Source organism: Medicago sativa, chromosome 7 (assembly GCF_051527215.1).
Source record: "Medicago sativa cultivar Bolivia chromosome 7, Bolivia_mono, whole genome shotgun sequence".
NCBI lineage: Eukaryota > Viridiplantae > Streptophyta > Magnoliopsida > Fabales > Fabaceae > Medicago > Medicago sativa.
Window position 1 is genome coordinate 23,951,789 of NC_140755.1, and position 144,179 is coordinate 24,095,967.

A 144,179-nucleotide genomic window follows, 5' to 3' on the forward strand; every position below is an offset into this window, starting at 1 on the left:
GGCTTGAGTGTATTTGTGATTGCTATGAAACTTGATGGACAAAATTGGTAAATGCACCAAACCGTAACAAGTAACAAAATAGTAAGTTTATTGTTCTCCACAGGGATTATCGTTCAACTTAGTAAATAAAACTTATTTCAAAAGACGAAAGTTAAACAAAATTGAATAGGATTGTAGAGTTGAATTGCCCTGCCCAATACAAGATTAGGTTTGTGATTCAGATGATTAACGGTGATTAGAGCATCCTTGAATCCCCCCTTCGTCTTTATTGGAATTATCTTTTAAGAAACAAGCAGTTTATGTGGGGCTTTATTTGATTTAATGAATCCAACGGTAAAACTCATAGGAAGTTTCGTTAAATAACTATTGTCGGACTAACCTAGGTTTAGATTATGTACGACGTTGTCTAAAGAAAAGAGTAATGACGGAGGGAATTCAAACATGAAACTTCCTTACCTCTATAAGAAGTGGTAATTAGAAAAGCCAATGGAACTGATATAATTTCGTGTTGTCAGGGCATACTTTTATCCTACGGTTCAATTTTCAAGGTTACACTTGTAGCTAACCAATTGAAAAAGTATTAAAGAACGGACATAATCTAATTTAAATCGAGCATAATCAAATCATAAACTAAATGAAAAACTATTAATAAATTCCAACAAAATAAGAAGGGGTTCATCCTGGAATCCTTATCAAGAGGTTTAGTTACTCATGGCAACATACATCATAATAAACACAATAGAAAAACATACCCTAGAGAAAACAAGAGAATGAAGAATCATGCCTTGAAGCTCTGATGTTTGACCCTTGCTTTGATCGTCAATGTTTATGAAAGAATAATAATGTGTGCAAGGGTCTTTATTTATAACATATGGTTACTTAGGGCATAAGAGAAGAAAATTGGGCTTTTTGCATCGATTCGGCTTGGAAAACAAGCAAAATCCATTTTCAACCCGCAGCTGGGCGCCTGAGTCATCCCCTCAAGTGCGTTTTCTTGCGTTTTCGATCGTTCTACCGTCTGAAAACTCCTAGGAACTTGAAATGTTTTTCTTCACATTGTATTTTCTTCAACAACCTTTTAAGAACCATTGGTCTTCAATTTCATATCCTTGATCCTTCATGTGATGTCTTGCTTTGTTAATATACATGATTCCGCACTACAAACACTCAAAACACACATGGAGTTGTGTGATCTAGGATAAAAATGAATTACAATGACTCGAATGAAAATAATACAATATGCTCCTCAAACCATTAATAACTCATCTATCTCTCATCTTATTTGTCTTTAAATGCAAAGAAAAGTACTAAAAAAATATAGTCATAATGGCATATAATGATTTGTCGTCAAGACTAAATCTCATGTTTGAAAATAATTCTCTTCTTTTTCAAGCAATCTAGACTTTCTGCTTCTGATCTTTTTGGATCTGATTCAGATGTAAACATGAGAGTTGTTATGTATGAGAGATATATTATTCATTTGTGTCTTTATAGAACTTTGTCTTGGTGAGAAAGCAATAAAATAAGCATTGTGTTGGATATTTGTATGTTGGCATCACTTTTGCCTAAAATAAATATTCACATCAGATGTGGAACACAATGTTCCAACATCCAGAACTGGTCTGTACGTTCTGTGCTTTGCCTATGTTTACGCACGTGCTTGCTTGATTGAAGGAATCCACACCAGCTTGAGTTGGTCTGAACCGTGTGCAATTATGAGGAGATCAGAACATATGTGATTTCTTAAGGAATTGTTAAAATGACTTAGGAAAGTATTTTTAAGGTTATAATAATGTGACTTTTAATGAGCCTACTTTCTAGGAGTTTCCTTATCCGGCCATAATGATTGAGCAATAAGTCACAGGTTTGATCTGAAGCTTGATTGAAGGGAGGACACGCTTTGCTTCAGTATATAAAGGAGGCTGCAAGACCTGAAGAATTATTCAAGACATTGTTTTACAAAATAGAGTTTTGTTTAGGTTTTGAGTCTTATATCTTGTGAGCCTTTCGTGTATCATCTTGATGCATGTTTAGGATTGTACATTGAGTTGTAATACTGTGCACTACTCCGAAGCTTTTAAGCAAAGAGTTAGATAGATTGTGAACTGCATCTAAGCTTTTAAGCAAGGTTGCATGTTGTTATTTTTTAGGGTAACCTCATTTGATTTGAGTCTGTAATTTGGGAATCACAGGGGTTTGTGATCAGTTGTAAGGGAGTGAGATGTGATCTCAGATCTAGGAGTTCCTTGGTTGAAGTCTAGTTGGGGTAGGTCCTAGGTCATAAGTGCAAACGTGGTTTGCTGAGAGCTTTTGAACACGGACTGCACTAGTGGATTTCCTTCCTGGCTTGGTAACCCTCAGATGTAGGTGACGTTGCACCGAACTGGGTTAACAATTTCTCTGTGCCTCTTATTTTCTTCCTTGTCTGTTATCTTTATCTTATTATGTTTGTTAGCTTAATGTTCTAAACATCGTACACAACATCTGTTATCCGTGTTTCATGTTGAAACATCTCTTAGAACATCGTAAGACTAACGTGCCAGAATTTCAATTGGCATCAGAGCAGGCACCCTGCCTGTTATTGGATGAGATCCAGAGGAGATCTATTCTGGCAATATGGAGAAAGAAGGAGGTTTTGTTAACAGACCACCGTTACTAGATGGAACGAATTATGACTACTGGAAGTCATGTATGAGTGCCTATCTCAAGTTTATTGACAGCAAGACTTGGAAGGCTGTGATGAAAGGTTGGGAACATCCAGTTGTTCTTGACAAAGATGGCAACAAAACCACGGTTTTGATGCCAGAAGATGAGTGGACACTGCCAGAAGATGAACTGTCTCTTGCAAACTCCAAGGCCCTAAATGCCCTTTTCAATGGAGTGGACAAAAATATGTTCAGACTCATCAAAAAGTGTGATGTTGCCAAAGATGCTTGGGACATCCTGAAGACAGCTCATGAAGGTACCTCCAAGGTGAAGAGTTCAAGGATTCAACTCTTGACGACCAAGTTTGATAGTCTGAGAATGCAGGAGGATGAGACTATACAGGATTACTACATGAATGTCCTTGACATTGCTAATTCATTTGATTCTCTTCGAGAAAAACTATCAGATGAAAAATTGGTAAGGAAAATTCTCAGATCTCTGCGAAAGAGATTTGATATGAAGGTCACAGCCATTGAGGAAGCCCAAGACGTATCCAACATGCAGGTGGAAGAGCTCATAGGTTCTCTACAAAATTTTGAGCTTGTTGTTGATAATAGATCTGAGAAGAAGGGAAAAGGCATTGCCTTTACAGCTAATACAGCTGATGATGAAGGATTGGAAGAGGGTATAGAAGATGAGAACCTGTCGGAGGACTTTGTTATGCTAGGGAGACAGTTTAACAAGATTCTCAAACAAGTAAGCAGCAGATCCAGAGGTAATGGGCGGAACATCAGATGGAACACTGACAGGCAACAAGGTAATCAAAGGTATGACAGAAATGAAGAGAAAAACGGTTGTTGCAAAGGAGTACAATGTCATGAGTGTGAAGGTTATGGTCACATCAGAACTGAATGTGCAACTTTTCTCAAGAAGCAAAAGAAAGGGATGATTGTTTCCTGGTCTGATGATGAAGGAACAGATGGAGATGTTGAAAGTGATGTTGCTAAACGTGTCAGTGCTATGACTGGGAGAGTGGAATCTGGGTCTGAAAATGAGGATTCTGACTATGAGAAAGTAACTTTGTCTTATGGTTATCAAGACATTCATGATGAAAGCACTTCCAGGCATGTGATGGAGCAGGAAGAAAGGATTGGTCATCTGGCTAAAATCTCGGATCTAAACAAAGAGGTAATGTTACTTAATTCTAAACTTGATAATGTCCTTAAACAAGTTAGAATGATGACCACTGGAACTGATGTTCTAGATAGGATGATAGAAAGTTAAGTGATAGGTAAACCAAATGGCATAGGCTTTACACATGAACACCTGAAACAGGAACAATAAAACAGTAGCTATGTTCAGGCTTTAGAACACTATCATAAGGCCAAGAAGGGAAAACCAGTAAAGAAAATTAAGTTTGTAGCTTCAATTAGAACAGATAATGTCACTGGTAGAGGTCCAACGTTGGAACATTCTGTACAACATCCTAAAACTGACTCAGTAAATGAGAATCTCTCTTGGAAATGTCATTTTTGCCACAGACAGGGTCATAAAACATCCTTCTGTTTTGATCTATATGGGGTACCTAGACAACATCAATATAGTTCAACCATGAGAGGGGTCAAGAAGGAGTGGAAACCTAAATGCTTAGGTCTAATAGCCCATACCTCCTTAAGAGCATCCTCCAATGAAGATTGGTACTTTGATAGTGGGTGTTCTCGTCACATGACAGGGATGGACAACTTTCTAGGAAATGTCAGACCTTATGCCAAAAGTTATGTCACATTTGGGGATGGTGCTAAAGGGAAGATTGTGGGGATTGGAGACTTAGTTAGTGAAGGATCAACAAGACTGAATAATGTCTTGTTGGTCAAAGAGCTGGCAGCCAATCTGATTAGTATTAGTCAACTATGTGATCAGGGGCTAAGTGTAAACTTTAGTAAAACTGAGTGCCAGATCCTAGATGAGAAGGGTAAGGTGAGTATGAAGGGTACTAGGTCTAAGGACAATTGTTACTTATGGATATCTCAAGAACAGGCTCTCATATCTTCATGCATGCTAAGCAAAGATGAAGAGGTCAAACTATGGCACCAAAAGCTTGGTCATTTGAACATGCAAGGAATTAAGAAAGCCATTTCTCTGGAAGCAATCAGAGGCATACCCAGACTAGAGATCACTGAAAGGAGTATATGTGGGGAATGTCAGATTGGTAAACATACTCGAATGTCCCATCCAAGGTTGGAACATCTGGGAACCTCTAAAGCTCTTGAACTTCTTCATATTGATTTAATGGGACCCATGCAAGTGGCAAACATTGGTGGAAAGAGGTATGTTCTGGTGGTTGTTGATGATTTTTCAAGGTTCACCTAGGTGAACTTTATCAGAGAAAAATCTGACACCTTTGAAGCTCTCAAAGAACTTTGCATTCAACTTCAAAGAGAGAAAAATAGAGGTATTGTCAAAATAAGAAGTGATCATGGAACAGAATTTGAAAACTCCAGGTTTCAAGAATTTTGTGCAGATGAAGGAATCAGGCATGAATTTTCATCTCCCATAACACCTCAACAGAATGGAGTGGTGGAAAGGAAGAACAAGATTCTACAAGAATCAGCCAGGGTCATGCTACATGCTAAACACCTTCCCCTTTATTTCTTGGCTGAAGCTATGAATACAGCTTGTCATGTTCATAACAGAGTCACATTGAGAACAGGTACTTCAACTACCTTGTATGAACTATGGAAAGAAAGAAAGCCTACTGTAAAATATTTCCATGTCTTTGGTAGCAAGTGTTACATCCTAGCAGATAGAGATTACAGAAGGAAAATGGATCCAAAGAGTGATGAGGGAATCTTTCTGGGCTACTCCACTAACAGCAGGGCATATAGAGTATTTAACAACAGAACTCAAGTTGTTGTGGAATTCATCAATGTGGTAGTAGATGATGTGGTTAAAGAACCAACATTTGAAGTTGTATCAGGTGTTGAAGCATATCCTAAAACATCCGCTCAAGAAAATGTTGTTCCTGAAGTTGTTGAAGAACCTGAAACTAACTCTGAGGACATTGAGCTAGAGCATGGAGAAACAAGCAAAGGACCTTCAATTAGAATTCAGATGAATCATCCTCAAGAACTCATTATTGGAAATCCAGATCAAGGAATCAGAACCAGAAGAGCTAATGATGTTATCTCCAACTCATGTTTTGTATCCAAATTTGAACCTAAGAACATGAAGGAAGCTCTCACTGATGATTTCTGGATTGAAGCCATGCAAGAAGAACTCAATCAGTTCAAAAGAAGTGAAGTATGAGATCTGGTGCCAAGACCAAATGACATAAATGTCGTTGGTACGAAATGGATCTACAAAAACAAGTCAGATGAAAATGGCACTGTTACCAGAAACAAGGCAAGACTGGTAGCATAAGGTTATACACAAGTTGAGGGATTAGACTTTGATGAAACATTTGCACCTGTAGCCAGACTGGAATCTATTAGATTACTTTTGGGAGTGGCTTGTATCCTGAAGTTCAAATTATTTCAGATGGATGTGAAGAGTGCCTTTTGAAATGGGTATCTCCATAAAGAAGTCTATGTTGAGCAACCAAAGGGATTTGTTGATCCAAACTTTCCTGATCATGTATACAAGCTGAAAAAGGCACTGTATGGGTTGAAGCAAGCACCTAGGGCTTGGTATGAAAGACTCACAGAATTTCTGACCCATCAAGGATACAAGAAGAGAGGAACAGACAAGACCTTGTTTGTTAAGAAGGACAAAGGAAGACTCATGATAGCACAGATCTATGTTGATCACATTGTGTTTGGAGGAATGTCAAATCAAATGGTTCAACATTTTGTTCATCAGATGCAGTCGGAATTTGAGATGAGTCTTGTGGGAGAACTGACTTACTTTCTTGGTCTGCAAGTCAGGCAGATGGAAGACACAATATTCATCTCCCAGAGCAAGTATGCCAAGAATATTGTGAAGAAGTTTGGGCTAGACAATGCTAGTCATAAAAGAACACCAGCAGCCACTCACTTAAAGTTATCCAAAGATGAAAATGGTGTAGCTGTTGATCAAAGTCTGTACAGAAGCATGATTGGAAGTCTCCTATATCTTACAGCAAGCAGACCTGACATAACTTTTGTTGTAGGGGTTTGTGCTAGATATCAAGCAGAGTGATGACACTAGGTCATATAACATATTTTGTTATTGATTTCTATGTAATTTTAGTAGAGTTCAGGTGATTATGCATGAGTTTTTGAGCTACAGAAGGTGTATTTGACATGTACAAGCAAAGGAGACATCGTACTACGATTTCTGGGCATCATACTACGATTTTGGATGTTTTGGAGTCATTTTGTTACTGGAAAAATCGTACTACGATGTAAAAAATCAATGAGCCATCATATTACGACGCTTTCCATCGTACTGCGATGTAAAAAGTCACTGAGCCATCGTACTACGACGTTTTCCATCGTACTGCGATGTAAAAAGTCACTGAGCCATCATACTACGACGCTTTCCATCGTACTGCGATGTAAAAAGTCACAGCATTATTTACATAAAAGCCCAGCTGCACACCAGGGAGGAGGAGCGAAATTTTGGGGAAAGAAACAGACTTTTGGAGCAAGAACCATGGATAGAAGGTTGGAGACCATCAAAACTCATATCCGGTAACCAATTTCATGTAATGAATCCTTCTTTCATATTAGTTATTTATGCTTTAGCCATGAATAGCTAGATCCTTTGTGATTAGGTCAAGAGATGATTATGTTCTAGCTCATGTTTATGTAACCTGTAAATCTTAATTGTTATGAATGTTATTCTAGTTTATTCAGTATAAATTGTTCTTAATGCTTTTATGATTCTGACCCAATATAATTGATTCTAGAGTTTATATGACTACTGACACTAGCGTGTAACTCTGACATATTTATACTGTTCAATCTAACGGACAATCTAGGGATGGAGCGTTGTTAGGTTGTGATAATTGAATTAACGGACTTAAAACCTTCGATGATTATAGGTTCACCTAAGGGATTAGGGAATTGTAATTATAAAAGAGGGCTTAGGATCAAGGGATTGACCTAAGCTATTTTGTTAATTTGTCTTGAATTGAATATTATTAGTAAAATTAAGAAACAGGTTGCTAAAATGAGTGATGAACAGATGAATTGATTGACCTAGTCATCTCTCCATATTATTTCTTAAACCAATTTTTCCTTAACCATTTTATTTACATTTGCAAACCAAATCTATTGCCTCAGTGCACCCCCCATTTTGCATACATCCTTAATAATAACGTTACTACCGAGTAGAAATTGAAACAGTCCCTGTGGATACGAATCTTATAAATTTTATTACTTCGATGCATTTTTAGTACACTTGCTAAAAGTCTGTCACAGAGCCCAAAATGAGTCATCTTGTTCAAGTCAAGAGGATTCTGAAGTACATAAATGGCACCACATACTATGAAATTCTCTACTCTCACAGTGGAAATTGCAGGTTGATTGGCTATTGTGATGCAGATTGGGCAGGTAGTGCAGATGACAGAAAGAGTACTTCAGGAGGTTGTTTCTTTCTTGGGAACAATCTAGTGTCTTGGTTCAGCAAGAAACAAAATTTTGTGTCTCTATCAACAGCAGAAGCAGAATATATTGCTGCAGAAAGTAGCTGCTCTCAGTTAGTCTGGATGAAGCAAATGCTGGAAGAGTATGATGTTCAACAAAATGTTCTAACATTATACTGTGATAATTTAAGTGCTATCAACATCTCCAAGAATGCTATACAACATAGCAGAACAAAGCACATTGACATTCGACATCACTTCATTAGGGATCTTGTTGAAGATAAGGTAGTAACTCTGGAGCATGTGACAACTGAAGAACAACTGGCTGACATCTTCACAAAAGCCTTGGATGTCAAGCAATTTGAGAAACTAAGGAGCAAGCTGGGTGTTTGCATCCATGAGGAATAGCAATCACTGCTCAGAGTGTCAGGTACTTTTAGCTATAATTTATGCTTTTATCAATTCTCAATTTGGCATATTTTATGGCTAAAAAGGGGGAGTAGATATATCCATGTTGTATATTTCCTGACTATGTGCCTACGGATGTTGAGACATCTGATTCTGGCTTTCTGGTGATTTTATTTTTCTGGTATTCTTGTCTGTTTGTATTTAAAAAAAAATATGTTGCTAGTATTCAGGGGGAGTAAAATATATCTGTTTGTGCTCCTTGAGGGGGAGTAAACTTCTGTGTCCCTGAATGTTCCTGTGGATGTTGGAACATCCTGCTGGTTTGAGCTACTGAATATTGTTTTCCTATATTTCTCTAAGTAGCGTGTTGTGACAGTTGATTGTCTGTTAAGGATGTACAGGAATTTATTTTTCCTTATACGTCCTCTGCTGCAAGACTCTGATTTTCTCTCTGATACCTTCTAGTTTCTCTCGTCTGCTTTTTCCATGTGTTAATTGTTGTGTAAAATATTGGAAGCAGAATCTGAGAACTGTAATATATTTCTTCCATGTCCTGAAGATTATCTGTGTTGACTGAAGAACTATATTTTGGTATCTTTTAGAAATCTGAGAATGTGAACCTTTCTTCAAGGGAGATTTTTGATAGGGCCAAACCGCAAGTGCACGGCCTATCGAAGTAATAGTAGTAAGTAGAGTTATCGTTCCGCTAGGGAGTTGTTCAACTTAATTAACTTTTAATGAATGATTAGAGGGGAGAAAGTTAATAGAAGAGAGTTTGATTGCTGAAGGTAAAAACAATAATAATAAAGAGCCTTAGGATCATTGGTTCATCATAATGACTAATCCTTCACTAGACAAAACCTAAACATCTAATTTCATGATTTACACACTAATTTCTAAAGACCGGTTTCCCTTAGCCCCTCACCTTTCCGATGAAAGTCCGGTGAGAGTTTACTTCCAGCAACCAAGCCTATTTCACTGACATGATTACTAGAAGATGCATAGAGGATTGAAACTACTCTTTGTCTCAATAATTGCAAAGACTATTTCACTGTTTTGCAATTATTGTCTAGATTCACTTGTTCCAACATCAAGACTCCGCTCTCGCTTTATGAATTGATGTTTGGGATGATGGATTAACGATTATCAAACCCTCCGCTTTCGCTTCCACAGTTTGATAATTGTTAATCCACGTTAAGACGGTGAATCTAGATTAGAAATTAGGGTTACATAGAAATTAGGGTTTAGACATGTTTTGTTTAGGATTGAGTCATTAGACTCCCCAACAATCCTAAGACGAAGAAGTCTACTCACTCATGTTCATCGTAGACATGGGGGAAGAAGAGAGAAAATAACAGTAAAGTAAATTGCGAAGAAAGTAAAAAGGAAAATAAAGACTTTTATTAAAATAGCAATTGAAATAAACAAAGTAAAGGATGATTGTTTATGGTGGAGAGCTACTCTATTTATAGCTTTACATCTGACTTAGAAACTAAGCAACTAAAAGGATAAAACAGTAAAGCTGCAACAGGGTAACTTGGGCCCGAAGAAAAGCAGCAAAACAGGATCCTGGGGACGGGCACGGCCGTGCCACATGTTGGCACGGGCCGTGCCAAGCTTCTGGTAAGGGGAATTGTATTTTTGCCCCGTATCTTCGTATTCTTGCGCTGTATTTTGCTCCAGTCCTCTTTCTTTTGCTCCAAGGCACCTTCCACCATATATTTATTCCTAAAATAAAATAAAAGACAATTTGAAGTAAAATATTCTAAACTAAAATAAAATGCAATAAAATAAAATCAAATCTAAAATAAAACTAAACTAAATAAGGCAATAAATAAGACTATCTATGACTCATCAAACTCCCCCACACTTGAATCTTTGCTTGTCCTCAAGCAAAAGGCAACAAACATAGTAGCAACAAAAGTTTGATTATGGCAATATTAAGAACAATGTTTCTCAAAAGAAAGGTCTTGCTTCAAGTACACTAATTACAACTTCAAACACTTCTTATGAACCTATTCTACCCAACATCAAGTTTCAAAAGAGTGTGTGTGTGCAGTCCAACCCTTTTCTTGCTCATGTATAAGACATATATTATGAGGAATAGGTTCTATCCCTAGTGCTAAGGTAACCGAGAAAAGTCCTTTCTTCTTTTCATATAAGAGTGATGGGAATTTAGAATTAGATTAGATTAACAATTAAGCACAAGGGGCTGCAGATGCTTAGGGGCTATCTATCCTCGTAGGAGGTCTTCTCGGATGTAATTGTCCTTTCCCCCTAGATTCAAAATCACCCTAAGCAGTGCTGCAAAATTATTATTTGTTTCATCTCCGCGTAGGAAGTCTTTTTGGATGTAATTGTCCTTTCCCCCTAGCATTGATGAATTTGTTTCATTTAAGTTCAAATTAAGGAGTCACCACCACAATTAGGAAGTTAGGATGTAATTGTCCTTTCCCCCACATGTTGGTGCCATTCTCCCGCCCCATTTAACATTAACAAATTAATAAGAATATAACAATTAAGAACAATTTGATTAATTTCCCACACAAACTTATACTACTTTTACTCTTAAGACTTTAAAGGGTCTAAGTTAACACTAAAGACAGAACGTGTTCCTTAAAATACCTATTCATACATTTACTCAAGGATTGCAACCGAGTGCTTTTCTCATTGGAGAATTTTCACATTAAAACAAGATATGGGTATAGCAAGAACATAAGAAACACAAGAAACTACTTTTATGTACAAGAAGCAACCTAAGGAAGAGACATAACAAAAATTTTCATGCCATATTTACATTAAAACAAGCTACTTAGTTATGCCTCTTGCTATAAAAACAAAACAAAAGAATAAAGTTCAAGGGAGTTTGGGAACACTACGACTCTAGACACTTTATTAGGCCCCCCCACACTTAGGGGAAGCATTGTCCTCATTGATTCAAAGAAAAAGAAATTAAAAGAGAAGAAGTAGTAGAAGGAGAAGAAAGAAGGAGATGAGTAGAAGAAGAATGGGAGAGATAGGAAGAAGAAGAAGAGAAGAGAGGAAGAGGAAAGCTCACATTTGTTTATTGAGGTCCGTAAGGAGGACCTTGAAGTTGGAGGTGTTGCATCATCCGACGGAGCATCTCATTATTTTCATCATTGACACGGTTGCCCCTTTGAACTTCATTGCGAAGGCCGGAGATTTCAACACCTTGCCTTTGTTGCTCGGTGCTCATCCTCTCGATCTCATTATGAATCCATGTCCATCTTTGATTTTCATTAAGCTCACCGGCTGCATGGCCATGGTGCCCCTCTTGGTGCAAGATAGCACCTTTTCCTTCATCATGGTGCAAGCTAGCACCCTCTCCTTCATCATCTTGTTGTTCTAGAACCTGCACATCATCAACATACAACCAATTTTCTTCCACCTCGGTGGTAGTCCGAGGTGGGTTAGGCAATAAAAACATGATTGGCACATTAAGCTTAAGTTGGTAATTGAGTGGTGGACGATGTTTAATGAAATTCATAGCAATGAGGGTTTCCCGGTTAAGCTTATTGTTTCCCTCAATTGGTTTGATCCCCTCATCCTCACTCACACCAAAACACCTAGCTATGTATGTAATGATGCCACCCACCACTATGTCTCCCCTATCGGCTGGTCTAGTAGCTACAAAGTCTAGGTAATCAATCAAATAAAAGTCAGTGTTGACGGGGTGGTTGTAGAGCATTGCCCATAACATGAACAACTCATCGGTTCTAGTGTTTCCTAGCTCGGTTCTACCCCAAATAGTGCAAGCCATGACCCTCTGAAGGTACCTAAGTACGGGGTTGTGAATGTTGCTAGCTTTGTTGGCTCTAGGGACATAGTTATCAAGGCCGGTGATACGGTTCCAAAAGGCAGCTGGGTCATAGTTATCCGGTTTCAGACTATCATCCCAATGATGATGAATATACCCCTCAATGACAAAACCTAAGGCTTCACAAAAGTGCTGAAGAGACATATTATAATCAATGTTCATTAACCGGAAAACAACTCTATGATTAGGGTTATCAAACTTCAACTTATCTTTGGTAAAAACAAGTGAGCTTAAAAAATCATAAGTAAAATTCTCATAACCCCTCATAGGTGTTAGCATATCAGTCCAACCTAGCCTACCCATCATCCTAAAAACATCATCTCTAAGCCCTAGCACTTGCAAATCATAGGAATCAGGATATCTAGAGGGATGTAAGGTTTTAGAAGTAAGAATTTTGTACCTATCCCTTTGTTTGTTGTCTTTGAACTGAGTTCCATGATTCTTCACTTGTGCTTGCTTCTTTGGGGGAGGTCCTCCTTGAGAGCTTGCTGGTTCTTTACCACTTCTTCTTGAAGCCATTGACCCTTGTTGGAATTGGTTTTGAAGGTTTAGGGTTTGGGAGGATTTGTGGTGGAAAGGATTGGTTTAGGGTTGGGGTGGATGTTTAAGTAAGGTTTATGGGTTTAGTTATGGAGATTAGTTGAGGTTTTGTTGTGTTTGGGTTAGGTTTTGATGGATTAGGGTTTTGGTGAATTATAGGTTTGGATGGTTGAAAGTTGTTTTTGATTGATGGTTTTTGTTTTGGATGAAGTTTGTGATTGATTGGTGAAAGAATGGGGTAGATTGATGAAGATTTGAGTGAGATATGGAGGTTTGAAGGTTATGGAGGTTTAGAGAGAAGTTTGAAGGTAGAGAGAGGTTTGTGGTTTGAGAATGAATGGAGAAGAAGAGAAAAATTGGGTTTATAAGAGGCTAGAACACGGGCACGGCCGTGCCACCCTTGGCACGGGCCGTGCCAACAATCTGTGGCTCCAAGCTCTTTTTCCTTCAAAAACACTGGCACGGCCGTGCCAGCTCCAGCACGGGCCGTGCCAACATTCTGGTCAGAGGGACTTCAAAATTTTTCATTTTCTTGATTTTTCTCGAATCACACTTGGACAAATACCTACAAAATAAATTAAAACAAAGGAAAACAAAACAAAAGCAATTAAATGCGTGGGTTGCCTCCCACGAAGCGCTCTTTTAATGTCATTAGCTTGACGCTTAGAAAGAGTCCTTAGAATGGATCAAAGATATCATGTTGTGTAGATGGCGCTATAAAACGTTCTTTCACAACATGATCGTTAAGCATGCAACAAGAGTAAAGAGCGGGACCTTTCATAACGTTTTCCAACTCAAATCCTACCATCTTATCACTCACTTGAAAGACTATCCTACCAAGTTTAACATCAATGAGAGCTCCTGCAGTTGCGAGGAAAGGTCTACCCAGGATTATAGGGACGTCATCGTCCTCTTCAATGTCAACGACTACAAAATCAGTGGGGATGTATATCCCTTCTATCTTAACGGGCATTTTCTCGACAAATCCTACAAGTTTCATGGTAGAACGATCAGCAATTTTCAATTCCATCTCGGTAGGTTTCAATTCTCCTATCCCTATCCTTTTAAGAAGAGACAAAGGCAGCAAACTAACACTAGCTCCTAAGTCACATAAGGCTTTGTTTATGGTTTCGTTCCCGATTTCACATGGTATGGCAAAGTTACCTGGATCTCTAAGCTTAGGGGGTGCTTCTTGGATGATTGCACTAGTTTCCTTAGCCAAGGCTATTGTCTCATTATGCTCTATAGCCCTTTTCTTTGAAAAAATTTCCTTTAAAAACTTGGCATATAGAGGCATCCTAGACAAAGCTTCAGCAAAAGGAAGTTTAATGCAAATCTTCCTAAGTATGTTAACAAATTTTTCAAACTTACCCTCTAGTTTAAGCTTATCAGGATTTAAGGGGGATGGAGTTTTGTTTTCTTCAAGTGGTTTTGCTTCTTCTATCATAACTTTATCACCTAAGGGCTTGACATTTTCTTTCCCAATGTTTTTAACCTTAGCAAAAGTTTCGCCTAACTTACTACCCCTAAAAGATATGACATTAACTTGGACTTTGGGATTGGCTTCGGTTTGACCAGGAAAGACTCCCGGTGTTTGGGAAGAGGTAGCCACTTGTTGGGCTATTTGAGCGATTTGAGTTTCAAGCATTTTAGAGTGAGTAGCAATAGAATCAACCTTGGTATTGAGCTTGGAAAGAGAATCATTCCGAAATCCAGTTTGGTTTTTAAGTTCTTGAAGTTGTTTGTTTTGGTTGGCAATAGAATTTTCCAACAAAGTTTCCAAATTGGACTTCTGAGTGAATCTTTGGTTGTTTGCATAACCGGGTGGTGCTACTTGTCCATAGGGATTTTGGTTTTTATAAAAATTTTGATTTTGTCTCATCCCTTGGTTGTATTGAGCATAATTCATTTGCTCAACACCGTTAATAGCACTACCTAGTTGGCAATCAACACCAGCATGACCAGTTATACCACATATTTCACAAGAAGGAGTAGAAGCAGAATTGATAGCACTAACATTGAGTTTTTCAAGTTTTTCAGTTAGTGTATCAATTTTAGAAGCAAGGTGGTCATAGTTAGAGACTTCGTGTATACCTGCCTCCTTTTTGGAGGGTGCAGAACTAGTGATGGCTCTCTCGTCGGTCCATTTGTAGTGATTTTGAGCCATGTCTTCGATCAAGGCATACGCCTCCGTGTAATTCTTGTTCATAAGTGCTCCACCTGCAGCTGCATCAACAGACATCTTAGTGGTATAAGACAAGCCATTATAAAAAGTGTGGACTATAAGCCACTTCTCTAGGCCATGGTGGGGACAAAGTCTTAGCATTTCTTTGAAACGCTCCCACGCCTCATAGAGAGATTCCCCATCTTTTTGGTTGAACCGCGTGATTTGGTCTCTAAGTTTAGCGGTTTTAGATGGTGGAAAGAAACGGGCAAGGAATGCTTGCCTCATCTGATCCCATGAAGTAATGGAACCGACTTCGAGGGAATGGAACCAAGTGCTAGCTCTATCCCTTAAGGAAAAGGGAAAGAGATGAAGTCTTACGGCTTCTTGGTTCTCCTTCATGGTTCCACTAATTCGTAGGAAAACAGAGATGTGAAGATTGGGATCCTCAGTGGGGGATCCCGAGAATTGGTTTTGCTGCACCAAGTTAAGTAGGGCAGGCTTAATTTCAAAATTGTCATCCTCAACCGTTGGGTACACAATAACAGCTTGTGGCTCAGCCGTAGACGGCGTTGCATAGTCTTTGAGAGTGCGATTGGCCATGGCAGTGTTATTTTGTGCCTCTCTCCTCCTTCTATGTAAGAACCTTTCGATCTCGGGTATGAATACCGCTCGATTTCTAGTTCTTCGCATAAAAGGTTGAGAACCCAAGAAGTTAACGATAACAGAAAAATAAAAAGTTAAAAAGAAAAAGAGAAAGAAGAGAGAATTCTAATCACTAAGAAAAAGCTAATTAAATTAGTTAACTCCCCGGCAACGGCGCCAAAAACTTGATAGGGCCAAACCGCAAGTACACGGCCTATCAAAGTAATAGTAGTAAGTAGAGTTATCGTTCCGCTAGGGAGTTGTTCAACTTAATTAACTTTTAATGAATGATTAGAGGGGAGAAAGTTAATAGAAGAGAGTTTGATTGCTGAAGGTAAAAACAATAATAATAAAGAGCCTTAGGATCATTGGTTCATCATAATGACTAATCCTTCACTAGACAAAACCTAAACATCTAATTTCATGATTTACACACTAATTTCTAAAGACCGGTTTCCCTTAGCCCCTCACCTTTCCGATGAAAGTCCGGTGAGAGTTTACTTCCAGCAACCAAGCCTATTTCACTGACATGATTACTAGAAGATGCATAGAGGATTGAAACTACTCTTTGTCTCAATAATTGCAAAGACTATTTCACTGTTTTGCAATTATTGTCTAGATTCACTTGTTCCAACATCAAGACTCCGCTCTCGCTTTATGAATTGATGTTTGGGATGATGGATTAACGATTATCAAACCCTCCGCTTTCGCTTCCACAGTTTGATAATTGTTAATCCACGTTAAGACGGTGAATCTAGATTAGAAATTAGGGTTACATAGAAATTAGGGTTTAGACATGTTTTGTTTAGGATTGAGTCATTAGACTCCCCAACAATCCTAAGACGAAGAAGTCTACTCACTCATGTTCATCGTAGACATGGGGGAAGAAGAGAGAAAATAACAGTAAAGTAAATTGCGAAGAAAGTAAAAAGGAAAATAAAGACTTTTATTAAAATAGCAATTGAAATAAACAAAGTAAAGGATGATTGTTTATGGTGGAGAGCTACTCTATTTATAGCTTTACATCTGACTTAGAAACTAAGCAACTAAAAGGATAAAACAGTAAAGCTGCAACAGGGTAACTTGGGCCCGAAGAAAAGCAGCAAAACAGGATCCTGGGGACGGGCACGGCCGTGCCACATGTTGGCACGGGTCGTGCCAAGCTTCTGGTAAGGGGAATTGTATTTTTGCCCCGTATCTTCGTATTCTTGCGCTGTATTTTGCTCCAGTCCTCTTTCTTTTGCTCCAAGGCACCTTCCACCATATATTTATTCCTAAAATAAAATAAAAGACAATTTGAAGTAAAATATTCTAAACTAAAATAAAATGCAATAAAATAAAATCAAATCTAAAATAAAACTAAACTAAATAAGGCAATAAATAAGACTATCTATGACTCATCAAACTCCCCCACACTTGAATCTTTGCTTGTCCTCAAGCAAAAGGCAACAAACATAGTAGCAACAAAAGTTTGATTATGGCAATATTAAGAACAATGTTTCTCAAAAGAAAGGTCTTGCTTCAAGTACACTAATTACAACTTCAAACACTTCTTATGAACCTATTCTACCCAACATCAAGTTTCAAGTGAGTGTGTGTGTGCAGTCCAACCCTTTTCTTGCTCCTGTATAAGACAGATATTATGAGGAATAGGTTCTATCCCTAGTGCTAAGGTAACCGAGAAAAGTCCTTTCTTCATTTCATATAAGAGTGATGGGAATTTAGAATTAGATTAGATTAGATTAACAATTAAGCACAAGGGGTTGCAGATGCTTAGGGGCTATCTATCCTCGTAGGAGGTCTTCTCGGATGTAATTGTCCTTTCCCCCTAGATTCAAAATCACCCTAAGCAGTGCTGCAAAATTATTATTTGTTTCATCTCCGCGTAGGAAGTCTTTTTGGATGTAATTGTCCTTTCCCCCTAGCATTGATGAATTTGTTTCATTTAAGTTCAAATTAAGGAGTCACCACCACAATTAGGAAGTTAGGATGTAATTGTCCTTTCTCCCACATGTTGGTGCCATTCTCCCGCCCCATTTAACATTAACAAATTAATAAGAATATAACAATTAAGAACAATTTGATTAATTTCCCACACAAACTTATACTACTTTTACTCTTAAGACTTTAAAGGGTCTAAGTTAACACTAAAGACAGAACGTGTTCCTTAAAATACCTATTCATACATTTACTCAAGGATTGCAACCGAGTGCTTTTCTCATTGGAGAATTTTCACATTAAAACAAGATATGGGTATAGCAAGAACATAAGAAACACAAGAAACTACTTTTATGTACAAGAAGCAACCTAAGGAAGAGACAAAACAAAAATTTTCATGCCATATTTACATTAAAAACAAGCTACTTAGTTATGCCTCTTGCTATAAAAACAAAACAAAAGAATAAAGTTCAAGGGAGTTTGGGAACACTACGACTCTAGACACTTTATTAGGCCCCGCCCACACTTAGGGGAAGCATTGTCCTCAATGATTCAAAGAAAAAGAAATTAAAAGAGAAGAAGTAGTAGAAGGAGAAGAAAGAAGGAGATGAGTAGAAGAAGAATGAGAGAGATAGGAAGAAGAAGAAGAGAAGAGAGGAAGAGGAAAGCTCACATTTGTTTATTGAGGTCCGTAAGGAGGACCTTGAAGTTGGAGGTGTTGCATCATCCGACGGAGCATCTCATTATTTTCATCATTGACACGGTTGCCCCTTTGAACTTCATTGCGAAGGCCGGAGATTTCAACACCTTGCCTTTGTTGCTCGGTGCTCATCCTCTCGATCTCATTATGAATCCATGTCCATCTTTGATTTTCATTAAGCTCACCGGCTGCATGGCCATGGTGCCCCTCTTGGTGCAAGATAGCACCTTTTCCTTCATCATGGTGCAAGCTAGCACCCTCTCCTTCATCATCTTGTTGTTCTAGAACCTGCACATCATCAACATACAACCAATTTTCTTCCACCTCGGTGGTAGTCCGAGGTGGGTTAGGCAATAAAAACATGATTGGCACATTAAGCTTAAGTTGGTAATTGAGTGGTGGACGATGTTTAATGAAATTCATAGCAATGAGGGTTTCCCGGTTAAGCTTATTGTTTCCCTCAATTGGTTTGATCCCCTCATCCTCACTCACACCAAAACACCTAGCTATGTATGTAATGATGCCACCCACCACTATGTCTCCCCTATCGGCTGGTCTAGTAGCTACAAAGTCTAGGTAATCAATCAAATAAAAGTCAGTGTTGACGGGGTGGTTGTAGAGCATTGCCCATAACATGAACAACTCATCGGTTCTAGTGTTTCCTAGCTCGGTTCTACCCCAAATAGTGCAAGCCATGACCCTCTGAAGGTACCTAAGTACGGGGTTGTGAATGTTGCTAGCTTTGTTGGCTCTAGGGACATAGTTATCAAGGCCGGTGATACGGTTCCAAAAGGCAGCTGGGTCATAGTTATCCGGTTTCAGACTATCATCCCAATGATCATGAATATACCCCTCATTGACAAAACCTAAGGCTTCACAAAAGTGCTGAAGAGACATATTATAATCAATGTTCATTAACCGGAAAACAACTCTATGATTAGGGTTATCAAAATTCAACTTATCTTTGGTAAAAACAAGTGAGCTTAAAAATTCATAAGTAAAATTCTCATAACCCCTCATAGGTGTTAGCATATCAGTCCAACCTAGCCTACCCATCATCCTAAAAACATCATCTCTAAGCCCTAGCACTTGCAAATCATAGGAATCAGGATATCTAGAGGGATGTAAGGTTTTAGAAGTAAGAATTTTGTACCTTTCCCTTTGTTTGTTGTCTTTGAACTGAATTCCATGATTCTTCACTTGTGCTTGCTTCTTTGGGGGAGGTCCTCCTTGAGAGCTTGCTGGTTCTTTACCACTTCTTCTTGAAGCCATTGACCCTTGTTGGAATTGGTTTTGAAGGTTTAGGGTTTGGGAGGATTTGTGGTGGAAAGGATTGGTTTAGGGTTGGGGTGGATGTTTAAGTAAGGTTTATGGGTTTAGTTATGGAGATTAGTTGAGGTTTTGTGGTGTTTGGGTTAGGTTTTGAAGGATTAGGGTTTTGGTGAATTATAGGTTTGGATGGTTGAAAGTTGTTTTTGATTGATGGTTTTTGTTTTGGATGAAGTTTGTGATTGATTGGTGAAAGAATGGGGTAGATTGATGAAGATTTGAGTGAGATATGGAGGTTTGAAGGTTATGGAGGTTTAGAGAGAAGTTTGAAGGTAGAGAGAGGTTTGTGGTTTGAGAATGAATGGAGAAGAAGAGAAAAATTGGGTTTATAAGAGGCTAGAACACGGGCACGGCCGTGCCACCCTTGGCACGGGCCGTGCCAACAATCTGTGGCTCCAAGCTCTTTTTCCTTCAAAAACACTGGCACGGCCGTGCCAGCTCCAGCACGGGCCGTGCCAACATTCTGGTCAGAGGGACTTCAAAATTTTTCATTTTCTTGATTTTTCTCGAATCACACTTGGACAAATACCTACAAAACAAATTAAAACAAAGGAAAACAAAACAAAAGCAATTAAATGCGTGGGTTGCCTCCCACGAAGCGCTCTTTTAATGTCATTAGCTTGACGGTTAGAAAGAGTCCTTAGAATGGATCAAAGATATCATGTTGTGTAGATGGCGCTATAAAACGTTCTTTCACAACATGATTGTTAAGCATGCAACAAGAGTAAAGAGCGGGACCTTTCATAACGTTTTCCAACTCAAATCCTACCATCTTATCACTCACTTGAAAGACTATCCTACCAAGTTTAACATCAATGAGAGCTCCTGCAGTTGCGAGGAAAGGTCTACCCAGGATTATAGGGACGTCATCGTCCTCTTCAATGTCAACGACTACAAAATCAGTGGGGATGTATATCCCTTCTATCTTAACGGGCATTTTCTCGACAAATCCTACAAGTTTCATGGTAGAACGATCAGCAATTTTCAATTCCATCTCGGTAGGTTTCAATTCTCCTATCCCTATCCTTTTAAGAAGAGACAAAGGCAGCAAACTAACACTAGCTCCTAAGTCACATAAGGCTTTGTTTATGGTTTCGTTCCCGATTTCACATGGTATGGCAAAGCTACCTGGATCTCTAAGCTTAGGGGGTGCTTCTTGGATGATTGCACTAGTTTCCTTAGCCAAGGCTATTGTCTCATTATGCTCTATAGCCCTTTTCTTTGAAAAAATTTCCTTTAAAAACTTGGCATATAGAGGCATCCTAGACAAAGCTTCAGCAAAAGGAAGTTTAATGCAAATCTTCCTAAGTATGTTAACAAATTTTTCAAACTTACCCTCTAGTTTAAGCTTATCAGGATTTAAGGGGGATGGAGTTTTGTTTTCTTCAAGTGGTTTTGCTTCTTCTATCACAACTTTATCACCTAAGGGCTTGACATTTTCTTTCCCAATGTTTTTAACCTTAGCAAAAGTTTCGCCTAACTTACTACCCCTAAAAGATATGACATTAACTTGGGCTTTGGGATTGGCTTCGGTTTGACCAGGAAAGACTCCTGGTGTTTGGGAAGAGGTAGCCACTTGTTGGGCTATTTGAGCGATTTGAGTTTCAAGCATTATTCCAATTGGTGTTCTTTGAATTTCTCCTTCTGAAGTCCTTCTGATCTTGAGAATTTCAATCCCCTGTATTGCAATTATGATCTATGGCTTTCAACCCCAAGTACACTTGCATCCTCAAGTATACTTAATTTCCATTATATTATTCAAAAACTTTGATCTTGACTTATGAGATGAGAATTATTGTTGAACAACCATTTTGTACTTGTTGGTTTAGTCATTTTGAAGTACCTATGATCTGCAATGCTGATCTTCTCAAATGCAATCTGAAGTGCTTTTGATTTCTAATTTAAAGTTCCTGTTTATCGAAGAATTTTGTTCATGAGATTGACATTGATTTGCTTATGATATCATATTTCCTAGGTCAATTTTTCTTCAACTTGGTAGTGCCTATGACATGCTTCTGATCTCATTCTGAAGTCCTTCTGATCATTGTGAAGTCCCTCTTAACATTTGTTGTTTGTTCATATTCATTTTCTTTGGAGATTTGTGCATTTGCAATATCTTCTTCTAAAGAATACTCAAAGAAACATTTTAGACAAACAACACATATCAAAAATCAATTTGATCATTTTCAGTGAAGTATGTTAACATTAAAACATCAACTTAAGAAGAATTTTGTGATTTTCCTCAACAACTAGCTTCTCTTTTGACCACCTTATGGCAGAAAAGTGCAATTCTCGATTTTTTTTTATTTTATTTTTTGAATTCATGCCATTGAATATCTTTTGGAATCATTGTATATCTTCTTCGTTGAACTTATTGATTTTGTCATATGCCTTGTAGTGATCTTTCAAGAGGAATCAATGGATATTATTGTGTTTTCAAGAAGATAGAAGGAAGCTAACAAACATAATATTATAGTGGAAACGTTAAGATTGTTATGTAAAATGCATCAGGGAATTTTTGACATTGATGAAGCAAAAAAATTTCAAGAAAGTACATAAAAGTACATGGATAATGAATCCTGTCAAAAAGAAAATATTCATCATGACGACTCTTATATTTTGATAGAGAGCGTTGGAGAACTTATTGATCAAGGGTACATGGAAGGAAATTTAGAATTAAAAAAGGTTTAATTTAAAGATGGAAAATCAAGTATTAATCTTGCAGAGTCAACAATTATTGATGTAACTCCCCAGTCTAAGTTTCTTTGTGGTTCAATTAGAACACCAAAACTAAATTTATAAAACCATTATTCTATAGAAGCCTTGAAAATGAAACTGCTTAGGTTTTCTTTTGTTTTTTTTTTTTTTTTTGGTATGCACTCCTTTATTTTACTTATTTCTTTTAATAATATAGTTCTATTTTGATAGGTTCTTCAACATGAGAGTTTATGCTTATTACTACATCAATTGCAACATGAATTGCTCACTTTTCAAATAAATAAAATTTTGTTATTCCTGAATTGTTTGATGTCATTGACTTGTAAAATTGATAATGTTTTTATTTCCTGCTTACTTGAGCGCATGACTAGTTCAAAAGGATATTGTTATATAACTAGTAAAGTTTTTACCTCTTCTTATTTACAGATAGATTGTAATTATAACAAATTGGAAGTGTAAACTGACTATTCACATCATAGTTAATAAGCATGTCACAAGTATTTGAGGTTTTGTTTTTCTTGTTGTTAGAGAACGTTGGAATTAAATAATGGTTTGGGTATAGAGGGAGAAAATAGAGTACTCAGTGATAAAATTATATCAATATCAGTGTGAATAATGTGATATGATTCCTTACATAAGATTGAGCACTCAAATATATATATTTTAAACCAATAAAAGATGGCCAATTATAACAAATAAGGGAACACATCATGTAATTAATCACAAGAGATAATTTAGTCTAGGATATTCTATGATAAAATATTAGTTTGAGGTAAATATTAAGAGATTTTGGATTGATAATGCAAGTGATCATTTCTTTTTATTAAATTTTATAGATCATATCAAGAGATTAAGAATGTTGTCTTCTGAGTTTTCACTAACGATAAATGTATCGTATATAACCTTATAAAGAAAATGATCTAGAATTTATTCCACCAATGATTCAATATTGATTCAGTTCTTTTTTGAAATTACTGTTTTCATTTTGCCCTCAAGATAGTCATACTTTGAACTCTGACTAAACACACTGCATTTTCATCCATTTCGGGGTACTTATATAGAGCATACATGATGAAAGTGGCTTAGTCTTTGCCCAAAGAAGCTTTATGTCTCTCTTTTCTATATAAACAGAAAAAGTCTCTGATTTTCAGTCTTCGAGACAGATTCAATGAATTGTTGATTCATTCAAAGTTTGAATTTATCTTCTTGTTTTTGTTCATAAACTTTACATCTACTAACCTGTTTTCTGCATGTCATTCCTCAAAGCTCAACCCTTGTTTACAAATACAAAAATTAAAATTCCACACTCCCTTAAGATTGTGGAAACTCTACCAAAGTCACGTGTGTCAGAATATCATATTGTTGGCATTTCAAACCATATCGAAACCCCTCCACATATCCGTCTAAGGTTCCCAGAAACAAAGTGAAAGTTATTCGCGTCTCAATCTCATAGCAGTTGTTCTTGAAACACCTCCTATGTTCCCTAATGTAAATGCCAGGCTAGTAAAACAACCAAGATAACTGAAACTCAAAATTTAGATAATATTGTGATTTCAATTCATGTTAATGAGAGAGAGAATCTTTGGAAATGATTGATATTAACTAAATCATGAAAGTTTTGCTGATGTTTCGAAGAGGTAATATATAACTAAATCATGAAAGTTCAGTTGATGTGTGGAATACTATGAATACTTTCGAATACAACGATAATTGTCTCCACAAAATTAACCTGTAGAAAAACCATATTTAAGTTTAATGTAGACAATTCAAATTCATATGAAACAATAGAGAAAGAGAAAAGCTTCACAAATAAGGAAGATTTAAATATGATGAACGAGTAGTCTGTCGGAAACAATTCAAGAATGCCGAATGTTTCTTATCCACAATCTAAAATGTCAATGCATCCAACTTTCTCTAAACCACAAGTGTTGACTACTATACTAGAGTTAATGCCCAGAACTTATATCGGACGTTCAAGTGCACAATTTCTTAGATACCAATATAAATTTGAAATTCAAAATCCTCGCTTTAATTTTCAAGATAAACAGTGTTTAAGGTGATATATGACTTTTTTCAACAACTATTCAATTAATACTTGACAATTAAGTGTGTTTTTAAGTGATAATTATAATTATAATGATGCTCAATTGTGCAAATTTTGGACTCTATAGGTTGGAGAAGGAAATCCACAAACTACAACCAAATATCTGCAATTTCGCCTAGCTTTTGAGGTTCACAAAATGCCCCTAACATGATGTGTGATTCCTTTACATCTTTTATAAAAATATTTTTAAATTTTCAACTAAGTCATTATTTTCTTGCGATCATACATCTATAATGTTTGATACCGAGAGTTCAATTCTTGATGCCCCTTTTTTTTTTTATAAAAAATTGAGCTTAAACTAGTCATATGTAGGCATCGGCGTTTTCATTACTTCTAAGCCTAAACGAAAGATAATGAAAGGCTAATTTCAAGATGTAGCATGAAACCATTGATGTTCTTGATAGCTTTATGCATGGTGTTGTCAAGTACCAAAGCTTAGTGCTATCATTTTCCAGAAGAAAAAAAATCATGGTCAGCTTTTCCAAAGATGAAAATGTGAAGGAACATCCAATCCTTCAGAGCAATCATTATATCTTTGGAAAACACCAATAAAACTTTGGCAAAAATTACTATGATTTTTTTTTTCTTATGCAAAACGATAGTGTTAAGTTATGGTACTTCAAAACACCATACATAACTCTATCATACACCAACAATCTCAAAATCTTTAAATCTTATGTAAAGTTACATCAAAGGTTCCATGCTACATGTAGAAAGTAACCCCTCATACTCTTTCGGCTAAGCTTAGAAGAATTGAAAATGTCGATGGGCACATATGGTAGGTTAAAATCAATTTTTTATAAGAGAAATGGGGCATCAAGAATTGAACTCTAGGCCTCTTAATTGATAGATGTATGATAATAAAAAACATTAATTTAGTTGAAAATTTTAAAATATTTCTATAAAAGAAGTTGAGGAATCATACATCATGTTGGGGGGATTTTGTGAACCCCAATGCTACGTGCAAGTGTAGATAATTGGTTGTAGTTTGTGGTTGTCCTTCTGCATCCTATAGAATCCAAAATTTGTATAATTAAGCATCATTATAAATTTAATGAGCAGTAACAAACATACATAATTGTTAAGTACTCGACGTAGCTTTGAGAGTTAAAGCGGGGATTTTATGATTCCAAGCACATAATTGTCTCAAGCACATAATTAAATAATTAAATAAATATTTAAATATTTAAATAATTATCTCAAGCACATAATTGTTAATGATTCCAAATCTACAACTATTTTCATTCTTTAATGATTCCTTAATATGTGTGTAATCAGCTAAAACATCAAATAAAAAGGAATGGAGTATTATTTAAATATTTCTTGAAAAAAGTCATAGATCACCTTAAACTCGACGTAGCTTGAGAGTTAAAGCGGGGATTTTAAAATGAATATGTATATTGCTATCTAATAAATTGTCCATTTGAATTCCTCATATCAGTTATGGGCATTAATTCTAGTACAGTAGGCAACACTTTTGGTTCTAAGAATGTTGGATACATTGAAATTTTAGATTATGGATAAGAAACATTCAACATTCTGATATTTTTGGACTTTGCTGCAATGGAGTCATGTGTGACTAGTTCTGAGGTCCTGGTGTCTTCTGCAAACTACTCATTCATCAAATTACGATCTTCATAATACAAGATACATTTATCATTAGTGAAAACTAAAAAATACTTACATTCCTCGGAGGCATATGGTCTAGAAAATTTAATAAAAGAATGTTTACATTGATATAATCACTTGCATTATCAATCAACAATCTCTTGATATTTATCCCCAAACTATTTTTTTTATCATAGAATTTCCAAGACTAAATTATCTCTTAGGTTTGGTTACATGATTTGTTCCCCTTATTTATTAGGCTTAAATGCAATTTTAGTCCCTCAATTTTCTTAATTGTGCAATTTTGGTCCCCCTAGTTTTTTTTGAGCAATTTTAGTCCCCATATTTAACTTCCTTTTTGATTTTAAAGTCCCCCACTCATATGTGGTTGAATTTACTTGAAGTCTATGATGGTAACATAGACCTTTCACAGCCAATCATTTTTCCCTTTTCATCTCTTCCATTCCATCTCATCTCCTTCCCCCACACCGGCATCGCCCTTTCCACATTCGACTCCAGTGAACGTCTCTATGTCTCCGACAACACCCCTCCGTATTCATCAACAACTGCCATCCCCACCACCACAACAACCTATGGGCAAGTTTACCAGAGAACATTATGCGCCACATTAAGCTCCTTCAAACTCACCGAGCCGACAAAAGCATCCGGTAACAGACCCACCAACTGATTAAAACCCACATCGAAAACCATGAGATTCTTCAACAACGGTAATCATGACTTAAACAAATTGTTCAAGAAATTGATTTCGTTTAGTTAGACATGTTTCCTATACTCGAAGGAATGCATCCTTGGAATTTGTTGTTTGCAAAAACGACAACTGAAACAGGTGAGTTACCAAGATTTTCTAGAAAATCAAATGCAAAACGGTTGTCGTTCATGAAAATAAGGTCTTTATCATATAACTCTTTTGAAACCCTTCCTTCAAATAACTCTTTTGAAACCCTCCCAGAAGTTGTTTTACGCTTACCGCTTATCTGTTGGTGGAGTTTACGTGGAAAAGTGCAAGATCTGTTAGAAGACCGAGTTCATCCGGTAAATAACCGGCAATGTCGGCATGGTTGAGATCAATACCGGTGACTTCCCTCAAAAAAAAAAATCAATACCGGTGACTGTGCGTATACTTGGGTTTTCAAGTGCTTGATTACAAGTAAATCTATACTCTGGAGAAATTTTAATTGCTTTGAATTGGATAATACCTTTTTCTCATTATTAATCTATGATGTGTGAAAAAATTTGATTTTGAATCTAATTACTAGGTTTGTGTTTGGGGGTAATGAGAAAGAATCTGAACCATGATGCTTGATCAGAAAAGAATGAGGGAGATAGGATGGAACAGAAGAGATGAAAAAGGGGAAAAAAGTGATTAGGTGTGAAAGATCTATGTTACCATCATAGACTTCAAGTAAATCCAACCACATATGAGTGGGGGACTTTAAAATCAAAAAGGAAGTTATATATGGGGATAAAATTGCTCAAAAAAAACTAGGGGGACCAAAATTGCACAATTATAGAAAATTGAGGGACTAAAATTGCATTTAAGCCTATTTATTATAATTGGCCATCTTTTATAAAAATAGAACTTGGTGCATAATCTGATATCTCATTATTCACACTGATATTAGTATAATTTTATCACTAAGTACTCTTTTCCTCCCTCTACACCCAAAATGTTACTTAATTCAAGTGTTCTATAACAACAATCCAAATTAAATAAAAAACAAAACTTGAAAAAATTGAGACATATTTATCAACTATGATGTGAATAGTCACATCACACTTCCAATTTGTTAGAATTACAGTTTATAAAAAAAAAAAAAAAAAAGGTAAGGACTTCACTAGATATATTACACTATCATTTTGATATAGTCTTGTGTTCTAGGAAGCAAAAATAAAACATTGAAAATTTAACATATCAATGGTATCAAACAACTTCAGACATAAGAATGACTAGAAAAAGAGCATATGGTTGAAAAGAATGATGGCGAAGAATATTCTCTATAATTTCAATGCATATCACAAAATCAATAATTTCAACGAAGAAGATATTCAATGATCCCATAAGATATTCAGCGGCATGAATTCAAAAAATATAAAAAATTGAGAATATTCTTTTTCGTCATAAGGTGGTCCAAAGAGCAACTAGTTTTCGAAACCAAAATCTTCAAACTACAAATAACAAAAACTAATATAATTTGGAGATTAAAAGCGTCGATGGAAAATATCACGAGTACTAAACATCAATATTTTTTTTATAAAGACTACCAGAAAATGATGAAAAAGTATATTTGTATAATAAAAATATCATGTACTGTATCTAATACATAAATAAAACATTACCGCTCACTCACAAAACCATATTGAAGGGACTAAATTACCTGCAACTTCAAATAAAAATTACATGGTCCATATCAAAAAATGAAAGTGAAAACATATAAACTTGATAATTATTACCTTCGTTTTAAAATAAGAAAAAAAATGAATCATAATCAGGAAAATCATAATTGTTGTAAATCATTAAAATGAAAAATAGATCAAGGCATAATAAATAAAGGCTTGAAATGCAAAACAAAGTCGATGATTTCCATTCAATCATGCCTACGATGATGGTCGATCCATGGGTCGAGTTTTTTGCCGACACTCATAGATCTAGTGAGAAGTGAAAAAAATTTAAATAAGTGAAAACAAATAAAAAAAGATGACATCTATTGACAAAAGAAGATGAATGATATCTAAATAGATGTGAGTAAAATGAATTTATAATCAACTTACCTCTCAATCCCTAGTATATTATCCCAATAATAGAAGAATAGATAGGAAAAACCTCTTTAACAACTTTTGGTAAATGATAGAAATATCGCCTGATAAAAAGACTCTAATTCTTTTGGAGTAGCGGCGCTGGATGTCGCCACTTTTGTCAAAGGGATGACATATGCTAGGTTAAAGTTAGGTCAGGAAAATCATAATCGTTGTAAATCATTGAAATGAAAAATAGATCAAGGCATGATAAATAAAGGCTTGTAATGCAAAACAACGTCGATGATTTCCATTCAATCATGCCTACGATGATGGTCGATCCATGGGTCGAGTTTTTCGCCGACGCTCATAGATCTGATGAGAAGAGAAAAAAAATTAAATAAGAGAAAACAAATAAAATAGATGACATCTAAATAAACATAAATATACGACTTTGATGTGAGTAAAATGAATTTATAATCGACTTACCCCTCAATCCCTAATATATCATCCCAATCAGATCAATAATAGAAGAATAGATAGGAAAAACCTGTTTAACAACTCTCGGTAATGATAAAAATGTCACCTGATAACTCGGTAATGATAAAAATGTCACCTGATAAAAAGACTCTTATTGTTTTGGAGCAGCGGCGTTGGATGTCGCCACTTTTGTCAAAGAGGTAGAACGTGGTCACTTTTATATGGGGATGACATATGCTAGGTTAAAGTTATGTTAGGTTTTTTTTCCCGCTCTTTTTATTATGTTAAAGTTTGAAAATTATGAACGGTGTTTTTTTATGAAATTTCGATTAAAACTAAAAATATAAATGTTTGTTGCTTTAAAGTTATAACAAATCAAACTAATCATGATTATCATATTTGAATGACACCAATAATATAACAAAAAATATATAATCTAAATTCTTTTTTTTAATGGCACGAACAACAATTTTATTATAGAAAAAGTTGTTTAAGGGTTTAATAAAAAGTAAGCATAAATATACTAATCTAGTTTGTTACACTTTTTAAATGATAAAGGAAAAAAAAACAAAAAAATATATATTCATATCGTGTTTGTTACATTTGTTTTAATATTTAAATTTATTCTTATCCATTTGTTGCATGTGTTATTTGTATTGAAAATTGAGGGTATTTTTGGAAAGAAAAATCCAACCCAAAAGTGGTGAAAGGGTTAGTTTTCTTTATATATAGTATAAATGAAAATTAAACATACTTGTTTAATATTAAAATCATATATTTAAGTGTTAATTGCTCAAATGGCCATTGTGGTATGCCCAAAATTTGAAAAATGCATCGATAAAAAACGTATAATCTACCCCTGTAATTTGAGATTCTTCCTATTTTATCACCAAGTAGGCCAGTCACACATAAGATGCTGACGTGAGAAGGAATATTGCAACATGGATTTTTTTGATGATGTGGCAATTTTTTTTCCCATTTTTTTTTTGTTAACATTAATTTAGGGGTTGAAAAAATGGATCATTTTTTCACTGTAGACATAAAATCCAGAAACTAGCCTAGAGATTGAATTGTTTCATGATTTTAAGTCACCGACAAAAGAAACATTACTAATATATTGGAAAGATGAACCACCGGCTGTTCTTGAAGCAATGAACTTGCCTCTTTGGTTCCCTTCAAAACCCACAAAGTCTTTCATCTTCAGCGTCATGCTTTGAAACATATGAAGCAGGAAACACTAGAATAGGCATGGCAACAAAACTCATACCCGTGGTTACTAGCCCGAACCAAAGCCAATTTGACGGGTTTTCCCCGTTTTTACTGGGTTTGGGTATGGGTTTGGGTTTTCCCCGATTTCAAAACACGGGTGTGGGATGGGTAACGAGTAAATAGGTACCCACCCCGAACCTATACTCAAACCCGTCCTGAATGCAAAAAATTACTTTATGTTGATATGTCACGTTTTTGTTTGATAATTGTCGTGTTATAAAATTACAATTGATATTTAAAGGAGCAACTAAATCAATTAGTCTAACAAATGTTAAAGTGAGCATATTGTTGGATAATGCATTACAGCATTTCTCTAGGGGTTGCAAAAAAAAAAAACTTCTATTTTTTATTAAAAAAAAAATTTAATGTTGGAACGGGGATGAGGCAGGGATACACGAACCCATCGAGGACGGGGATGGGGTTCAATTTCTCATCCCCGTTGGGTATGGGTAGGGTAACGGATAAGTATATGAGAATCGGGTATGGGGACAAGGAATGTAAAACTCGTCCTCACCCCGCCCCATTGCCATGCCTACACTAGAAACGTTCTAGATATGCAAATAAAACAAAATTTAATAACACAAAATGAAGAGTTAAAATTTAAAATAATAATAAAAATGAAAATCCAAAACTAAATAAAATCAAAATTAAATGAAAAATATAAAAATAAAGCGGATATCCTAAACAAAGCCGCAGTTGCTTTGTTGAAATGAATCAACAATCTCCGACAGCGGTAAAAAAATCTTGATGAACAAAATAGTAAGTGTACGAATTCGTCGACAAGTAGTAAAATTTATAATTTTGTATCCACCATGATTGTGTAGTTTCAACTTAAGGACTACAACAATAATAATGCTATGTAAAGATTGTGGCAGGGTGTGGGGGGTGGGGGCTTTGACAATCATTTGGTTGGCTTGACTTAAGAAAATGGGGTGAAACGAGTAGGTCATGTCAGTTTCCCTTTTCTAAACTATTTGGTATCTAAGCACTATGGACACAGTTGTACATATAGGTTGATCACTAACATTCTTCACTGATTATGTTACTTTAATATCTTAGGTGAGTATGTAACCATCAGAGGATTGAGAGATCGTCAATTTACATTCAAAAACTATTATTAGATTATTTCTAAAGATAATAAAGGTTGAACGGTTAAATAAGGTCAAGCCTCAAATTTAGGCTTAATACTCAATGAGACATGAATTGATTTAAGAACATAACATTAAGAATAAATTTAACCAAATAAAATCAAAGCATTACCTATATTTAAAGGTTGATTCCTTTTCTGAGCTCGCGACACGTTGCTCGTAGCGTGCATCGCGAGTGAGGCTGATGATGAATTAAGTTGTATTCCTCATTCCTTGCTCCATTTCTTCTCACCAAAACGTCTGTATGACTATGCACCAAGAATCAATGATGATAGCTTGTGAAAAAGCATAAAACATCACAACTATTAGAATATGTCTATATTCATTGTTTCACTTGTAAATATTGATTAGTCTTTCCTTAGTATTGATTAGCCATTCATTAGCCATGAATTACAATTCATGAGCCTTTCATTAGTATTGATTAGCCATTCATTAGCCATGAATCACAATTCATGAGAATTGTTTTAATTTCCTAAATAGGTTTGTAAACATTTGTATATATTTTCACAAATGATATCAATACAATCAGGGAAATTATATTCTTATATGGTATCAGCTTTCTTTTTGATCCAATAACCCTAAAATCATCAAAATCGCCGCCCCCTTTCCTCACTTCTACAATGGTTGAACCTAATTCCCCCAAAAATAATGTTGATGACACTTCATCAACAACCAGCCAATCTACTACGGCGGTGAAAACCACCATCCATTCCGCTTTCACCATTAACAATGTCAAAACCATCATTCCGGTGACATTGGACAATGATTCCAACCTTTATCTCTCTTGGTCTGCACTTTTTATGGTGCAAGCACGTGTCCACAACCTACTCGATCATATCATCCCCCCATCTGATGAAAAAGCCATCCGCGCGGCAGCCGATCTCAAAGCCAACGATTCTGACCTTTGGAATCGTCTTGACACTGTTGTGTTACAATGGATGTATGCAACTGTCACACAGGACATCCTCAACTCTATCCTTGTGATTAACGATACTGCCGAAGCATGTTGGAATCGCATTGCTGCTATGTTCAATGACAACAAACACTCAAGTGCTGTGCAACTTGAAAACCAGTTTAGCAACACCAATCTTGAGGATTTCTCTTCCACCAAGGCTTACTGTAACCGCCTCAAACTTCTCTCTGATCAACTTACAAATGCCGATTCTCCGGTTTCCATTACCCGCTTGGTATTGAAAATGATTTCTGGACTCACCGACACTTATGCCAGATTTGTGACCTACATCCAGCAACATGACCCTTTACCAACCTTTGCTGCTGCCAAATCCAGATTAGAGCTCGAAGAATCAACACACAATGGAAATTAAAACTTCGATAAACACACAATTTCAAAAGGAAATTAAAACCATTCAGTGTGACAATGGTCGTGAGTATGTAAATAACAATTTTCGAAAAATATGTGAAACCAATGGAATTCATTTTCGTTTGTCTTGCCCATACACATCTTCTCAAAATGGAAAATCTGAACGAAAAATACGTTCCATTAACAATATTATTCGAACTTTGTTACTTCATGCATCGTTACCCTCATCATTTTGGCATTATGCTCTAGAAATGGCAACCTATCTTTTGAACATTTTACCTGGTAAAACTATTAATTTTGAGTCACCTCTTAAAATGTTATATCAAAAAGATCCATCTTATTCTCACTTACGTGTGTTTGGATGTTTATGTTATCCTCTCATTCCTTCCACTACAATACATAAACTTCAACCTCGCTCTACACCATGTGTCTTTCTTGGGTACCCGTCAAATCATAGAGGTTACAAGTGTCTTGAGTTATCTTCAAACAAAATTATCATTTGTCGTCATGTCATATTTGACGAAACAACTTTTCCTTATGCAAAGATACACACTCCTAAACTCACAACATACACATTCCTAGATGATGATTTATCACCTTACATCATCAACCACCTCTTGACTCAAACTCAATCCAACCTAAATCAAAGCCCACTGGCTCATCAAATATACCAGCCTTCCTCACCAACTTCAAACCACCAAAACACTCCACCTAATCTTAATTCTTCATATCAACCACCCACCTCCCCTTCTCCTACAACACGGTCCAGCCCTCAAAGTTGTACCACATCTCTTTCCCACACCTCAGTTACACCATCACACTCTCAAATAACAAACCAACCATCACCTCCTCTTATTTTCCAACCAGTTTTACAAACAGACACCAAACCGGTAACTAGGAGTCAACATGGAATTTTTAAGCCAAATCCAAAATATTGTGGCCTACATAACCATGTTACCAAATCTCCTCTGTTTTATCTTGGTTTTTCGGGTGTCAAACATTGATTACGTTTGAACCTTTTTAACCGGTGATATCTTATTTTTTCTTGGGAAGGGAAAAAGTAAGCAAAACCCTTGAGAATCGAGGTCCGGGAGTTGTTTTCGCTACGGGAAGGTGTTAGGCACCCATAACGACTATAGTAACCTATAGGAACCGTCTTTAATTTCTACGCGCGCGCTTTGTTTTTAAATGCTATTTGAAAGTGATTATTTAAACCTAAGAGTTTCTAAGTGAAGAATTGGAGGGAGAAGAATGTGTTTGAATTTTTATTTTATTCGAATTGAAGGAATTTTATCCTTGCCTACGTACCCGTTTAAGGGATCAAATCCGTCGTAGTTCGCTTCCAAAAATGTTTTTGTTTTTGTTGGTTGATTTTAATTTTGAAAATTGGAATTTTTTAAGAAGAGAAAGAGGCCTTAAAGGCGTGAGATTGTGAAAAGGTGGGGTTTGATTAGTTTTTTGCAAAATGAAAGTCAAAGTATGATTAGATTCATTGAAGTTCGATTAAGAAAATAAAGGGAAAAAAATTCAATGGGACTTTGATCCCAAGGTTTATTGTGAAAAAGATTTGAGTGAAATTTATTCAAGTTTTTTGGAAAATTGATTTTTCTAAGTGTAAATCCTAGGCATTCATCTAAACATACAATCCTAAACATACATCTAAACATGCATAACCTAAACACATATCTAAAGTGATGTGTGTGCATGTGTCGGTGCTTGTGTCGGTGTACATTATTAGAGTCCATAGTCCTTATTACACCATTGGCCTAGATACATCCTATGGTCTTGCAAGACATTTAAAGGCATAAGAAAAATAGTACAAAATTCCTAAGTCTTTACATTCTAAATCTTTGTACAAATTAAATTGCAAGAAAATAAAGATAAAAAATATAAGAAGGAGATGAGATGCTCATGGATGAATGAAACATGAAATGAAAGGGTTAGTGGCATAAATGACATGGAAACTAGTATTAAAAAGCATAGTAAAACTATTTGTAACTTGCAAGAAAAGTAAACCAACAAGCTTGACAAAAAGTGATAAAAGAACTTGAAACTTAATGCAAATAAACTAAAACTAGGTTGAAGCCTAGATTCTCATAATATTGGAGAAGCCTTTGAATGACTTGTTTCAAGAAAACTAACATGAGAATCTAAGGATTTACCCATGCCAAAGTTTACAAAATTTTCAAGTTATTTATGCACTCTTGTTTCATATTATTCACCAAACACAAAATTCACAAAAGACCATATCAAAACAGCAAGCATATATCAAAATCAAAGGGAAATTCACTTAAAAAAACACATATCCATGGCCACAATTATGCACCAAAATTCAAGGATAAAAACACATCACAAAATTCACAAAAGTTTTGACTAGAAGTGGCAAAAATGACAAAACAAACCCCCATTATTTTCGAAGTAGGTTTTAACACGTAATTACATTCCAAGGAACAAGTATCAAGTGCTAAAAATTGATCACCTCAACATTCACAAAGCACTTAGAAATTTTTATCAAGATTCGAGTAAAAATAGATACAAAGTATTAATCAAGAATCAAGATAAAAATTATATGGTGTGATCAAGATTTAGCATGCAAGATACCCCGAAATTCATCACAAGACACAAGAAAAATACTGGAAATTTTGTGGAATTTTTTTACAAGAGTTTTTGAATGGACGGGGGGTGTGACCAGTCAAAAAAATGGTTAAACAGCACAGGGGGGGGGGGGGGGGGTAGCAACAGCATGCAGTAACATGCAGACTGGGCTTAGGGAGAGTGAAGCGGTCGGGTTGTGGAGCGGGTCGGACTAACTATGGGTTAAAGAACCCGGTTCAGTTAGCCTATGGTATAAAAGGATTGGACCCTTTCTTCCTCATTTTTCCAAACAAACTCTTTCAAAACATTAAAACCTCTCTTCTCTCTCACCCTAACCGATCTGGAACAAGAAAGATAGAAGATGAAGCTTCATCTTCTCCAATACTCCGGCGCGGTGGCCGGCCACCTTAGAGTGGCGGCGCCGCCGCCGAAAAAGCTTAAACCGCCTCCCTTTCTTAAATTTTTTGCAGTTTTCATAACAACTTTCCTTCCTCTATTCAAATCCGTCATCGAAATTCACCAAAACAACGCACAAACGTGTAGATCTATATTATACCGTTCGAAAATTTCTTCTAAAGCAAGTAGATAATGAAGTAACAAACATGAATTCGCGAGTTACCTCTTCACCTTTAAGCTATGCGATTCCTCTTCTTTCCTTTCGTCCGTTCTGTTGGCACTAGATTCGTGTTTGCTGCTGTTGATTTCGGAGATGAATAAACGAGGACGATAGCTTCAAGAAACGCTCCAGCAACTCCGTCCGATCTCCTCTGCGTTCGGATCCGAGTTCGCCGTTGTTGCAACTCAAAATAATTGCCGTTCCAATCTCTGTTTTGATACTTGCATATGAATGAAAACCGAATTTGTGACGAGCTTGATGCTTTGCGAATTTATGTGGATGAATCAATGGATTGGAGGTTGATGATGATGGATATTAGTGGAATGGTGATGAAGGTTGAAGGTTTTTGGTAGTGGTGATGGTTGTTATGGTGGTTGAAGGTTGTTGAAGGTGGAGGAAGAGGTAGTTAGAGGTGATGATGGAGGTTGTTAGGGTGGTGGAAAAAGAAAAGGTGGCGGTGGAAGATGAGAAAAAAGTTAGTTACGGTTGTTGAAAAAAAAAGAGAGAAAAGAGAAAAATTGATTTTGTTATTTTTTGTGGATTTTTGTGGAAAATGATTGAATGTGGACTTTGACCTTGACTTGGACCCATTTATAGATGACATGGTAAGCTTTGGGCCAATTGGAGTGGGACACGTGACACTGAACTCTAACAAACTTTTGTGGACTAATAGCATTTGGACACGTGGCACTTGGACTTAACACACCTAAAAGGGATTAAAATGCAAATAGCAAAAATGCAAGGACGAATATGAAAATTAAAGCTAAAATTGAATTGAAAAAGTAAATTGAAAATTAACGTAAAGCGAGACGATTAAAAACAACAAAGCAGATTAAAATGAATCAGAAATATTGTGAAATGACCAAAACGCCCCTAGGGACTAAAATGACTCGAAATGACTCAAATGCAATTTTAAAAATGATTTTTTAGCAAGGGATTAAAGCAAGAGTTTATACAAGCGAATTAAAAGACTCAGAGACAATTTTTAGAATTTAAACAGGGTTTTAACACATGAAAAGACTAAAATGCCCCTAGGGGCCAACTGACTCAAAATGACTTCAAACGCAATTTTTAAAATGGATTTTGACATGGAATTGAAATGAAGACTTATTCAAACTATTTGAAAGGACTCACACAATTTTTCAAAGATTGAAAGAAATTTTAACATAGAAATGACTAAAATGCCCTTTTTCATGAATTTTGCAAATAATATTGAAATAAAATGCAGAGAAAAATGCAACTGATCAGAGACACATCAAATGACTTGAAATGCAAGAAAAGAAGAATTGAGCTAGTGTTCTTAGGTCCAAAATTAGGGTATAACAGCTGCCCCTATTTAAGTTTCTTTGTCCGGAGAGTCAAGAGACGAAGTCTTTGATTTGACGGGACGAAGATACTTAAATATTAACATTTGCACTGTTTTTGGACATAAGAATACGCTCTTAGATTCTAAAAACATGAATGCCATGCAACATTTTGATTATGAATGCAAGGCAAGTAACTGGAGTCTAACAGAGCATGTCACATCACTGGGGGATTTAGATAGACATTGACAGGGTAGACAAACCAGGGGATAAAAGATAGGTACAAGCTGTTCTTTGGATCGAACCTGCCACTTGACCGAGAGATACAAACAAGAGATGGGTACAAGCTGTTCTTTGGATCGAACCTGCCACTTGACCAAGGAAATACAAACAAAAGATAGGTACAAGCTGTTCTTTGGATCGAACCTGCCACTTGACCAAGAAATACAAACAAGAGATGGATACAAGCTGTTCTTTGGATCGAACTTGCCACTTGATTGAAAACATAGCCATATAGGCAGATACAAGCTGTTCTTTGGATCGAACTTGCCACTTGGTCGGAGATATAGACAAAGGGTAGATACAAGCTGTTCTTTGGATCGAACTTGCCACTTGATCAATACCACAACATGTAAGTAGGTGCAAACTGTTCTTTGGATCGAACTTGTCGTTTGACCGATAACAAAACATAAGCAAGGGTTCAAACTGTTCTTTGGATCGAACTTGCCGTTTGACCGGAAACATAGGCATATAAGCAGGTACAAGCTGTTCTTTGGATCGAACTTGCCACTTGACCGATAACAAGATACAAATTGAAAGTTGGATTTAGAAAGATTCAAATTGAGAGTAAGCTGACATTGATTTGATTTGAAAATAGACATGACCATTTTTGTTGGCCCAAAAGCAAATTGAGAGTGAATTGACATTGATAATGACATTGAATTGAAAGTTTGATGTTGAAAGAGAGATTGAAAGTTGAGATTGATCAGAGACATAGAAATTGAGAGTTGAAATTGAATTGAATTGGAAATTGAAATTGGATTGAAATTGAGATTGGATTGGAATTGGAAATTTGATTTGAAATTGAAATTGAGATTGAGTTGAAACTGAAATTGAGATTGGATTGAATTGAATTTGAGGTTTGAGAGTTGAGATTGCATCGAATTTGAGATTTGAAATGATTTGAAATTGAGATTGGAGAGTTGAGGTTGCATCGAATTTGAGATTTGAAATGATTTGAAATTGAGATTGGAGAGTTGAGATTGCATCGAATTTGACAGTTGAAATTGAAATTGTGATTGGATTGAAATTGGAATTTGAGTTGAATTTGAAAGTGAAGATTGGAAATGCAACATGTATGTATGGTATAACAAGATTGAATTTATGAGCACATAAAATGCATGATTATGCATGTACGAATGCTTGAAATGCATGATTGGTTCGTAGTTTGACAGAGAAGTTTCACAGAGGCAGACGAAACATTGGAAGGTTGGGCACGTAGTGGCTCGTGCTGCAATATATTCACAGGGGAAAAAACCTCTTTGGAGAGACCGTCGTTGAGAGACGTATCGAAACCATGGCTGAGGTCAATATAAACTGTAAAGGAGGGATCCTTGGAAGATTCTTGGATACAGGTCGCCGTTGCTAGGCGTGTCAGTGCTGGGTAAACATTGGATGTTCGCACCTGTGGTCAATGCTTTTCATATCATTTTCATTCTTTCATTCTTTCATTTTCAACCCCATTTTTGCCTGAACCGCCCTTTCGGGTTTTCGATTCACCGGGGAATAAAATTCTTTTCATTGCCCCATTTTTGCCTGCATTGCCTTCATAGGTTGTCAATCAGCGGGGTGCTCATTTTTGCCTAAGCCGCCCTTTCGGGTTTCAACTTAGCGAGCTTTTCATTTTCATTTTTTTCAATTTTTTTATTTTCATTCTCTTTTTTTATTCTTGCCATTGACCACAGATCATCCTGGGGAGTAACCTGCTTGTAACAAGTATTGAAATAGACATTGACATTCATTTATTCATGCATGTTTCATTGAAATGTACCTTATTGCTCAGGTTTGCTTTCAAAATAGACAGGAAAAGATTTTCAATTTTCAAAAATGTTTGTTTCAGATATTGACATTATCAAAATGGAAAGAAAATATTTTGTATATAGCATTGAAAGTGGAAAGAAAAATAGAGTTTAAAACAATAACACAGGCTCAAATTGATGTAGAAGAGTGAGAGTCAGCCGAAGGCATGACTTCACGAATTTACAAAGCTTGGGAAATGGTAATTTTATTGGTTGGTGATACATTGAACACGATGACCGCTACATTTCATAGAAATTTTGAATTCACATGTACAGAAGCTTCTGATGAAGATGATTATTGACAGTTGCAGATGCCCCAAGGGGTGATGGTGGTTTGCCAGATATAGTTACTTGTCTTTTATTGTCAACCTCATTTTTGCATGAACCGCCCTTTCGGGTTTTCGGCTCATCGAGGCGCTCATTCTTGCCTGAGTTGCGTACAATCTCAGCGAGCTTTTTCATATTCATTTTTTGTCCCTAACTTTTGCCTGGATCGCCCTTTCGGGTTTTCGATCCACCGGGAAGCGCATTTTTGCCTAGGCCGCCCTTTCGGGTTTTCGACCTACCACGCTGTTCTTTTCTTTTTAGACAAAGTATTTCTTGACTATATCGGCATTAACAGGATTTGGAAGTTCAACACCATCCATGTGTGTAAGAATCAAAGCACCACCAGAGAAAGCCTTCTTGACAACATAAGGACCTTCATAGTTAGGTGTCCACTTGCCCCTTGGGTCGGGTTGCTGACTTATCCTTCTTTTCAATACAAGTTCGCCTTCCTTGAATTCTCGAGGTCGGACTTTCTTGTCAAAAGCATTCTTCATTCGTACTTGGTACAACTGTCCATGAGCCATAGAATCCATACGTTTCTCTTCAATCAGAGTCATTTGATCATACCGACTTTGACACCATTCAGCCTCAGTTAATTTTGCTTCCATGATTACTCGAAGAGATGGAATCTCCACTTCCAGAGGGAGAACTGCTTCCATGCCATACACCAAAGAGAAAGGAGTTGCCCCGGTTGAACTGCGCACCGTAGTACGATAACCATGCAAGGCGAACGGTAGCATCTCATGCCAGTCTTTATAGGTAGTGACCATCTTCTGAACAATCTTCTTGATGTTCTTGTTAGCGGCCTCAACTGCACCATTCATCTGAGGTCTATAAGGAGAAGAGTTGTGATGTTCAATTTTGAATTCTTCACATAAAGCCTGCATCATGCTATCGTTCAGATTGGAACCATTGTCAGTGATGATCTTGTTGGGAACACCATATCGACTGATGATGTTATTCTTGATAAACTTGACAACCACTTGCTTGGTCACATTTGCATAGGAAGCAGCCTCGACCCACTTGGTGAAGTAGTCAATTGCCACTAGAATGAAACGATGTCCGTTGGAAGCTTTTGGTTCAATTCTTCCGATCATGTCAATGCCCCACATAGAGAAAGGCCATGGGGAAGATATAACATTGAGAGCATGTGGAGGTACATGAATCTTGTCAGCATAAATTTGACACTTGTGACATCTTTTGGCATGTTTGTGGCAGTCACGCTCCATGGTTATCCAGTAATAGCCGGCTCTTAACAGTTTCCTTGACATGGTGTGGCCCGAAGCATGGGTCCCAAAAGTACCGTCATGTACATCATGCATCAATTTTTCAGCTTCTTGTTTATCAACACATCTCAGCAAGACCATATCATAGTTCCTCTTGTATAGGATTTCTCCGTCCAGAAGGAATCTACTAGCCCATCGTCTCAAAGTCTTTTTATCCCTGTTGGAAGCACCAGGCAGATATTCGCGATTCTGCAAGAATTGTTTGATGTTGTAATACCAAGGTTTTTTATCATTCACAACTTCATCAGCTTGATCTAGCATATTTTCAATAGTAAACACATGAGCGGGTCTATCAAGACGTTGCACCTTGATCACGGGCACATCATTCCAGTGATTGACACGAAACATAGAAGACAAAGTAGCAAGAGAGTCAGCCATCTGATTTTCATCTCGAGGGATATGGTGCAGCTCAACCTTGGTAAAGTATGTCAACAGACGTCTTGCATAGTCACGGTATGGGATCAACTTCTCATGATGAGTCTCCCATTCGCCTTTTATCTGATTAATGACAAGTGCAGAATCTCCATAGATGTCAAGGTGCTTAATTCTTAGATCAAGGGCTTCTTCAATACCCAAGATACATGCCTCATATTCAGCTATGTTGTTTGTGCATTCAAAAGTTATTCGAGCGGTGAAAGGAATGTGGTGCCCCTGCGGTGTTACAATGATGGCCCCAATTCCTTTACCATAAGCATTAACAGCACCATCAAATACCAACCCCCACTTGCTATTGGGGTCCGGCCCTTCATTGATCAGTGGTTCCTCACAGTCTTTCGCTTTCAAATACATGATCTCTTCATCAGGGAAATCAAACTTAATCGGCTGGTAATCATCAAGAGGTTGACAAGCAAGATGCTCAGCAAGAATACTTCCTTTAATTGCTTTCTGAGCTTTGTACACAATATCATATTCAGACAACAACATTTGCCAACGTGCAATCTTTCCAGTAACAGCAGACTTCTCAAAGATGTACTTGATTGGATCCATTCGGGATATCAACCAAGTTGTATGATTCACCATATAATGACGCAGGCGTTTGGCAGCCCAGGCTAAAGCACAACAAGTCTTTTCAAGTATTGTATACTGAGTCTCACAGTCGGTGAACTTCTTGCTCAGATAGTAGATAACATGTTCTTTCTTTCCAGTCTCGTCTTGTTGACCGAGAACACAACCCACAGAATCATCTAATACTAACAGATACATAATCAAAGACCTTCCTTCCACTGGCGGGACAAGGATAGGTGGTTCCAACAGGTATTCTTTAATGCTATCAAAAGCTTCCTGACATTCATCATTCCATACAACAGGCTGATTCTTTCTGAGCAATTTGAAAATTGGACCACAGGTAGTAGTCATGTGAGATATGAATCTTGAAATATAGTTCAGACGTCCGAGGAAACCTCTGACTTGCTTTTCAGTCTGAGGGGCCGGCATCTCTCTGATGGCTCGGACTTTGTCAGGATCAACTTCAATGTCTCTTTGACTGACAATGAAGCCTAGCAACTTTCCAGATCTTACACCAAATGTACATTTGTTAGGATTCAACCGCAGCTTGTACTTTCTCAATCTCTCAAACATCTTTTTCAAATACACCACATGCTGCTCTTCATCACTTGACTTCACAATCATATCATCAACATATACTTCGATCTCTTTGTGAATCATATCATGAAACAGAGTTGTCATACCTCTTTGATAGGTAGCACCAGCATTTATCAAGCCAAACAGCATCACTTTATAACAGAATGTTCCCCATGGAGTGATGAAGGACGTCTTTTCTCTATCTTCAGGTGACATTCGTATCTGATTATAGCCAGAGAACCCATCCATAAAGGAGAACACTTTGGATTGAGCAGTACTGTCCACAAGAACATCAATATGAGGCAATGGGAAGTTATCTTTTGGACTGGCTTTGTTCAGGTCTCTGTAATCAACACACATTCGAACTTTCCCATCTTTCTTTGGTACTGGTACAATGTTGGCAATCCACTCAGGATATTCAGCTGTCATGAGGAAACCTGCATCAATTTGCTTCTGCACCTCAGCCTTGATCTTAAGAGCCATGTCTGGACGAGACCTTCTCAATTTCTGTTTGACAGGAGGACATCCAGGTCTTGTCGGTATCCGATGTTCCACAATCTTGGGATCTAGACCCGGCATATCTTCATAGGACCATGCAAAGACATCTGGTTAATCATGGAGAAGCTTAGTAATCTTCCTCTTCACCTCTGGCTCAAGTGCAGCACCGATCTTGATCTCTCGCTTGTTTTCTTCAGTACCCAGGTTGATAAGTTCAATCTCTTCCTGGTGAGGCTGAATGGCTCTTCTTTCTTGCTCAAGCAATCGAGTGATCTCATACGGTATCTCTTCATCATCTTCCTCATCTTCAGCTTCACATACGGGGAATTCAAAATTTGGAGGAACCATAGGGTCACTGTGTTCAACGGGTTTATTGTGGTTCAATCTGCATAATATGGTTGGAATGATTTTTAGGAAGCATATTTTTCATGCAGATTTTTGAAATTAATAAGAAAATACAGATGTTTTGGTTTTTTTCTGGCATTACCATTATTTCCAAGAAAAAGGCACTAAAAAAGTAAAAAAAAAACAAAGAGTCGCGGAAAAGACGACAACTTTTATTAATAACGGCAATGCCGAAACAAACATGCCCTTACAATGATATCACTTTCGCCTTGGGCAGAGCGAAAGGATTGTTATTTTGAAAACAAAGAAAAACATGAGCAACAAGACACATTACATGGAAGCATGCATGACTAAAGGAACATCAATGGCCTCCCAATTTCTCACAGTGCCTCCTGGTACAACAAATGTAGGCACGTAACTACTCTCAGCAGCATCTTCAGCAATAGCATTGATAAACCCATCACTGTAGAAAGTTCCTGTTGAAACGCCTGAAGTCGGGGAGAATCCAAGGCCCTCTTTACGCTTGTTTTCCAGGATCTGAATTACTTTGCCCCAGCCAGCAGCTTGCCCTTCTTGAACAGCCTTCTGGGCGTCTTTCAGTGAAGCCATAGCAGTACCAGCTCTTCGAGGCTCCGCACCTTCAACGGTCAAGCCTTGAAATGACGTCCCTTCGGCGGACCCTGCTTCGACACAAGAGAAAGATGATACTTGGCTAACTAGATATGCTTCTTCACCATGCACAGTGACAATCTTACCGTTCTTCACAAACTTGAGCTTTTGGTGCAAAGTAGAAGTTACTGCCCCAGCGTCGTGAATCCACGGTCTTCCGAGGAGACAACTGTAAGAGGCATTGATGTCCATGACCTGGAAAGTGATCTGGAATGTCTCGGGACCAATGGTAATTGGCAAGTCTACTTCTCCAAGAACATCTTTGCGATATCCGTCGAAAGCCTTAACCAAATAGCTACTTCCCCTCAGAGAAATTCCATGATGACTCAACTGCCTTAGTGTAGATTCAGGCATTACATTTAAAGATGATCCAGTGTCCACCAACACATTAGATATCACGTCAGACTTGCAGTGCACCGAGATATGGAGAGCTAGGTTGTGGTATTTCCCTGCTTCGGGGAGTTCATCGTCACCAAACCCCAAGTTATTGCAAGCAGTGATGTTACCCACTATTCCATCGAACTGATCCACAGAGACTTCATGATCAACGTAGGCCTGTTCCAGTACTTTCATCAACACTTTCCTGTGAGCTTCTGAACTCAAGAGCAGAGACAAGATGGATATCTTTGACGGAGCTTGCAGCAGCTGGTCGACAATCTTATAGTCACTCTTTTTAATAAGCCTCAGAATTTCATCCAGATTGGATTCGTCAATAGATTGGCCTGTTGGGTCGGGGCTCTTGTCAACAGAAGGAGCAACTGGTGGAGTCACTGTGGCAATAGGCGTAACCACCTTCTTTTGGAACAAGGGTGGACGGACTTTTCCGCTTCTCAGGGTTGTAATTTCTCCTGCAACATTATAAACTGTAGCTAGGGATACCAGAGGCACTTCCACTCCATTCTCCGTCATGGTTGCATTGTACTTGTAAGGGATTGCTTTTGTAGAGGCGTAAGATACTGGACCAGGTAACCTGATCACTAAGGGCTCAACATTCCTTGTCTTAGATACACTTTCAGCGGGAGAATCATGAAACACTGGCACAATCACACATACATCACTGGCAATCAGGTGCTTGTCATCCATCAGGCTCTGTATATCATCTTGCACCACACAACAGCCCATAGGATTTTGAAGGCATTCTGAACAGGAAGCATGATCGTGATTAAACAAAGAAGCTTGACACAGTTTGACATGTAGCGGCACCAAAGGAGTAGCAACATTGCGGACATCCAACATGGGATTCTCTCTAGAAATAGGAACCCTTTCAAAAGCCTCGATCATGTTAACTGCGGCATGATTTGGGAGTGGATTGTCAAGAACATGAGGAACACTATTCTCAAAGGTCAGCCTTCCTCTGTCTATCAGATCCTTCACAACATATTTCAAAGCATAACAACCTTCAACATCATGACCTTGAGCACCCTGATGGAATTCACATGTAAGATCCTGTCGGAACCTAGGAGGCAAAGGATTAGGCGGAGGCCTGCCTGGTCTGGTGGCACAATGTCCCTTAGCAAGTAGAGTTGGGAGCAGATCAGCATACCGCATTGGTATTGGTGGAAAGTAAGTCCTGGGCCGCGGACCCTGTTGTTGCTGCTGTTGTTGAGCAGGAGGCTGTTGTTGTACTTGTTGAGCAACGGCATTAACGGGTGCTGGTGGTTGACCCGGTGGCAGAGAATATTGTTGGTAGAATGGTGCGAAGAAGGGATGTTGAGAGTACTGCATGTATTGATAGGGTAAAGGTAACTGAGCAGCATTAATAGGAGCGATAGTAGCTGAAGATTGGTTACCGGACACCATCCCTACTTCGGATTCCCTCTTCTTATGGTGGCCATTACCATACTTCTTTGGTGCGCTAGTTGAGGATTCACCCTTCTCAAGAACAATAATACCTTCTCTGACAGCCTCCTCTAGACGAGTTCCCATAGTAACCATGTCGGAGAAATTATTTGGAGCAGAGACTATCATTCTTTCAACATATTCCTTCTTCAGAGTCTTCAGGAACGTCTGTGTTAATTCTTCCTCATCGAGTCGAGGAGAAACACGGGCAGCTGCCCCTCTCCATCTCTGGGCATATTCACGGAAAGTTTCATCTGATTTCTGAGACAAAGACTTAAGAGAGTCCCTATTTGGCTTCAAGCGGGTATTGAACTCATAATGGCTCTCAAAAGCAGCAGCAAGTTCCTCGAAAGTATGGATATTGTCTTTGCTCAAACCAGTGTACCAATCTGCCGCATCTTCTGCTAGGCTATCTTGGAAGCAGTGTATCATCAGTGCATCATTATCTGCATAATTGGCCATTTTCCGGACGTACCGAATGATATGACTATGTGGACAGGAAGACCCATTGTATTTGTCAAAGTCTGGCACCTTAAACTTCTTAGGAATCTCAAATCGGGATACCAAGCATAGATCATGAGCCTTAGCAGAGACATTGTTTCCACGGCTAGCCTTGACCTCACGGAGTTCACCGGCCAACTCTTTTAACTGTCGTTTCATAGCTTCCATTACAGGGTCTTGTCCACGCGGAGTATCGACATCGATCACCTGTTGCACAGTGTGTACAATAGGATCGGTAACAACAGTAGTCACCCGAGGCATAGCAGTAGATACAAGAATCTGTCCTTGACCAGCAAAACCAGAGACACCAGCAGCAGTATTAGGAGAATAGTAAGCTGAGAGACCATAAGGACGCCCATTGGGCATAACAAAACGAGCATCAGTAGCCACAGTAGATAGTGGGATAGATGGAATTGCTTCAGTAGCAGCTGGAACAGATGTGGCTGGTTGTTCTTGTGCAGCCATCATAGAGGACATAACGTCATGAGCCTTAGCCAAGTCTTCTTTCATAGCAGCCAATTCGGCACGGAGCTGAGCATTTTGTTCTTCAAAGTTAGCCATAATCCTTCTCTTATGAAATCTTGTTTGATGAACTCTATCTGGTTGGTAAACCTTGCGACCACGAGCCACTTTTCAGACTGCGGCGGACAAAACCAGGAGGCAATGAGCACGAGAGAAGTTTTTTGTGACCAATGAATGCATATGATGCATGAAATGTGCATATGCAAAAAGATTCCTTTTTGTGTTATCGAAGGGTTTTAGACAAATTGGAAACTTGTAAACATTACTAAACAACAATTAACATAAACGGGAAGCAAACAACCAACATATAGTTTTACAAGACGATTCCCTTTGAAATGCTAAGCCAAGGGATAGACTTGGAAATGTAAAACAACATAAGCAACTGGAAATAACAACAGGAAAAAGAAATCCTCAAGCATAGGAAGTGAAAGCATCATCCTCAGACTCAGACTCATAGCTGCAGTATCGTGCATAAAAGTCACGGGCACCCCTAGCCCCCTTGGAGTCCCTCATAAGCAGCTTATCTTTCTCTTCAATCTCTCTCCTAGCCTTAGCTAACTCTTTCTTCAGTGTCAAGACCTCATGAGTCTGCTGCTCATCCTTTCCATCCAAAGTCATGATCAAGTTCTCAGCCTCATAGTATCTAGCCCTCCACTGATGCTTCTCCCGACTCTCCATAGCTAGATGCTCCTGATACATCTCCTGAGTAGGTGGAAGTAGAGGCAAAGGCATGGTAGGAATAGATGCAGACACATATCTCATAGAGGGGTAAGGCATACCAATCTCCACAGCTTGGTTTATCACCCACTGTGTATAGGCCTCATGAGCAACACCGGACCTTACACCCATATGCTTCACCTCTTTCTTCCGAAGTTTGGACCAAGCTCCTATGAAATCCTCTCTTATTCCTGTGGGAGCATTGGAGTAGTGAAAGAAGTAAGGAGCTGTAGCAAGATTGATGGGTTTTTCTTTCATCGGGAAACCAAATTGTCGCAAGGCGAGCTCCGGGTTATAGTTGATTCCACCCCGGGTACCAAGAAGAGGTACATTAAGAAATTTCCCACCACCAAAGATAATTTCCTTGACTCTAGAAGCTGGAGTGAGCCAAACCACTTCATTAGGAGTGAGAGCCATAATCCTCTGTGAAATAGACCAATTCTCCGGATTGTCGTGGAAAGACTCCGGAAGGTGCGAAATAAACCACCTATAGAGAAGAGGCACACAACAAAGAATGTATCCACGACCTTTGCCGGAACGATCGTGAATAGCATGGTATGTGTCAGCTAGCAAGGTAGGAACCGGATTCTTGGAGTGGAAGATCATAATAGTATTCATGTCCACGAAGTCATCAAGATTTGGAAAGAGAATAAGCCCATAGATGAGAAGTGCAAGAATAGCCTCGAGAGTGTCCTGACAAGTGGTATTGAGGTTGGCTTTCTCAAGAAGATACTCTGAAGTGAACCCTCGGATGCGTGCCTTAGTGACAAGATTCTTGGAGACGTCGGTGGTCTTGAGATAGAGATCTTTAGCAATAACCAATGGAGTAGGAGGATTCTCAAGTCCCCCAAAGGGCACCCCCTTAGCAATAGATAGACCCATCAAGTGAGAATAAGCCTCTAGAGTAGGCACCAACTGAAAGTCGGGGAAAGTAAAGCACCGATACTCCCGATCATAGAATTGCACTAGAGTGTGCACAAGCTTCTCATCCACATTAGTCTGGAGAATAGTAAGTAAAGCCCCGTAACGGCGTCGGAAACCAGTCGGATCCTTAACCTTGAGTGCCAAATCTCTCAAACTAGCCAAATCCACTTCCTTGAACTTGTAGGACTTAGTCTTCCCCATTCCTACAATGTTTACAAATTCAAATTGTCTAAGCCCTTCGATAACAATGCATGGAAAAAGGTTTATGCATGTATGCATGAATGCATGATTATGTTCAAGTTCGGAGAAAACATGGTGGGTTGAAGTTCAGAGTCGAGGAGTCACGGGTGGACACGGTGTCCGGTGAATCTAGGGCTTTTAGGATAATAGTAACCGGGTTCTAAAAAGGTTCCCAAGTTGCAACCTCTCCAACATATATCATGGTGTCACGAGACAACACTCGCTCCATGATTACCCGTGGAAGGTCTAACTTGAGTGTAGTATCGCGTGACGACTAAAACTCGAGACAACACTCGGTTTAGCCTCCGCACTACATCCTAGAAAATGGCCATGGATGGGTTTGGTTATCTACGGTTCATAGCGTCATGGAACAATTAGAAGTAAAGTGCCTAAACGCGGCAACACGCGCCGACAACATCACCACCAAAATGCCTCAGCTATGTGGGATTGATCGCATAATCCAAAACACGAGGCAACCCCCGGAATGAATTATCGATTATATCCCTCCTAAATCCTAAGTTCACTCAGCCCGGGTGTAGGACTTTTGATATTCTCACCCCACACGTTTGCAAGAAATTAAACATTTATTCACATAGGAAAGCAAGTAAAAAGAAGCAAGTAGAAACAAAGCGCAAGCGTGGAAATAAAGACTAGGCGTAAGTCTCGAATCTCCCTAGTGAAGTCGCCAGCTGTTTTATCTTGGTTTTTCGGGTGTCAAACATTGATTACGTTTGAACCTTTTTAACCGGTGATATCTTATTTTTTCTTGGGAAGGGAAAAAGTAAGCAAAACCCTTGAGAATCGAGGTCCGGGAGTTGTTTTCGCTACGGGAAGGTGTTAGGCACCCATAACGACTATAGTAACCTATAGGAACCGTCTTTAATTTCTACGCGCGTGCTTTGTTTTTAAATGCTATTTGAAAGTGATTATTTAAACCTAAGAGTTTCTAAGTGAAGAATTGGAGGGAGAAGAATGTGTTTGAATTTTTATTTTATTCGAATTGAAGGAATTTTATCCTTGCCTACGTACCCGTTTAAGGGATCAAATCCGTCGTAGTTCGCTTCCAAAAATGTTTTTGTTTTTGTTGGTTGATTTTAATTTTGAAAATTGGAATTTTTTAAGAAGAGAAAGAGGCCTTAAAGGCGTGAGATTGTGAAAAGGTGGGGTTTGATTAGTTTTTTGCAAAATGAAAGTCAAAGTATGATTAGATTCATTGAAGTTCGATTAAGAAAATAAAGGGAAAAAAATTCAATGGGACTTTGATCCCAAGGTTTATTGTGAAAAAGATTTGAGTGAAATTTATTCAAGTTTTTTGGAAAATTGATTTTTCTAAGTGTAAATCCTAGGCATTCATCTAAACATACAATCCTAAACATACATCTAAACATGCATAACCTAAACACATATCTAAAGTGATGTGTGTGCATGTGTCGGTGCTTGTGTCGGTGTACATTATTAGAGTCCATAGTCCTTATTACACCATTGGCCTAGATACATCCTATGGTCTTGCAAGAAATTTAAAGGCATAAGAAAAATAGTACAAAATTCCTAAGTCTTTACATTCTAAATCTTTGTACAAATTAAATTGCAAGAAAATAAAGATAAAAAATATAAGAATGAGATGAGATGCTCATGGATGAATGAAACATGAAATGAAAGGGTTAGTGGCATAAATGACATGGAAACTAGTATTAAAAAGCATAGTAAAACTATTTGTAACTTGCAAGAAAAGTAAACCAACAAGCTTGACAAAAAGTGATAAAAGAACTTGAAACTTAATGCAAATAAACTAAAACTAGGTTGAAGCCTAGATTCTCATAATATTGGAGAAGCCTTTGAATGACTTGTTTCAAGAAAACTAACATGAGAATCTAAGGATTTACCCATGCCAAAGTTTACAAAATTTTCAAGTTATTTATGCACTCTTGTTTCATATTATTCACCAAACACAAAATTCACAAAAGACCATATCAAAACAGCAAGCATATATCAAAATCAAAGGGAAAATCACTTAAAAAAACACATATCCATGGCCACAATTATGCACCAAAATTCAAGGATAAAAACACATCACAAAATTCACAAAAGTTTTGACTAGAAGTGGCAAAAATGACAAAACAAACCCCCATTATTTTCGAAGTAGGTTTTAACACGTAATTACATTCCAAGGAACAAGTATCAAGTGCTAAAAATTGATCACCTCAACATTCACAAAGCACTTAGAAATTTTTATCAAGATTCGAGTAAAAATGGATACAAAGCATTAATCAAGAATCAAGATAAAAATTATATGGTGTGATCAAGATTTAGCATGCAAGATACCCCGAAATTCATCACAAGACACAAGAAAAATACTGGAAATTTTGTGGAATTTTTTTACAAGAGTTTTTGAATGGACGGGGGGTGTGAGCAGTCAAAAAAATGGTTAAATAGCACAGAGGGGGGGGGGGGGGGGGGGGCGAGTAGCAACAGCATGCAGTAACATGCAGACTGGGCTTAGGGAGAGTGAAGCGGTCGGGTTGTGGAGCGGGTCGGACTAAATATGGGTTAAAGAACCCGGTTCAGTTAGCCTATGGTATAAAAGGATTGGACCCTTTCTTCCTTATTTTTCCAAACAAACTCTTTCAAAACATTAAAACCTCTCTTCTCTCTCACCCTAACCGATCTGGAACAAGAAAGATAGAAGATGAAGCTTCATCTTCTCCAATACTCCGGCGCGGTGGCCGACCACCTTAGAGTGGCGGCGCCGCCGTCGGAAAAGCTTAAACCGCCTCCCTTTCTTAAATTTTTTTGCAGTTTTCATAACAACTTTCCTTCCTCTATTCAAATCCGTCATCGAAATTCACCAAAACAACGCACAAACGTGTAGATCTATATTATACCGTTCGAAAATTTCTTCTAAAGCAAGTAGATAATGAAGTAACAAACATGAATTCGCGAGTTACCTCTTCACCTTTAAGCTATGTGATTCCTCTTCTTTCCTTTCGTCCGTTCTGTTGGCACTAGATTCGTGTTTGCTGCTGTTGATTTCGGAGATGAATAAACGAGGACGATAGCTTCAAGAAACGCTCCAGCAACTCCGTCCGATCTCCTCTGCGTTCGGATCCGAGTTCGCCGTTGTTGCAACTCAAAATAATTGCCGTTCCAATCTCTGTTTTGATACTTGCATATGAATGAAAACCAAATTTGTGACGAGCTTGATGCTTTGCGAATTTATGTGGATGAATCAATGGATTGGAGGTTGATGATGATGGATATTAGTGGAATGGTGATGAAGGTTGAAGGTTTTTGGTAGTGGTGATGGTTGTTATGGTGGTTGAAGGTTGTTGAAGGTGGAGGAAGAGGTAGTTAGAGGTGATGATGGAGGTTGTTAGGGTGGTGGAAAAAGAAAAGGTGGCGGTGGAAGATGAGAAAAAAGTTAGTTACGGTTAGGGCTGGCAATGAACCGAGCCAACTCGAATATAGTTCGGAACTCGACTCAACAATTAACTCGTTGAACTTGGTTCATGAACCAAATGAGCTGAACTTGAGCTAAAAAATAAGTTCGTTAACTAAATGAGCTAAACTTGAACTTTATATAGTTCGGCTCGTTTGGTTCATGAGTTGACTCGATTATATATATATATATATATATATATATATATATATATATATATATATATATATTTATAGTAATGTGTTATACAATGTTAACTCAATTAAACAAGTAGGAAGGGGAATAAGGTTTTCTCTAATATTTATATTTATGTACTTGTTTCTAGAAAAATTAACCATAATTTAAATGACAATTAACCATAATTATAATAAGAGATTAAAGATTTGATAATAAAAATAAGAGATTAATGATAACAGGAAGTAAAAGCTTGTCATAGTTTAACAATGTTGAAGTAAGCATTCTGATAAACATATGTATTAAAAATAGTCCCACATCGTTTAGTTTAACAACAATAGAGAGGAGGAATTCTATATAAGAGAAGTGCATCTCTATATGTAATATATTGGTTGTTCTGTGCGCTACAATAAGTGTCATTAAATGTAATATGTAAAGCACTACCACCATTTTCATCATTAGTGGTCTTTAACTCTAGCAGGACGGTTAGTCTTTTGGTGTTCCGTCCTTGAATTCTTTGATAAAAAATTGTTTTTCAAGCCCACGAGATGAACCTAATGAGCAGAACCGAGTTGCTCGTGAACTATAAACGAGTCGAACTCGAGCTTAAAAAAAGGTTCGTTTGAAACTCGAGTCGAGTTTCGAGCTGAACCAATTCTTATCGAGTCGAGTCGAACTCAGACGAGTTCGACTCGACTCGGCTCATTTCCAGCCCTAGTTACGGTTGTTGAAAAAAAAAGAGAGAAAAGAGAAAAATTGATTTTGTTATTTTTTGTGGATTTTTGTGGAAAATGATTGAATGTGGACTTTGACCTTGACTTGGACCCATTTATAGATGACATGGTAAGCTTTGGGCCAATTGGAGTGGGACACGTGGCACTGAACTCTAACAAACTTTTGTGGACTAATAGCATTTGGACACGTGGCACTTGGACTTAACACACCTAAAAGGGATTAAAATGCAAATAGCAAAAATGCAAGGACGAATATGAAAATTAAAGCTAAAATTGAATTGAAAAAGTAAATTGAAAATTAACGTAAATCGAGACGATTAAAAACAACAAAGCAGATTAAAATGAATCAGAAATATTGTGAAATGACCAAAACGCCCCTAGGGACTAAAATGACTCGAAACGACTCAAATGCAATTTTAAAAATGATTTTTTAGCAAGGGATTAAAGCAAGAGTTTATACAAGAGAATTAAAAGACTCAGAGACAATTTTTAGAATTTAAACAGGGTTTTAACACATGAAAAGACTAAAATGCCCCTAGGGGCCAACTGACTCAAAATGACTTCAAACGCAATTTTTAAAATGGATTTTGACATGGAATATAAATGAAGACTTATTCAAACTATTTGAAAGGACTCACACAATTTTTCAAAGATTGAAAGAAATTTTAACATAGGAAATGACTAAAATGCCCTTTTTCATGAATTTTGCAAATAATATTGAAATAAAATGCAGAGAAAAATGCAACTGATCAGAGACACATCAAATGACTTGAAATGCAAGAAAAGAAGAATTGAGCTAGTATTCTTAGGTCCAAAATTAGGGTATAACATCCTCTACGTAAAAACCCAGTGTCTGCACTTAAAGACCCAAATTGGAAAATGGCCATGGATGATGAATATAATGCTCTAATTAAGAATAAGACGTGGGACTTAGTACCACGGCCACCTAATGTCAATGTAATAAGATCTATGTGGATTTTTAGACATAAAGAGAAATCTGATGGTTCTTTTGAGAGGCATAAAGCCCGACTTGTAGGTGATGGTGCAGGTCAACAGGTTGGCATTGATTGTGGAGAAACATTTAGCTCAGTTGTTAAACTAGCAACAATTCGGACTATCCTTAGTATTGCTATGTCAAAATCTTGGCAAATTCATCAATTAGATGTAAAAAATGCTTTTCTACATGGCGAGCTAAAAGAAACAGTGTACATGCATCAACCGTTAGGCTTCAGGGACACGAAAAATCCACATCATGTGTGCCTTCTCCGTAAATCTTTATATGGTCTAAAACAGGCTCCTAGAACTTGGTACAAACGATTTGCAGATTATGTTTCTTCAATTGGCTTCTCTCAAAGCAATTGTGATCACTCTCTCTTTATCTACAAGAAAGGCACTCATATAGCTTACCTCCTCTTATATGTGGATGATATTATTCTCACTACTTCTTCCGATAATTTGAGAAAATCTACCATTTCACTACTAAGTTCAGAATTTGCTATGAAAGATTTGGGACCCCTACACTTCTTCTTGGGTATTGCAGTCACTCGCCACTCCCAAGGTCTATTTCTCTCACAAAAGAAGTACGCAGAAGAAATTCTTGTCCGTGCTGGCATGTCATCTTGCAAACCTTGCCTCACACCAGTTGATACAAAACCGAAACTGAGTGCAACTGATAGCTCTCCATTTGAAGATCCAACTCTCTATCGAAGCCTTGCAGGTGCACTTCAGTATCTCACTTTCACTCGACCAGACATTTCTTATGCAGTACAACAAATATGTCTCTTCATGCACAATCCCATGGAAGCTCACATGCACGCTCTCAGACGTATTTTACGCTACATTCGAGGCACCATCCATCATGGTTTACATCTTTATCCATCATCTACTTCCTCCTTAATTTCTTATACAGATGCTGATTGGGGAGGGTGCCCCGACACTAGACGTTCCACCTCTGATTATTGTGTGTTTCTTGGGGATAACCTACTCTCATGGTCGTCCAAGAGGCAACCCACATTATCTCGCTCTAGTGCTGAAGCCGAATACCGTGGAGTTGCAAATGTGTTGCTGAATCATGTTGGTTACACAATCTACTTCTTGAGTTACATTGTCATATTCACAAAGCCACCATGGTTTAATGTGACAATGTAAGTGCAATATATCTTTCAGGTAACCCAGTTCAGCACCAACGAACGAAACATATTGTAATGGACATCCATTTTGTTCGTGAAAAGGTAGCTCGAGGTCATGTTCGCGTTCTTCACGTTCCCTCAAGATATCAGATTGCAGATATCTTTACCAAGGGTCTTCCCTTAATTCTTTTTCAAGATTTTAGAGACAGCCTCAACGTTCATCAACCTCCCGCTTCAACTGCGGGGGAGTATTAGAATATGTCTATATTCATTGTTTCACTTGTAAATATTGATTAGTCTTTCATTAGTATTGATTAGCCATTCATTAGTCATGAATTACAATTCATGAGCCTTTCATTAGTATTGATTAGCCATTAATTAGCAATGAATCACAATTCATGAGAATTGTTTTAATTTCCTAAATAGGTTTGTAAACATTTGTATATATTTTCACAAATGATATCAATACAATCAGGGAATTATATTCTTATAACAACGTTGTCTGATGTGAGTGAATTTCCATTATTTCAAGATTTTTGTTTTTGTTTTTGCCCTTTCATGACTTTTTATCGAATCATTTACAAAAATCAACTAAAATACAATCAAATTGGCCACTTTAACTCTAATATGAATCTAAAAAAGAGTTAAAAACCCTATATTATTTCTTGCAGTCAGTCATCGGAAGAAGTTCCAACATTTTCTCAACTTCAAGGTAGTATTGTATGATATTCATGTTTATTATCAACTAAAACCATTAAAAGTCGGGTATAATTGCAATAATAGTACATGGCAAAGAATCAAGAAAATTAGTCTCATAATAAATCCAAAGATCATAATTCATGAAAATACCTTCGGACGCCTACAGTTAAAGACCTTAATTTCTTTGGATTAGAGAAGATAAGAAAAAGAATCAAGAAAGAGGAGTTGACTAACAGAGTCAAGGTTGGTGCATTAGGACAAAAAGTGTGGCATTATTAAATTAAATATTTACAATTCAAACGTGGAAGAGAATAAAATAAGATGGAAGGACAAGTTCAATTTTGTGTCATTTCGGGTGTGTTTGGCTTGGAAAAGAAAGTGTGAGGAAAGATAGTAAAAGGAAAGATTGTTGAAGGAAAGAAAGTTAAGAGAAAGTGAGTAGAAAGTAGGATGATTTTTTAGTTGTTTGGTATTAGTGAAAGTGAATAGAAAGTGAGAAGAAAGAATGATGAATATTTTGCAAATGACATAAATATCCTTATAATAAAATGAGTTGTATTTTTATTTATTACTTTTAAATAATATATTTATAATATATTTATAAATGCATAAAAATTAATAATTTAACATATGTAAATAAATATAAATATTTATTTATATATACGTTGTGAAAATACAAAATATTCAGTAGCATACCATATTTATTTATCAATTTTATCACTTATATACACATATGGGTAAAAGTGGAACAACACAAAAACAAGAGTTTCCTCATCCTTTCCGTGCAGAAGAGGGAAGAAAGGTTTCCATGTGTGGGTTCCACAAATGTTTCTTTCCTTAGTTACTGTTCTTCTAAACCAAACTGTGGAAAGGATTTAGATTTGTGTGCTTTCCATTCCATAGGCTTTCTTTCCTTCAACTATCATGGGATCCAAACATACCCAGCTTTGACTTCAAAATATATATTGGTTTCAATTTGAGAAATATTTACCTTCAAAACTTTCCAGAAATTCTCTTGGTGTTAGTATAACTGAAATGAACTATACCTTATAATAACTTTAAGGATTAAATATGTTTTTGACTCTACTATAAATATATCAACTTTTCGTGTTAGTCCGTTTAAAATTTTCCTTCAACTTTTGGTCTCTATGAAATTTTCAATCACTACTTTTGATCCCTATTTTTAAGTAAATTTTTGTATTTTTTAATGAAATTGTGCATAAATGTATAGAATATTGTAAAAACTACTAAAAAAAAGAATTTTTTTAACAAAACATAAATTAAATATGAATTTTTTACATCCAAAAATATAAAAATAATATTTAATTCAAGAAATAGAAAATAAAAACTTTTGATAATAATCTATACAAGTGAAAGAGGAGATTGTATCAAATAAACCAATTACGCATATCCAATAATCCAATAACTAAGTACAAATGCTCCCATTTCTTATGACATGACAACAACCGTAGCTACCAGATGATGGCAAGGCCAGTGTTGAATTTGCAACCTCTGAATGCAGATACTGATTCTTCTGATGAACCACATTGAGCCGAGTTTTGAGCATCTTGATCTCGACTGGCTGCTTGCTCTGGTCGATTCTTCCCGATAAGAGCAAGCTTAAGCTTTGTGGGTCTCAGTCCATCCCAGCAGGGCTATACCGTTCGTGAGCACCCCTGAGCTCAGTCAAGCTGGGGAGCTCCCTATGTTTGTTCTAATACCATTTATTGGAATCAATGTCATATAGTGAACAAATGTGGCTATATGATCAATCCTTTTGTCCGCATAATTCAACTCGAGAGCCAGACAATCGACATTAACAGCATGTGATTTTTTTAGGGGGACAACATAATTTGGTGGATCAAACATACAGCCGAAATGTAAGTATACAACAAATACTCTCAAACATCAGTGCATAAATAAGTAAATAAAAAACATCCGAAGAATGCCATTCAACTATAGAATTCAACGTAAACAGGGAAGGAGATTACTATATGTAACATCACAACCGAGCAAGATCCCCATGGCTTCAAGGTGATAGGTTGTAAAAACAAGTAACACGGTAAGATTCGCTAGGGTCCGAGAAAACATCAAGACTCAACGACGTACTGATATATAACTCATCAACGAATTCCTCGCACTGGCAGCAAAGTTTGAACACATGTTTGTGTTGGTATAGAACTTTCCTTTCGTAAAAAAAAAAAAAGAGGATGCAATTGAAATTAGAACATCCATCCACAGTATGAACTTCAATAAAGCAACATCTAAACAAATTCATTAGGCAATATCATAACCCAAGTCCACATTAGCTATATACACAATTCAGAGTGATTCAAATCAATCTTCAAAACTGAAGATTCCTCAAGAATATTTACTCCATACTGAGTGATTCATAATGTGTTTGGTAACAGGATCAAATATTCTCACCTTAAATCAATTCTGGTGGTGATAAAATTGAATGGGAAGGAACCATCAGAAAATTGCAAAGTTAGACAACTCTTTTCCATATCTGAAAGGCTTAAATAGTTAGTCCGAAAACTATTTTAGAAATTAAATTATGACAAAAATAAAGTGCAATATTAAAAGAAAAAGAAAACATAACCCAATGATTTTAGACCATAATATGTATGCACACACTCTCACACTGACATGAATACCAAAACAGAAACATGCATAATATGTATAATTTGTATATTTTGGAGAGTATGTTAATATAATTTTACATTTTGGAGACACCGCTGTGATACTAGAATCTTTCCAGAAGCATATACTGCTTTTCACAGTAAATTTGCCTTTTTTCTTTTTCTTTTCCTGAAGTACTTATAAATAAGGAGGTTCTTTGATTCAAAAATAATTACCAACTGACTAAAATTTCAGAACTTTTGAGGACTAATATATAACTACACATCAACTACACCTTACTCTAATGATTACTTTTGGAAATTTAAGACATTAAAGACAGCAATATATGGAGATGCATATTGCAGGTGCATATTGATTTATTTCATATATAACACAGACACACAACAAAATATTGCCCCTCTAGTGTGGATTGGTTACACTTACATGTATCAAATCAATGTCATTGGTCCCCATGAAAAACTGATTTTTCAATTAAGATCATTGGTCTCCTACACATGAACAAAAACCATTCATAACAGCTGGTTTGAGGTTCTTGAGCCGTTCACCTCACCAATAATCACCACAAGAACAGAAACCATCTTTAAAATGATGAAACCGATTTGCATCCCTTACAATTATCTCTCTTTCAACAAGCTTCGATATAAGCTTTATCGCTGAATGACAGTTTACACAAGCTCGGAGGTTTTTCGTTATTCTAAGAGTAGTTCTTGGAGCAGTACTAATAAGCCCATAAGCAACCGCTATTCTCTCGCTATGGATACAAAGATTCTCCTCCTTCTCTTCATAATTCAGATCATGCAAAACAGATTCTGTATGTGGGACAAACCCAACCTCCTTTAACCGTCTTTCTTGCCTCTGAAGTTCATCAAAAATTTCCTTAGCACGTGGATGCGACATGTCACCTGCATGAAATGTATGTAGCTTTTCGTTGATATCAATAACACTATAACCAAGGTACTTAGTCAATCCTTTCTCCTTCATCAGAACCTGAACATATGCAACACGATCCCACATGCGAGAGGAAGCATAGAGATTAGACAGTTGTACATAGTGTCCTGTATTATATGGATCTAATGAGAATAGCTTTTGTGCAGCATATTCTCCTAATGTTACACAGCGATGAACCTTGCATGCACTAAGAAGTGCTCCCCATACACTTACACCAGGTTCAATCGGCATTTTCAAGATAAATACATAAGCTTGTTTTAAATAACCTGCACGTCCCAAGAGATCAACGACACACGAATAATGTTCATTGCGAGGCTTAATTCCAAAGTCTCTCATGCAATGGAATAGCTCCCACCCTTGTTTTATAAGACCAGAATGACTACATGCTGTGAGAAGCCCAATAAATGTGACATCATTTGGACACACCCCTTCTTGTTTCATTGCATGATAAAGACAAACGGCTTCCCAACCTTGACCATGCAATCCATATCCCATAATCATGGCACTCCACATAACAACATCCTTAACAGAAGCACGATTGAATACCAATCGAGCAGATTCTACACTTCCACATTTTGCATACATATCAATGAGTGCAGTATTAACAAAAATATCACCTCCATATTTACTTTTTCTAACATAGTCATCAATCCATTGGGCCAATTTGAGGGAACCAACTTGTGCACAAGCTAAAACTGCAGACCTTACTGTGATAGAATCTGGTTTAATATTTCTCGAAATCATGCCACGAAATAGCTCTACCGCCTCCTCGGCATGACCATTCTTTGCATAACCAGATATCATTGCATTCCACATCATCACATTATTAGGTGTCTTCATTTGATCAAAGAAAGATCTTGCAACAGTAACCTGTCCACATTTCGCGTAAAACGCTGTAAGCGAGATGAGCAAATCCGGCTCGTCTTCAAGACCCATTTTGATTATACAACCATGAAGAGATCTTCCTTGCTCCAAATCATCTATATCAGTATAAGCCCTCATAACACTCACCAAAGAAATCCAATCTGGTTTCACATCAGTCTTTCTCATTTGATCAAACATTCTCAATGCTTCGCACGGCTCCCCATTCTGTCCATATCCAGAAATGATAGCCGTCCACGAAACAATTGTTCTATCATATAACCTATCAAACACCATTCTCGCCATACCAATTCGACCACATTTAGCATACAACGCCACAAGACCGTTCTGTACAAAAACATGCGACCCAAATCCATAAACAATTACATGTGCATGAACCAAACAACTCAAACCGAAATCCAACAACTCACTACAAGCTTTAAGTACACGAGGAAAAGTGAACTTATCCGGATGTAATCCCACCAATTTCATCCATCTATACATTTCAATAACATTCCTATACATATTATTTCTCGAATAAGTTCTAATAATAGCATTCCACATAAACAAATCCGGGTCAGGAAATTCATCGAACAGCTTTCGTGCGTAAAAAATTTGTCCAAAATTAGAACTTTGACTGACCAATTTGGTCATGAGAAATCTATTATGTTGCAATCCAGAGAGAACTAGTTGGTTATGTATTTGATAAAGATGTGTAATGTGGGTGGAATTATCAATAAGAGATGCATAGAAAGAATGTGAAATGCAATGAAGTGATGAAGAACAAAGATGTTTCACAAACTTGTGTATTTGAAAAGGTGTAACATTTTTGTGTTTTGTAATATAAGAAGGTAAGGTACAAAACAATGCCATAGAGTTGTGTTTTTATTGTTAAATGTTTGTTACCAAAGCTTAATACACTTCAATTAGATCAACTGAAGCATAACTCCTATCGTTAATTTCGTTCCTTAAGTGGAAATCCCAAGTACTACCAGAGGATAGTTCGCAGAAAATTGAAGGAGGTAATTAAAGTTTAAGAATTCCGAATTTTACTGAGGTCGGTAACACAAGCTTGTCACCTAAGTAGCTGGGACATTAGGCCAAAAACAACGGATAATTGATAAGCTAGCTAAAATCGGGGGCGGTCAATCTCTAAAACATATGCAAAATTATAAGAAATTGGACTTATATAAAATTTTAAGGGGTCAATTTTGAATCTTTTTGAAAAAAAATCAGGGCCAATTTACAATTTTACTAATTTCTAAAGGACAACTTACAAATTTGTAAAATATAAGGGATCAACTTGTAAAATTTGAAAAAAATTATAACAAAATGAAATTTGGTATTTCTAACTTTAAGGTGTCATTTAGAATTCCTTATACTTAACCTGGACAAAAATAATTAGAGAGTTGCTTTTTTGACAAGGAATACTTCTAATTGACACATGGAAATGACTATAACGCCCCTGGCGGTAGTTAACTGCCGCTGGAAGATACGCCGGATGTTAACTGTCGCTGGGTGCCAGCAGTTGTTAACAACCGCTGGTGTCTTTCCCCCCAAAACCAGAAACCCCTACCTCACATATTCATTCATCACCTTTTTTCACCAAAACCATACCCAAAAAAAATCCCATTTCAAAATTTTTGTGTTAAAATCATGCCTCCAAATCATTGCTGATCGATTGCTAAGACGTTTCTACACACAAAATGCATCAAAGAACAGGTATTACAACGTTAAAATCCATTGCATTTGATTGATTTTTCTGGTTTTTTTTTATTCTGACACGCGTTGTAGCGGCAGTTAACTACCGCTGGCAGTGAGCGGCTGTTAACTGCCGCTGGACACTTTGAAAAATTTTCAAATTTTTCTAAGTGCAGCCACTGTGAAAACAGTGTTTTTTCCAATTTTTTTTCTTTTTTTTTGTTTGTTTATGTTAATATATGATATTAGATAGATGTTTATTAATTAGTTTAGTAATTGTATGTTGTTTATTTATAGATAATGTTGAGAAAAAGCAACTTTCTTAGACTATGTGCAATGGAAGTGTTGAATCTGACATTCAACAAGCAAAACCACTCCAATGGTGTGTTGAAGGTGTGTTTAATGAGCTGCTCGATGAGAGAGATGATGAACCGGTTCAACACAAATTAACCTGCCATCCGATGCCACGTGGCACGCTTCCATTGGACCGAAATGGCGCGTACAGCACACGCGCAGACAGCAGCGTGTGAGCTGCAGACCGGATGAGAGAGGATCTGGTTTTTGGATGACGTTGCAGACGTGGCGCTTGTTGATTGGTCGTGCAGATTGTTATCCTTTTAATTATTTAAATACACAATTTCGTTGAAAAATAATTTTAAAAAAAAAATACCAAAATTCATGATTTTTTTTCCTCTATAAATAGAGACTTGGTTCATTTGATTTGGACACAGAAAAAAAACCAAGTTTTTCACTATCTTCATCTTATTATTATCTTTCTACTAGCAAACTAAGTGAAGTTTTAATCTTCTTTTTTGTGAAATGGATCCCAATAATAACCCTTTCAACAGCCAAAATTATTCTAATTTCCCATTTAACTACGAAAATCCCAACAATCATCCAAATCCAAATCTATTTTTCAACCAACGTCCTCAAAACATACCTCAAAACGTACCTAATTTTGGTTTTACACCAAATTTCAACCAGTCATCCTCTGTTCCAAACTTTCATGGATATTATGGATCTATGATGAGATATCCATCTCAAACACCCCCGTTTCATGGTTATATGCCAATGGAGAATGAAAATTTTCCCAGTGGTAGTGCATCTCAATATCCTGAATTTTCAACACAAATAACTCCTGGTGGCATGGCAGTTGCTGATGAAGGCACTCCAGAAGATTCAACTCCTAAGAGCAAGAAAAGTAAGGAACCAACATGGAACACTCAACAAAATTTGGTGCTAATTAGTGCATGGATTAAATATGGAACAAGCAGTGTTGTTGGGAGAAACCAGAGAGGAGAAACATATCGGGGTAAAATTGCTGAGTATTGTAATGAGTATTGCTCATTTGATTCTCCCCGTGATCTAGTTGCATGCCGAAACCGTTTTAATTACATGAACAAAGTAATAAATAAATGGGTTGGTGCTTATGATGTCGCTAAGCGTTTGCAAGGAAGCGGTTGGTCGGAAGATGATGTGGAGGCAAAAGCCCAGGAATTATATGCATGTGGGAAGAATGTTCAATTTACTTTAAAGGAAGAATGGCGCGCTCTCCGTGATCAACCACGTTATGGTAGTCAAGTAGGAGGAAATGTTGGCTCAGGAAGTAGTGGATCTAAGAGATCTCACGAGGACTCTGTAGGATCTAGTGCTCGTCCAATGGGTAGGGAGGCAGCTAAAAAAAAAGGAAAAAAGCAAAGCAAGGACGCTGCCTTGGAGGAGGTGGAAAATGAGTGGGTTCAATTCAAAGAAATGAAGGTGCAAGAGATTGAACACTTGAAAGAGTACACTGCAGAAATGAAAGAGTACACTGCAGTGCAACAAGAGAAAAACAGATTGAAGAAAATGAAATTGTACGTAAAGTTAAGTTCCCAAGAGCATCTCAATGACAGGAAAAAAGAAATGTTGGAAAACTTGGAGCGTGAGCTGTATGGAAATTAATTTCACTGTAATATTTGTTTGTATTCGGTCAAAATTGTCAGTGTTGTCTAGTCCCCAATGTTTACTTTAAATAATTGTCAGTGTTGTCTAGTCCCCAATGTTTACTTTAAATAATTATGCATACTATGCATACGTGACTTTAATTTCACAGCCCATGGTATTCCTCACTATTTGCTTTACACATACTATGCATACTTGAATTTAATTTCACAGCCCATGGTATTCCTCACTAGTTGTTTTACACATACTATGCATACGTGACTTTAATTTCACAGCCCATGGTATTCCTCACTAGTTGCTTTACACATACTATGCATACGTGACTTTAATTATCATCATTGTCCACCACACATATTCTATATATAGGGACTCAGATCTACTTCCAATATCACAAATCCTACTTCCAATATCACAAATCTCATTCATATCTACTACCAATATCACAAATTGCATTCAGATCTACTTCCAATATCACAAATCTTATTCATATCTACTTCCAATATCACCAAAAATTATCAATGGATCCTTATGATTTCACAGCCTACTTCAAAAAACGTGATGCTGAAGACACTTATATCGTCAACCGATTTATTCAGCATCGAAAACAAATAGAGGAAGATAGTGGATCTCGTAGTAGAAAATATTTAAATAGAGATCATTCAGCGACAAACCAAAGACTCATTGACGACTACTTTGCCAATGAGCCTACATATGACGATGCAATGTTTCGTCGTCGGTTCCAGATGCAAAAACACGTTTTCCTTCGAATCGTTGGAGACCTTTCAAGTAGTGATAACTACTTCACCCAGCGAGTTGATGCCACTGACAAAGAAGGTATATCACCCTTAGCAAAATGTACAACAACAATGCGAATGTTAGCATATGGTGTGGCAGCAGATGCGGTCGATGAATACATCAAAATAGGAGGTACTACATCATTGGAGTGCTTACATAGATTCTGTAAAGGAATCATACAATTGTATGAGGAAGTGTACCTGAGAGCACCAAACCAAGATGACCTTCAAAGAATACTACATGTTAGTGAAATGCGGGGGTTCCCAAGGATGATCGGGAGTATTGACTGCATGCACTGGGAGTGGAAAAATGTCCTAAAGCATGGGAAGGTCAATTTACTAAGGGGGATAAGGAAACCACCACAGTTATCCTTGATGAAGTTGCATCTCATGATCTATGGATCTGGCATGCCTTTTTTGGATGTCCAGGAACGTTGAACGATATCAACGTTCTAGACCGGTCACCGGTGTTTGATGATGTGGAACAGGGAAAGGCTCCAAGGGTGAATTTCTTTGTGAATCAACGTCCCTATAAGATGGCATACTATCTAGCTGATGGTATCTACCCTTCTTATCCAACTTTCGTCAAATCGATTAGACTTCCTCAAAGTGAACGCGATAAGTTATTTGCAAAACAACAGGAGAGCTATAGGAAGGACATCGAACGTGCTTTTGGAGTGCTTCAAGCTCGATTTAAAATCATCCGTGAACCAGCTCGCTTGTGGGACATAGCCGATTTGGGTATCATCATGAGGTCATGCATCATATTACATAATATGATTGTTGAGGATGAACGAGATACATATGCTCAACGTTGGATCGATTTTGAGCAATCTGAGGGAAGTGGATCTAGTACACCGCAACCATACTCAACCGAGGTGTTACCCACTTTTGCAAATCATGTGCGTGCTAGATCCGAGTTGCGTGATCCAAATGTTCATCACGAATTGCAAGCAGATCTAGTGAAGCACATATGGACAAAGTTTGGAATGTTTCGTGATTGAAGATGATTTGTATCGTACTAAATAAATTACTTGTGTGTTGTGTGCTTTTTTTTTTTCTTGCATTTTAATCTATTTGTGTGTTGCGTGCTTAGTTTGTTGTATTGCATTTTAAGTTAAGAAAATAAAAATAAATTATTTAAATAAATTTTGTTTTTACAAAAAAAAAAATGTTAAGTGTTTCTTTATTTTAATTTAATTATAATCGATAATTTTAATTTTATGTAATTATAAAAACAAAAATATAAAATTAAATAAGAATAAGAAATAAAAGGTGGTGGGGTAGAGTGTTGAATGAAAAAAACCATTGGAGATGTTAAAGTTGAATGAGTGTTGAATTAAGAGAGAGAAGATGATGTGGAGTGTTGGGAATTGCAAAAGTGGGTGTTGAAGGGTGTTGAATGTGTTGAACCATTGTAAATGGTCTTATTCCTTGTCAAATAAGCAACTTTTTTGTTGTTTATTTATAGATAATGTCGATTCCATTAAGGTTGAGGCTCCCGCTAAGGTCGAAGTCTCCATTAAAGTTGATGCTTCAAGCGTCAATTCCGATGTGGACACGGCTCATTTCTTTTCAACCCAAGACACATGGAAAGATAAAAACGAATTGCTCGGTTGGGTCCGTCGACAAGCAAATAGGGCTGGATTTACAGTTATCATTAGGAGATCTTGTGAAGGAAGAAATGTTATGTTGGAGTTGGTTTGTGAACGGAGCGGCGAGCACAAAGTATCGAAGACAAAAGTGAAGAATGAAACAATTGGATCAAGAAAGTGTGGGTGTTTGTTCAAGGTGCGTGGATATGTCGTTAGAGAAGACAATGCTTGGAAATTGGCCATTCTTAATGGCGTTCACAACCATGAGATGGTTCCGTATGTAGCAGGGCACCTTCTTGCCGGAACGGAGGACGACAAGAAGCTTGTACATGACTTGACCGATTCTTCGGTGAAACCAAAAAATATTTTGACAAACTTGAGGAATAAAAGGAAACAGTCCATGACAAATATCAAGCAAGTCTACAATGAACGTCATAAATTCAAAAAGGCAAAAAGGGGTGACTTGACGGAGATGCAATATCTAATCACAAAGTTGGAAGAGAATGGATATGTTTATTACGTAAGAGAAAAAAAGGAGAGTCAAACCGTTCAAGACATATTTTGGACTCATCCAACTTCAGTAAAGTTGTTTAACACTTTTCCTACTGTTTTGATAATGGATTCCACGTACAAAACCAACTTGTATAGGATGCCATTGTTTGAAATAGTTGGAGTCACCTCAACCTATTTGACATATTCGGTTGGTTTTGCATTTATGACTAGGGAGAAGGAGGATAACTTTACTTGGGCTTTGTAAATGTTGCTTAAACTTCTTGGACCAAATAGTGATATGCCTAAGGTGGTAGTGACCGACAGGGACACGGGTATGATGAATGCCGTAAACAATGTTCTCCCCGGTAGTAGTGCAATACTTTGTTATTTCCATGTTGGCAAAAATGTTAGATCAAGAATCATCACCGATTGCAAAGTTAAACAAAACATTGTTGTGGTGGATGGCCAAAAGAAGATTGTCGACGAGGAGAAGCATAGTAAGTTGATTGATACCATATTTGATGCATGGGAAAAATTGGTTGAATCTCCTACTCAAGAGTTATATGCGGGTAATCTAGTGGAATTCCAAGATGCTTGTAAGGATCATCCAAACTTTCTTCAATATGTTCAAGAAACCATTTTGAAGCCTTTCAAGGACAAGCTAGTGAGGGCATGGACGGACCTTGTGTTACATCTTGGGTGTAGGACCACGAATAGAGTTGAAGGAGCTCATGGTGTGGTGAAGGAATATTTGTCCACCTCCAAGGGTGATTTGGGTACTTGTTGGCATAAAATAGATGAGATGTTGGCAAACCAATTTGGGGAGATACAATCATCGTTTGGTAGGAGCGTTACGGTCTTGGAACATCGATACAAAGATGTCACTTTGTACTCCGGGTTGGGTGGTCACGTGTCTAGACAAGCCATGAATTTTATTTTTGTGGAAGAAGAGCGTGCTAGGAGAACCTTGTGCATTGAGAAGAAAACTTGTGGTTGTGTTCAAAGGACGTCGTATGGCCTACCTTGTGCATGCTTCATTGCTATGAAAATCCGTCACAACATGCCCATTCGATTGGATAAGATACACCCGCATTGGCAAAAGTGGTACATGGGTGAAGAACAAAGTAATGAAGATTTGTTTTCAGTCGCGGAGGAGTGGCATGGTATCCAAGAACGTCTCCAAAGAGTTCTGTTCTAAATGAAACTAGAAATCAAAGAGGCTTTGCGGTTGTTAGCGTTTCCGGAGACCACATTGTTGTCACCACCTCTAAGAAAGGTGGCAACCAAAGGAGCTCCCAAAAAAATTAAAACCACACGTGGTAGGATTCCATCTACGTGGGAGACTATTGATTCTCAACATCCGGAAAGTCAATCTTCATCACGGAAAAAATCTTCACAAACTAAAAGGAAAGGTGCTCGCATTGGCATTTCTCCGGTTCCGGTTCCTAAGCCTAGCTTCACAAGTTATGATCCATCCAATCCTATGTATTACATGCCAAAATTCATGATACCATACATTGAGAGAGTTGTGGATGTTATTGGTGACGGGCATTGTGGGTTTATGGCTATAGCGGAAGCCTTGGGTTTGACGCAAGAAAGTCATGTTATGGTGCGGAGAGCACTTATTCAAGAGTTGAAAGAGCATAAGAGCAAATACATCGAGATATATGCGAGCGAGGACCGTTACAACTACATCTTGGATGGATTGTATCCTCCCAAAAATCCTAGTAGCTTTGCACCTCCCGACAAATGGTTGACATTACCGGATATGGGACACATCGTTGCATCATGTTACAATAGGCCGGTGTTAGAGATGACTACATGGAAAGACTACATCTCCGAGACTTTTTTCCCACTTAGAGGACGGCCTCCGGTTAACCCGAAAAGCAACATGATTTGCCTTGGTCTAATCCCAAATCATTTTGTCCTTCTTTCATTAAAAGATGGTTGCCCACTACCTCCAACATGCACGGAGTGGAGAAATCACAGGAGCGAAGAGGAGGCAACATGGGAGGATGAATTTTTGGATCAACAGGATCGTTTCCAAACACTCATGGACATTGAGGTCAAAGAGAGACCGGTTCCACCAAAGGAGCCAACAAATGAAGACAATCCAATTATGTTTGATGACACTCCGGTTAAAGCAAACACCGAATTTGAAGATGTTCTGGAACATTTAGATGATTTGCTTTTATTAGTTGAAATGTGACACTTTTTGGCCGGTGTTAATCCGTTTTTTGGTTGATACGCGCCGACGTATTTTTTTGGATATATAATGTAATGACCAATTTTTTGGGTGATATAATGTAACTAACCTTTAACTATTTATATGTATATCAATATATTTGAGTTTCGCATTTATTAGTAATTAATGTACATTACGTGTAATGTTTTGCATAATGTGAAAAATTTGATGAATTTCAAACAATTGTTAAACGTTAACGCATTATCGGTTTTGTGTAATGTTACCGAATAATTGATAAACTATGAAATGTTGATGTTTATGATTGCCGGATGTTGTTGTTTCGGTTTGATTTCCTCCGGAATTGCCGTTTGAAATTACAGGTCAAACATGACACATTTCCTGGGCAAAACCAGTTACAGACTGCACTGGTTCTGTAACTGGTGTGAGCGGTAGTTAACAACCGCTGTACCAGCGGCAGTTAACAGCCGGCGTGTTTCCCAGCGGCAGTTAACTACCGGCAGGGGCAATATGGTCATTTCCATGTGTCAATTGGAAGTATTCTATGTCAGAAAAGCAACTCTCAAATAATTATGGTGCGTTTGGTTTGCAAAACAGTAAGTACTAGACAGAACAGTACAAGATAGAACAGCACAACACAAGGTAGAACAAAACATGACAAATTTTTATATGATTGAATTATTTTTTTTGTTTTATACGATTTTTGAGGGACGAAATGCTATTTTGGTATTTTACATAACTTGTACGTGGGACAAAAAGTTGTGTTGTGGTTTGGTGAGGGACAAAAATATCAGTTTTTGTCCTGTCCCTTACCTCCAATTTGTCCTGTATCTGAAACAGTTTTACAAATCAAACACAAGACAACTTGAGTTGTTCTGTCCTATGCTTTATTTTTTAGCAAATGTGATGACATCTCTCTAAATTAATTATCCAAACAATGTAATTTACATGTAAATTCTCTCAAAACATACCACATTCAAACACGCTTTTAATGGGAAAACCAAGTTAATACGAATATGTTTTACAAAATGAAACCAAATTGTGTATAGCACAGAGATGCAGTCCCCTTTGCTTGGATGCGCTAAGGTCATCATTGCACAAAACAGTGGGCATGCAACATCATTGAAATTGAGCTTTGTGTGACCATGTTTACAATATAGAAAGTTGTGTAGTGAATTGGACATATCTATGGATAGAGACTGATTTCATGTTGGTAGTTAAGGCGTTGAGACTGATTTCATGTTGGTAGTTAAGGCGTTTAATTCAAGCACAGATGTACATTTGAGACTACAAATTCATTGGAGCAATTGTTTTATTGATGGCTCAACAGTTAAGATGCTTATGTTCTCACATCTATAGATAAGGCAACTTGGTTACGGATGCTTTAAGCAAAAATGGGCAGAATAGATTACGGAACTCAAAACAATTAGATTATACTCAATTTTGATGTTTAATACAATATTTAGGGAGTCTTTATTGTTAAAATATCATCTTTCAATTATAGTTTATAATACACACGCGCACGCATACATACATATATGATGAAAGGTCAAACCTTTGTTGATCAAAACCATAGTTAACTTGGTTAGCAAGGAAAGTCTAACAATAGTTTTTTTTATTAGTGCAATATTTAAAAAATGATGATTATAGACCTAATTAACAAGTAATATGACTAAAATAAAATTTTAAATTGGGTTTTCATGTCCAATTGAAAGAAATGCATTAAAAAAATATGGGTAAAAAGTTCAAAAAAAAATTACATTTGAATTATGTGAGTCGATCTAATGAGTCGAGTCGAACTGTTTGTTAACTCGAAATGACTCGAGTTTGAGATGTGAAAAAGGTTTGTATCAAACTTGAGCGAGTTTTGAGCAGATTTCATATCGAGCCGAATTAAGTTTAGTTCGACTAGACTCGGCTTATTTTCAACTCTAAATTGGATCGATCTTTCCCTTCCAAGTCTACTATCAGGAGCATGTGTTATTTACATCAGTAAGGACTCCTTTCATCTACAAATACAATGATATTCAAAGAGGAAATATATTAAGCAAAAACTATCTCACTTAGTTTTAAGTTCTCAAGAACACTTCAAAGATTCTTTCATTTTGTGGTCTTGCCCATCATAAGGAAACATCCAACAGCAATTCTTTTGCCGAGTTCTTTATAAAGGCTACAAACAAACAAATCAAAAGCAATAGCAAAAGGCTTCAAGAATCACTAACTATTCTAGTGATTGAAAATTTTAAAAGCTAGTAAGTAAAATCTAGTGTGCTTCTAAAGAAGTGAAAAGAAAGAAAATGTATAGATCCAATAAGTGATCTAAGAAAAGGCACCGTTGAGATATAATTAATACTCAACTACATATTGGAAAATCACACAGTATTATAGGGGAGTGGAGTAGATCACATTGGATGAATCAGAATAACTGTTTCCGTGTGATTTCTCTTTCCCTATCTTACCTTACTTCAACAATGGATACCTAACACATATGACTGGAGGTCAATAAAGTTTTCTCTTCTTTGGAAAAAGTAAGGAGGCTTGGTAACCTTTGGTAACAATGAAAAATCTCAAATAAAAGGTAAATATGTCATTCGTAAGATAATCTTTGCAAAAATTGAAAATGTTTGTTATGTAGAAGGTTTAAAACACAAATTGATAAACATCACGCAATTGTGTGAAAGTAGTTTTGAAATAACATTCAAACCACACAGATACGAAGTAAGACAAGAATCTTTAGGAAAAACCTTCTTCGTCGAATCAAGAAATAAAAATGTTTATGTTTTATACTTAGATGAACTCCCAGTCCAATCCTGCTTTATTTCTCTTGAAAAAGAAAAATGGATTTGGCATGAAAGGGATGAACATATAAGTATTGAAACCATCTCTAAAATATCAAAATTTGATCTAGTAAGAGGACTCTTTTGAAGGTTTTCAAAAACTTTATAAACAAATTCCAAATTAGAAAGAAACCAATATAATTTCTATAAGAAGTGATCATGGGAGAGAATTTGAAAAAAATAGGTTCCACCCTAAAGACACCCAAATTTTACCTATTGTCTAGTTATTATACTATACGGCTTTGGTTTTTATTTATGGGGCATAAAAAGGAAGAAAAAGAAGGTTTTCTAGAGCAGGAGAAAGTGCACGACCGTGCACCTTCAAAACGCACGAAAAATAAAAATAGGCAGAGGCGACACGCACGATGATGCTCCCCACACGCACGACCGTTCTCGTTGCACATATTGTGCAGAGTTTGCGATTTTTCACTATGGGAGCTTCTCTGGCTCCGATGACAACAATTCACCTATTTACAACAATTTCTCATGTATATAATTCACTAATCAAAACGCCTAACCAATTTCAAACTTCCTCTCACAACCTATACACACCAACACCAATCAAAACACCTAGCCACTATTTGGGTTTAGTTTTCTCCTATAATTCTTAGATAGACATGCTATTTGCACCCGAGTCTGGTTACTATTCTTTCTGTAATAGTCTTGTTGTGTACACCTCCCTCTGTCTAAACCACTAAAATGCTACACATCTTACTATTTACACCCTTTTTCCATCCAATTTTACTATTACACCTCCGTTTCGCACTTTACTTTCTTATTCTTACTAAAAACACTATTTTTTTTTTCCTAAAAACTATTTTCTCCCATTCTTTAACCAACAAGTTGACTCCTCTACCTCCTCGTTATTCATAACATCTATAATCACGAATAATTCAATTTAATAATATCGTGCAATCAATATCAATAATAAAAATAATACTAATATTATCCAATAATAATACTAACATGTTAATATTAAAAATCGATGTGTTACACTAAATAATGGTGATTTGCTTGCCTACAAGCCAATCTCTACATCACCCATTGCCTTGTCAACAACCACTATCTCTACCCCTCCCTGGCATGCTCGATTTGGTCATCCTTCACTGAAAATTCTCACACAAATGTTATCTAGTCATGACTTATCTAGAAATTTGCTTAACATAAATTTGCATTGTAATTTTTGTTTTATCAATAAAAGCCATAAACTTCCTTTTTCTATGTCTTCCATAAAAACTACTTCCCTTCTTGAACCTATTTTCTCTAATATTTTTTTTTGACCACTTTACTAGAGATACACATGATTTTATCCTCTCTAAATCAAAAGTGTTTTATTGTTATCTTCCCACGATTTCATTTTAAAATTGAAAAAAAATTCTCGCACAAGGTAGAATCTGTATACAAAGATGGTGGAACTTAATACATGAAACTCAAATCTTTTTCTTAATACACATGGAATATCACATTACATAAGTCCACCTTATATTTCTGAACACATTGGGATTGTTGAACGCAAACATCACCATATAGTCAAAACTGCACTCACACTCCTATCTCATACTTCCATCCCTAAAAAAATTTGGTGCTGCATTTCAAATGGCAATTTACCTAATAAACTGCATGCCGACACCTAAAAGTCGAAACAAGTTTCCTCATGAATTTCTGTTAGGTTCACAACCCAATTACCATAATCTTTGGGTGTTTGGAAGTCAATGTTACGCATGGCTATATCCTTACTCCAAAAGAAAACTATCAAGTCAAATCATGCGTTGTGTATTTCTAGGTCCATCCATTCAACATCATACGTACCAATGCTATCATCCTCCCAATAAAAAATTATATATCTTTTAAGACATGTGGTTTTTCATGAGTCAATCTTCCCTTTCAGTTCAAACTTTTATGCTTCCAACTTCACAACCTCAACTACACATTCACGGCTTGCCTCACCCATCTCTCGCTACCCATTAATTCTTCAACAACTTTACACATATATACCTCCTATAAATATTGCATCCATTACTCTCCAAAATTCAATATCTTCATTATCTACCTCTCTTCTCACTCTCACTACAAATACCCTAAATACACCTACCAATCCCACCAACATACCCATACTTAATCATCACTACATATGGACTCACACGCATTAGTATGGCCTCCGAAACGTACAATTCTTTGCCTAAATACATATATTTAATAAAAACAATGAATCGAATATCAAAACCAAATCCCAAATTCCTTCTTACCACTACACACCATATTCCTATCTCATTTGAATTCACATGTGCAAGACAAAAACTTAAAACAATTGAATAGAGAGATGCAATGAGCAAGGAGTTTGATGCCTTAATCAACCAACACACATGGGATCTTTTCCGTTTCCCGAATAACAAAAATCGCATAGGGTGCAAATGGATCTATCAAGTAAAAAGGAAAGCAAACAATGACATGGAGAGATACAAAGCCAGAATAATTGCAAAAGGCTTCCACCAAAGACCTGGACTCGTTTATACTCAAACATTCAGCCAGTAGTTAAGCCTATAACCGTAACATCAACAAATTGCTGCACATTAACTTCGAAAAGGGGTTCATGTGTAACAGGTTGAACCACAATAATTGCTTCCACATTAGAATCCGCAGTATAATTCCTATCAATCGATTTTTCAAAATCTAGAGCCAAACTGATTCCTGCAGGATTTTCCTTTTCTTGCCAAATCTTAACCATTTGCTTTTGAGTTTTTTTTTTTTTTTTTATTGATGTTTCCCTTTGTCGATCTTACTATTTTGCTGAGGATGCAACCAAGGACAGTTAGAAATGTTGTGGCCACTATTTTTGCAATGAGCAACAAAAACCCAGCAGCCATTCATATTGAACCTCCACATTAAAAGAAAAACCCTCCCTTTCCCCCAATATTTCATGAAATAATCGACGAGAGATATCCATATATACCTTGCAAGCTTCAATACCTTTGACATAAGCATCCTATGTGATTTTGAGGCATAAATCATCCCTTTTAATTACTGGGAGGGGTAACGGTTCAGTTGAAGTGACCAACCTTAATTAAGGTTAAAGACTCCTTTAATTAGTGTAAAAATATAATAGAAAAATAGGTAACATCTGATGAGATAAATTTAAAACCAATTACAACTACTAACTAAAGGTTGAAATCAATTAACATTCATTCCATTCATTGACGCTTATTATTATTATATTTATTATTATTATTATTATTATTATTATTATTATTATTATTATTATTATTATTATTATTATTATTATTATTATTATTATTATTATTCACAACCAACAAATCAATCAAGTAGTTTTCCTATTAAACTTAGTAATTTAAATTTGTAATAATATAAGGTTACATTACCTTTGTTTTCAAACAAAAGTTGTATAAATAAGATCAATGAATGCTATGATATAATAATGAAAATCAAATTTTGGAAAAATGGGCTATATTTTAAGTGATTTTGAGCAAAATAGTTGAATAAGATGAGAAATTTCAAACATATGATTAGACATATATTTTGTACGGTCTAGATTAGACAACCAAAATAAATTTCGTCCAGATTGTTTAACCCAGAGAGGGGCAAAATGGGATTAACAAAAAGGATAGTGTACGGTGAGATGAAATTCTCATACATTTTTTGAAGCGATAAAAAAACATATGTTAACTAGAGATATAAAATATTTCCAAAAAGTTAAAAAAAAAAAGGGAGAGAGATTGATAATTAGGGTTCAATTTTCAAGCAAACACCATCTTGCTTCATCTCGACTCGATGGAGAAGAAATCAGCGGCTGCAATTAATGCAAAGGTGAGCAAGTTTATACCAGATGATATTTCCTTCACGATTTTATCCAAACTCCCCCTTAAATCTTTGAATCGATTTCGATGTGTTCGCAAATCATGGTCCGTCTTACTTGAAAACCATCATTTCATGAACATGTTCCGGGAAAATTTCTTATGTAATTTTCATTGTTGTTCTTATTATGACCAAGCATCTCTCCTACTAAAGTACTTGGATGGACCCTATAAAAGGGCTTTGTATTCTCTTTCTGGTGAGTGTTTTCGCGATAAAGTCAAATTAGATTACTCAAATCTATTTGGAAACCGATTTTTGTTTTCGTATTTTTGGTTTTGGTAGTATTAATGGCTTACTCTGTCTTCATGATTATGAAAATTTTGGACCAATTGTATTATGGAACCCAACTACTCAAGAACTCAAACCCATTCCTCCCAGTCTTGTTGAATCGGTTGAGTTGGGTATCCCAGATGTTTTTAAAGATTTTGTGAGTGTTTTTTCTCCATATTATCTTCATGGATTTGGTCATGACAGGGTTATAGATGACTATAAGGTCATTCGTTATGTGTGTTTTGATATCGATGTGCAAGTGGAAGATAATTTTCTGGAATCCTTATTAGGAGAAATACATTTGGATGACTTATGGGAGATATATAGCCTGAAAAGTAACTCGTGGAGAAAACTCGATATTGATATGCCATCTTCTTTGCATTGTATAGAGGGAACCCAACTTTACATGGATGGAGTATGCCATTGGTTGTGTGAAGAGAATAGCCCTTCAGGACTATGTTTGGTATCTTTTTACTTGAGCAATGAGGCGTTCTTCATAACACCCATACCTTCAGATGAAGATGATTGTTTTAAATTTAAAGCTTCGTGGATAAATTTGGTGGTGTTAAAAGGGTACATTTCCTTGATCGCATTTCATGAAGTGACTAATAATTTCCATATAGCCATTTTGGATGAACTCGGTGTGAAGGGATCGTGGACCAAACTCTTCATTGTTGGACCATTTTCTTTCATCGAGCGTCCTATCGGAGTGGGGACCAAAGGGGAAGTATTCTTCCAAAGAAAAGACAAAGGAATTAGCATGGTTTGATCTAAGTACCCAAATGATTGAAGAGCTTGTTTATAAAGCAAGGGATATTTCAACTCAGATAGTTATATACAAGGAAATCATTCATGTGATGGAGGAATAAGTAATTGATTGTGTTTTCTGGTTTTCAGCAAGAGGTATATGATTATGGTTATTAAGATATCACCTTTTGTGAAAAATGGCTAGTCAATTGTGCATATAAAAATTATTTGGAACTAAATTATGAAATCATTTGATCTTGATTTATCAATTTTATTTTGAATGTTTAGTCTCTTTCCATTAGCAAACTAATATGATTTTCAAATCATTGAAAAGAATAAATGTTGGATAGTTATTTTTAGTTTCATAAACAAGTACTAGAAAGTATACTATCACATTATATGTTGGATGTTTTATTCCATCCTAGTTTTCCCTTTTATTATAATACTTATGAGATATTCTAAGCCGCGTATTTCAATGGTTTGGATCATCCAGGATGATTTTTACAAAGAGAAAATGCTTCGAATAACTCTCAAATATAGAGCAAATATCAATCAATTGTGTTTGTCTACTTAAGTTGCTGCCAATTTTTCAGTGTTAAATTAATCTGATGATCTAGATATAATATTCTTGTCAGGCAGATAAAAATATTAATTTGTTCAACAAAAAGGATGTAAACTGGTAGTCATTTGGTAACTTGTAGAAGAGGGAAAAATAGTTATTATGCAATATATAGATAAAATGAAACTGTTACTCCCTCCGTTTCAAAATGAGGGTCGTTTTAGGTATTTACATACATATTAAGAAATGCAATGATTAAAAGAAAGAGAATGGTTATTTTACCAAATTATCCTTATTAACTATGGGTTAGTTTTAAAAGTAATACTTTGGAAGTAGTGTGCAGAGTATTAATTGGAGGGTACAATTGAAAAGAAAAAATTATTATTGCATTGAAAACTGAAAGTGACATTCATTTTGAAACAAATTTTTTTGGCTAAAACGACACTCATTTTGAAACGGAGGGAGTATTTGTGAACATCGCTATCATTTCAAATAACAATTAATTTGGTACAAGCTTATGATGAGATCTCTAAGGTTTTTACATGGAGTTATTAACGTCATTATGGTTTTTTTTTTGCAGGTCTAATGACAATCCAAACTTGGGTGAAATTTTTGTTAGTTATGTTGATTATCATCGTATGAAATTTAGCCCATATACCAATCTCAAAATGTTTGTCTTTCACCAATACCAAGGATCCGGATCCTCTAACATTTTTGCGGCAACTGCACTCAACCTTGGGAGAATTGTACTGTCTCATAAACCTAATGCTCGAAATTTATTTTATTTTCATTGTGTACGCAATAGGGAAGAACTACTACGCTATTTAAAATATCAGGTCAAGGAAGCATGAAGTCCATTATGCAAATTTGTATGTGTTTTATGATGTTAAGTATGAAAACATTGTATGTTGAGGTTTCTTTTTTGCTAAGCAGGGAGAGAGGACAAACATCAAGAGGAAATACTGACATCCCAACTAGGTTGGCACCCCGGGAAACCTCCATCCTATGCCGCCAAACTCTAATGATTTAGAAAATATGTACAGAAAGGGGGGGGGGGGGGGGGGGGGGGGGGGTGGGGGCTTGGCCAATACCCTCAGACAGAAAGAGGGGGAACTAGACGCCAAACAGAGCCCTGCATAGTATGACCCATATTTGCTAACCTGTCCGCACAACAGTTACCTTCACGAAAGATGTGAGAAGTGTTGGATCTTGTGTTGGGGGACCGCTGCAATATCTTGACCAAAAAGATGATGAAGATGAATATTTTGAAGTGTGCACATAAATTACAAATATTGTTGTATATCTTGATTGTTGGAAAGAGGCTGTTGCACTTGAAACCTGAAAAGTTTAATGGTTATGCATGTAAACTCAAAGTGTATGGGGTTGCCATAATAACATTTAGGTTCGATTCGCCCCCACCAATAACTGTATATTGGATGCAGTAAGGAATGACCGGCGAATTCCCTTCAGGATACTATGAGTTCCTTGACGTGTATTGCACAACCACACCAAGCGTATCTCCTAATAGTATTTTACAGATTTATGGTTCCAGCAATTCACTCATGCATTAGAAAATTGATGGATGATTTAGAGTAAGAGAATGAGGGAGAATTATGTTGTTAATGCAACAAAATTATGTCCAAAGTTGTGTGTTGTTGTGTGTCCAACTAATGCCCAAATGCCAAACATTTATAGTGCATTATATGACTCTTCACATGAGAGAAAACACCCATTTGACTTGAATCAATGATATGATTCATTAAGCATCCCTTTGCCAAAGATTATGATCATATACACTTGAATCAATGCTATGGTTCATTAAGCACCCTTTTGCCAAAGGTTATAACCATATACACTTGAATCAATGTCATGGTTCATTATCTATAATAAATAATAATGTTCCAATGTATATGAATGGTTCCCATGAAGAGTTACAACTTTTTGTTCTTAAGTGATTTCATTATTTTGGAAATCACCAACAAGAAGAAACAATCTGAATTCCATGATTACATGCATTATGCCATCTGTTTCGAAGCATAACTCGAACTAAGGAAGGGTTTGTAAAAATCAGAAAAGCACTAGTTGAGTCACTCTCCAACCATATATTTCACCACCCATGAGAGGACGCGTGCTCCATGGCTAAGATGATAGCAAGAACTTCAGAGTGGAAAACTGAAGCCTCCCCAATGTTACAATAGAAAGCACAAAGAAAAGAGCCCCTAGAGTCCCGAAAGAGACCCCCACAAGCTGCATGACCATCAATAACAGAACCATCAATGTTAAATTTCAGCCAAGGAGAGGATGGGGCCTTCCACAACACCGGGATGATTTCTTTTACAATACGACAATGAGCAGCAACCGCAAAAGAATCCAGAAAATGTGAGTCCGATGGCAAGCATTTCCCACCTGAGGCATTACCAGACAAAGCCACCAATGAGTGTATGCGCACCTTTACGGAATGAAAGGTTGCAGTTTTATAAGAAAACCAAATGTTGTTTCTAGAAAGCCAAATCGTATGAACCGTATGAATAACTGCTGCTAGGAAAATGTCCGCCGTCTGAGAAGAACACTGAGCAGGAATGCAAGATGCTTCAGATTGCTCATTCTCATTTTCTGTTGGTGTTTTGGTTCCTTTACTTTATGGTTCATTCATAGGATAAGGTCTGTTGTGATGGTTGAAATAGCTAGATTTGGCTATGGTTACTTTTTTGTTTACAACTGTGGGGAAAAACAATCAAAGTACTTGATGTTTCTATTGGTAACTTAGTGAAAATTGTCTAATTCTCGCGAAATCATTGCAACTTGTTTTTTCTGCAGGTTGGAAAAAGCGTAACATCAAAGCCTTAGGTGTTCCTATGGCAGTGCCTTTAGACGGTTCCATGATTCATCCATGCTTCGGTCACATAAAAGACTATCTAAACCAAACTTCTTTAGCAACAAATGAAAGCGATGTCCCCTGAAAATATTTCCCACCAGAAGTATAAACGTGAAGAGTTGTCACAGACTTGCTTGCTTCTATAGAAGATGAAAAGGCAAGAATGTCTTCTTGGTGAAATCCATAACATGTTGTCAATGGAGGCTGCTTGTGTTGACTTATTGGTTAAGGGGGTTTCATGAAGATTCAGCATTTGAAGAAGAAGAAATCAAAGGCGCGGATTTGTATGTCTAAGAAGCTGGTTTTGAAGATAAAAGGTAGAGAGGAAGAATAAATGAATTAGAGGATGAAAAGTGCTCTGCAAAAAAGGCATTGTATGACTTGCATCATTTGTCCAAGGTTACTATCTGTAACTTTTCTCTAGTCAAACTATAAATCTTGTTGTTTCATGTTAACAGAATGCAGTAGTATACTACTTTTGTTATTGCAATTGTAGTGTTTTCTTGTATGATGGATTTGGGAGTTTTTACTTTTTGCTATCTTATTGATGTTGTAAAATATGATTGTTTTGCAATGTAATACTATAAGAACATTGTAAAATATGTCCTTTCGATTCAAGTCTGTAACTCTTTGAAGAGGCAGAATAGAATATATTAACATGTAAGGAAAGCATAAGAAATGTCAATTTGATATAAAGAGATAAAGAGATAAAACACAATTGGAAACATACAAAGAGATAAAACTGCTACTATATTCACTTTCTGCATTAACCTCTTTCCAAACCAAGCTGTCATGCCATGAACACAATACTTAGAGCAACATTGTGCTCCATGTTTGGAATATATATATCTATTTTAAGTTATTTAAGACAAACAAAAGAGAAATGCTTTTTGGCAACAAATTATAGACAACTTCGATTCTGCAACAACATTTTCAATGGTTAACACAATTCATCTACTGAACGTATAACCGCCTATTTAAACTTCATCAACCATTTAGATTTTCGTCACAAAAGTTGTCAAATTTCAGTTGTTCGAATAACGCAACCATAAACAAAATAGGCGAACATCACAAATATGCAATTCCCATCATAGGATATCATTATGTATCTATATGGTTATAGATATTAATTCTTTATAGCTAAATAATCACACTAGTCAGAAGTAATCCCAAATGTCATCCATCTGTTTTGTATGGTAGCTCTCAGATGCTTCCATTTTTTCCCTGCGAAAATTAATATGAGATACAGCAAAATCTTGATTGTCAAAGAGAGGCTCAAATACTTAAATTTGAATCTATAACCTTTTACTGAACTTCCAAGTAAAAATATAAGTAATTTTCACAGAAGCCAAAATTACATTATTGAACTCAATGTCCTAGTTAGTTCGACAACCAAATGGAAACAAATTATATTCATCAAAATGGAATGATATAATATATAATTGATTCTCTATTGTATTGTAGGACATGGAAGGGAATTATCTTGCAAGTTTCAATTTATGTTGTTGTTTTTCTTTAATTTTCATAATTTCAAAGTGTTAAGATTTAAGGAGTTTTTGCATGGACAGAGGGAAACTCTCTTACGATTTTTTTTTTTTTTTTTAATAAATATTACAGTTTTGTTTCTTTCGTTTATTTCATGATCCTTTCAATGTGTTCTGCATCAAGTGAACAAGAATTTGGGTACATAACACTTCTCAGAATGAGCTTCTTGCAACATCTCATTATTTTCATAAGATGACTCATTTTTTATTTTTCCATAGAATATTCAAAAACTTATAAAAACGTCTTTTAATTAACACGTTCGGTTAAGTTAGAAACTAATCTAAAGGACTCAATTGAGTAAATAATCATCTTAGTCCTTGAATATTTCAAGCATATACTGTCTTTATATTCTTTGAACGTATCAATTTATCTTTTTTTTTTTTTTTTTTAATTTCCCAAGCATTGTTATCAAAAACCCGACTTAAGTCTCAAAATCCTGGTTTTTGCGACTTTGCGTAGCTTCAACGACTCAAATCCATAGCAAAGTCCCAAAAACAGGCAAAATCCTATCAAAATCGCACAAAATCGTGAAATCCATTCAAAATCGCAGGATTTTGATGGATTTTGAAGGATTTTGTTCATTTTTTTTATAAGGGTCAATTTTTGACCTGGTTCGTAAATTGACCCGATTTGAATCCATGATCCGTTCTATAAATACCCGAAAGGCCAAAAATTTTCATTCCTTCACCTCTCCCACATTTATGTATATGTATTTTGTGGACTTTGAACTTTAGACATTTATGACCATATGCAATTTATAACATATATTTAACATTATTTTTGTTTTGGTAGAATCCTCGATTTTGATTGCGATTTTACGAGTCCCGACTTTGCTATCCTACATCGATTCTACAAAAGTCCTTGAGTAAAATCCTTCGATTTTGATTGCGATTTTACGAGTCCCGATTTTGCTACTCCCTTTCGACTTGAAGTAAAGTCCCGATTTTGATAATCTTGTTCCCAAGTGTCTTTTTTAGTTAGTTTGAACCTAAAATGTGTCTTTCGTTAGGTAGACTTAACATCAGTGAATGTTTTTTCTGGTAGTCAGTTTAGTCTATGAAATTACTAACAAAAGTCATTCAAGGATGTTTTTGTAATTTTAATATATTGTGGGATTATATTGACACTGCATAACACATTTAGGGACTAAATTCCAAATCATCACATACTTCAAATTCTAATCTTTGCATACAAACATAGAAACATGTAAATGAAAAAGGCACAATATAAGCAACATACTTGAGTCTGATATGCAACAATCTCCGGTTCAGTTTCTAGAGCGTCGTAAACTGTCATCTGATTCGGAATTCAAGTCCTCTAAGTACTGGCTGCACAAATTTTGAGCAGACTGAGATGCAACGATCTCCGGTTCAGTTTTCTTATCATTGGAATCAACCTCAGTCTCTACTTCCGGTTCATCATTAACATTATTTTGCTGCTTTCCCTTTGACCTAGCACGCCTATTCTGAAACCAATTATACACACTGGTCTCTGAAATCGGCCCGTGCTTGGTTAAATCAGCGGTTATCTCCTTTATCTTTTCCTTACTAGGAGTCCCCGTCTCAGCTTCAAATATTCGCTCCAAACTTTGCAGTTGCACAGGTGTTGGTGTCCAACGCTGCCTCAGCCTAGTAGACCCTAAAAATCATCATTAAATGTTGATTACAATTTATTTAATCTATTTTAATAATATTCAACTAAAATAAATTCGTAATAACCAAACCGTACTAAAGACCGGTTCATTATATTGAACCGGGCTCCACCCGGTTAACTGTGATACCGTTGAGAATGAGTAACTGAAGTATGAAACTGTAACAAATTTACCAGTGAGAGTGAGATCTTGTTGAGAAGATAAGGTTTTATGCGTTTGAATGAGTTGTTCAGAGAGTACAGAATAAACTGCGATTTGTTTCCGAAGAGTTTCGACTTGTTCATCGGTCATCACATTTACTTGCATCATTCCAATATTGGCGTTCTGATTAAAACCGTTCTTCTGCCACTCCATCTCTTTCTTTTTCTGTAAAATAAATACCTCACTGTTATCAAAATTTTCTGTAAAATAAACTGCTATTTATGATTTTCATTTCTATAAAAATAAATCATAAATGATTGTGCAAATAAATAAATAAAAAGTGATCTGTGAGAGAAGAAGAAACCAATGGTGTTGGCAGCGGCGAAAGATACCGATCAAAATTAGTTTCTAACAACTAGGGCATGAATCAGATCAATATTCTTCTCAATAAAGTCGAGTTTTCAAAACAAAGGCATAAGAAGAAGATTTTTTTTTTGTTCTCTGAACGAGAAGGAATAGTTTTGCTCTATAACAATGATCAAAGATGAATAAGAGTTGGATAGTTCTTACTTGATGATGATGAATCTCGTAGGTTTGCCTCAATCACTTGTAAGAATGAGATTGAGTGTGACTGTGAGGGAATGAGGGAGCCGTGTTTGCTTCTAGGGTTAGGGGAAGTATTTATGTGAATTTTTTTCTTCTGACCCTCTCACCAAAATAAATGATATGTTTGCCCCTAGTTTTAAAATTATTGATACAAATGCCCTTGTTCTTCATTTTTTTTGGGTAGTGGCTGGGATTTGAACCCCGGACCTTGCATATTTTATGCATTGTCCAAACCAACTGAGCTAAGCTCACGAGGACCCATGCCTTAAGTTTGTTTTTTTCGTCTTTTTTTTTTTTATCTTCACTACTATAAATACACTTTTTTTTTTATCTTCACTACTATAAATACACTGTTTCCTCCTATCAGAGACCACATTTCTTCATACATTTCTATCATATTTTCTTTACTTCTATCTTCATCATCAAGTCTCGTCCTTCATTGATAAAAAAAAATTTCTCAAGTTGATTATATAAAAAGACCCTTTGAAATGCTTTTAGAGGCAAAAAACACATTAGGAGATCTGAAGATCCACAACACACCACCCTGCCTGTAGGTCTACCTTTAATGAAAAAATAGGTTGCTTTTTTAATTAAAAAATCCTAACTAAAAAAACAAAATAGAGACATGACCGCCTTCTAAAAAAATTGGAAAAAAATAACAAGCATGTTTGCCAAATTGAGTGGCAAACAGCTAAAAAATTGAAGGAAAAAAAAATGTGTCCGTCATTTTGGAGTTCACCCAGAAACAGAACAAGGTGCTTGCTTTGATGCCAATTAAAATTCTAGCACGCAGTAAAAGATGTTGAGCACGATGTCAAGACACGAGGAATGTTGAGTACAATGTCAAGACATTGTGACAACACAAATAACAAATAACAAACTAAAGATAAAAACTGAAAGTAAATGACACAAGTTATTTGTTAACCCAGTTCGGTGCAACGTCACTTACATTTAGGGGACTACCAAGCCAGGAAGGAAATCAACTATAATAGTATTAGTTTGAAGCCTGCATTAACAACCTCCGATTTACTAGCTTCGCACCTAATCACTACCCGTGATATTTATATCTAAGACACTCCTAGATATGAGATCCCTCTCACTTCCCTCAATCACTCACCAGTCATAAGAACAAATACAATTAACATGGAGACACACTCTGAGAAATATAATCCACTCTTGCTTAAAAGCTTGCGAGTGATTCACAACTTACAGCTCAACTATCAGTCCAACTCTAGCATCAACGTGATACAAGAGTGACTCACAAATAACAAGGACAGACTAAAACCCTAATAAACACTTTGACAATTGCGGCTTCAATCATCTTAGGTTTAGCTTCTTATATAGCCTAAGAAAGCATGGGATTGATAAGCAAACATACAGCTGATTCAAACCGTCTTCAGCACAATATTCCAAAAGCAAATATATTGTTTCCTTAACTGTTACAACATCACACTTCAAAAACACGCAAGGCACAACGGCCTTTTGTAGCTTCTGGAAAACAAACACTTCTTGGTCAACACTCTACCTAAGTCATATCTTCAGAGAATCTTTAGTGATCTCACGCTTAAAACCAAATCTTCCAAGAATGCGAAACAAGACACGTTACGATGTCGTATCAACATGTCAAGACATCTTGTCCAACATCTTGCTAGAACACTTGTTTTAACAAAATGCGGCCAATAACAATCTACAAACCTAACACTCTTAAACCCTAATTAAGTAACCTCATGCTATAAATAGAGACTCTTGCACACTATTTTATTCATTCATAAACATTTGACAATGAAGGTGACGACAGATCATCTTACGTTATTCTTAGCATATTTCTTCAATAACATTTTCGACAAAAACATGTTGGGTGGCAACATTTACTTTATGAACCAAAAGTAGCGAAATCTTGTTCCACCAAAATCGTTTCTTCCATGAAAGTCGCTGCTATAGATGGAGGTGAAAAGTGAACGTCTAAAATTTCCAAAGAAAATTCATTAGAGGTTGCAATCTTAGCGGGCACTGAAAATGCTTCGGAAGAGCTGATACCATCCGGGTTTTCTTTTTCCATAAATTTTTGAATTGTACGCTTTGGTGTCGAGGCAGGATTTTTACTGGGATCAACCTTATCAATAGTTTGCTTAAGCATTAGCCAACGGCAAGCAGTAACATTATGCCCGATAATTTGACAATGGGAACAAAAGACGGACATCCATTCATATTCAACTGCTAGCTTGAATGCAAACCCCCCTCTTTAAACATCAACCAACACTTGTGCATAGTGCTTGAATATTCTATTTTGAATAGCGGTGTCAATAATTAAAGGAATGCAATTGCTCCAACAATTTTGACGAAGAATTATATCCCTCGAGTACTTCTGAGGTAATTCCAACAATTTAAGTCATACTTGTGCATGAGCCGGTCTTTGGGAGTACGTGTTAAAGTCCTTGGTCCACTTTAAGGGATTAAACAAACCAGGTTTCAAATTGACCGTGTCTTGTGACCAAACTGTCCTCAGGTCCTCCACCAAGCCAAATGTAAATTCAAAGATACTCCTACCAAGTGAGATGATGAGTCAAGGATGCAGTGTTTTCCAAAAATTTTATAATTTCATTGAGACTTCCTTTGTTGTATAAGGTTTGTCTCCTTTACTAAGCACCAATTATCCATTAAGTTTCCTTTGACAGTCTTTCAAATTATTTTCATATTAATGCTAAGTTATCTTGATACAAAGTGAGTCTCCTTTAACCTACAGAATAGGGAGTGGTTCATTCTGCACAACATCAGAATTTGAGACAACTTGGGCAAAAGATTTTGTGGCTTCTGTCATGACAACAAGAAGTGAATTCAATCAATGATATAGTAGTGAATTGATTTTGCAGTGAGTGATCACACAAACAAACGATCAAAGCAATATGTGGTGAAACAACGGCGTTCCTGCTACATGTGTATCCTTAATCAAAAGTAATTTTACCTCTCCTTATTTTGTGATGTATATAAATAGTTGATTAAATTTCATATTTAATGGCATTTGCTTCCAAAATATTTAACTTGAATGATTTCATATTCAACGGATATGAAAATCATTAAAAGCAAATGCAACACAAAATATAAAATTAAGATAGCAAGATATTACAATCACCAATATTAATTAGTCTATAAGTAGACGTTATTTCTCATTGCTTTAAATTAAATCACTTTAACAGCAAAAAAAACTATAAGTAGCCACCGATCTAAATATCATTTTGAAACTCAACATCCTTAATCACATTCACCACGGATCCTTCTCGCTAATTGTATATCCTCGGGCATAACAGTGACTCGCTTAGCATGGATAGCACACAATTTAGCGTCCTCTAAGAGACCAACAAGGTGTGCCTCAGAAGCCATTTGCAATGCAAGAACAGCACGACTCTGGAAACGAAGATCAATCTTGACGTTCTGAACAATTTCACGGACCAACCTCTGAAAAGGAAGCTTTTTTATCAAGAGCTTAGTACTCTTCTGGTATCTCCTAATCTTAAGAAGTGCAATAGTTCTAGGAAGATATCGATGTTCCTTCTTAACTCCGATTGTGGCTAGTTTAAACTTAAGTTCGGCCTTGGGATCAACTCGCATCCTTGCAGCCCTTGCAGCACAAGTTGACATATGAGCGGTTTGCTTTGAACGTGCCATAGAGAAAATTTGCTTCCTTCTCTGCATGAAACTGTTCAGTACTTTTGTGAAAAATATATGAAACACATATTTGATATTTATAATCCAAAACTTCTTTTAGTCAAAGATATTTATTTTTAAATTAATGATATTTTTAAAAGTAAAAAATTGTTTTAAATATATATTGATGAATCAATAATTTCATTTGACTACATAAGTTTATAAATATATTACTTTTTTTTGAAGGAAAGTTTATAAATATATTACTAAAGTCTATATTGGTGAATCAATAATTTCTTTTGACTACATAAGTCTATTACTATAATTATTAAACGGAAAGATAGATAGATAGATATAATTTAATTCTTAAACTTGGCATCATTAGAAAATATTAGAATTGTCTATTATTTTAATTCAAGGCACATTTAATAGATAGATAGATAGAATTTAATTCTTATACTTGGCATCATTAGAAAATATTAGAATTGTATTTTTTTTATCAGAAAAAAATGAAGAAAAAAAACTATATTTATATAGTATTTAATATATATTGTATCTTCCTAAAACTATATTTTGATGAATACATAATAAAATATTTAAAGTAAAATTTAAGTAAATTTTTATTATTTCATAAATATCATATTTAAGTGAATTTTTATTATTTCATAAACTTCTTCAGATCTCCAGATCTATTTTTTTTAGTCAAATTCGACTTTAAAACCATCATACCCACTCCACTTTTACGTGGTATAATCATCCAAAATACAAGGTTTCAACTCATGAGTTGTTAAGAGTCCCACATCGGTTAGGAGTTGGCCTGACAATTTGTTTATAAGTGGGGGCAATCCTCACCTCACAAGCTGGTTTTGTGGGGTTGTGTTAGGCCCAACCACCATTTCTAATATGGTATCAGAGCCTCTTCACGATTCTTTGGGCCACCTGTTATCAGGTTTGTTATCAGGTTTCCGTTTCAGGTTTCCGTTATCGGGCCACCCGTCATTTATGTTCACGCTTCAGATGTGTAATCCTGAGCGTGAGGGGGTGTGTTAAGAGTCCCACATCGGTTAGGAGTTGGCCTGACAATTTGTTTATAAGTGGGGGCAATCCTCACCTCACAAGCCGGTTTTGTGGGGTTGTGTTAGGCCCAACCACCATTTCTAATATGAGTAAAGTCGAATTAAAGTCGAATATGAGTAAATTCTTGAAGTCTATTCTTCAAGAGCTATTCAGATGTGTAATCCTGAGCGTGAGGGGGTGTGTTAAGAGTCCCACATCGGTTAGGAGTTGGCCTGACAATTTGTTTATAAGTGGGGGCAATCCTCACCTCACAAGCCGGTTTTGTGGGGTTGTGTTAGGCCCAGCCACCATTTCTAATATGAGTAAAGTCGAATATGAGTAAATTCTTGAAGTCTATTCTTCAAGAGCTAATCTTTGAGTCCACACCTCACAAGCCGGTTTTGTGGGGTTGTGTTAGGCCCAACCACCATTTCTAATATGAGTAAAGTCGAATATGAGTAAATTCTTGAAGTCTATTCTTCAAATATGAGTAAATTCTTGAAGTCTATTCTTCAAGAGCTAATCTTTGAGTCCACAACGACCTACACTTGTCTATCTGAAAAGAAAAGAAAAAAAGTGGAATGAGACCTACTTGTCTCAGTGGATTCCCTAACTACAACGATAATGTCAGTCACTAACTAACTATAATATTCCCTGTTCAGTTAGTCGACAATCAATAACTAATAGTCTATGTATAGGCACTAACCAACATCTATCATAAACCTGAATTACAACTCGATGATAATAAATAAGTCCTGAACAAAAAATAAAATAAAATAAAATAAAGTAAAGGTGGAACACACATTAATTATTTTGGTCGTTTTCATTGTTGTAAATACTATCGGACGAGAGGGTACGTAATAGCATTCACATGCCGGTAGTTTGATATAATAAACAATACTTTACCGGAAATGACTCACATTTTTATTTATTATAATATAATAATTAATCACACATTAATGGTTCAAGTACACTCATAAACTGATTACTCAAAATATCAACATAATCATGTCATTATTTTTATTTAATAACAACCGACCTTATCTACCTTTAAAAATCTGAAATTTTAACTATCATACTAAGAATAAACTCACACCAATGAAGATTTTAAATAACAGTCGTGGACACGATCGCGGTCGCGTTATTGTTGTCGCGATTTCAGCTGTTACGGATACTGTGCTACATATTGCGGTTATCGCGGTGTGAATTAATCAAAACTTTGCACAATTACGCTCACCACTTTCTCTAACTCACCTCACTTTATTATTTCGAGGTTCTTCTTTCAAACTTCTTTTCCAATATCACAATACTGAAGCAAGCAACTACGAATTCATAAACACGAAAAACGAATTCATAAACACCAAAAATCCCATCTCGAAAATCCAAACTCACACAACCATATTCACACAGACATTTGACTCAAAGTTCCAATTCTTTTTCTCTTTAAAATCTCATTTCATCTATGTCACACACTTGCACAACAACACCAAAATTAAGTGAGTCAGTGGAGGAGGAAAAATATGTGAATTGAAGGAGTAACAAAGTTGTAGATAAAGAGGAGGTGATGACCAAGACTTGAAAATTGTGTTATTTTTGTTGCAACCGTAATTGTCGGTCGCGGCTGTAACGGCGTTTTCATGTGATTTGTCTTCCCACCGCTAAAATGTACAGGAAAAAATGGTATCGCCTCTTGCCTATACCGTTTTGTAATGGTAGATATTATCATCAATCCCTTAACAATATATTCCAAAGAATAAAACCCCTCTTGTAAATCTAGTTCTAGTTGGAACAATGGATCTAACTTTAACTTTGCAAAGTAACAAACATTGACACAATACTCATTTTATATCATAAAAAAAAAAAAAAAACTACAGAAATGGGGTTTCTAGTTTCTACTACCTATCTCTTGCATAAAAAGAATCATTTTTCTTCTAAGCACTAATTTCAGTTTTTCATTTTTCATTATTTATAATCAACAATTCCGATTCTAACTTATTAAAATTCAAGCTTAATTTAGGGAACTCACCTTTAGTAGGGAAATCTTCTTGCTCAAGGATACTCAATTCTCTCCCTCCTTCAAAGTTACTTGCTTCCTTCCAAAGCCTATACTGCAAACATCATCTATTAGTCTAATTTCTGCATGCAAAACGTGAACTTCTACCAAAATGGAAAAAATGGAATTTTTGGAGTAAAAATGGGGGCAATTTTCGGCCAGCCCTTTGGAAAGAGTGAGGAAGGAATTTCTCAATTACTTGATGGATTTGATAGAAGATTTGAGCATGCAAGTTTCTAGGGATTAAAAAATGGTGAATTTGTTGGTGAGGGTTTTGGGCTAAGAAGAAAAATGGAGGAATTGAGTTATGGAGAGGAAATCACGCGGAAGAAGAAGTAGAAGAAGAGGGAAGACTGATTTTCTGATTCTCTTTTGTCGTGCTGCATTGCTTATGTTTTTTTTAGCTGTACAATGCATAATGGTAAACAAATTTTCTTATAATAATGTTATATAGTTCGTGTTATTAAAAAAGATAAGATTTTTTTTATTATATTGGTTATATTAATGTTGTCATTGAAAAAGATAAATATGATTCGTTTAGTTTTTTATAATTGTTTTTATTTTTGAACAAATCAAAATGGAATATATATACTCAAACCAAAAGTGATTCACCCCACATAAGATGTGCTAAAAGTGGTGAATCACACATCAGTTGTACAATGTCAATGGCACCTACGCAAGAGGTCACCGACAACCAAGAAAACTAAAAAGATTACATAACACACATACAAAGAAGTGGGTGTCGCCACCAATCATGATAACAAAAAGCAATCGAAACCTGATTCGATGACAACCATAAGAAGGAATTCAGCTTAACTTTTTCAAGGATATTGTGAGGAACGGTAACCGCGTTTTTTTGTTGTTGATAAAAACGGTAACCACGTTTTTGAAGACACGGTTGTTCCTTTCCTTCCATATTATCCAAGCACAAGCAAGCCAGATAACCTTAAAAAATGAATGTGAAGATCGCAGCATACCCGCCAAGTGAGTAAACTGAGCATAGTGATCACGAATCATTCCTGAAGAGACTAAGGAAATGTTGAGCCAATGCCAGACTAAATACCAAATACTACCAAATATGTCGCAGTTGATGAAAAGGTGGCCCGCCGTCTCAATGTTATCGCACCCTCCAACACACAAGTTGTCATTTGGTTGAAGGACACGGTGTCTCGTCAAATTATATTTTGTTGGAATTCAATCTTGAAGAAGTCGCCAAGAAAATAGGGAAACCATTGAAGGAACTAGCTTATGCCACACATTGTGAATGGCACCCCTATCCATAGGTTCATCAGAAGACGTAAGAAATTGCAAAGTCCCACGAACCGAGTAACCTTGAATAGGGTCTACCAGCCACACATTGTCCTGAATATGATCCTGCAAAATGATGTTATTTAACAAAGCAGAACACTCCCTCACACTTTCATCCTCCCACGCCAAAAGACGCCTCCTCAAAACTCACGCATTCCCTCCTTCCTCCCATCCCAACGTCGTCATCTCCTCCACCGAACACTCTCGATGCAAGGGCAAATCAAAAAGGCGGTGGAATTTAATCCCAAGTGGAACTCTGCCCACCCAATTATCAATCAAGAAGAAAGTATTTCGGCCATTACCTACAACCCGCCTAGTGTTATCCTCAAACCAACTCCCCACTCCCGGCCCAACCCCTTCATGAATGTTACATGTCTTCCGCCATCACCCCGATGCGTGTCTCCCCCCTTCCCGAATCCGACCACCCACGTCACCATACCGAGCCTTTAACACTCGATACCATAACCGATCCTTATCAACCAACAACCTCCAGCACCACTTCCCTAACAAAGATAAATTAAATTCTCCTAACATCGTAACCCGCAAACATCCTTCTTCCTTTGGTAAACAAATAGAGTCCCATTTTATCCAAGCAATTTTTTTAGAAACCTCACCACCCCCCCCCCCCCCCCCCCCCCCCCCCCCCAACCCAAAAAAAAAAAATCTTTTAAACATAAATTCGATAAAAGAAATTATACCTGCGGAAGCCTTGAAGAAGGAAAGAAAGTAAACTGGAAGAGAAGACATGACAAACTTCAGAAGTATCAGACGGCCACCAAAAGAAAGAAACTTATTATTCTACAATGACATTTTTATATTATAAATAAATAATAATGAAATTAAATAATAATAAATAATAATGATATGGAAAAAAAAATTGGATAGAAAGTATTTCAATTGGATGGGAATGAATGTAAAAAGGAAAAAGACTTCTATACCGAATAAGAAATTCCTTATTCCCATATTTTGGTTCTTTTCAAAATTAAGCAAATTTTATTATGCATATAAGAGGAATCCTTGGATCTTACCCAAAAAATTCTTTGATTTGCAGCTTTATGGACAAGGTGAATTAGAGTTAGCAACGGAAGAATAATACGTGAGTCCAGTAGATTCTTATAATTACAATCCATGTAGAAAAGATGTTTTTCCATATCATTATTATTTTACATTTGTTATATTATTGTTGTTATTGAAAGAATAATTATGGTTTGTTGAGTTTGTAACTTTTGAAAGTTACAAATATCTATACTTATAATTTTAATCTATATCAAAATAATTATAAAAAAATTTGTTTGTAATTTACATGTAAATTTTTTATAAAATATCGTTAGTAATCTACATGTGTTAACATAATAAAGAGAGCAGAAAGATAGACACGAGAGTGCCTGTCATTATGTGAAAGAATTTACTAGTTATACTCCCTTCGTTTCAAAATGAGTGTCGCTTTAGCCAATTGCACACAAATTAAGGAATGGAATAAAGTAGTCAAATGTCATAGCAATTTTACCAAATTATCCTAATCAACTATTGGTTTGTTTTTCATTAAAGAAAAAATAATCCTTTGGAAGTAGTGTAACATAGTATTAATTGAAGGGTACAATTGAAAAGAAAAAGTTATTATTGCATTGGAAACTGAAAGCGACACTCATTTTAAAACAATTTTTTTTGGCTAAAACGACACTCATTTTGAAACGGAGGGAGTATATACTAGCGAAAAGACGGACACAATAACTTTACCTTTCCTTTTTTGTGATGTATACAAATATTTGACTGAATTTCATATTTAATGGTATTTGTTTCCAAAATATTTAACTAGAATGGTTTCACATTCAACAGATATGAAAATCCTTAAAAGCAAATACAATACAAAATATAAAATTAAGATAGCAAGTTATTACAATCACCAATATTAATTAGTCTATGTGTAGACGTTATTTCTCATTGCTTTAAATCACTTTAACAGCAAAAAAAACTATATGCAGCCACCAACCTAAATATCACCTTGATACTCAACATCCTTAATCACATTCACCACGGATCCTTCTTGCCAATTGTATATCCTCAGGCATAAGAGTGACTCGTTTAGCATGGATAGCACACAATTTAGCATCCTCTAGGAGACCAACAAGGTATGTCTCAGAAGCCACCTGCAATGCAAGAACAGCACGACTCTGGAAACGAAGATCAATCTTGATGTTCTGAACAATTTCACGGACCAAACCTCTGAAAAGGAAGCTTTTTTATCAAAAGCTTAGTACTCTTCTGGTGTCTCCTAATCTCAAGAAGTTCAATAGTTCCAGGACGATATCGATCTTGCTTCTTAACTCCGATTGCAGTTGGTTTAATCTTAAGTGCAGCATAGGGGTCAACTCGCATCCTTGGAGCACAAGTTGACATACGAGCGATTTGCTTTGTACGTGCCATACAGAAAACTTGCTTGCTTCTCTGCATGAAATCGTTTTCAGTACTTTAGTGAAAAATATATGAAACTCGTTTTCGATATTTTAGATATAATAAACAATACTTTACTGGAACTACCTCACAAATTTATTTATTATAGTATAACTAATCACACATTAATGGTTCAAGTGCACTGATAAACTGATTACTCAAACCATCAAGATAATCATGTCATTATAATAACAATTGACCTTATCTATCTTTAGAAATATGAATGTATAACTATCATTAAACAATTAACTAAGAATAAACTCACACTAATGATTAAGTATACAGTCTCGAATTCAATTTCATGGTGAATTTTCCAACACTAATTCTAATGCAATTAAAGCCTATTAGAAGCTCACCAATCCATGTCTCATTCTGAACATTCACTGTTCCATCATATTTGAGTGTGTAGGTTGGTATAGTATTCATAATTTGGTCCATGTATACTTCACTATAAGGAACCCAAATACTGTAAAAACAATCTATTGGAACCCTAAATAAAAACAATCCATTTGAGTGTGTAGGTTGCTAGATTAAAGAATTCACATACTCATTATTTATAATGAACAATTTTGATTCTAACTATTAAAATTCAAGCTTAGTTTAGGGAACTAACCTTTAGTAGTGAAATCTTCTTCACACCCAAACTCCAATGATACTCAAAGTTACTTGCTTCCTTCCAAAGCCTATACTTCAGACCCTAATCCAATAAAATATGTTGGTGAGGAATTGAATTATGGAGAGGAGGTCACGTGGAAGAAGAAGAGGGTCGAAGGTGTGATTTTCCGATTCTACACAGTATATTTGTTACGATATAAGAGTTACAATATTTGTTATAAGGAATTGAGTTATGGAGAGAAGAAGGAAAAAAATAAATAAGAGTTTATATTATATTTGTTATATCGTTGGTATCATTAAAAAAATACGTATAGTTTGTTACAATATGAAAGTACAAAATATCTATTATTTATACTTTTAATTTTAATCAAAAGATAAGTTTAGTTTGTTACAATATGAATGTAAAATATCTAATAAATTATATCTACAATTTTAATCAAAATCAAATTAATTTTAATCGTGTAACTAAAAAAAAAATTAATCAAAAGATAAGTATTGTTTGTTACAAAATGAAAGTACAAAATATCTATTATTTATACCTACCATTCTAATCAAAATCAAATTAATTCTAATCAAAAGATAAATATAGTTTGTTACAATATGAAAGTACAAAATATCTTTTATTTATACCTACAATTCTAATCAAAATCAAATTAATTTATACGCATTACCGCAATATGAAGAGTGTGCATACGGTCACGGAGTTCCCGTCTCCATGCTAGTAATCTATAATCTATATATCTATGTTATATATAAAGAAAATATGAGATTTTTGGTTCACTCTTTCATTATTCTAATTATACCCTTAAACAATACTTTCCTCTAATAATGATTGATGTTGGTGTCATTAAAAATATAATAATTTGTATTAGATTTTTTTGTTCTATTCTTGATGTCATTGAAATATATAAACAAGGTTAGTTTGCTTTGTTATAATATTTTTTTGTTACAAGGCAAAATTGTTATAATTTGAAAGTAACAAGTATTTATATTTATACTTTTAATCAAAATCAAAATTTTATAAGAAAAAAACGTCGTTCATAATTTTTAAACACTGACGCTATAAAAAGAGCGGAAAGACAAACACATGATGAGTGACCCTTTTTTTTGTGACCCATGGTAATCTACATTTTTTTATTTTTTTATTTTGATAAATAAGTTCAACCGGTATACCCCAGCCCAAACTTAAAATATTGCTAATTACAAAGAGCAACCCCAAACTTAGCTTCAAATCATACCAATTTGTAAAAAGTTCTATCTAACTCCAAGAGAAATCAAATATATGATATTTTGGTTTAGAACTGTGGCATGATTCGTCACTTAGTAACAACAAAAGAAATTATTGTTGGAGGCTCAAATAAGTTTTGCAAAGGATGATAAGAATAAAAAAAGGTGGCTTGAAAGGCTCAAGGTACCAAAGAAAAAATTGTCTCGTTTGTAATATAAATGATCGATCTTCCGTAAAGAACGGCCGCAAATTCATACATAAATAACTTTCACATGGAATACTCATGATAGAAAGAATTATAGTAGAACAGATGGAAATATTTGGCTCAAAATCTCACCGGTTATGTTATTCAGAAAAGAGATGGTGACTAATACGAGTACCTTCAGTAGTAAGTCCCAAAAGTTATCGTGCTCTTGAATGTAAAGGGTAAACTAGCCTCCGCTGTAAATGTTTTGAAATAACTTTCTAAGACTAAAACAAATTGAGCATAAATGGAAATGTTATAAATGTAATGCAAAGAAATAAAAATTTTATATGATAATAATGAGGATTACCAACAATAAAAGAAAGGAAATTGTTCAGAAAGGAAATCTAAGCTTAGCTTATTGAAAAGGAAAATAAATGCAGAAAATAAAATTATGGGTTGTTTCCCATTCAGCGCTTCTTTCAGGTCACTAGCTTGACGAAATAGATTGTCTCCTATTCAGCTCAAGTTTTACGTCTCGAACCTGACGGATATGTCTATGTGTTACTCTTGGATCTTTTTGAAGCAGGTTCGTCCTCTTCCAACTGATTAATATCCTATCTACCTAGACTTGACTTACTCCTAAGACCTAAATACTATTATGCAATTTGGACTCGATCTAAATTAAATACTATTATAATTACATTTTTTTTGGTGGTGGTCTTGGTTTGAATCCCAGACCTTTGCATATATTATGCATTGTCAATACCAACTGAGTTAAGCTCACGAGGACATACTATTATTATTACCTATAACTATTGTAATATCCCGCCTGTCAGTATCAGAATATTACCAGTCGATCGCGCCAAAGGATTTATATTTTGGAAAGTAAGTATAATGGAAATATTTATTATGTTATGTCAGCTTAAAACAAGTTAAGTATTAGTGTCGGAATTAACACGCTTGAGGCAAGGGTAAAATGGTAATTGCTCAAAAAAGGATTATTTAAGTGATGTTGGCACCAACATATTCATTCTTCACTTGTCTTTCTCTCTCTAGGGTTGAGAGAAAGAGTTTTGCTCTCCCTTCTCTCTAACCCATCGCCCTCTTCCTCCCTTTCTCTCCATCAATCCTTTACAGATCTTCTTCCTCAAATAGCAAGACTCTAATCTTTGTTCTTTCTAGACAACATAGTCATGTGAAAGCTTGGTTTTGGCTTTAGGCTTAGAAAGTTGGTTGAATAAAGAAATTAGGGCTTGGTGATGAAGTGGTGATTTGGTAGAGGAACCTAAAGATTGAGGAGCTAGCAAGGATTATGGTTCTTTTTATGGTAAGAATAACAAGTTTAAATGGTTTGAGCAAAGGAAACAAGTGGATCAAAAGCTAGGGTTTGGGCTTGTTTGAGCTTGGAACTTGGAGATGTCACAAGAATATTGTTTAGGTGAATTCCTTAGATAGTTTACCACCCTTGGTTTATGTGTTTCTCTCTTGTAAGATAATTATGTAAACTTTAGGGTTTTAAGTATTAGTTTAGTTACCCCTTTTCTTGTCATGCTTCCAATACTTGCAAATACTTGTCATAAACATGTTTTAAAGGTTTCCTATGACCACTAGAGTCATAATATGCATAAAGACACTTGGTTTTGAGGCTTTTGGGTCAAAAACACCATTTTTACAAGTGCTGGACTGTCACAACTCGCCATAGCGAGCTGGTAGCTCGCGAGGCGAGCTAGAAGTCAAAACAGGGGGTCCTGCTCGCCCCCAAATCGCAACTTCGAGCAGCTACTCGCCACGGCGAGCAAGCTTACTCGTGAGGCGAGTGGACAGTGCACAGTGCACTGTTTGCTCGTTTCGCTTGTTGTTGACAAGTTCTGGCTCAAGATTTCTTCAAGCAGTCTTTTTACAAAATAAACCCCTCAAACCAAGGTCTTATTTGATAAATATTGAGCAAGGTTTTCTTCAGAAAAAGCAAGTATTTGACATAGCTAGTAAAGCATGGCAAATGAGAGAATTATGTTATGAATCGGGTAGCAAGTTAGTCATTCGGGAAGAGAATGAAAGTAGAGCCTTGACATAGCTTGTCAAGAACTAGAATAGTTAGTAAAGAATAGAATGCTACGCATTAGTAATATGCTTGGTAAGGCGCGAGGTGATAAGAGTATTATCTTCGCATAGAAGCAAAGTACCATACGAGTATGGCAAGACGTGAATCGATTGATATCTATTCACAAAGTAAGTTAAACAAGCATATAAGTTTACCTCTAGTGGGATCGTTTAAGGATCCGAAGTAAAAGAGATAGTATGAATAGGTTTAGCCTTCATACATGCATAAGACTAAGATTTTAGTAAGAGTGTCATGTCTCTTGTAATCCTTCCAAGGTTGGATTCAAGGGGTTCCCCAAGGGGAATGGTTAAGCCGAAAGGGAGCCGCATGTCACTAAGTTAAGGTGTCGTGTCTTTTGTATTCCTTCCAAGGTTGGATATGAAAAGTTCTCCAAGGGAAACGGGGTAAGCCGTAAGGGACCCGCACGTCACTAAGGGAGTCCGGTGCGCTCTTGCTAAGCATTTCACCGGTAGTAAGGGATTAACTTCCGCATTTACTCCACCCGGGACTAATCCGTAAAATGAACTCAGATAATGTTGTTTGTTACACGCTAACATAATCAATGAAGCTGACTATGCATATTTATTATACATGTATATGTATTTTATAGAGCCTTGACGTAGATCGTCAAGAACAAGTAGAGACTTGGCGTAGATCGTCTAGAAGTAGTAAGATAGCAAGAATCACTTTTGTGATAAGAGATAATATGTTGTAGATACAACATATTAAGCAAGTAGAAGTAAGTAAAGAAAGATATGCCGGTGACGATCTTAGGTTTCCCCTAATCGTCCAGTTTAGAATCGTGTTATGATAGAAGTATATGAGAGCCTTGATGCATAGAGCGTATCTTGGCATTGCGGTTTTAGATTCCCCTTGACCGCCATGGCACGTATAAGAAGTGAAGCCTATAACAAGTTAAGAATATTATGACGGCCCTCCAAGCACATCCGTCTAAGTAAGCAAGTCCCCACACACGTATAATCAGCCGGCAGGTTGTATTGTAGACACGTGGTGACCGTAGGTTTCCCCCGTGGTTGCCTATAGCCTAGGGTTAGGTGGAACTCACTGAGACATTATGTCTCATTCCAATCCTTATTTGTTTTAGATACTAGGATGGATTAGCAAGCTAGTAGCCGGATGGATGTTTCAGCAAGTGTTCTCTGCAGCATGATATGGATATTCAAGGATGCCTTTATCATATTTTATAAAAGTTGAGTTATAATCTTATTGTACGAGCGCATTCGTTGTATATGAAGTTTTTATGTTGTAAATTTTAATGTATCCAGTACTAAACTAACGCACATGCTAAAATTTCTAAATACGTCTAGTATGGGTGTTACAACTACTACTACTAACTGACTACTAATATTAAATTACATAATGTTACTTAGACTTGATCTAATGACTGTAGTTATTATAACAACTGTAATTATTACTACGAATCTCTAAAATGCTTGCAAATAAATTATTACCTAAAACTACGACTCTAAAACAACTAATAGAAAAATAAAAATGTTAGTCCCAAATGAGAAGAGAAAAGAAAAGAAAATTGGTTAGTACTAAAGAGGAAAAATAAAAATAGACTAAATGCAAAAAGAAAAATACTATGTTAGTAACAACTAAGGTTTTGTTTGCGAGTTTTGAGGGGAAGGAAAGTAAAGGCTTAGGAGGGGAGGGGAAGGGAAGGAAAGGGAGGGAAGGGAGAAAGGAGGGAAAACATTCCCCTTGTTTGGGAGTTAAAAAATCAACAAGGAAAGGAAATGGAGGGCTTATGTTATAATTTTACTATTTTACCCTTTTTTTCCTCTTAAAAACAATACATTGTGTTATACTTTGTAATTTATCTTGAAATTTATTCAAAACAACTTATCTCATAAAAAGTAAATTATTACGATCTATTTTTAAAAAACAGCTTATTTATAAAATAAAAAAAAAAGCTTATTACGATCTCTTTTTCAAAAAACAAATTATTTATGCAAAACAACTTATTTATGCAAAACAACTTATTATGATCTCTTTTTCAAAAACAAATTATTCAAAACAACTTATTTATCCAAAACAGCTTATTACGATCTCTTTTTTAAAAACAACTTATCTAAAACAGCTTATTTATACAAATCTGCTTATTACGATCTCTTTTTTAAAAACAACTTATCTAAAACAGCTTATTTATACAAATCTGCTTATTACGATCTCTTTTTTAAAAACAACTTATTTAAAACAGCTTATTTATACAAATCTGCTTAATACGATCTATTTTTCAAAAACAACTTATTCAAAACAGCTTATCTGTACAAATCAGCTTAATACAATCTCTTTTTCAATAACAACTTATTCAAAACAGCTTATTTATACAAAACTACTTAATAAGATCTCTTTTTCAAAAACAACTTATTCAAAACAACTTATTTATCCAAAACAACTAATTACAACCTCTTTTAAAAAAACAGCTTATTCAAAACAGCTTATTTATCCAAAACAACTAATTACAACCTCTTTTAAAAAAACAGCTTATTCAAAACAGCTTATTTATGCAAAACAGCTTATTACCACATCTTTATCAAAAACAGCTTATTCAAAACAGCTTATTTATCCAAAACAGCTTATTACAACCTCTTTTCAAAAAACAACTTATTCAAAACAGCTTATTTATGCAAATAAGCTTTTAACGTAAACTAATGAATGATAACAAAACTATACTCTGAATAAGTTGTTTTTTGAAAAGAGACCTCTAAGAGACCAACAAGGTGTGCCTCAGAAGCCACCTGAAAAAAATGGTAAAATAGTAAAATTATAACATAAACCCTCCATTTCCTTTCCTTGTTGGTTTTTTAACTCCCAAACAAGGGGAAGGTTTTCCCTCCTTTCTCCCTTCCCTTCCTTTCCTTCCCTTCCCCTCCTAAGTCTTTCCTTTCCTTCCCCTCAAAACTCGCAAACAAAGCCTAAGAGACCAACAAGGTGTGCCTCAGAAGCCATTTGCAATGCAAGCACAGCACGACTCTGGAAACGAAGATCAATCTTGATGTTCTGAGCAATTTCACGGACCAACCTCTGAAAAGGAAGCTTTTTCATCAAGAGCTTATTAGTACTCTTCTGGTATCTTCTGCTATCTTGCTTCTTAACTACAATTGTAGTTGGTTTAATCTTAAGTACAGCATTAGGGTCAACTCGCATCCTTGCTGCACAAGCTGACTTACGAGCGATTTGCTTTGAACGTGCCATACAGAAAATTTGCTTGCTTCTCTGCATGAAATCGTTTCCAATACTTTAGTGAAAAATATATGAAACTCATATTCGATATTATAGATATAACAATCAATACTTTCCCAATCAAATAAGAGAGCCTCTATTAATAAATTCATATACTCATTATTTATAATCAACAATTGTGATTCTAACTATTAAAATTCAAGCTTAATTTAGGGAACTCACCTTTAGGATAATCGATTCTCTACCTCCTTCAAAGTTACTTCCTTCCTTCCAAAACGTATACAATAGAATTTGTTGGTGAGGAATTGAGTTATGTAGAGGAGATCACGCGGAAGAATTTGTTACAATATTTGTTATAAGGAATTTGTTACAATATCTATTATCTAATTATGAAACTTAATGTTTACCAAAAATACAATCTTATCCCTTCTTAATTTTTTGAGTCGTCATTAAAATTATCTCCTTTTGTGTCTTTTGCTTCAACCTCCCCCTATATTTTCTCTCTTAAAAAAAAATTAAAACAAACTCACTTGATAACACTCTAACTTAATCTTTTTTTAAAGAACAAACAAACTTAATCTTAATCCCAATCAAAATAATTTTTTCTATAATTCAACTTCTAAATATCTAAAGAGTTAAAAACAATTTACAATCTATTATCTTTCTCTAATTATTAAAGTTAATATTTCTCTAATTATTAAAGTTGATATAATTTTGTAACCAAAAAAAATCCATTTTTTTATAGTTAATTTTGTAACAAAAACATGTGATTTTAGTTACAATAACCAAACAAAATAAATCATGATTTATTTTTGGGTTAATTATGTTTCTAGTCCCTATAAAATAGCGACCTTATAAGTTTAGTCCCTACTTAATTTTAATAGCATTTTTAGTCCCTATAAAAAAAATTTACTTATAATTTTAGTCCCTGCTAAAACAAAGTTTGATTAATTATCCTTAAACTCTTAAATTTTTGAACGATTTTTTTGAGACAAGATTAGAACACTATGAAAGGTTCGTTTACTAAAATTTAGAATTTTCTGACATGAAATGAATTAAATATGAATTTTTTAAAACGACAAAAGTTAAAGATAAAAAGTAATAAAATCTGGATGTAGAAATCAAATTTTGCAATAATTTTTTGCGGACGAACTTTTAGTAATGTTCTAAACATGTCTGCAAAAAATTGTTCAAAAATTTAAGAGTTTAAGCATAAATTAAACAAATTTGAATTGAGTAGGGACTAATACTCAGTGCAGAAAAACAAAATTAGGGACTAAAAATGCTATTAAAATTAAGTATGTACTAAACTTACAAGGTCGCTATTTTATAGGGACTAGAAACATAATTAACCCTTTATTTTTATAAATTCTCTTAATTGATAGATATCAAAATCACTTTTATTTTAATTTGTAACAAAACTGGTCCTAATTTTTTTTTTAAAGAGGTGGTTTTTATCATGATAAAAAAATCTATAAATTATTGAATGTCGTTTTTTTTAATTCGTAACAAATTTGTCATATATTTAATTTACATTTACTAAAAATAAATTTTATGACGTACATGTGATTTTATCTCATCGTGTGTTTCTAATAAAAACATTAATAAATACATTTCACTTATGAATAATATAAAAATATAGGAAAAACATTTTAAACCAATACTTAAAAAAAACACGGGAAAAAAAAGAGTAAATAAAAAAGAAAAAAGCACAAGAATTATTTTTGACAAAAAAAAAAAGCATAGGACTATTTCTCACTTATACATATTTTTACATCTAAATTTAATCAATTATATCCAATTGAATGATCACAAATAAGATAACTTTGAGAGAGTTACAAAATCTTTCTCATTTATAAATTATACACGGGTTAGTATTTATTATGAGAAATACAACTACTTTACATAAATTTACACATCTTCAAGATTATTTCTTTTGTATAAATGATTTTCATACATTTTTTGGTTTATCTTAATGTCATATTATAAAATTATTATTTTTAATTCTTATTCATTATTAATCATTATATCCTTTCAAAGAATGACTATAAAAAAAACACAAGACAAACATTACTCTCTAATTAATTAGACATTAACCAATATTGTTGTACAAATCATACATGGGACAACAATCAGTCACATAATAATTAGTTAAATTGATTTTTTTTTATGTATTGTATCTAGGCATGGTAACAAAACCCATACCCGCGAGTACTCATCCGAACCAAACTCAATTTGACAGGTTTTTCCCCACTTTGACTCGATTTGAGTTTTCCCCGATTTCAAAACATGGGTACGGGATGACTAACGGGGATATAGGTATACCCACCCTGAACTCATACCCAAACTTGTCCTGAATGTAGAACATCATTTTATTTCCCCCTTTTATATAAAAACAAGCTCAAACCATAAATCATTTCAGTCACACAATCAGAGTCTCAGTTTATCAGATGACACTTGTCGCGTCATTTTTCGGAGATCAAGGCTATTTGATTAGCTTTTGACTCACTTTTTATTTCACGACTTTGAAAAAAATTTATTTAAATTGGGGGGTCCGGGGGTTGGTTATATTTAGGGAAGGTATTAGCACCCTAAATATTCGTAGTACTCTACGAGAACCTTTTGGTTTAATTTAACACTTTGTGCTTTAGACTTGCTTATATTTAAAAGAGATAAAAATAAAAATGAACATAAATGATGATTGAAAAAAAAGAAAAGAAAATGTTGATTTTAATTTGATTTGAAAGGACGAGTCCTCTGCCTACGTACCCGTGAAGGATCAAAATCACGTAGTTCGGGTAGAAATTGATTTTTTTTTGTTGGTTTTGTATTTTTTATTAGTTTTTGAAAAAAAGATTTTAAAAGGAAAAGCCAAGTGGCAAGTAAGTTGGTTTGTGTTTTTTAATTTAAAGAAAATAGACTTGAAATATGGTTAAGTGGATTTAGAATTTGATTAAGAAAATAAAAAAGAAAAGATCACTTGGTTTTTGGAACCAAGGTTTATTGTGAAAAAAGTTTGATGTTTGATTAATTAAAGCATGAAATAAACTAACGGAGCGGTAGAAATAAATGCGCGTGGACTTATGGTGGCGTTGGACCACCACAAAGTCCCTAATAATAATATGTAAAACAATAAATAAAACACACACACCCCCACACTATTTTTTTTATTTATATATTACAAACGACCTAATTACATGCTAATTCTTGCAATGAAATAAATAACAAAAAATAAATATGCATGGACAATTAATAAAGATGCAGGATAATAAACCTAAGCTAATAAAAATGCATGAGAAATAAAAATTGAATTGCTGGAAAGTACTAAAAAATGCGTGAGAGATAATGAGAATAGAAAACAGAGGGGGGGGGGGTGTAAACAGTTAAAACAGGGGGCGCAGGAATTAAAAATGCAGACCGGGTCCTAAAAGAGACAGAAGACGCGTTGGGCTTATCCAGATTCGATCTGGGCCCTTTGATTCGGATCAGATGATCTGGAAGGTGAGGGTACACGTTAGAGCGTGCACCCTCGCTCACAGGATTAGAAGGCGCCTATAAATAGGCTTGAGTTTCCTATTTCATTCATTTTTCTTCCTCCGTTCTCTCTCTTCTTTTTCTGTCTACCGCTCCCTCTCTCTTCTCCCTTCATCTCCGATGAGTTTTCCGGCGAGCCTTATGAAGGCCGCCGCGAAAACCCAGATTCCGGCGACGGTTGGCGGCTGCGCCGCCGTACCGAAATCTGCAAATCCTTTTTTTATTTTTTTTTTGATCTATTCTACTTGTTTTCTTCTCCTCTTTCCAATTTTTAGCCCTAAAATTATCAATACTAATACCAATCGGCCTAGATCGAAAAATAGAAAATACTACCTTTTGTGAATCCGGTTTTCCTTCGACTAGATGCTTTGAATTCGGAGATTCTGAATCTGAATGTTGTTCTAGATCTGTGAATGGTGCGATGGCCTTATGTGGTTTCAGTTTGGGTTATGGTCGATTGGTGTGACTGGGGTTGTGTTGTTTGGACTGGATCCGAATTTGTGTGATGAAATTGTTGTGAAATCGTGAAAACTTGTGTCTGTTGCGGCTAGGGTTTGGTGAAATTTTTCTGTCTGTTTTCTGTGATTGTAGGTTTTGATTTATAGTACGAGGGTTTTGCTGAAAAAGGACATAACTTTGGGAGGAAGTATGCGCGTCGTTTTGATCTGGAAATAGTGTCGACATCCCTGGAATTGTGGCGCAGCTGAGAAAATTTTTTTTAGCCTCGACAGATGCAGTTTCGGACCTATTGGACTATTTTTGGACATTTTTTTTTGACACTAATTTGGACAAATAAATAAAAAAAGACTTAAATAATAAATGAAAAAAAAATGGATTTTAAAAGAAAAAATAAAAGATGGAAATTAATAAACTAAAATTAAAGGATGAAATAAAAAAATAAAAAAAATTGAGAGAAGAGGGCCCGACTCGGAACCAAAATATGAGGTATTTTAAAATACCTCTCTGCCGAAATTTTAACTGAAATGTCAGAGAATATTCCGGGACAGAGGACACGTGTCAGTGGGACGTTAAGTCAAAAATTGGGGTATGACAGATGCCCCTATTTAAGTTTCTTCGTCCGGAGACTTGAAGATGAAGTCTTTGATTCGATGGACCAAAGAGACTTAAATACAGAAGTACACCAATTTTGGACCTAAGATGTTGTGAAATGCTCATGATGCAAGTATGAATGCAGAACGGCAACGACGATTTGACTGGGGCGGAAACAATAACAGGATACCCAAATTCGTGAAAGAAAGGGATCCGACTCCGCTGGGGTATTACAGTTGCACTGGGGAAGAGATTGTCTAATACCGTATCGGTTTGGGGACGATAGTTTAATGAAGACAAACTTTTTAGCGACATCACTTGAACAGTTAAACTGGGGATGACACTGAAGAAAATAAAAAAGTGATTTCAAACTGAAATGTGACAAAAGGTAAACTCAAGCGGTCCGTTGTTTAGGACTGGCAGCTTGGAACAAGACAAAATGTAGACTCAAGCGGTCCGTTGTTTAGGACTAGCAGCCTGAAATAAGACAAAAAGGAAACTCAAGCGGTCCGTTGTTTAGGACTAGCAGCCTGAAATAAGACAAAATGAAACTCAAGCGGTCCAGTGTTTAGGACTAGCAGCCTGAAATATGACAAAAAGGAAACTCAAGCGGTCCGTTGTTTAGGACTGGCAGCTTGAAACATGATAAAAAGGAAACTCAAGCGGTCCGTTGTTTAGGACTAGCAGCCTGAAATAAGACAAAATGAAACTCAAGCGGTCCGTTGTTTAGGACTGGCAGCTTGAAACATGATAAAAAGGAAACTCAAGCGGTCCGTTGTTTAGGACTAGCAGCCTGAAATAAGACAAAATGAAACTCAAGCGGTCCGTTGTTTAGGACTGACAGCTTGAAACGAGATAAAAAGGAAACTCAAGCGGTCCGTTGTTTAGGACTGGCAGCTTGAAACAAGATAAAAGGGAAACTCAAGCGGTCCGTTGTTTAGGACTAGCAGCTTGAAATAAGACAAAAATGTAGACTCGAGCGGTCCGTTGTTTAGGACTGGCAGCTTGAAACAAATGGGGACTGAAACGAAAGGACATGACCAAACGAGACCTCGGGTAACTGATGCAACCACGTATGAATTGATATATGTTGTGTATGCATTAATGTGTGAAGGTATCAATGTATGAATGTATAAATGTATGAATGTATGAATGTAATTTGTATGACTGTATGAATCGTATATGACAGGTGACTCGATGAGACGAGACAAGACAAGTAAGATGGGAGATGGACTGATGGCGCAGTACAAACACTCGGCAAACTTCCTTGGAGATGAACACATTGGGGACAAAGCAACAACCGATGTCTTCTATTGAAAGCCTGGAAGAAATCGCCATTTGTAAGCCGATACAGAATGTTCTTCCATTGACACATTTTAGTCGTCGTGCCTTTTCTTTGTTTTTTGAATCCCTAACTTTTGCCTGGATCGCCCTTTCGGGTTTTCAATCCACCGGGAGTATATTCCTTTTTTATGCCCCTAATTTTTGCTTGGACCGCCCTTTCGGGTTTTCAGTCCACCGGGACGCTCTCTATTGCCTAAGCCGCCTTTCCAGGTTTTCGACTTAGCGAGCTTTTATTATTTTTTTTATTTTTTTTGAAGGCTTCCCACAGTGTCAAACCATGCTTGCTAGTCAGGACTCGACCATCCTTGAGGTGAAAGTAGACGCGCCTTCTCTTACTAACAAGTTCAAATAAGCTGCATTTGCTTGTTTATGCTTTTAAAGAAACACAAAAGATTTTAAGAAACTTGCTTCAAGTATTATCATCAAAATAGAATAAAATTGAGAAATAGAAGAAATGAGAATCTCAAATAAAGGAAACAGGCTCAAATTTTTATTGATTGAATGGTGGCCTGCCAATGGCGCGACTCCATAGATCTCTACAAAGTTTTGAAAAATGGTAATTAAAAATGGAGAGGTACTTTGAACTTCATAACCCTATTCTCCCTAACAACTTTGAATCCTGATGCTTTTGATGCTTCAGATTGGAGATCCTTTGATAGCAGGTATGCCCCAAGTGGATTGCGCCAGACTGGATGCAGTTGCTTTGTCTTTTCTTTTTTTATCCTTAACTTTTGCATAGAACGCCCTTTCGGGTTTTCAGCCTATCAGGATGATTTTCTGTTTAATGTCTCTAACTTTTGCCTGGACCGCCCATGCGGGTTTTCAGTCCACCGAGACGCTCATTTTTGCCTAAGCCGCCCTTTCGGGTTTTCGACTTACCGAGCTGTTCTTATGATTTTTAGACAAAGTATTTCTTGACTGCATCCGTGTTTACAGTACGTGGAAGTTCTTCGCCATCCATGGTTTGAAGAGTCATGGCACCACCAGAGAAGGCCCTTTTGACAACATATGGACCTTCATAATTAGGCGTCCATTTGCCCCTGGAGTAAGGTTGGAAATTAAGAATCTTTTTGAGCACAAGATCACCTTCTTTGAATTCACGGGGGCGAACTTTCTTGTCAAAAGCCTGCTTCATCCTCTTTTGATATAGCTGACCATGACATAGGGCCGTCATGCGCTTTTCCTCAATCAGATTCAATTGATCATATCTACTTTGAACCCATTCAGCCTCCGATAACTCAGCCTCCATCAGAACTCTCATTGAAGGAATCTCGACTTCTACGGGGAGTACAGCCTCCATACCATATACCAAAGAAAAAGGGGTTGCTCCTGTTGATGTGCGTACGGAAGTACGGTAACCATGTAATGCAAAGGGCAGCATCTCGTGCCAATCTTTATAAGTCACCACCATCTTCTGAACAATCTTCTTTATGTTCTTATTTGCAGCTTCGACAGCACCATTCATTTGAGGTCTGTAAGGCGAAGAATTATGATGCTCGATCTTGAAATCATCACACAACTCTTTCATCATCTTGTTATTCAAATTCGTCCCATTGTCTGTAATGATGCGGTTAGGGACGCCGTAGCGGCAGATAATATGATTCTTGATAAACTTGACTACCACTTGCTTGGTCACATTAGCATAGGATGCAGCCTCAACCCACTTGGTGAAATAGTCAATAGCCACTAGAATGAAACGGTGCCCGTTTGACACTTTTGGTTCAATCCTGCCAATCATGTCAATGCCCCACATAGAGAAAGGCCACGGAGATGAAAGAACATTGAGTGCAGTTGGCGCCACATGAATCTTATCAGCATAGATCTGACACTTATGACATTTCCTGGCATGCTTGTAACAATCAGCTTCCATCGTCATCCAGTAATAACCTGCTCTCAATAACTTCTTAGCCATTGCATGCCCGCTAGAATGAGTTCCGAAAGAGCCTTCGTGTATTTCATGCATCAATAAATCTGCCTCGTGCTTGTCCACACATCTGAGCAACACCATGTCAAAGTTTCTTTTATACAGAATATCCTCGTTTAAAAAGAAATTGCCAGACAATCTTCTTAGAGTCTTCTTGTCCTTATTAGAAGCGCCAAGTGGATACTCTTGACTTTGAAGGAAACACTTGATATCATGGAACCATGGTTTGTCATCAACAACTTCTTCAGTAGCGAATACATGAGCAGGTCTCTCAAGACGTCTGATACAGATCAAGGGCACTTCATTTCCACGATTTACTTGGTACATCGAAGACAAGGTCGCTAGAGCATCTGCCATCTGGTTCTCATCACGAGGAATGTGGTGAAGCTCGACTTTGTTGAAGAAGGTCAATAATCGTCTTGCATAGTCTTTGTAGGGAACCAAGCCGGGGTGACGAGTTTCCCATTCTCCTGTGATTTGATTGATTACGAGGGCTGAGTCACCATAAATGTCAAGGATTTTAATTCTCAGGTCAATGGCTTCTTCGAGACCCATAATACATGCTTCGTATTCTGCCATGTTGTTTGTACAGTCGAATGTCAGCCTGGCAGTGAAGGGGATATGTGCACCCTTAGGAGTAATGATGATTGCCCCAATTCCACTACCGTACACATTAACAGCTCCGTCGAATATGAGACCCCATCTTGATTCAGGATCTGGACCTTCTCCAAATAACGGTTCGTCACAATCTTTCATCTTCAGATACATAATTTCTTCATCAGGAAAGTCGAACTTGATAGGCTGATATTCCTCAACTGGTTGGTGAGCTAAGTGATCTGCAACGATACTCCCTTTGATTGCTTTCTGGGTACGGTATTCGATGTCATATTCAGATAGCAACATCTGCCACCGGGCGATTCTTGCCGTTACTGCGGGCTTCTCAAAGATGTACTTGATCGGATCCATTTTAGAAATCAACCAAGTAGTATGATTAACCATATAGTGACGAAGGCGTTTGGCAGCTCAGGCTAGAGCGCAACAAGTCTTCTCGAGCATGGAATATCGAGACTCGCAGTCAGTAAACTTCTTGCTCAAATAGTAAATGGCGTGTTCTTTTCTTCCAGTTTCATCTTGTTGTCCGAGCACACAACCCATGGAATCTTCTAGCACAGTCAGGTACATGATTAATGGTCTTCCTTCGACTGAAGGGATAAGAATTGGAGGCTCTAGTAAATACTCTTTGATACTGTCGAAGGCTTTCTGGCAATCTTCTGTCCACACAACACCCTGCTCTTTACGGAGTAGCTTGAATATCGGCCCACATGTTGAAGTCATATGAGAAATAAAACGGGAGATGTAATTCAGTCGTCCGAGAAACCCTCTTACTTGTCTTTCTGTTTGTGGAGCAGGCATCTCTCTGACAGCTCTGACCTTGTCGGGATCTACTTCAATACCTTTCTGGCTGACAATGAAGCCCAGAAGCTTTCGGGATCTTACACCAAAGGTACACTTGTTAGGATTTAGACGGAGTTGATACTTTCTTAGCCGTTGGAACATCTTCAGCAAGTACTCGACATGTTCTTCTTCGGTACCTGACTTGACAATCATATCATCCACATAAACCTCGATCTCTTTGTGTATCATATCGTGGAAAAGAGTGGTCATACCTCTCTGATAAGTAGCACCCGCATTTATTAATCCAAATGGCATTACTCTGTAGCAGAAAGTGCCCCAAGGTGTAATGAAAGATGTCTTCTCTCTATCTTCGGGTGCCATCTTGATCTGATTGTAACCGGAGAAACCATCCATGAAGGAGAAAACTTTGGATTTTGCAGTACTGTCAACCAATACATCAATGTGAGGCAGTGGAAAATCATCTTTGGGACTAGCCTTGTTCAAATCACGGTAATCAACACACATTCTGACTTTACCATCCTTCTTCGGAACAGGCACAATGTTGGCAAGCCACTGAGGGTATTCTGATGTGACAAGGAAACCTGCATCAATCTGTTTCTGCACTTCTTCTTTAATCTTGAGGGCCATATCAGGACGGGTTCTCCTCAACTTCTGCTTGATTGGCGGGCATTCAGGTTTCAACGGCAAACGGTGCATCACAATATCAGTATCTAGGCCTGGCATATCTCTGTACGACCAAGCAAATATATCAACATATTCTCTGAGAAGTTTTATTACTCGCTTCTTGACACTTGCTTCAAGTGATGTCCCAATCTTGACCTCCTTCTTGTCTTCTTCAGTACCCAAGTTGATCACCTCTATTACTTCCCCATAAGGCTGAATGGCATTTCTTTCTCGGTCAAGTAACCGAGAGATTTCATCGGGAATCTCTTCATTCTCTTCCTCTTCCGCCTCAAACACAGGGGATTCAAAGTTGGGAGAGATCATAGGGCTATGTTGTTCAAAGGGTTCATTGATGTTTAATCTGCACACATGATTGATGATTTTAGAAAATAAGTAAATGCAGATTTTTCGAAGGTGAATTATATCTTTTTTTGGTTTTTGTTTTACCATTTTTTCAGAAAAAGCACAAAAGAAAAAATAAAACAAAAGTCGGGAACAAAACGACATTGTTATTTAATTGATGATAATTTCTTGAAGCAAAGGGCCCTAGATAGATTCACTTTCGCTTGGGGCGGGGCGAAAGGATTTTTTTTGAAAAAGCGTAAAAAACAAATGCATTACTTGGATAAGTGAGCGACAAAAGGAACATCTACAGCGACCCAATTGTGGCTAGACCCTCCGTGAGTCACGAAGCTTTGTGGTATCCCCTCAGGATTGTCTTCGATGATATCATTGGCTTCTGACAGGGCATTAATAAAGCCCGCACTGTGGAAAGTATCTCTTGCTGGCACGACGACATTCCAAGGCAAATCAGTTGACGGAGAGAAACCCAGACCTTCTCGACGCTTGTTCTCTGGCAATTCTATCAACTTCCCCCAGCTTTCAGATCCTCCAGCTTGTACTATGCTCTGAGCATCTTTCAGAGAGGAGATAGATGCTTCACTCTTCTTGGTATTCTCTTTTTCCACGGCAAGTCCCTGGAATGACGTCCCCTCAACACTGTCGGCCTTGATAAAAGAGAAAGACGACAAATGGCTTACTAACAGAGCTTCCTCCCCATTCACAGTTATCAGCTTCCCATTATGCACAAACTTCAGCTTCTGGTGCAATGTAGAGGTTACTGCCCCAGCTTTATGAATCCAAGGGCGACCTAGCAAGCAACTGTATGATGCTCGGATGTCTATCACTTGAAATGTAATCTGGAAGATCTGCGGCCCAACTGTAATAGGCAGATCCACCTCCCCATGGACATCCTTCCTCGAACCATCAAAAGCCTTTACCATTACCTCACTTCGTCTTAAAGGTGTACCCTTGTAAGAGAGCTGGTCATAAGTTGTTTTGGCCATCACATTTAGAGACGAACCGGTGTCTATCAGCACATTTGACAAAGTGTCGGTCTTACAATTCACAGATATGTGCAAAGCCAGATTATGGTTCCTTCCTTCTTTCGGAAGCCCTTCATCACTGAAACTCAGGTTGTTGCATGCAGTGATGTTCCCCACTATTCCTCCGAATTGACCAACAGTCACATCGTAGTCCACAAAAGCTTGTTCCAGGACCTTCATTAAAGCCTCCTTGTGAGCATCAGAATTCAGCAGTAGCGACATTATAGATATCTTTGATGGAGTCTGCATCAGTTGATCAACCACCTTGTACTCACTCTTCTTGATTAGCTTGAGAATCTCATCAATCTCAGAATTTGCATTGGTCCCACTAGACTGACCGATATCTTTGACTGCACTGGGATCTTTAGCTTGGGTCTCCTCGATTACCGGAGCACTAGCTTTCTTTGGGAGCACCACAGGAACAATACGCCCATTTCTTAGCACTCTACTGACTTCAGCGACCTTCCCTACAGACGGCAAAGGTGGTATTGGAACTTCACGACCGTCCTCTATCATAGTGGCATTGTACTTATAAGGAATGGCTTTCTCAGAAGCATAAGGCATCGGACCAGGCAAACAGATCACTAGAGGAGCAGCAACTGACTTTCGACTGTCGTAGAATATCTCCAAAGGCTCCTCTGAAGTTATAACACATACATCATCACACTTTCTTTCAACAACAAGTTCTCCTTGGTCTAAAAGTCCTTGAATATCATCTTTTACTTTCTGACAACCTTGAGGATCTAGAAGACACACTTCACAGGCGGCATGATCATGTTCAAAGAGAGACGCTTAACACATCTTGGTATGTATAGGGACCAAAGGTGACCGGATGTGTTGGACGTTCAAGATGAGATGAGTCTTCTGGCAATCTTCGATCATGTTGACAGTTGCGGTACCATGGTTTGGCAACGGATTGGTTCGAACATTTGGTGCGGAGTCTGTGAAGGTTATCTTATTGTCATCGATCAGCTTCTGGACTGCATTCTTCAAGGCATAACAGTTCTCAGTATCATGACCTGGGGACCCTTGGTGAAAAGCACAAGTCTGGTGAGGTTTATACCATGCCGGTGGTTTCTTTGGCACTGGAAGAGGTGCTCTAAGTTGAACCAAATTCTTACTGAGCAACCCTGGGAGTAACTCTGCATATGTCACGGGAATTGGGTCAATTTTTAATCTGGTATTTTGTGGCCGAGGCTTTTGTTGTTGGTATGGTTGTTGGGGATATTGTTGGTATGGTTGTTGAGGATATTGTTGGTATGGTTGTTGGGGATATTGTGGAAGGTATTGTTGTTGTTGAGGATATTGTTGATGTTGGGGATATTGTTGTGGGGGATATTGTGGGAATTGAGGTTGTTGTGGATATTGTGAGAATTGAGGTTGGCCATTTGGTGGTTGGATGGTATTGGTAGCAGGTGTGATGGCAGCAATGTGTTGATAGGCTGGATAATTTTGTTGAGGCCTCCCATGGGCCACCTGTTTTATCTTGGTTTTTGGGTGTCAAACATTGATTACGTTTGAACCTTTTAAATCGGTGATATCTTATTTTTTTCTTGGGAAGGGAAAAAGTAAGCAAAACCCTTGAGAATCGAGGTCCGGGAGTTGTTTTCGCTACGGGAAGGTGTTAGGCACCCATAACGACTATAGTATCCTATAGGAACCGTCTTTAATTTCTACGCGCGCGCTTTATTTTTAAATGCTATTTTGAAAAGTATTTATTAAACCTAAGAGTTTCTAAGTGAAGAATTGGAGGGAGAAGAATGTGTTTGAATTTTTATTTTAGTTGAATTGAAGGAATTTTGTTCCTTGCCTACGTACCCGTTTAAGGGATCAAATCCACCGTAGTTCTCTCTCAAAAAATGTTTTTGTTTTTGTTGGTTGATTTTAAATTGGAAAATGGAGTTTTGAAGAATAGAAAGAGGCCTCAAGGGCATGAGATTTAGAAAAGAGTGGGGTTTGATTAGTTATTTGCAAAAACAAGTCAAAGTGTGATTAAAATTTATTGAGATTTGATTAAGAAAACGAAAAGGAAAATCAATGGGGTTTTGACCCCAAAGTTTATTGTGAAAAAGATTTGAGTGAAGTTTGTTCATATTTTTTGGAAAATTGGTTTTTTCTAAGTCTAAAGCCTAAACATACATCTAAACATACAATCCTAAACATACATCTAAACATGCATATTCTAACTATATAGTGATGTGTGTGCATGTGTCGGTGCTTGTGTCGGTGTACATCATTAGAGTCCATTGTCCTTTACATCACACCCTAGATACATTCTATGGCCTCTTTGCCAAGAAATTAAAAGTGCATAAAGGAAAATATTACAAAAACTCCTAAATGTTTACATTCTAACTTTGGTACAAATTAAATTGCAAGAAAGAAATAGAGATGAATATGGGATGAAGTGGAGATGCTTATGAAATGATGAAACATGAAATGGAAGGAGTTAGTAGCACAAGATATAAAGCAAGTCAAAGCTACCATCACAAATGTAATGAAAATTAGCATAAAAAAAACAAGCAAAACAATGTGAAATAAGCCTAAAATCCTATTATCAATGCAAGACTTGAGTGTGACCTATAATCCTCACAATTCAACATGCTTTCAAGGTATAAAAATCCAGGTTTTAAAATGAGGGTCCGAGTGTCATTGCAAACTTTGCATTTTTTATGTGAATTTAGACTTATTTGCACCATTTATTCACAAAACAAAACTTGCCAAGCAAGCAACCAATCATCACATGCACATGTCCAGCAAAAAAACACATTCAAACAGTAGTAAAAATCCTCATAAAATCATCCATCATGAACCACAAACATTTATCAAGGGTTGGAATTGGAATCAAGCAAATTTCATTTATTTCTTAGCATAAAATACCACAAAAATAGTAGGAAAGCTAACACCTTATTTTTTAACCAATTTTAATGTGTACAATTTGTCACAAGAGACCACAAAATTATCAAGAAAATTATATGAATTTTTTTAGGAATTTTAGACTAAAAAGTGCAAGAAAATTACTAATTCTAACAAAAATAGGAAAGAAAACTATACATATTTTTTTCAAATTTTATTATGTGAAAATATCACAAAAAAACATCAAGAATATCATCAAGAACCTATGGAAAATTATTTGGAATTTTGTGGAGAGTTTTAGACACGTAGAAGGTTCAAATAGCAAAAGGCAGTATAGGAATAGCAAGAAATCATAAAAGAAGGGAACCTGCACAAAAGTCCAGTCCAGGCCCAAGGCTGCAGATGGATCTTGGACTATCCAAATGCCTCAGAGGCGTTGGATTGATCCAAGTCTGTCAAAACCCTAGATCTGAAGGCTGGAATTGCAAGGCGCATAGTAACACAGATTAGGCACACAGTAGGAACGAATCTAGGCCATACACGTCACCATCTAGTGAATCAAACGGTCAGGATTAAAGGATAGGTTGAACCAAAGGGTGAACCAGACTGGTTTATGTGAACCGGTCCGGTTCACCTCTTATATATACTTAGGGGCCGGTTCAAACATCACAACTCACCTCTCTTTCTCTCACTAAACCTCTCTTAGAGAGAGAAGCTCTGCAATACTTCTCTTCTTCTCCGACGAGAAGGATTTCTCCGGTACGGTTGCCGGTGGCGGTTTCCGTCACCGGAGAGTCAAAACTTAACCGATCTTGCATTTTCTTACATCATTCTCTTCGTCTCTCTCTCCTCTATTAGAATATGTAACTCTTTTTCTTAAGAACTCTCAAATAAAACCTAGATCTACATTTTTTGAATCGATGAAAACTTTTTCAAAAGAAAGAGAGAGAGGAGAACGATGATACCTCAATTTTAATCGGAGATTTGGGACAAGAATCACGTCGGAGAGCTTGAAATCCTCTTTGAATCGGTGAGTTTCTGGATCTTCGTATTTTCACTGAAAATAAATCGGTGAAAAGCTTCGTATTCTTCTTCTCTCGCTTCGTCTCTGTGAATTTGCTCAAACTGACACTGATTCGCTTTGATCCCTCTTCTTCTCACTATTCGTCTCTGTGATCGTTCAAAATTGCTACCTCGATAGTGAGTTTGAGCTCGTATTGCAGAGAAGAAAGTTCGATGATGAGATTTTCTCAGAAAATCACTGAGAACTGATGCAAATCGAATGAACTCTCTCTTCGAAATTGGAGCTATCTTGACTAAGCTTCTGTGAAATTTGTGTCGAATTCATAAGATTGATGATGAATTTCGTGAGGATCAGTGGAGAATTGAGGTTGAATTGTGATGGTTTTGTAGAATTTGGATGAAGATTGATACGGTTAGGGTTTAAAGTTCATGTGTTCTTGATGAATTTTCTGGAAATTTTTGCGTGTTTGATCCTTGTGATTTTGGAGAGAGATTGTGGTTATGTTTATGAGTTGGCGTGTATTGAATGGGTCTGTGATGATTTGGCCCCTTTTATAGACTGACACTTGGACAGGCTGGACCAATGGAATAGTGACACCTGGACTAGACTTGTAACTGACTGGACCAATGCAAAAACGCCACTTGGACATGGGCTTTGTAACAAACTCTTGGGACTTTTCTGCAATTTAACTAAAATTTGAGGACCAGACTGCAATTAAAAAAAAACTAAAAACAAAAGCTTGAGACTTAAAGGACTGGAACGTAATTTTTAAAATTTTGAGGGACTGAAATGCAAATAATAATAAAATTTTGAGTAAAATTGGGAAATTGGAAAAAACGTAAAGTGAAACGATTAAAATTTGACAAAACGGACTAAAATGAACCAATGGCCTAAATGAGGTACTTTAAAGTACCTCTCTGCCGAAATTTCGTGTGAAATGACCAAAATGCCCCTGGGGCTGAAAACGACTAAAAATGACTTAGATGCAATTGAAAAATGGATTTTTAACAGACATTGAATCAGAGACTCATACAACCAAAATTAAAAGACTCAGAGACAATTTTTAGGATTTAAACAGGGCTTTGGCACATGAAAAGACCAAAATGCCCCTAGGGGCAAAACTGACTCAAAATGACTTCAAATGCAATTTTTGGCAAGGGTTTCGACATAGAATGAAACAGAGACTTATTCTAACCAAATGAAAAGACTCAAACAAATTTTTAAAAGACTGAGAGAAATTTGACATAGGAAATGACTAAAATACCCTTACATGTAAATTTTGCAAATAACATTGAAATAAAATGCAGAGACAGATGCAATTGATCAGAGACATATCAAATGACTTATAATGCAAGAAAAGAAGAATTGACTAGTATTTTTAGGTCCAAAATTAGGGTATAACAGCTGCCCCTATTTAAGTTTCTTTGTCCGGAGGGTCAAGAGACGAAGTCTTAGAGTTGACGGGACAAAGATACTTAAATATTAACATTTGCACTGCTTTTGGACATAAAAATACGCTTTCAGAGTTTCAAAAATATGAATGTTATTGATGACATTCTGTCATTACGTAATATTAGGGACTTATTGTGACATTTTGATAGAGTTCTCATGCAATTTATACTGTTCTGGAGTGCAAAAAGCTTAAATATTGAAGTCTGTTCGAAGGAAATCGAGCCACGCCAATTCCAAGCCGTGCTGCGATTTTTGAAGCAAAATTACATCCTCCCTGTTTGAGGGAAATCGCGGCACGCCTATATACATGGCGCGGCGCGATTTTGACGGGTCAGGCCCATGACTTCTATAAATACTGCACTCAATCTGAAGAACAGGGGTTACGATTTTGGAGAACAAAAGTGCGATTTTAACACCCAGAAGGCTGCAGCGGAGAGGATTTCATCATCTCTAACCCAGTTTATGTATGTTTTAATTCTTTCATTGATTATGCTATTTGTAAACTCAATTATGAGTAGCTAAATCTCTTAGAGATTAGGTCGGAGATGAACCTATGTAACCCTAATTGATCATATGTTGCTGTGAAACTCTATTACTTATTAATGATATTCTAGTTTTCATTCAATTCAATTGTTCTTACTGCTTTTTATATCCTGATCAAATATAAACATGATTTTGTGAGATCGAATGACTACTGACCATAGCTTTCGACTTAGACCTAATTGAATTGTTCTAATAAACATGGTTAGTCTAGGAATGGATAATCGTTTGTTAGTGATATTAGGTTAACGTGCTTAAACCTTTGATGATTATTAGACCACCTAAGGAATTAGGGGTTGTAGTTTAAAAAGAGGGTCCTAACTCAAGGGATTGATTAGGGCTAATTTGTTAACTATCGTGAAACTAGAGAATCATTAGTAATAATAGGTGCAGTAACCAATTAGGGGAAACATAGAGGATTCAAAGACCTGATCTCATCTCTCTCCTATTTTCTTAATCAAATCTTTACTTTTTTATTTGATTTCTTAAAATCAAACCAAATCTACTGCCTAGTGGCAAAACAAAACAAACTTTTATACATCCTACTTTTATAACGAAATTGAATAATTGAAGTTAAAAACAGTCCTCGTGGGAACGATATTTTTACTACTTCGATAGTATTTGGTGCACTTGCCAAACGCCTATCAAGTTTTTGGCGCCGTTGCCGGGGACTGTTGAATTATTTCAACAAGGCAATTACGTTATAATTTAGGGTTTTTGCAATTTAATTTTTCTGTTTTTAATTTTTTATTTTTCTGTTTTCATATTCACTTGATTACTTTGCGTTGTGCAGTGCTACTAAGGTATTTTGCTGTTTATGCGAGGTAAACAGAGCTAGGACGACTTAGAGTACGATCCGGAAATTGAAAGAACTGCTAGAGCACTTGGGAAAGCTGTCCGATCGCAAAGGTTAGCTCAATCCGTTCCACCGGGTGTTCGAGAACAAGTACCGGAGCAACTCTCAAGTGAATCTGAAACAGTCTCTTCTCCTAAATCTGCAACTATGGAAGGAGAAGGAGTTGTACCACCAAGACCTAAGCTTGGAGACTACGGGTTAGCCACTCATCGCGGTCAACTGACCCACACTTTTCAACCAGCTAACCCCGTAGCGTTCGACATCAAGACAACTGTCCTCAACGGTTTGAGGGACAAGCAATTCGATGGGACTGAAGCTATGAGTCCTCATGAACACTTGAGCCGTTTTGCTGAAACCTGCGAGTTTTGTGTGCAACCAGCCACCGTGACTGAAGCACAAAAGAAGCTAAGGCTATTTCCTTTCACCTTGACGGGAAGAGCAAAAGATTGGTTGCTAACAATTCCAAACGGGACTGTCCAAACATGGGAAGAGTTAGAGCTGAAGTTCTTGGAGAAATACTTCCCTATGTCTAAGTATTGGGACAAGAAGATGGAGATCTCTAACTTCAAGCAAGGAGAAGGTGAATCATTGTATGATGCTTGGGAGCGATTCAATTTGCTTCTCAAGAGATGCCCTAATCATGAGTTCACCGAGAAGCAATACCTCCAAATCTTCACTGAGGGGGTAACACCAAACACTCGAATGTTCTTAGATGCTTCCGCGGGAGGTAGTCTCAAGAGCAAAACTGATCATGAAGTCCAAGCTTTGATAGAAAACATGGCTGGAAATGAGTATCGTGCTGAAGCTAAGAAGAAAGAAAGAGGAGTGTTTGGAGTAAGTGAGCAAACTGCTATCCTTGCTAACCAAGCAGCGATGAACAAACAAATTGAAGCTCTAACTAAGGAGTTTCAAGGCTTCACTTTGGCCCATAAACAACAACAAGTAGCTGCAATCAAGTGTGACTTATGTGGTGAAGAACATCCCAACGGTGAATGTGTTCCAGAAGGGTCAAATGAAGAAGCTAACTTCATGGGAGGTTATCAAAGGCAGAATCAATACTACAATTCAGGCATCAACAAGCATCCCAATCTAAGCTACTCAAATAACAATGCTTTGAACTCTCAGATGCTCACTCCTCCTCAACAACAACAAAGGAAGCCATCAGCTCTTGAGGAAACTATGATGAACTTCATGAAGATGACTCAAGGCAACTTTGAAGAGATGAAGAAGAGTCAAGAAGCTGAAAGAAAGAATAATGAAGCTTCTAGGAAGCTGCTTGAAACTCAACTGGGGCAATTAGCTAAGCAATTGGCTGAACAAAGTAAAGGCGGATTCTCAGGTAACACTAAAGATAACCCTAAGAATGAGTCTTGTAATGCTATTGAATTGAGGAGCAAAAAGGTTTTGACACCTTTAGTTCCAAATGCTCCAAAGAAGGTTGATGATGTAGTTGAGGTAGAGGAGGATGATGTAGTTGAAAAAAATGATGAGGGTGGAGTTGAAAAAGAAAATGATCATGGAGTAGTTGAAAACGAAAGGAAGAAAAAAATATAGGGAGAAAAAAGTGAGAAGTTAATTGATGAAGATTCAATCTTGAGGAAGTCAAAGAGTCAAATTTTGAAAGATGGAGACAAACCACAGGTTATTCCATCATATGTGAAGCTTCCATACCCTCACCTTTCAAAGAAGAAAGAAAAGGATGAAGGCCAATTCAAGAAGTTCATGCAACTTTTCTCACAACTTCAGGTGAATATTCCTTTCGGCGAAGCTCTTGATCAAATGCCGTTATATGCTAAGTTCATGAAAGACTTGTTAACCAAACGAAGGAAGCCTAAGGATGATGAGAACATAACACTTTCTGAAAATTGTAGTGCTATTCTTCAAAAGAAGCTGCCACCTAAGTTGAAGGATCCTGGTGCTTTCACTATCCCTTGTTCCATTGGACCGGTAGACATTGGAAGAGCTTTATGTGACTTGGGAGCAAGTATAAATCTGATGCCTCTTTCAATGATGAAGAAGCTTAAGTGTGGGGAACCAAAACCAACAAGAATGACCATTACTTTAGCTGATCGGTCAATCTCTTATCCTTTCGGTGTGCTTGAAGATGTGCTAGTCAAGGTTAATGACTTGGTGTTCCCGGCAGATTTTGTGATCTTAGATATGGCTGAAGATGAGGATATGCCACTCATTCTAGGAAGACCTTTCCTTGCAACTGGTCGTGCTTTGATTGACATTGAGAAAGGAGAGCTAATGTTGAGATTCCATAAGGAGCAAGTAGTGTTTAATATATTTGAGGCCATGAAGCACAAAGATGAAAATCCCAAGTGTTACCGGATTGACATTGTTGAAGAAATAGTTAAAGATGACTCTTGTGAACATCAACCAACACACCCTCTTGAACGTGCAATTGTGAATTCTATAGAAAAAGGTGAAGATGATGAAGATCTTGAAGTAAGTGATTGTGTGAAGCAACTAGCAGCAAGCAAGCAAGAGTTGGGTCCGGTAAAAACAGAAGAATTAATGGGTAAGCACTCTATAGATGCTCCTATTTTGAGTGGAGAAGGAGAGAAAAATCCAGAATTAAAAGAATTCCCTTCTCACTTGAAATATGTTTTTCTCACTAAGGATGCCTCTAAACCAGTAATCATCAGCAATACCTTGACACCTTTGGAAGAAGAAAAATTGATGAGGGTGTTAAGAGACAATCAAGGTGCTTTGGGGTGGACCATTTCTGATTTAAAGGGTATTAGTCCAGCTTATTGCATGCATAAAATACACATGGAGGCTGAATACAAACCGGTGGTTCAACCTCAAAGGAGACTTAACCCAACAATGAAGGAAGTGGTAAAGAAAGAGGTGCTGAAGTTACTAGATGCAGGTATGATCTACCCTATCTCAGATAGCTCATGGGTAAGTCCAGTTCATGTGGTACCCAAGAAAGGAGGAATGACGGTGGTAGCAAATGAAAAAAATGAATTGATACCTACCCGCACCGTCACTGGTTGGAGAATGTGTATAGACTACCGGAGGTTGAATACCGCAACAAGAAAGGACCACTTTCCATTACCATTCATGGATCAAATGATTGAGAGACTGGCTGGCCAAGCCTTTTATTGCTTCTTGGATGGGTATTCAGGGTATAATCAAATTGCAGTGGCTCCGGAAGATCAAGAAAAGACTGCCTTCACTTGTCCATTCGGTGTGTTTGCTTATCGAAGGATGCCCTTTGGGCTGTGTAATGCGCCGGCAACCTTTCAAAGGTGCATGCTTTCCATCTTCTCTGATATGATAGAGAAGAACATTGAGGTATTTATGGATGACTTTTCTGTTTTTGGTAAGTCTTTTGATCAATGCTTGTTCCATTTAAATGCTGTACTTAAAAGATGCACCGAAACTAACCTTGTTTTGAATTGGGAAAAATGTCATTTTATGGTAACCGAAGGTATAGTTTTGGGGCATAAGATAAGTGCTAAAGGCATTGAAGTGGACCAAGCTAAGATAGAGGTTATAGAGAAACTTCCTCCACCAATCAATGTTAAAGGAGTGAGGAGTTTCTTGGGGCATGCCGGTTTCTATCGGCGGTTCATAAAAGACTTTTCTAAAATTTCCAAACCCCTCTGTAACCTCTTGGTCAAAGAAAACGAGTTTAATTTTGATTCTGAATGTCTAAATGCTTTTTCTTTGATTAAAAACAAGTTGGTAACTGCACCAATAATCATTGCACCTGATTGGGATTTACCTTTTGAACTTATGTGTGATGCAAGTGATTATGCTGTTGGTGCAGTCCTAGGCCAACGCAAGAACAAATTTTTTCATGCAATTTACTATGCAAGCAAGGTTTTAAATGAAAATCAAGTTAACTATTCCACAACTGAAAAGGAATTGCTTGCGGTAATCTTTGCATTGGAAAAATTTCGTTCTTATCTAATAGGCTCCAAAGTCATTGTTTTTACAGATCATGCAGCTCTCAAATATCTCTTAACAAAAGGGGATTCAAAGCCTCGACTGTTGAGGTGGATCCTATTATTGCAAGAATTTGATCTTGAAATTCGTGACAAGAAGGGAGTCGAGAACGTGGTAGCTGACCACCTCTCAAGACTGGAGAATGACGAGGTAACAAAGAAGGAGAAGGCCATCAAGGCCGAGTTCCCCGATGAACAGCTGTTTACTATTGGAGAAAGACCTTGGTTTGCTGACATGGCAAACTTTAAGGCCGGCAACATAGTTCCTGATGATCTGACCTACCCTCAGAGGAAAAAGTTCTTCAAAGATGCAAACCACTACTTGTGGGATGACCCTTATCTGTTTAAGGTAGGTACTGACGGTTTGATTAGACGTTGTGTTGCAGGTGAGGAAGCACATAGTATCATGTGGCACTGCCATAGCTCAGCTTATGGAGGCCACCACAGTGGAGAAAGAACAGCTGCAAAAATTTTGCAAAGTGGATTCTGGTGGCCCACCCTTTTCAAAGATTGCCACGACTTCGTCACAAGATGTGACAAATGCCAAAGGACAGGTAACATATCAAAGAGGAATGAAATGCCCCTAAAAGGAATCATTGAAGTTGAACCATTTGATTGTTGGGTATTGATTTTATGGGACCATTCCCTTCCTCTTACTCTTATCTCCATATTCTAGTCTGTGTTGATTATGTCACAAAGTGGGTTGAAGCGATACCATGTGTTGCTAATGATGCCAAAACGGTTGTCAACTTCCTTCAAAAGAATATTTTCACTAGGTTTGGAACCCCTAGAGTATTGATCAGTGATGGGGGGAAGCATTTTTGCAATAATTTTCTTGAAAATGTGCTCAAAAAGTATAACATTAAGCACAAAGTTGCAACTCCCTATCACCCACAAACTAGTGGTCAAGCAGAGGTTTCAAACCGACAGCTGAAACAGATTCTGGAGAAGACAGTTGCGTCAAATAGGAAAGATTGGTCTAGGAAATTAGATGACGCACTGTGGGCATATAGGACAGCCTTTAAGACCCATCTTGGGTTCTCACCCTATCAGTTAGTATATGGGAAGGCATGTCATCTTCCAGTCGAGCTGGAACATAAAGCTTATTGGGCCATTAAGGCCTTGAATTTTGATCAAGTAGCCGCTGGTAAGAAAAGAATTTTGAAACTTAATGAACTTGAGGAGATGAGGCTTAGAGCGTATGAAAATGCACTCATCTATAAAGCCAGGACAAAAAGGTATCATGACAAAAACTTAGTGCCTAGGGATATTAACTGTGGACAACTAGTTTTGTTGTATAATTCCAGGTTGAAGCTGTTTCCTGGGAAGCTCAAGTCAAAATGGTCTGGACCATTCTTGGTCAAAAGTGTGTCACCATATGGAGCTGTTGAACTAGTGACACCTGAAGGAGATCGAAGTTTCAAAGTTAATGGACAAAGAGTTAAACCATACCTAGGTGGCGACCTACCTAAAGGAAGGGTGGCACTCATTCTGAAGGACCTCTGAGGATCCTTAGCAGTCAAGCTAGTGACGATAAAGAAGCGCTGGGTGGGAGGCAACCCACTAGATTTACTTTGTTTTTCAATACATTCAGTTTTTTATTTTCTTTTTAATGTCGAAGTCCATTGAACTTATTTCCCTATTGTAATTGCTCCTGAACTTGTTTATTATTAATGAATTTGTTTTGTTTCATGTGACCTATTCCAGTTTAGTAACAGTTGTTTGATGAAACGGTATTCCAAAAGTTCTAAAGGAGGGGTGACTTGATTCAAAGGCGAAGTGTACGGCATTGCTAGGTAGTCACATACTCCCATAAATCTCAGCCATAAGGTTCATTGCCAAATTTGTTTTTCAATTTACTTATATTTAGATTAGTTTTCCATGCAACTACATTTCTAGAACTTGCATTGTTTCTCTATTATTGATTGGTCTTTGTCAATTACACACTGAGGCAAAAGTGCTTGGTCCTGTGAGCCTTTTTGAAGCCTACCCTGATATTAATTGAATTTATCCTTTCTTAACCAATTGTGAGCCGGTAGGATTAGAACTTTTTGTTCGGTGACAAACTACATTACAAGCCTAGAGACTTTTAGGACTTGTCCCTTAATGAATTTCTGAGTTAAGGCATTGTAGAATGTTGCTAAAGATTAAGTTTGGGGTTGCTATTGGAATTTGCAACCAACTAAGTTTGGGGTGGGGGTACTAGAGAATAAGAGAACAAAAAATGAAAGAAATATGAGATTGTCATGCAAAATATACACATAAAAATGGTGTATCAAAAAAAAAAAAAGAAATTGAATGATGAAAAAGGGACAAAACATTGAAAATCCGAGTAACTTCAAACTCGAGTGTCCCTAAATGTTAAAAATATTCTCTAGTACCTTTGCATTGATTGTTATTCCACAAGGTGAATGATTGAAGGATTGAATTTTGTGCTTTAATTTCCGTAGGAATGCCTAACTCGAATTTTGTGTAGCCTACTTATCCAAATATATCCCACCTTTCACCTAAGCCCCGTTATAACCCTAAAGACCTCAAAAGTGTGTAATGATATTGACTTTGATTGATGTTTAGAAACTTTTCAAGCGTATGGTAATATGTAGACTTGCATGTCGACTGGTAGAACCCTGTTTCAATTTGATGCGAGGAGTTGTGAATTGGTGGATGCGAACAAGTCAAACTAGCTCATCTTTAGCTAGAAGGAGAATGAACTTTTGGGTACTATCGTTTTGTCAGGTAACTGTTATTTTACTGTCATTTGTCACTGTTGCAAGCAAATTCCTTGAGGACAAGGAATGGTTTAAGTTTGGGGTTGTGATGACATTCTGTCATTACGTAATATTAGGGACTTATTGTGACATTTTGATAGAGTTCTCATGCAATTTATACTGTTCTGGAGTGCAAAAAGCTTAAATATTGAAGTCTGTTCGAAGGAAATCGCGCCACGCCAATTCCAAGCCGTGCTGCGATTTTTGAAGCAAAATTACATCCTCCCTGTTTGAGGGAAATCGCGGCACGCCTATATACATGGCGCGGCGCGATTTTGACGGGTCAGGCCCATGACTTCTATAAATACTGCACTCAATCTGAAGAACAGGGGTTACGATTTTGGAGAACAAAAGTGCGATTTTAACACCCAGAAGGCTGCAGCGGAGAGGATTTCATCATCTCTAACCCAGTTTATGTATGTTTTAATTCTTTCATTGATTATGCTATTTGTAAACTCAATTATGAGTAGCTAAATCTCTTAGAGATTAGGTCGGAGATGAACCTATGTAACCCTAATTGATCATATGTTGCTGTGAAACTCTATTACTTATTAATGATATTCTAGTTTTCATTCAATTCAATTGTTCTTACTGCTTTTTATATCCTGATCAAATATAAACATGATTTTGTGAGATCGAATGACTACTGATCATAGCTTTCGACTTAGCCATAATTGAATTGTTCTAATAAACATGGTTAGTCTAGGAATGGATAATCGTTTGTTAGTGATATTAGGTTAACGTGCTTAAACCTTTGATGATTATTAGACCACCTAAGGAATTAGGGGTTGTAGTTTAAAAAGAGGGTCCTAACTCAAGGGATTGATTAGGGCTAATTTGTTAACTATCGTGAAACTAGAGAATCATTAGTAATAATAGGTGCAGTAACCAATTAGGGGAAACATAGAGGATTCAAAGACCTGATCTCATCTCTCTCCTATTTTCTTAATCAAATCTTTACTTTTTTATTTGATTTCTTAAAATCAAACCAAATCTACTGCCTAGTGGCAAAACAAAACAAACTTTTATACATCCTACTTTTATAACGAAATTGAATAATTGAAGTTAAAAACAGTCCTCGTGGGAACGATATTTTTACTACTTCGATAGTATTTGGTGCACTTGCCAAACGCCTATCAGTTATGCAATACTTTGATTATGAATGCAAGACAAATAACTGGAGTCTATGGAACCTATCATGTCACTGGGGATTCAGATAGACACTGACAGGGTAGACAAGCCAGGGAGTAGAAAAAGGGTACAAGTTGTTCTTTGGGTCGAACCAGCCACTTGACCAAGGAATACAAAACAAGAGATGGGTGCAAGCTGTTCTTGGGATTGAACTTGGCACTTGACCGGAAACATAGACATATAGGCAGATACGAGCTGTTCTTTGGATCGAACTTGACACTTGATTGAAGATACAAACAGATAGGCAGACACAAACTGTTCTTTTGATTGAACTGGCCGTTTGGCTGGAGACATAGGCAAAAGGGTTGATACAAGCTGTTCTTTGGATCGAACTTGCTTGTTGGATTATCACCACGTCATGTGGGAAGGTGCAAACTGTTCTTTTAGATCGAACCCGCCGTTTGACTGATAACAAAGCATACGCTGGGTACAAACTGTTCTTCTTTAGATCGAACTTGTCGTTTGACCGATAACAAGCATAAGCCGGGTACAAACTGTTCTTCAAATCGAACTTGCCGTTTGTCCGGGGGTATAGGTATATATAAGCAGGTACAAGTGGTTCTTCTTGGATCGAACCTGGCACTTGACCAGTAACGGAATACAAATTGAGAGTCTGGTTTAACAAGATACCAATTGAGGGTAAATTGTCATTGACTTGATTTGAAAATAGACATGACCATTTTTGTTTGCCCAAAAGCAAATTGAGAGAGAATTGACATTGATTTGAATTGAAAATTGACATTGAAAGAGAGATTGAAAATTGAGATTGAGCAGAGACATAGACATAGACATTGGATTGAGAGTTGAAATTGAAAAAGACATTGGAAATTGGAATTGGATTGAGACATAGACATTGACATTGGATTGGAGGGTTGCAATTGACATTGAAATTGGATTGAAAATTGACATTGACATTGGATATTGACATTGACATTGACATTGGCATTTGACATTAACATTGGCATTGACATTGACATTGGCATTTGACATTAACGTTGACATTGGCATTTGACATTAACATTGACATTGACATTGACATTGGCATTTGACATTAACATTGACATTGACATTGACATTGGCATTTGACATTAACATTGACATTGACATTGGATATTGACATTTGACAGTTGGATATGCAACATGTATGTATGGTATAGCAAGATTATTGGATGTATGAACACATAACATGCATGATTATGCATGTATGAATGCTCGAAATGCATGATTGGCTTTGTAATTTGGCAGAGAGAGTTTCACAGAGATAGACAAAACATTGGAAGATTGGGCACGTAGTGGCTCGCTGCAACATATTCACAGGGGAAAACCTATTTGGAGAGACCGTCGTTTGAGAGACGTATCAAAACCATGGCTGAGGGCAATAAAACTTGTAAAGGAGGAATCTTTGGAAAATTCTTGGATACAGGTCGCCATTGCTAGGCGTGTCAGTGCTGGGTAATCATTGGATGTTTGCATCTGTAGTCAATGCTTTTCAATACTTCATTCTTTCATTTTTCATTTTCAAACCCCTATTTTTGCCTGAACCGCCCTTCGGGTTTTCGATTCACCGGGGAATAAGATTCTTTTCATTGCCCCATTTTTGCCTGAATTGCCTTCATAGGTTGTCAATCGGCGGGGTGCTCATTTTTGCCTAAGCCGCCCTTTCGGGTTTTCAACTTAGCGAGCTTTTCATTTTCATTTTTTTCAATTTTTTTCATTTTCATTCTGTTTTTTCATTCTTGCCATTGACCACAGACCATCCTGGGGAGTAACCTGCTTGTAACATGTATCGAAATAGACATTGACATTCATTTATTCATGCATGTTTCATTGAAATGTACCCTGTTGCTCAGGTTTGCTTTCAAAATAGACAGAAAAAGATTTTTAATTTTCAAAGATGCTTGTTTCAGACATTGACATTATCAAATTGGAAAAGAAATATTTTGTATTTATAGCATTGAAAGTAGAAAGAAAAATAGAGTTTCAAACAATAGCACAGGCTCAAATTGATGTAGAAGAGTGAGTGTCAGCCAAAGGCATGACTTCACGGATTTACAAAGCTTGGAAAATGGTAATTTTATTGGTTGGTGGTACATTGAACACGATGATCGCTACATTTCATAGAAATTTTGAATTCACAAGTACAGAAGCCTCTGATGAAGACGATCATCGACAGTTGCAGATGCCCCAAGGGGTGATGGTGATTTTCCAGATATAGTTACTCGTCTTTTATCAACCTCATTTTTGCATGAACCGCCTTTTCGGGTTTTCGGCTCATCGAGGCGCTCATTCTTGCCTGAGTTGCGTACAATCTCAGCGAGCTCTTTCATATTCATTTTTTTTTGTCCCTAACTTTTGCCTGGATCGCCCTTTCGGGTTTTCGATCCACCGGGAAGCGCATTTTTGCCTAGGCCGCCCTTTCGGGTTTTCGACCTACCACGCTGTTCTTTTCTTTCTAGACAAAGTATTTCTTGACTATATCGGCATTAACAGGATTTGGTAGTTCAACACCATCCATGTGTGTAAGAATCAAAGCACCACCAGAGAAAGCCTTCTTGACAACATAAGGACCTTCATAGTTAGGTGTCCACTTGCCCCTTGGGTCGGGTTGCTGGTTTATTCTTCTTTTCAATACAAGTTCGCCTTCCTTGAATTCTCGAGGTCGGACTTTCTTGTCAAAGGCATTCTTCATTCGCACTTGATACAACTGTCCATGAGTCATGGCATCCATACGTTTCTCTTCAATCAAATTCAATTGGTCATACCGACTTTGACACCATTCAGCCTCAGTTAATTTTGCTTCCATGATCACTCGAAGAGATGGAATCTCCACTTCCAGAGGGAGAACTGCTTCCATACCATACACCAAAGAGAAAGGGGTTGCCCCGGTTGAGCTGCGCACTGTAGTACGATAACCATGCAAGGCAAAAGGTAGCATTTCATGCCAGTCTTTGTAAGTAGTGACCATCTTCTGAACAATCTTCTTGATGTTCTTGTTAGCGGCCTAAACTGCACCATTCATCTGAGGTCTATAAGGAGAAGAGTTGTGATGTTCAATTTTGAATTCTTCACATAAAGCTTGCATCATGCTATTGTTCAGATTGGAACCGTTGTCAGTGATGATCTTGTTGGGAACACCATATCGACAGATGATGTTATTCTTGATGAACTTGACAACCACTTGCTTGGTCACATTGGCATAGGAGGCAGCCTCAACCCACTTGGTGAAATAGTCAATTGCCACTAGGATGAAACGATGCCCATTGGAAGCTTTTGGTTCAATTCTTCCGATCATGTCAATGCCCCACATAGAGAAAGGCCACAGGGAAGAGATAACATTGAGAGCATGCGGAGGCACATGGATCTTGTCAGCATAAATTTGACATTTGTGGCATCTCTTAGCATGTTTGTGGCAGTCACGCTCCATGGTGATCCAGTAATAGCCGGCTCTTAACAATTTCCTTGACATGGCGTGACCCGAAGCATGGGTCCCAAAGGTACCGTCATGTACATCATGCATCAATTTCTCAGCTTCTTGCTTATCAACACACCTTAGCAAGACCATGTCATAGTTCCTCTTGTATAGGATTTCTCCGTCCAGAAGGAATCTGCTAGCCCATCGTCTCAAAGTCTTCTTATCTCTGTTGGAAGCACCAGGTGGATATTCACGATTCTGCAAGAATTGTTTGATGTTGTAATACCAAGGCTTTTTGTCATTCCCATCTTTGTCAGCTTGACCTGTCATATTTTCGATAGTAAACACATGAGCGGGTCTATCAAGACGCTGCACCTTGATTACGGGCACATCATTCCAATGATTAACACGAAACATGGAAGACAAAGTAGCAAGAGCATCAGCCATCTGATTTTCATCCCGAGGGATATGGTGCAGCTCAACCTTTGTAAAGTATGTCAATAGACGTCTTGCATAGTCACGGTAAGGGATCAGCTTCTCATGATGAGTCTCCCATTCACCCTTTATCTGATTAATGACAAGTGCAGAATCTCCATAGATGTCAAGGTGCTTAATCCTCAGGTCAAGGGCTTCTTCAATGCCCAAGATGCATGCTTCATATTCAGCTATGTTGTTTGTGCATTCAAAAGTTATTCGAGCGGTGAAAGGAATGTGGTGCCCCTGTGGAGTTACAATGATGGCCCCAATTCCTTTACCATAAGCATTAACAGCACCGTCAAACACCAATCCCCACTTGCTATTGGGATCCGGCCCTTCATTGATCAGCGGCTCTTCACAGTCTTTTGCTTTCAAATACATGATCTCTTCATCAGGGAAATCAAACTTAATCGGTTGGTAATCATCAAGAGGCTGACAAGCAAGATGCTCAGCAAGGACACTTCCTTTGATTGCTTTCTGAGCTTTGTACACAATATCATATTCAGACAATAACATTTGCCAACGTGCAATCTTTCCAGTAACAGCAGGCTTTTCAAAGATGTACTTGATTGGATCCATTCGGGATATTAACCAAGTTGTATGATTCACCATATAATGACGCAGGCGTTTGGCAGCCCAAGCTAAAGCACAACAAGTCTTTTCAAGCATTGTATACCGAGTCTCACAGTCGGTGAACTTCTTGCTCAGATAGTAGATGGCATGCTCTTCCTTACCAGTCTCGTCTTGTTGACCGAGAACACAACCCACTGAATCATCTAACACTGACAGATACATAATCAAAGGCCTTCCTTCCACTGGTGGGACAAGGATAGGTGGCTCCAACAGGTATTCTTTAATGCTATCAAAAGCTTCCTGACATTCATCATTCCATACGACGGGCTGATTCTTTCTGAGCAATTTGAAAATGGGACCACAGGTAGTAGTCATGTGAGATATGAATCTTGAAATGTAATTCAGACGTCCGAGGAAACCTCTGACTTGCTTTTCAGTTTGAGGGGCCGGCATCTCTCTGATGGCTCGGACTTTGTCGGGATCAACTTCAATGCCTCTCTGGCTGACAATGAAGCCTAGCAATTTCCCAGATCTTACACCAAATGTGCACTTGTTAGGATTCAGCCGCAGCTTGTACTTTCTCAATCTTTCAAACATCTTTTTCAGATACACAACATGCTGCTCTTCATCGCTTGACTTCACAATCATGTCATCGACATATACCTCAATCTCTTTGTGAATCATATCATGAAACAGAGTGGTCATACCCCTTTGATAGGTAGCACCAGCATTTATCAAGCCGAACGGCATCACTTTATAACAGAACGTTCCCCACGGAGTGATGAAGGACGTCTTTTCTCTATCTTCAGGAGACATTCGTATCTGATTATAACCAGAGAAACCATCCATAAAGGAGAACACTTTGGATTGAGCGGTACTGTCAACAAGCACATCAATATGAGGCAATGGGAAGTTATCTTTTGGACTGGCTTTGTTCAGATCTCTGTAATCAACACACATTCGAACTTTCCCATCTTTCTTTGGCACTGGCACAATGTTGGCAATCCACTCAGGATATTCAGCTGTCATGAGGAAACCCGCATCAATTTGCTTCTGTACTTCAGCCTTGATCTTAAGAGCCATGTCTGGACGAGACCTTCTCAATTTCTGTTTGACAGGAGGACATTCAGGTCTTGTCGGTATCCGATGTTCCACAATCTTGGGATCTAAGCCCGGCATATCTTCATAGGACCACGCAAAGACATCTGGATAATCATGGAGGAGCTGAATAATCATCTTTTTCACTTCTGGCTCAAGTGCAGCACCAATCTTGATCTCTCGCTTGTTCTCTTCCGTACCCAGGTTGATAAGCTCGATCTCTTCCTGGTGAGGCTGAATGGCTCTTCTTTCTTGCTCAAGCAGTCGAGTGATCTCATACGGTATCCCTTCATCATCATCATCCTCATCTTCAGCTTCATATACAGGGAATTCAACATTTGGAGGAACCATAGGGTCACTGTGTTCAACGGGTTTATTATGGTTCAATCTGCATAATATGATTGGGGATGATTTTTAGAAAAAAGTTTTTCATGCAGATTTTTGAAATTAATAAGAAAATACAGATGTTTTGGTTTTTTCTGGCATTACCATTATTTCCAAGAAAAAAGGCACTAAAAAGTAAAAAACAAAGAGTCGTGAGAAAAACGACAACTTTTCTTGATAACGGCAATGCCGAAACAAACACGCCCTTACAATGATATCACTTTCGCCTTGGGCAGAGCGAAAGGATTGTTATTTTGAAAACAAAGAAAAACATGAGCAACAAAACACATTACATGGAAGCATGCATGGCTAAAGGAACATCAATGGCTTCCCAATTTCTCACAGTGCCTCCTGGTATAACAAATGCAGGCACGTGACCTCTTTCAGCAGCATCTTCAGCAATAGCATTGATGAACCCAGCACTGTAGAAGGTTCCCTTTGAAACAGCAGATGTCGGGGAGAATCCAAGGCCTTCTTTGCGCTTGTCTTCCAAGATCTGAATCACTTTGCCCCAGCCAGCAGCTTGCCCTTGTTGAACAGCCTTCTGGGCATCTTTCAGTGAAGCCATGCTAGTACCAGCCCTCCGGGGTTCTGTACCCTCGACAGTCAAGCCTTGAAACGACGTCCCTTCAGCGGACCCTGCTTCAACACAAGAGAAAGATGATACTTGGCTAACCAGAAATGCCTCTTCACCATACACAGTGACAATCTTACCATTCCTCATGAACTTGAGCTTCTGATGCAAAGTAGAAGTGACTGCTCCCGCGTCGTGGATCCACGGTCTTCCGAGGAGACAACTGTAGGAAGCATTGATGTCCATGACTTGGAAAGTAATTTGAAATGTCTCAGGACCAATGGTAATTGGCAAGTCTACTTCCCCAAGAACATCTTTGCGGGATCCATCGAAAGCCTTAACCAGATAACTGCTACCCCTCAGAGAAATTCCGTGATGACTTAATTGCCTTAGTGTGGACTCAGGCATTACATTCAACGATGATCCAGTGTCCACCAAAACGTTGGATATCATATCAGACCCACAGTGCACCGAGATATGTAGAGCCAAGTTGTGATACTTCCCTGCTTCGGGGAGTTCATCGTTACCAAACCCCAAGTTGTTGCAAGCAGTGATATTACCCACTATTCCGTTGAATTGCTCCACAGAGACTTCGTGATCAACGTAAGCTTGCTCAAGTATCTTCATCAACACCTTCCTGTGAGCTTCTGAGCTCATGAGCAGAGACAAGATGGATATCTTTGATGGGGTTTGCAGCAGCTGGTCAACAATCTTATAGTCACTTTTCTTGATAAGCCTCAGGATTTCGTCCAGATTGGACTCTTCGATAGATTGGCCTGCTGGGCCGGGGTTCTTGTCAACAGGAGGAGCAACTGGTGGTGTTATTGTGGCAATAGGTGTCACCACCTTCTTTTGAAACAAAGGTGGACGGACTTTTCCACTTCTCAGAGTTGTAATTTCACCGGCAACACTGTCAACTGTAGCTGGGGATACCAGAGGTACTTCCACTCCATTCTCGACCGTGGTTGCATTGTATTTGTAGGGAATTGCTTTGGTAGAGGTATAAGATACCGGGCCAGGTAGCCTGATCACCAAAGGCTCAACATTCTTTGCACTTTCAACAGGAGAGTCATGGAACACTGGCACAATCACACATACATCACTAGCAATCAAGTACTTGTCATCCATCAGGCTCTGGATATCACCTTGCACCACACAACAGCCCATAGGGTTCTGAAGACATCCTAAACAGGAAGCATGATCATGTTTGAACAAAGAAGCCTGACAGAGCTTGACATGTAACAGTACCAAGGGAGTAACAACATTGCGGACATCCAACATGGGATCCCCCTGAGGAACGGGGACTCTTTCAAAAGCCTCAATCATGTTAACAGCAGCATGGTTTGGAAGCGGATTGTCAAGGACATGAGGAACACTGTTCTCAAAAGTCAACCGTCCCTTTTCTATCAGGTCTTTCACAATATATTTCAGAGCAAAGCAACCTTCAACATCGTGGCCTTGAGCACCCTGATGGAATTCACATGTCAGATCCTGTCGGAACCTGGGAGGCAATGGATTAGGCGGAGGCTTGCCTGGTCTAGTAACACAGTGTCCCTTGGCCAGTAGAGTGGGGAGCAGCTCACCATACCGCATTGGTATTGGTGGAAAAGAAGGTTTGGGTCGGGGACCCTGTTGTTGCTGCCGTTGCTGTTGAGCAGGAGGCTGTTGTTGTACTTGCTGTGCAATAGCATTGACGGGCACTGGTGGTTGACCCGGTGGCAGAGGATACTGTTGATAGAATGGCGGGAAGAAGGGATGTTGAGAGTACTGCATGTAGTGATAGGGCAAGGGCAATTGTGTAGCAGCTGCAGATGGGTTACCAGATACCATCCCTACGTCAGATTCTTTCCTCTTGTGGTGACCATTACCATACTTCTTTGGTGCACTGGTTGAAGATTCGCCTTTCTCAAGGACAATAATACCATCTCGAACAGCCTCCTCTAGACGAGTTCCCATCGTAACCATATCAGAGAAGTTGTTTGGGGCAGAGACTATCATTCTTTCCTTGTATTCCTTCTTCAGAGTCTTCAGGAATGTCTGTGTTAATTCTTCCTCATCAAGTCGAGGAGAAACACGGGCAGCTGCCCCTCTCCACCTCTGAGCATATTCACGGAAGGTTTCATCTGATTTCTGAGACAGAGCCTTGAGAGAGTCCCTATTTGGCCTTAGACGGGTATTGAACTCATATTGACCTTCAAAAGCAGCAGCGAGTTCCTCAAAGGTGTGGATGTTGTCTTTGCTCAGACTAGTGTACCAATCTGCTGCATCATCTGTCAAGCTACTCTGGAAGCAATGGATCATCAGCGCATCATTATCGGCGTAATTAGCCATCTTTCGGACATACCGGATAACATGGTTGTGTGGGCAAGAAGTCCCATTATACTTGTCAAATTCTGGTTCTTTGAATTTCTTAGGAACCTCAAATCGGGATACCAAGCATAGATCACGAGCTTTAGCAGGAGCACCGTTGTTTCCTCGGCTAGCCTTGACCTCACGGAGTTCTCCAGCCAACTCCCTTAACTGTCTCTTCATAGCTTCCATTGCGGGATCTTGTCCACGCGGAGTGTCAACATCAATCACCTGTTGCACAGTGTGTACAATAGGGTCGGTAACAACAGTAGTCACCTGAGGCATAGCAGTGGACACAGGAATCTGTCCTTGACCAGCAACACCAGAGACACCAGCAGCAGTATTAGGAGAGTAGTAAGCTGAGAGGCCATAAGGACGGCCGTTGGGCATAACAAAGCGAGCATCAGTAGCCACAGTAGACAGTGGGATAGAGGGAATCACCTCAGCAGTAACTGGAACAGAAGTGGCTGGTTGTTCCTGTGCAGCCATCATAGCAGACATAGCGTCATGTGCCTTGGCCAAATCTTCTTTCATAGCGGCCAATTCGGCACGGAGTTGAGCATTTTCCTCTTCAAAGTTAGCCATCATTCTTCTCTTGTGAAATCTTGTTTGATGAATTCTGTCTGGTTGGTAGACTTTGCGAACACGAGCCACTTTTCAGACTGCGGCGGACAAAACCAGGAGGCAATGAGCACGAGAGAAGCTTTTTGTGACCAATGAATGCATATGATGCATGAAATGTGTTAATGCATATGCAAAAAGACTCTTTTTGTGTTACCGAAGGGTTTTAGACAAATTATAAACTTGTAAACATTACTAAACAACAATTAACATAAACGGGAATCAAACAACTAACATATAGTTTTACAAGACAAATCCAACATGAACAAATGGAAATAACAACAGGAAATGGAAATCCTCAAGCATAGGAAGTGGAAGCATCATCCTCAGACTCAGACTCATAGCTGCAGTATCGTGCATAGAAGTCACGGGCACCCCTAGCCCTCTTAGAGTCTCTCATAAGCAACCTATCTTTCTCTTCAATCTCTCTCTTAGCCTTAGCTAACTCTTTCTTCAGTGTCAAGACCTCATGAGTCTTCTGCTCATCCTTTCCATCCAAAGTCATGATCAAGTTCTCAGCCTCATAGTATCTAGCCCTCCACTGATGCTTCTCCCGACTCTCCATAGCTAGATGCTCCTGATACATCTCCTGGGTAGGTGGGAGTAGAGGCAAAGGCATGGTAGGAACAGATGCAGACACATATCTCATAGAGGGGTAAGGCATACCAATCTCCTCAGCTTGGTTTACCACCCACTGTGTATAGGCCTCATGAGCAATACCGGACCTTACACCCATATGCTTCACCTCTTTCTTCCGAAGCTTAGTCCAAGCTTCCATGAAATCCTCTCTTATTCCTGTGGGAGCATTGGAGTAGTGAAAGAAGTAAGGAGCTGTAGCAAGATTGATGGGCTTATCTTTCATCGGAAAACCAAATTGTCGCAAAGCAAGCTCCGGGTTATAGTTAATTCCACCCCGGGTACCAAGAAGAGGTACATTAAGAAACTTTCCACCACCAAAGATAATTTCCTTAACCCTAGAAGCGGGAGTGAACCAAACCACTTCATTAGGAGTGAGAGCCATAATCCTCTGTGAAATAGACCAATTCTCCGGATTGGCGTGGAAAGACTCCGGAAGGTGCGAAATAAACCACCTATAGAGGAGAGGCACACAACAAAGAATGTAGCCACGACCCTTGCCGGAACGATCCTGAATAGCATGGTATGTGTCAGCTAGCAAAGTAGGAACCGGATTCTTGGAGTGGAAGATCATAATAGCATTCATGTCCACGAAGCCATCAAGATTCGGAAAGAGAATAAGCCCATAGATGAGAAGTGCAAGAATAGCCTCGAGAGTGTCCTGACAAGTGGTATTGAGGTTGGCTTTCCCAAGAAGATACTCTGAAGTGAACCCTCGGATGCGTGCTTTAGTGACAAGATTCTTGGAGACATCGGTGGTCTTGAGATAGAGATCCTTAGCAATAACCAATGGAGTAAGAGGAGGCTCAAGTCCTGAGAAAGGTACCCCCTTAGCAATAGACAGATCCATCAAGGAAGAATAAGCCTCTAGAGTAGGCACCAGCTGAAAGTCCGGAAAAGTAAAGCACCGATACTTCGGATCATAGAATTGCACTAGAGTGTGCACAAGCTTCTCATCCACATTAGTATGAAGAATAGGAAGTAAAGCCCCGTAACGACGTCGGAAACCAGTCGGATCCTCAATCTTGAGTGCCAAATCTCTCAAACTAGCCAAATCCACTTCCTTGAACTTGTAGGAATTAGTCCTCTTCATTCCTACAATGTTTACAAATTCAACTTGTCTAAGCCCTTCGATAACAATGCATGGAAAAAGTTTATGCATGTATGCATGTATGCATGAATGCATGATTATGTTCAAGTTCGGAGAAAACATGGTGGGTTAAAGTTCAAAGTCGAGGAGTCACGGGTGGACACGGTGTCCGGTGAAGCTAGGGCTTTAGGATAATAGTAACCGGGTTCTAAGAAGGTTCCCAAGTTGCAACCTCTCCGACGTATCTCATGGTGTCACGAGACAACACTCGCTCCATGATTATCCGTGGAAGGTCTAACTTGAGTGTAGCATCGCGCGACGACTAAAACTCGAGACAACACTCGGTTTAGCCTCCGCACTACGTCCTAGAAAATGGCCATGGATGGGTTTGGTTATCTACGGTTCATAGCGTCATAGAACAATTAGAAGTAAAGTGCCTAAACGCGACAACACGCGCCGACAACATCACCCCCAAAATGCCTCAGCTATGTGGGATTGATCGCATAATCCAAAACACGAGGCAACCCCCGGAATGAATTGTCGATTATATCCCTCCTAAATCCTAAGTTCACTCAGCCCGGGTGCAGGACTTTTGATATTCTCACCCCACACGTTTGCAAGAAATTAAACATTTATTCACATAGGAAAGCAAGTAAAAGAAGCAAGTAAAAATACAAGCGCAAGCGTGGAAATAAAGACTAGGCGTAACTCTCGAATCTCCCCAGTGAAGTCGCCAGCTGTTTTATCTTGGTTTTTGGGTGTCAAACATTGATTACGTTTGAACCTTTTAAACCGGTGATATCTTATTTTTTTCTTGGGAAGGGAAAAAGTAAGCAAAACCCTTGAGAATCGAGGTCCGGGAGTTGTTTTCGCTACGGGAAGGTGTTAGGCACCCATAACGACTATAGTATCCTATAGGAACCGTCTTTAATTTCTACGCGCGCGCTTTATTTTTAAATGCTATTTTGAAAAGTATTTATTAAACTTAAGAGTTTCTAAGTGAAGAATTGGAGGGAGAAGAATGTGTTTGAATTTTTATTTTAGTTGAATTGAAGGAATTTTGTTCCTTGCCTACGTACCCGTTTAAGGGATCAAATCCACCGTAGTTCTCTCTCAAAAAATGTTTTTGTTTTTGTTGGTTGATTTTAAATTGGAAAATGGAGTTTTGAAGAATAGAAAGAGGCCTCAAGGGCATGAGATTTAGAAAAGAGTGGGGTTTGATTAGTTATTTGCAAAAACAAGTCAAAGTGTGATTAAAATTTATTGAGATTTGATTAAGAAAACGAAAAGGAAAATCAAAGGGGTTTTGACCCCAAAGTTTATTGTGAAAAAGATTTGAGTGAAGTTTGTTCATATTTTTTGGAAAATTGGTTTTTTCTAAGTCTAAAGCCTAAACATACATCTAAACATACAATCCTAAACATACATCTAAACATGCATATTCTAACTATATAGTGATGTGTGTGCATGTGTCGGTGCTTGTGTCGGTGTACATCATTAGAGTCCATTGTCCTTTACATCACACCCTAGATACATTCTATGGCCTCTTTGCCAAGAAATTAAAAGTGCATAAAGGAAAATATTACAAAAACTCCTAAATGTTTACATTCTAACTTTGGTACAAATTAAATTGCAAGAAAGAAATAGAGATGAATATGGGATGAAGTGGAGATGCTTATGAAATGATGAAACATGAAATGGAAGGAGTTAGTAGCACAAGATATAAAGAAAGTCAAAGCTACCATCACAAATGTAATGAAAATTAGCATAAAAAAAACAAGCAAAACAATGTGAAATAAGCCTAAAATCCTATTATCAATGCAAGACTTGAGTGTGACCTATAATCCTCACAATTCAACATGCTTTCAAGGTATAAAAATCCAGGTTTTAAAATGAGGGTCCGAGTGTCATTGCAAACTTTGCATTTTTTATGTGAATTTAGACTTATTTGCACCATTTATTCACAAAACAAAACTTGCCAAGCAAGCAACCAATCATCACATGCACATGTCCAGCAAAAAAACACATTCAAACAGTAGTAAAAATCCTCATAAAATCATCCATCATGAACCACAAACATTTATCAAGGGTTGGAATTGGAATCAAGCAAATTTCATTTATTTCTTAGCATAAAATACCACAAAAATAGTAGGAAAGCTAACACCTTATTTTTTAACCAATTTTAATGTGTACAATTTGTCACAAGAGACCACAAAATTATCAAGAAAATTATATGAATTTTTTTAGGAATTTTAGACTAAAAAGTGCAAGAAAATTACTAATTCTAACAAAAATAGGAAAGAAAACTATACATATTTTTTTCAAATTTTATTATGTGAAAATATCACAAAAAAACATCAAGAATATCATCAAGAACCTATGGAAAATTATTTGGAATTTTGTGGAGAGTTTTAGACACGTAGAAGGTTCAAATAGCAAAAGGCAGTATAGGAATAGCAAGAAATCATAAAAGAAGGGAACCTGCACAAAAGTCCAGTCCAGGCCCAAGGCTGCAGATGGATCTTGGACTATCCAAATGCCTCAGAGGCGTTGGATTGATCCAAGTCTGTCAAAACCCTAGATCTGAAGGCTGGAATTGCAAGGCGCATAGTAACACAGATTAGGCACACAGTAGGAACGAATATAGGCCATACACGTCACCATCTAGTGAATCAAACGGTCAGGATTAAAGGATAGGTTGAACCAAAGGGTGAACCAGACTGGTTTATGTGAACCGGTCCGGTTCACCTCTTATATATACTTAGGGGCCGGTTCAAACATCACAACTCACCTCTCTTTCTCTCACTAAACCTCTCTTAGAGAGAGAAGCTCTGCAATACTTCTCTTCTTCTCCGACGAGAAGGATTTCTCCGGTACGGTTGCCGGTGGCGGTTTCCGTCACCGAAGAGTCAAAACTTAACCGATCTTGCATTTTCTTACATCATTCTCTTCGTCTCTCTCTCTCCTCTATTAGAATATGTAACTCTTTTTCTTAAGAACTCTCAAATAAAACCTAGATCTACATTTTTTGAATCGATGAAAACTTTTTCAAAAGAAAGAGAGAGAGGAGAACGATGATACCTCAATTTTAATCGGAGATTTGGGACAAGAATCACGTCGGAGAGCTTGAAATCCTCTTTGAATCGGTGAGTTTCTGGATCTTCGTATTTTCACTGAAAATAAATCGGTGAAAAGCTTCGTATTCTTCTTCTCTCGCTTCGTCTCTGTGAATTTGCTCAAATTGACACTGATTCGCTTCGATCCCTCTTCTTCTCACTATTCGTCTCTGTGATCGTTCAAAATTGCTACCTCGATAGTGAGTTTGAGCTCGTATTGCAGAGAAGAAAGTTCGATGATGAGATTTTCTCAGAAAATCACTGAGAACTGATGCAAATCGAATGAACTCTCTCTTCGAAATTGGAGCTATCTTGACTAAGCTTCTGTGAAATTTGTGTCGAATTCATAAGATTGATGATGAATTTCGTGAGGATCAGTGGAGAATTGAGGTTGAATTGTGATGGTTTTGTAGAATTTGGATGAAGATTGATACGGTTAGGGTTTAAAGTTCATGTGTTCTTGATGAATTTTCTGGAAATTTTTGCGTGTTTGATCCTTGTGATTTTGGAGAGAGATTGTGGTTATGTTTATGAGTTGGCGTGTATTGAATGGGTCTGTGATGATTTGGCCCCTTTTATAGACTGACACTTGGACAGGCTGGACCAATGGAATAGTGACACCTGGACTAGACTTGTAACTGACTGGACCAATGCAAAAACGCCACTTGGACATGGGCTTTGTAACAAACTCTTGGGACTTTTCTGCAATTTAACTAAAATTTGAGGACCAGACTGCAATTAAAAAAAAACTAAAAACAAAAGCTTGAGACTTAAAGGACTGGAACGTAATTTTTAAAATTTTGAGGGACTGAAATGCAAATAATAATAAAATTTTGAGTAAAATTGGGAAATTGGAAAAAACGTAAAGTGAAACGATTAAAATTTGACAAAACGGACTAAAATGAACCAATGGCCTAAATGAGGTACTTTAAAGTACCTCACTGCCGAAATTTCGTGTGAAATGACCAAAATGCCCCTGGGGCTGAAAACGACTAAAAATGACTTAGATGCAATTGAAAAATGGATTTTTAACAGACATTGAATCAGAGACTCATACAAGCAAAATTAAAAGACTCAGAGACAATTTTTAGGATTTAAACAGGGCTTTGGCACATGAAAAGACCAAAATGCCCCTAGGGGCAAAACTGACTCAAAATGACTTCAAATGCAATTTTTGGCAAGGGTTTCGACATAGAATGAAACAGAGACTTATTCTAACCAAATGAAAAGACTCAAACAAATTTTTAAAAGACTGAGAGAAATTTGACATAGGAAATGACTAAAATACCCTTACATGTAAATTTTGCAAATAACATTGAAATAAAATGCAGAGACAGATGCAATTGATCAGAGACATATCAAATGAC

The 144,179-nt window shown here is 37.2% G+C and overlaps 11 protein-coding genes, 2 non-coding genes and 4 pseudogenes across 16 annotated transcripts; 8 read left to right on the top strand and 9 right to left on the bottom strand.

The window, feature by feature from the left end:
- The first annotated feature begins 15,295 nt into the window (after positions 1 to 15,295).
- On the top strand, positions 15,296 to 15,402 carry LOC146905024 (small nucleolar RNA R71). The gene has a single exon (XR_015020800.1). It is a non-coding gene; the product is annotated as a small nucleolar RNA R71 (small nucleolar RNA).
- An 11,371-nt stretch (positions 15,403 to 26,773) lies between these two features.
- On the bottom strand, positions 26,774 to 27,432 carry LOC146905025 (leucine-rich repeat extensin-like protein 4; annotated as a pseudogene).
- A 5,037-nt stretch (positions 27,433 to 32,469) lies between these two features.
- On the top strand, positions 32,470 to 33,180 carry LOC146905026 (uncharacterized). Its single transcript, XM_085728421.1, has one exon. It carries the CDS (start codon positions 32,476 to 32,478, stop codon positions 33,178 to 33,180), a length of 705 nt encoding a protein of 234 aa, XP_085584547.1. The 5' UTR covers positions 32,470 to 32,475.
- A 14,568-nt stretch (positions 33,181 to 47,748) lies between these two features.
- LOC146905027 (uncharacterized) lies at positions 47,749 to 49,323 on the bottom strand. The gene has a single exon (XM_085724376.1). It carries the CDS (start codon positions 49,255 to 49,257, stop codon positions 47,749 to 47,751), a length of 1,509 nt encoding a protein of 502 aa, XP_085580502.1. The 5' UTR covers positions 49,258 to 49,323.
- Positions 49,324 to 58,220: 8,897 nt separating this feature from the next.
- Positions 58,221 to 61,857, bottom strand: MEF22 (mitochondrial editing factor 22). Its single transcript, XM_085724377.1, has 3 exons — positions 59,457 to 61,857; positions 58,818 to 58,899; positions 58,221 to 58,576 (listed from the first exon to the last, which is right to left on the bottom strand). The coding sequence occupies exon 1, from the start codon at positions 61,713 to 61,715 to the stop codon at positions 59,580 to 59,582; it is 2,136 nt and encodes a 711-aa protein (XP_085580503.1). The 5' UTR covers positions 61,716 to 61,857; the 3' UTR covers positions 58,221 to 58,576; positions 58,818 to 58,899; positions 59,457 to 59,579.
- A 1,095-nt stretch (positions 61,858 to 62,952) lies between these two features.
- On the top strand, positions 62,953 to 64,713 carry LOC146905029 (uncharacterized). Its single transcript, XM_085724378.1, has one exon. It carries the CDS (start codon positions 63,363 to 63,365, stop codon positions 64,482 to 64,484), a length of 1,122 nt encoding a protein of 373 aa, XP_085580504.1. The 5' UTR covers positions 62,953 to 63,362; the 3' UTR covers positions 64,485 to 64,713.
- Positions 64,714 to 65,002: 289 nt separating this feature from the next.
- LOC146905030 (uncharacterized) lies at positions 65,003 to 66,414 on the top strand (annotated as a pseudogene).
- A 266-nt stretch (positions 66,415 to 66,680) lies between these two features.
- LOC146905031 (protein FAR1-RELATED SEQUENCE 5-like) lies at positions 66,681 to 68,450 on the top strand. The gene is made up of 2 exons (XM_085728422.1): positions 66,681 to 66,684; positions 66,750 to 68,450. Exons 1-2 carry the CDS (start codon positions 66,681 to 66,683, stop codon positions 67,628 to 67,630), a joined length of 885 nt encoding a protein of 294 aa, XP_085584548.1. The 3' UTR covers positions 67,631 to 68,450.
- LOC146905032 (uncharacterized) lies at positions 67,631 to 68,563 on the top strand. The gene has a single exon (XM_085728424.1). The coding sequence runs from the start codon at positions 67,631 to 67,633 to the stop codon at positions 68,561 to 68,563; it is 933 nt and encodes a 310-aa protein (XP_085584550.1).
- LOC146905033 (uncharacterized) lies at positions 68,564 to 69,574 on the top strand. Its single transcript, XM_085728425.1, has one exon. The coding sequence runs from the start codon at positions 68,564 to 68,566 to the stop codon at positions 69,572 to 69,574; it is 1,011 nt and encodes a 336-aa protein (XP_085584551.1).
- Positions 69,575 to 76,191: 6,617 nt separating this feature from the next.
- LOC146905034 (F-box only protein 8-like) lies at positions 76,192 to 77,414 on the top strand (annotated as a pseudogene).
- A 4,086-nt stretch (positions 77,415 to 81,500) lies between these two features.
- LOC146905035 (WUSCHEL-related homeobox 13-like) lies at positions 81,501 to 84,707 on the bottom strand. Its single transcript, XM_085727687.1, has 4 exons — positions 84,634 to 84,707; positions 84,096 to 84,288; positions 83,511 to 83,909; positions 81,501 to 81,950 (listed from the first exon to the last, which is right to left on the bottom strand). Exons 2-3 carry the CDS (start codon positions 84,274 to 84,276, stop codon positions 83,539 to 83,541), a joined length of 552 nt encoding a protein of 183 aa, XP_085583813.1. The 5' UTR covers positions 84,277 to 84,288; positions 84,634 to 84,707; the 3' UTR covers positions 81,501 to 81,950; positions 83,511 to 83,538.
- Positions 84,708 to 87,743: 3,036 nt separating this feature from the next.
- LOC146905036 (uncharacterized) lies at positions 87,744 to 91,815 on the bottom strand. 4 transcript variants are annotated; one of them, XM_085724885.1, is made up of 3 exons: positions 91,620 to 91,815; positions 91,394 to 91,470; positions 87,744 to 88,353 (listed from the first exon to the last, which is right to left on the bottom strand). In XM_085724885.1, exon 3 carries the CDS (start codon positions 88,330 to 88,332, stop codon positions 87,919 to 87,921), a length of 414 nt encoding a protein of 137 aa, XP_085581011.1. In that variant the 5' UTR covers positions 88,333 to 88,353; positions 91,394 to 91,470; positions 91,620 to 91,815; the 3' UTR covers positions 87,744 to 87,918. The 4 variants fall into 4 exon arrangements, with proteins under 4 accessions (XP_085581011.1, XP_085581009.1, XP_085581012.1 ...); XM_085724883.1 differs by having other exon boundaries at positions 87,744 to 88,363; XM_085724886.1 differs by having other exon boundaries at positions 91,394 to 91,475.
- Positions 91,816 to 94,567: 2,752 nt separating this feature from the next.
- LOC146905037 (uncharacterized) lies at positions 94,568 to 95,179 on the bottom strand (annotated as a pseudogene).
- Positions 95,180 to 102,232: 7,053 nt separating this feature from the next.
- LOC146905038 (uncharacterized) lies at positions 102,233 to 102,532 on the bottom strand. Its single transcript, XM_085728426.1, has one exon. The coding sequence runs from the start codon at positions 102,530 to 102,532 to the stop codon at positions 102,233 to 102,235; it is 300 nt and encodes a 99-aa protein (XP_085584552.1).
- An 8,863-nt stretch (positions 102,533 to 111,395) lies between these two features.
- On the bottom strand, positions 111,396 to 114,984 carry LOC146905039 (uncharacterized). The gene is made up of 4 exons (XM_085728427.1): positions 114,900 to 114,984; positions 114,736 to 114,816; positions 113,073 to 114,627; positions 111,396 to 112,812 (listed from the first exon to the last, which is right to left on the bottom strand). The coding sequence occupies exons 1-4, from the start codon at positions 114,982 to 114,984 to the stop codon at positions 111,396 to 111,398; spliced, it is 3,138 nt and encodes a 1,045-aa protein (XP_085584553.1).
- A 6,117-nt stretch (positions 114,985 to 121,101) lies between these two features.
- Positions 121,102 to 121,208, bottom strand: LOC146905040 (small nucleolar RNA R71). Its single transcript, XR_015020930.1, has one exon. It is a non-coding gene; the product is annotated as a small nucleolar RNA R71 (small nucleolar RNA).
- Positions 121,209 to 144,179: the final 22,971 nt, after the last annotated feature.

Bases quoted from the DNA above. Each gene is read 5' to 3' on its own strand.
- LOC146905026 (XM_085728421.1), top strand. From the start codon at position 32,476: ATGGTTGAACCTAATTCCCCCAAAAATAATGTTGATGACACTTCATCA.
- LOC146905027 (XM_085724376.1), bottom strand. From the start codon at position 49,257: ATGCATACATGCATAAACCTTTTTCCATGCATTGTTATCGAAGGGCTT.
- MEF22 (XM_085724377.1), bottom strand. From the start codon at position 61,715: ATGGCATTGTTTTGTACCTTACCTTCTTATATTACAAAACACAAAAAT.
- LOC146905029 (XM_085724378.1), top strand. From the start codon at position 63,363: ATGGATCCCAATAATAACCCTTTCAACAGCCAAAATTATTCTAATTTC.
- LOC146905032 (XM_085728424.1), top strand. From the start codon at position 67,631: ATGTTGCTTAAACTTCTTGGACCAAATAGTGATATGCCTAAGGTGGTA.
- LOC146905033 (XM_085728425.1), top strand. From the start codon at position 68,564: ATGAAACTAGAAATCAAAGAGGCTTTGCGGTTGTTAGCGTTTCCGGAG.
- LOC146905035 (XM_085727687.1), bottom strand. From the start codon at position 84,276: ATGGAGTGGCAGAAGAACGGTTTTAATCAGAACGCCAATATTGGAATG. The intron at 83,910-84,095 runs GTAAATTTGTTA...GATGATTTTTAG, and splicing joins ACAAGATCTCACTCTCACTG to GGTCTACTAGGCTGAGGCAG.
- LOC146905036 (XM_085724883.1), bottom strand. From the start codon at position 88,359: ATGCAGAGAAGGAAGCAAATTTTCTCTATGGCACGTTCAAAGCAAACC.
- LOC146905038 (XM_085728426.1), bottom strand. From the start codon at position 102,532: ATGGCACGTTCAAAGCAAATCGCTCGTAAGTCAGCTTGTGCAGCAAGG.
- LOC146905039 (XM_085728427.1), bottom strand. From the start codon at position 114,984: ATGCAGAGTTACTCCCAGGGTTGCTCAGTAAGAATTTGGTTCAACTTA. The intron at 114,817-114,899 runs GTATAAACCTCA...TGAAGAATGCAG, and splicing joins CCAAAGAAACCACCGGCATG to TCCAGAAGCTGATCGATGAC. The intron at 114,628-114,735 runs GTACCGCAACTG...AGATGTGTTAAG, and splicing joins CAATCCGTTGCCAAACCATG to CGTCTCTCTTTGAACATGAT.